The sequence below is a fragment of the Falco cherrug genome, chromosome 2, assembly GCF_023634085.1.
Source record: "Falco cherrug isolate bFalChe1 chromosome 2, bFalChe1.pri, whole genome shotgun sequence".
Classification (NCBI taxonomy): domain Eukaryota; kingdom Metazoa; phylum Chordata; class Aves; order Falconiformes; family Falconidae; genus Falco; species Falco cherrug.
Genome location: NC_073698.1, coordinates 24,451,579 through 24,595,757, shown reverse-complemented (window position 1 = coordinate 24,595,757; position 144,179 = coordinate 24,451,579). Strand labels below are relative to the sequence as shown.

At 40.4% G+C, this 144,179-nt stretch overlaps 2 protein-coding genes across 5 annotated transcripts; one reads left to right on the top strand and one right to left on the bottom strand.

Moving 5' to 3' along the window:
* Nucleotides 1–28,617: 28,617 nt before the first annotated feature.
* Nucleotides 28,618–98,264, bottom strand: B3GLCT (beta 3-glucosyltransferase). 4 transcript variants are annotated; one of them, XM_055702354.1, is made up of 16 exons: nucleotides 90,595–90,656; nucleotides 89,551–89,609; nucleotides 87,990–88,029; nucleotides 87,379–87,461; nucleotides 79,006–79,115; nucleotides 63,537–63,613; nucleotides 59,356–59,467; nucleotides 54,239–54,375; nucleotides 52,830–52,893; nucleotides 44,586–44,717; nucleotides 43,558–43,627; nucleotides 38,231–38,344; nucleotides 36,757–36,856; nucleotides 36,167–36,286; nucleotides 33,694–33,838; nucleotides 28,618–30,270 (listed from the first exon to the last, which is right to left on the bottom strand). In XM_055702354.1, exons 4-16 carry the CDS (start codon nucleotides 87,452–87,454, stop codon nucleotides 30,103–30,105), a joined length of 1,425 nt encoding a protein of 474 aa, XP_055558329.1. In that variant the 5' UTR covers nucleotides 87,455–87,461; nucleotides 87,990–88,029; nucleotides 89,551–89,609; nucleotides 90,595–90,656; the 3' UTR covers nucleotides 28,618–30,102. The 4 variants fall into 4 exon arrangements, with proteins under 4 accessions (XP_055558329.1, XP_055558330.1, XP_055558327.1 ...); XM_055702355.1 differs by lacking the exon at nucleotides 89,551–89,609 and adding an exon at nucleotides 89,271–89,314; XM_055702352.1 differs by lacking the exons at nucleotides 87,379–87,461; nucleotides 89,551–89,609 and adding an exon at nucleotides 98,034–98,264.
* A 17,755-nt stretch (nucleotides 98,265–116,019) lies between these two features.
* On the top strand, nucleotides 116,020–141,507 carry HSPH1 (heat shock protein family H (Hsp110) member 1). The gene is made up of 18 exons (XM_055702141.1): nucleotides 116,020–116,291; nucleotides 117,049–117,106; nucleotides 122,218–122,358; nucleotides 124,087–124,209; nucleotides 125,416–125,515; nucleotides 128,296–128,429; nucleotides 128,915–129,159; nucleotides 130,074–130,302; nucleotides 131,249–131,355; nucleotides 132,682–132,815; nucleotides 135,503–135,708; nucleotides 136,454–136,585; nucleotides 137,316–137,453; nucleotides 137,855–137,980; nucleotides 138,522–138,629; nucleotides 138,726–138,845; nucleotides 139,993–140,154; nucleotides 140,646–141,507. Exons 1-18 carry the CDS (start codon nucleotides 116,185–116,187, stop codon nucleotides 140,844–140,846), a joined length of 2,571 nt encoding a protein of 856 aa, XP_055558116.1. The 5' UTR covers nucleotides 116,020–116,184; the 3' UTR covers nucleotides 140,847–141,507.
* Nucleotides 141,508–144,179: the final 2,672 nt, after the last annotated feature.

Sequence of the window (144,179 nt, the reverse complement as noted above, 5' to 3'; positions counted from 1 at the left end):
CATCCTGAGATGGCCTGATGGAAAGAAAATTATTCTTCATAGTTTGTTTTGTCACTTTCTGGGATTACTGTGCTCTGCACTACTTTGGAAGAAAGCTGGCTCTGTACTTCAGAAGGTGTTAGCGCCAGCAAGGTTTCACAGGAATGCCTCGACATTTTCAACAGGTCTGAGATATTTCAATTTGATATTTTCTCTTTTTAAGCATGTATGAACAAAGCCTGGGCAGGCAGCTACACTGGACTATTTACACCTGTTTTTCAATCTGCACATTCTCTCAGCATTTGCTAGTTTAGCGTAAAGCTATAGATGCAGAGCATCCCACACAGGAGGAAAACAAGGGCCCACCCCATCATTCAAGTAATTCCTTGCTTAAAGGCTGCATCTTAGCAAGACCATGCCCATTAGTGGTGTACTGGGGGGCAGCAGCATTCACCTATGTGCCAGATGCTTTGCGGTGCCTCTCAGCTGGCTGGATGTGTCCTCTTCTGCTTTAGAGTTCTTCATCCCACTCTGCAGACAAGTCTGGCAGCCGGCTGTGCTCCTTGGGAAAGCAGCGATGAAGAAACTCTTTGGCTAACACATATACTCACCTGGAAGAACCAGTGTGAAAAAATGTTCTTTCCACTCTCAGCAGTAAAAGTTAAGTCCTCCCAGTCTTCTGATTTCCTTTGGTTTATCATAGCTGCTATCTTTAAAATAAGTGATATATGAAAGCTGCTATGAGAAAAAAAGCACTTATTGGCAGATGATTTATGTTGTCCAGATAATGTCCAGATAAGAATGAATATGGACCAAAATAACAATTTCTAGATAATGTCATATTTATTTAAGCCAATATAAAATCTTTCTTTGAAAGGAGAGCTTAAGTTTGATGGCATTGGTCTCATTATTTGCTAGATGATGTTTAACTAGATTAAGTTTGCCAATTTTTTGTTAGTCCATTAAAAAGAAGAGTTACATAGGTGACTGTCAGTAAATGTTATAACATCTGTAAAGGTAAATCCTAAAAAGGATGCAATAGACAAAAATGATCTAGTAGGCAGATGTTCAGGGAGACTTGGCATGGTTAGAATGGTATGCATAGGAGCTATTTTTAGCAGCACTATTTTTTGTGGCTATGAATATGGCAAAATAAAATTGTCAAGGTCTGAGGAAGAGCACTGCGAGACAGCAATGCAAACACACGCTCACTTTCAACCTGAGCAAAAGTCCAGAAAGCACTTTTACTGAAAGTAGCTGAGAGACGAAGGTGGAGAAGCATCTGACCTGAGCACTAAACCTCTTGAGTAGTGCTAGAAAGGAAGACCAGAGCTTTATTTTCAACCGGCACCAGGAAAATACATTTGACTATGCAAGTAATCACAGAAATGGTCATTGAAGCTGCATTACTAATGACGTTCTTTAGAACAGATGTGCCAGGGCCACCAGCCTCCAACGAGGGCTGGACCTCCAAAGGAGACCCTGGGAAGCAACCATCAGACCAAGAGGATGGCAGGAGAGTAACAGCATTGCAGGCAGTGAGGAAACCACTGTTTCAAGACAAGTACAGGACTAGTTTTTTGATATGGTTGAGAAGAGCCATTTCAGAGGTACTTGGTGAGAACATGGGTGGCTTTGGGGGAAATTTGGTAGACTACTACAGATGGCACATTCTTAGAGATGAGTAAGTTAGCTTGGAGATGAATAGGAAGAAACCTGTGAAGCAGTCATGAGGTGAAGTTATGCCCTGATCCACAGGCAGAGCACAGAAAAGTAACCACTAGACTGTGGCAGGCATAATCTTTGCAACAGGCATTTTACACCCAGAGTAGGTTTTGTTCAGCCAGCCCTGTGAGACAGGGCTAGTGGGGACAGGACAAAGGACTCCCTCAGCTTACGCTTATTTTGGATGTACATCTGAACTCAGGGAAACAGCGTCCCTTGTTCTGCCTTTCTGTGGATGGGAAGGTGAGAGACTTGTACCGTCTCGTTCATAAAGTCCTAGACAATTTCTCCTATAGCAGCCTCAACCATACACCTTCTAATTAATTGAGTTTCCAGCTGTCATGGAATCCCCAGTTAATTTATTATATGTACTCTGTTGCCCAAAGAAATTACTGTGTTAAGAAGTTTTGATGATCTACTTGGTCAACACAGATATGCCTCTGACACTCCCTCCCTCCCACCTATTGTTTATATTCTGCTCTAGATGAAATAACCTAACCCATGGAGATCAAGCAGCAAAAATACAAACTCCTGTGCCCCGGTTCTTCCCTACCCTCCTCCTTCGTTACTCACTTATTCAGAGGCAGGCTGAATACTGAGCTCTTTCACGTCTGTAACTCAATACATGTTGTAAATGCCTCTTTTTCTTCAAGACCTGACTAACAGACCATGTCCTGAGACATGAAAGGACCTGCTCAGTTCAGCTGAGTGTGCAGATGGGCTCAAGGTCTTGAATGTGGAAAGAACTTGACATTTGTTCAGGTCAAAACCACAAAAAAAACATTTGGAACATGCATCTCAAGGAAGGCATAAATGCTTGCAAGAACAGAGCTGCAGCAGTTGACTGTAGGTAAATATTACAGAATCGGGTGAATATTCACCTCAAAAAGAATGGAATATGAAGTAAGCCTGTGAAGAACAAGGAGTGTGTCTTGGAACTCAAAAACCATCAGCATGAAGTGAAAAAAAATAAAACTAATTGGGTTAAATCAGTCCTTGCAGTGGAGATTGAAATCAAAAGTGAGGGATTTTTTATCATGTAAATGAAAGACGGAATTTGTGGTCTGCTATGTGGTGAGGTAGAGGTTATGAGAAATCCTGGACTGTCCCAAAGTGAAGAGGGTGCCCTGTCCCACCTGGATACTCAGGAAGACAAAGCAGCTGCTCTGTGAAACAGACTCTTCCAGTTGCATAGCTGTTACAGGTGTCTGGTTCACAGCTGCAGTACTAAGAGTATTTAATTTCAGAAATTTTGTCTGTGTTCCAGGGCAAAATTAAATGTCAGTACTTTTTTGTTTCAACCTTATTTGGAGACATAACCTTTCTAAGCTGTCATGAAGCTGGTTTGAGAGACAACTCACTAACCCACGTTCCTGTGGGATGGCTGGTGGGGGAGCCATCTGCTCCAGGCTGCGGGAGATGGTGCATTTTCTTGCAGCCGTGTCCCTTCTGCTCCAGGAGACGTTTCCAAGACCAAAGGATGGAGTGAGAGCAAACTGCAGCATAAAGCTGAAAATACCTGGCTTGTGCAGAGAGACCGAAAGGTTTTGCTGGGGATCAGATAGACAGGCTTCCAAGGGAAAGAGGGCTTGTCTAGGGACCAGAGGGGATCAGGCAGAGTGTGTTGCCTTTCAGACATGGAGTTAGCTGGAAAAAAGAACTTGCCCTTGAGCATACCTTCAAGGATGGGCGGGAGAATTTGCATATTATGTATATATACACACATACATAGCAAAAAAAAAAGAAATATTTTTATTTCAATCTATCTGGCCTAGCCATTGATTTTAAAAGTTTCCATTTTTAATTTGAACGATACTTGCCTTTTTTTGAGTTTAAAAGCTTTCAGTCTTTTGAGGGGACCTTACTGTATGAGGCAGCCTAGACAAAACCACCATGGAGTTCACATGTAGGATGAGGCATAAATGAATCAGTAATTCTGTTTACTTACCAGCAACTGTTGTGGACTTCACTGCCTAGGAGTAACAGGGAGCCAGATTTTTGCAGGATGGGATAACTGTCTTTCAGGGAACCAGCTGGTAGCAATGGAAGACTAAGAAAATGTTGAGCACAGAAACCCTGGTTCAGGTTCTGAGGAGGCTCTTCTTTCTGTCCCTTCATGGTTTCAGGAACTAGTGTACCTGAAAACTTGTTTGATTTTGGCAGTTTTACCTGCTGGGCTGATACAAATGTAGTATTAACTTTGCCTCGCTCAAATAAACAGGGCTCTGCTCTGTGACTCGGCAATATATCTTACACAAGATACAAACACAAGCTTGCACTTGAATGAGGTCATGTGGCTTTTTTTATGCAATGGCCACACTCGTACAAATGGGATGTCGCCGTTTCAGTTAATCCTGTCCAACACAATGATGTGCCATATATCATGGGGGAGAGCTGACCTGCCCAGCAGCCACGCTAAGCTCTTTTTGCAGCTCAAGTTTTCATCAGCTCACTGAGTGCACAAAGCTGTTGAAAGACCCTGTTGAAATGACAGGGATTCAATTAAAGCAGTGACATATACCTAGTGAAAGGGGTTTTTTTCTCAGTGCTTGGTTGCCCTGCTTTGAGATAAAAGGTTTGCGCTTCCTGAGGACAGATGCAGAACAGCTCTTAACAGGACTGAAATCCTGTATGAGCTGAACCTTTGCCTCAAGCCTGCTAATGGGAAGGAGAGAGAGACAGAAAGGAGAGAAACGTGCTTAGCCTGTTCGTGTCTGGTAAACCCAGCTGGGAGCAGCAAAGCATGAAAGGCAAAGATTACTCTGAAAGTACAGATGCTGCGAGTCTGAGGAGGAGCGTGGAGCCCGTGTGCATCACCACCAAATTCTTCCCTGGGGGTGCTGGCCCCCATGTTTGGCAACCGTTGCAATGGCAGCACCAAAGAGGACAAGAGCACCGAGGGAGAGGCAGCCCAAAACCAGTGGTGGAAAAGATGCTTTCTAGTTAATAAAAAAAGCTAATGGGAAAAAGCACCGACATTATTCCTTGAAAGAGTATTATATTTACTACATTGCTTAACAAACACAGACCCATTAATAGAATGAATTTAATTGACTGTTTTACTTAAAAAGAGTAATGGACATTAAGCGTGAATGTTAAATGGCAGGGAGTTTATTTGGGGGCTTAAAGTAATTCCTAGGAGCTGGGCGCAGGTTTATGTTTGTTTTGATTTATGTATAGAAATGGGGTGTCAACTTTGACACTGGCATATGTCACTGCATGGCTGAAATGACATTATTGTACTCAAGGATTGCACAGGTCACAAAACAGAGAATAATTTAGACTTAAGGGTAACTCAAACAAAGGACTTCACATACCTCAACAGCATAAGAAAATTTAATTGGACAAAGCACAAAACTGAGCTAACAGATGATAAACGATCCCTTAGCAATGCTGTATCTCAAATTTCCTGAAGGTTTCCATAATACAGGAGATGCATCAATTAGATGGAGAGGTGAGTCAGCCTCTCCTCTCAGCTAATGGAGCGTGCCAGTTGTAGAAGGGCTGGGGGCATGATGCATTTTGTGTCTTTGATGTATTTTAAGATCTGTACCGGGAAACATTGCTAAATACAATTAATGGGTTTAAAAGGAAAGAGAGAGGTTTAAATGGAGGGAAGGAAAGATCCCAAATGCCTTAATTGCAGTATGAAAAGTTTAAGAAAACAAGCTCAGAGCCTGCTTTCTTTGCAGTGGCAGGGACCGCACTGACGGAGGACCAGTGCTGGGTGGCTTCCCCAGGCTTTGGGGGAGGTTCACAGCTCTGTGGGACACTTACAGACAAGCCAGCACAAGAGTGATTAATGAGATTGTTAGCAAACATCTATATTAGATTTATTTTCATAGAATTTTTGTTATTATTAGCTTTATGTGAAATTGGGCAGCTGAGCTACTGGGAAACAGTGTAGATGCATCTGATGCATGAGTTGAGCTTTGTCTCAGCCAAGAGTCAAAACAATTGGAAGGGTTGATTATGCCCTGCCTGTTTTTACACTCAGTAATAAAATCAGGGATACATGACAGGGCAACAGCCCAAATACACCACCAATAATATTTACCTGCAAGAATTTTGTGTAATCCTGTAACAGGATTATCAGAGGCTTTTCTGATGGTTTATGATTGTGTTGAATTCACTTGGTATCAACTGTTAGAATAATTTTCACAGTTTACACCAGACATTTTGAAAGGTTAGGTGTAATTGCTTATTTATGTAAAGCCAGAAATAGTTGGTGAACATAACCAAATAATTTTAGTAGCTTGCCCACATATTCTTTATCTGAAGTAAATAATTATTTGCAGGAATTTTAGCAAAATAGAGCCAAATGCAGGTGATGGAATGTTGTCCAGAAGGGGATGTAACTAATTATTTGAACTGTAGGATTTGGATCTGCAGGATACCTTTTATGGCTCTTGGGACTGTTTTACCTGGTAACATGCCTTTATAGCACAGCTGCTGGAAGTGTTTTAACGGAGACTGCTTAAAAAGGGCATGTTCTTCACGACATGTTCAGTGACATCTCCCTTTTGCCTAATTAGTGGCAAACGTCAATCCTTTTGATAGTACCTAGCCAAGCTACTCTAAGAAAGTGAACGAATTATTGTTCCATTGCATATTAAACATTATTCTTTATTTGAACTCTGGTTGAAGAACACCAGGCCAAGTTCTCATTTATGGCAGCTTAAATAAGAAAAACTGAAGAAAAACCCAGTGAAGAACCAATTGTATAGAGTTGTAGGAATAGTTTTGATCTGATATTGTTAAAGTTGTGATCTTCATAAGCATATGCAGCTCCCACTGACATCCTGAAAGCTGCAAGTAATTGCTCTGCCATGAGACCGTTGGAGTTAGAAAGACTTAATATGGTCCTGGGCCTGCTCGCTCTTGCAAGAAACAGGAGGTCTTTTGTTTTCTACAGTCTTATGTTTAAATTCTTGCTTTCAAACATTGACTCATGATTTCACTTATCTATGGATAAATTTCTCATGAGACTGTATTCGTCTGGTCAAGGCCCTATAGGTCTCACACTTGTTAAAAGAGGTCTGCAGTAAGTGATATACATTTAGTATACATTTGGGGGGGGGAAAGAAAAATGGCAAACGGTCTCCCAGAGCTAGGTAATCCCACCAAGTAAATCGGGCATGCTGGAGACAGAGCTGCTGGGTTGTATGAGGGGCTCCGACTTCTCCCAGGACCCAAAAATTACAGCATCTTCACTCCTGGCTTGCTGCCTCTGCCCCTTCTCAACCTCATCGGTCACTGTCACCCCACAACAAGCAGGTTCCCCTTCACTGCCACACTGGCCACATCTGTGTCTTCACCTCTTATATTAATCTAGTCCAAGCATAACTTTTCCACTCATCATTTCTCTCTTTTTTCTTCTGTATCTTGTCTCAGCACATTTTTGTATTTCAGGTTGCTGAGGAAACTCTGGCCTTTTCTTCAAAGGGAAAACACCTCCAGGGCTCTTTTCCTGATCTTTCAACCTTGCATCAGTCAACCTCTTCTCCCTTTCTCTGGGTTGCTCTTTCAGGATTAGGAGGAAAGGTGATGAATGAGAACAAGACATGAGACAAAGAAGTGAAGAACGCAAAACCTTCTTTGAGCTGCTGAACGTGTCCATCTCCCTTTTCCCAGTCATGTCTTATGAAAACGGTACCGTCAGTCCCTTTGCCATCTGCTGAGGAGGGAGAGCAGCCAGCCTCGCTCCCTTCATCACAAGGCAGGAAAAGTGTTAATTGCTCTGAAACAGCAACATAGTCAGACTCACCCTGTCAAAGGCCAAACCTGGTATATGTTCTTATCTGTATGTGAATACGACCACAGGTTTAGGCAAATGAACATCTTTTCCCTGATACAGTTTATCCTCTTTGATAGAGTCATAGGATCCTAATTTGAGTAGCCAAATACAAGGACAATTAGTAATCAGGCAAGTGATAGCACATTTATTCAAATTAAATCAAATGTGAGTAGTCTGTAGAATTTTTTTTTAGCCAGCACAGATGAGAATCAATTATCAGCCACTTTTAGACTTCTCTAAAAGAGAAAAACAAACTCTAGAGGCTATTCCTGCTTTACATGTTAAGGCGGCCTTGTGCTTCCGTGAATGTGTTCATATGTTTTAGAAAACTCAGTTCCTCTATTCTGCTCAGTTATGGAAGAAAAGGTTTTGATCTAATTGGTCTCCTACCTTCTTTTTCTCTCTAGTCATCCTTTGTCTTTTGGGTGGGATGTCTATCAGGGATGAAAAGCGGTAGCACAGCTTGTTGCAGGCAATGGACACTGTCATTTACAGCCATTTGGTTCCCTTCCTGAGGCACTAGGAAGAAGCTGGGTCTGGGATGGACTGCCCTGAAGCTTTTCCCAGCTTAAAGGCAGAAACAGGACTGGCATCTCCTTCACTTTAGAGTAACCAGTTGTTTCAGGCATGTGCCAGGGAGTGCCCCAGGAATCAAAGCAAATAACACATTAATTAAATGGAAAGATCCCAGAGCATAAAATTATGTTTAGTGAGTCCTAGCCCTTTAGATTATATATCAAGCTATAATATTATAATAATATGAAGTTAACACATTAAAACAATCCTCTTTTAGGCAATGTTTCCAAGAAGACATTTTTCAAAAAGGTCTCCCCACCCAATCATTGATGAAAATCCATGTATGCCAATGGTGTTCATACCAGGAAAATGGGGACATATGCCATCTGAGAACAGTGGTCAGTATTGCTCTGATTTGGATGGAGGACAGCACACCTTCAGCATTAGCGTTACCTCTGCCTGGTGTTCCTTTGCTGTGCTCAGTCCACCTTGTGGAAGCAAACACTGGTTTTACAAGTCTCAAAGAGCTTTAGGGCCTTTTGCTTGATTTTGCTCAGAGGGAAACAGAGTCAAACTCTGTTCTGCATACCTCTATTAACTGCTTTAAGAGAGCTCCACATCTTCAAAAGAAACTCACAAAACTTGCAAACAAACGTGCATTATTTAAAAGCAGCTATTGCCATAATGACTATGTGCAAAGAATATCAGAACCACACATCCTAAGCACCATATCCTGCAAAGAAGTCTGGGTGGATGGAACCCCAAGACCTCAGTAGCCTAATGGCACTAAGCACAGGTAAGCATCATGCTGACGTGGGCCCATGGCTTTACTAATTTGTACTCCAAAACTCAGTTTTCCCCCTTATTTCCATCTGTTTGCTCCAGCCCTGGGAATTTTGGCACTGAGAGCCAGACTGACTCAGTTGGATCAGCTCAAATTTCTGGGTGCTTAAGAAAACTGTTAACACACGCACTGAGTCCCAGTTGGTAGACAACGATGATTTTGGATATATTTGGCCCAACAATGGAAAAACACAGTATCAGGGATGGCTTGCGCTAATTAAATCTGCCTTCCTAGAATTAGGCTATATGTGACATTGATTCATTGAGTCATGGGGTTTCCCACCACAGCTGTAGTGATAATGCAGAGGCAGCAAGCTGAGTGGCTCTCAGTGGCATACTGGAGCAAAATACACAGCAGACACACACCACCAGGGAACAGAAAATAGAAAAAAAAAGTACTAGTCATAGCTCTAGAAGTACGACTTACATGATCCTGATTAAAGTCCCAGAAGGGAGCTTTTTGGGTGCTGTTTTAAAAAAGCAAAGGCTCGAATCTCTTCAGTTTTCTATGCCCAAGGCACTGCAGTTTGGATAACTGCTCACTGAAGACCAGTAACTATTCCTGTTGCATTTTCTGGATGAACACTTGAGTCCAAACAGTCACTCAAGTGAGCAGGAGAAAGGTTTTGTCCCTGTAGAGGTCTTGGGAGAGACAATTTCTTGCATGAACATCGGTACAAGCTGAAATGCAGTGCCAGCGTCCCCAAGCACAGACACTTACCACCCTGCCAAGCACAGGGCGTCGTTAGCTCACTTCTCACTATGAAACCACTGCAGTTACAGGTTCTTTTATAACTCAACACTGAGAAAAGCTCAGCAACCTTTAGAGGTTTGGATTCCCTCCAGTCTGCACTGCAAAGGTGAGGGAAGATGTTGCAGCAACACTCCCCCGCGTGCTGCTCCACTGAGCTGAGCCAGAAGACCCAGGCTGCAGCAAATGCCGACCTTAAACCCATGCTTTTCATCCTGCCACGTCAAAAGTTGAGATGTATCATTCTGAGGGATACCAGAATAAATCACTTCAGCATCTGCAGAATCACGGTACTTTGTGATACACGCTGAATTGATCTTGTCACTAAGTTCATTTGATATTTTCCACTGCTTCATGGGAAATTCAGCTCAGGGTTGATTAACCTGATTGATTTCTGTGAGCAAGAGTTTGGAACAAAGTCAGGGTGCTGTGACCTCCACAGCACACCATGTAACACAACCAGAAGAAAGCACGTGTTGGCTGAATGGACATACTGTTTTCTACAAACCCTGTCCAGTAAGAGGAAAGGAAAGGGAAAAGAAGCCAGGACTCCTCGAACTCTGCAGGCTCAAGAAAATTCATGACAGAACACTGTAAAACACTTCAAACCTATGCAAAAAAGAAGTTTTTCCAAGGAAAACACTTAACACCCCCTACCACCCCCACCCCCCACCCCCACCCCTTATTTTCCCCTTAAATTCCTTTTTAATCAAAGTTTTCTGGTCACCTCTAATTTGGAATTTAACAAGTATAAGCAGAAGTTCAATTTTTTCAAGCAATCTTCATAGACCTACCAGCTTGGACTTTTCAATAAGGTAGGAAAATTGTTCTGACAACAGCATGTCAGCAATAATCCCTTGCTCTTGTTCAGGTTTTTTTACATGAGCACAAGAACCAAGGAACTGTTTTGAGATCCACTTCATTCCCATGAAAGAGTATCTCAGGCTGCAATAACATAAGAGGGACTGCGTAATGCCCTCCAGAGCTTAAAAAGCATTCAGAGAGAAAAAGGACTCCAAACCCACCAGGTCAGAGATGCTCTGCTCTCCATTGCTTGATAAAAAGTTCATTTTGAAATAACTCCAAGGAGTTTCAACAAAGCTGGCTTGCAGAGGCACCCAGGCATGGAGGAGGTTTCAGGCGGGCTTCCTCAAGGGCTTCTGACCCTGCGCTTGTTCCTGGTACTTGGCAAGGGTGACAGGCTGCTATTCAAATACAAGATTCACAGAAATTTCCATCTGAGCAAAAGCTTAGCTTGCATGGCCTCTAAGAGATGAACTGGACAGACAGTACCTCTCTCTCTGACCCAAATACAAGCCCCGGGGGTGGGCCTGAGCTTGTTGGGTTTGCGTTGGAACCCTACCCACCGCCTCAAGGCCAAGCCACCCTCTAAGCCTGCTTTTAGTGGGCCACTGGCTGTGAGGCATTGCAGCGCTCAGCTTACACTCACTGTGTAAGGCCAACGCGTAGCCCTGCCTTCCACCCAGCTGGTGCTGCAGCATCCATCCATCTTCCTTTTTTCTTTGAAGGCAAACAATTCACCTTGGCTTTGAATCCTGGCTTTAAATCCAGAGAAATATTTGCCTTTTCTTAGCCTGTTAAAATATTTTAATCTATCCCCTTCTGACAGCCAGGTATAGCTAGAATAACCACTAATGGGTTTCAATACATTAAGTTTTATGACTCAGTGGCTGACGCGGTTTATATCATATAGGTTTTCTTTTACATACAGTATGTTTGTCTCGATTCCCAGCCCTCAAATTTATTAGCACAGATGAGCTGGCATAGTTGATGTAAGGAGCAATATTTAAAAAATATTTGCCAGCCAGAATGAATCTGTGATATAAAGTGCCCCTCTGTGGGTTTCATTAAAAAAAGCCTTACACAAAAGCGTGGGGGTTTTTTTGCAAGAGTTGTGCAAATACTCTGCTCGCACACATATACACAAACATATACATGTAGCAAACAAGCACTGAGGACTTGACTATCACGTGTTATACATGAGTGGAAATAGAATTTATTTTAACCATATATATAGTTCTCCAAAGATACAGATGATTCCAGTGGCCAGAAAACTAAGGTAAAATAAAATGGAGACCCACATTTTACTAGGGTTTCTTTTCTTTCAGGTGTCTAGCTTTAGATAACTGTGGCTTTACTTTCAAATGTGCTGCAATCCACAAATTTCCATGGACCTACCTATACTTCAGCAGCCATGGAAGTGTAGTATGGGTCAACATTTGAAGCTATCCTATCTCACCGGGCACAAAGTAACTTGCCTGAAGCCACAGGGGGTTATGTAAAAAACCCCAGATCTTATTTTTCCTGCCCTGTCCTGCCCATTTCAACCAATATGTGCCCTGCACCCATTGTCTTGCTTGTAGGCTGCTGCTGCTTCTGCAGCACCGCTGCACCGGCTTCTTCTTCATGTGCCTCACTGATGCTGCTCTCCACGGAGGGATATCCCAGGAGCTGGCAGAGGGAGGTGGCTTTCCTAGAAGTCCTGTAGAGGCTCCACACAGAAATCACATACCCCATAGCAATTCTTACAGGGGTTGATTGATGTTCTCGCAGCATCTGTGGAGTTTCATCACCTTTGCCAGGACTGCAGCACAGAGTAGTGCTCTGGAAAAAGGAGATTAAACACCTCTGAGCAACAGGTACATATGGGAAAATTTGCCGTAGGCCTTGAAAACCGGCTGGGAAGGCATATTATGAGATGACTCAAAGTATATGAGGAGATAGACACCGTTTGGAAACCTGCAGGTGAGGAGGAGAAGAAACTTTTATGGCTGACTACTATGTAAAAACCTTGACAAAAGATGAGCCGTTCCTGGGTCATGGTTTTGAATTAAATTTTGCTTAGAGTCATAACTAAACGATCACAAAAATAAGGATTTCAGTGGAAACTGGCATGATAAAATATAACTGAGATGCCATCAGACTTTGAATACTTGAGTTTATGTAAATTTTTTTTCTAATAATCAAGTATGATTTGGAGTAAAGATCTATATTTATCTGTGCAGTCATATTTTGGCCTATAAATGTCAATGAAAGCCATGCACACCTAAATATGCAAAGACTTGTTTTTACTTGTTTTAAAGTAAAATAAATTGGTCCCTTCAGTGTTGTATTTATTTTCTCGTTAGCCTTTAAAGAGATTTTACTATAACAACAGAGCAGCTGCTCTCACACTGCCTGTCCTAGTCTCCCTTCCTTTCCTCTGCAAGCCTTAGAGCTCCTTCTGCCCCTGACACACATATCCCTTCTGTTCCCTGCTTTCACTGACCACTCAGCCCCCCAAGGCCATGCATCCCATTCACCCCTTCCCAGGGATGCTGCCATGCCTCCATCCAGTGAGGTCCCACCTCGCCCACCTCACTCTTCCCCCAGACTGTACACCCAGCCTCCAGCAGAGCATACAGCTTTCATTCTGCAGCACATCAGACTAGACAGTAATTAATTCTTTCCACACCTTAAAGCCTGTGGCCGAATACAGTGGTATCCACAGTGAGAGGAGGATTGAAGCCTATAATTTCAGGCACCTTTGAGTACCTGTTACTTCTCAGGAGACCTGCTCTAGCAGTGGTGAGAAGGTCCCAAACCCACCAGTTTCCAATGCGTACATGTCCCAGAGAAACCTGCAAGCATTACTTTTACGCCTTTATTGTTTAAGAGGAGAGAAGCAAACGAAGTTGTGGAAATTAAATTCTTCCCATGTCCAAAATGTGAACCTCCCAGTAGGGGAACTGTAAGTCCAGTTAAACTTGGAAGTACAAACACCCAGAGCTTGAAAGCAAATCTGCTGCAGGAAAGAGAACGCTTCTGGAAAGAGGCTATTGAGCTTTCTATGTTTAAGAACAGAGATGAAGCATACTTTTTAACTCTTAATGTGGGGAAAGAGGCTTTCCATGCCTGGGCCCCCTGTCTCTGCTGGGAGCCTAAGGCTGCTCTGGCACCACCTGCGGAACTGAAGCTGCGCAGACCCAACATGACACCCTGTGCTGCAGTTAATCGGGACTGCCCTGACAAGCGGGGTATGTGGCTCATTAAGTTTTTGTGAGTAACAAATAATTTAATTTCGCCTTTAGGAAGCACAACATGTGAGTGCAGGACTGGTCCTTGGACGTTGCTCATCTCAGCACTAGCATGAGCTGCTGGGGGTTGTGGTTTTGATGCAGATCCTGAGGATGAAAAGAACCAATAATCAGCAGGCTTTTCTTGCTGTGAACATAGGAAGTGCTTTGAAGTTTGTTTGGTTACTGCCTTAACGCTGCCTCTAGCTAAACATAGTTTGGAATCCCATTGTTAAGTCCTCTCAGAGGTCACTGACACGTTAAGGGCCACCTCCAGCTCTTTGCTAATCTGTGTGGCACCTACTGAAGACCATTGGGGTTTAACCAATGCAGCTGAGCAGCGTGTACAGCATAATGCTGGATGGTATTTTTAGAAAATTCAGTCAAAAAAGTCTATCTCTAAAGGCTGTCTGAAATCCCCCTGGTGCTGCTTGGGGTGTGCAGCAAAAGGAGAGCGCTGGAAGGGAGGTTTGACATACCCAGCAATGAATGGCGATACGTCATATACTGAAGACATCATGGGCAGTGCTGTCACCCTGAGCACAGGAGAGGGAGTGGGTGACAACTGAATATTCTCCCAGACCCAGCTCTGTGGGGTAATGGAGGATATGAGGATCTGGCAGCTGAGCACTGTATGGGCACACAGAGTGCTGGCTGCATATGGGACCCTGGTGAGGCACGGGGAGCTCCTCTGCCCAGGCTGTGCTGGTGCAATTGCAGGTGCCAGAGGAGGCTGGCAGTGGCTGCTCTGCCCACGTGGGACAGGCTGGGGGAGGAAGGAAAGGGCAGAGTGAGCCTCAGCTTTGTCACTGCTCTGCCCCAAAGCTACTGCTGTGGGCACCGGGTAAAGCCAGGCGCTGGAGCCTGCGCAGAGCACCCATGGGGCTGTCCAGAGCTTTTGGCACTCCCAAACTGACAGTCACTCAGTGCACTGACCTGGAGACTCCCAGTCACAGCAGTGAGCAAAACAGCCTGATTTCCTGGGGAAAGGATGTTAAAAGGAATCCCACTGGCTATGGATAATTTTTCTCCCAGTTCTGGAGAGAAATGATACCCCTGCAGTATTCACAGCTATTGGGTGTAGGAGGAATTAATTGAAGACAAAACAGTAACTGTGCAATTGGTCTTTAACGGGCTGCAGCCTCCCTGCCTGTTTCATTGGGTTTTTACAGCTCTGAGCTCTGCCTCTTCCTGTAAAGCTACTCAGCTTTGAATATGCTCACCGGGCGTGTGGAATTCTTCCTTCACAGTAACACTTAGGCCAGATCCTAAATGCATTCAGCATTTACATACAGGGACCTTCACGTCAGGTGAGAGAGTGGCTATTGGAAATACAGAAGGCAGATTTGCAAAGGTGCTGCCGAGTGCCCAAGGTGGCTGGGTGCTGTTAAGCAAGAAAATACCATGTCTGCTTTTTTTTCAGAGTATTCCTTGCAGTAAAGACCGGTGGAAGTGCTGATGCTCAGCAGACCTGGGGTGCTGTTTTGCATCGCCCCTGCCAACCGATGGCACAACCGTCTCCTCTTGGGAGCCAAGTGTAGTAAAATACGCTGGTATGTGAGTGCATAGAAGAGAGTGGCAAAAATGGAAAGCGGGAGAAGGAGAATAAATCTGAGGTGCTCTGGGCATTTTCTGCTTCAGAGGTAGCGTTGGTTTAAACATGACAGCTGTGCCAATATCAAGGGCACACCAGCCGAGTTGGGATGGGGAGATGACTAAGGTCTTCTCAGCCTCCCTGCTAAATCTCTGTTTGGATGGTAGGTTCATTAGGCAAAAAAACCCAAGCTGAGGGGTGAGGGGTGAGGGGTGGGTGAGGTTGGTAGGCAGAAAGCATGGAGAAAGAAAGGAAGAAATGAAGAGTAAGGAAGTCAAATTCAAGACTGCACGAAAAAGAATTTCCAAGAGTCTTATATTCCATGGGATTTGTTAAGCAGTACTGGTTCAGAGAGCCAAGAGATGTGAAAGTTTAAAATGTTTTAGAAGGAACAAACAGACTTACAATTATCCCTGCAGGACTGATGAAATGTCTAGAGTTTTGCAGCACACCTGTGAAGAAGCCCCACCAGGTTAATCCACCTCTGGTTTTTTTCACAGAGAATTCCCCCGTGCCTGTCTGACAGGGCTGATCTACAACCCTTGACAAATAATTAAAGAAATAAAAAATTATGTTCTTCAGCCTGTGAGCAAATCTCCTTTTATTTTCTCCCTTATTCATACAGAAAACTGAGACACTTGCCCAGCAAAGATGGTAATGCTTGTTACTCAATAGGGTATTGTTTAAAATTCCTGCACCCTGCTGCTAGGAAAAACAAACTCTCATAATTTTCTATTCAATAACCTCTTCTAATAAGGGATTTAAACTTGGGCTTTACCCTGTGGTGTTTGTTTTTTTTAAATCAGACCATGAAAAGGGAGGCAGCGCGGAGGCTGTGAGGCACGGGGCTTGCTCTGGACAGGGGTGCTGCAGGCAGGGTGCACCAGGGAGTCAAGATGTCTTGCTCTAACCACTGGTGATCTCAGGGGCGGTTCTGCTCCCAGAGAAGTCAACACCATGAGCTCACTGGTTGCTGTGAGGGCAGCAATATAGTGCTGGATAACAAAGGACTGAGGGATTATGGTATGATTTCGTGCAGGGAGATCTACATGCCTGTGAGCACATAGCTTGCAGCAGTATGCTGTTACGCATGGATGTTTTGTACTGGCTTTCAACCTGTCTTGAAAATAACAGAAGTTCACAAAGGTATTTGAAGCTATGTGTCTCCTTCTTAATAAATCTTTAAATGTATTTGATAATTTCAGTAGGAAAAGAGCTCTTATGCAACATTTGGATATGTACTTCTTGAATAATTAATTGTACCCTGAAGGGAATGACTCATTCAACTCAAACGTGATTTGTACTTGTCCAACGCAGGCTATTTCTATTTGTGCAATAGTTATTCCATGAGGTATAGTACAAAGAGTGTATTTAAAAACAAATTCTAAAAAGACAGGATTAAGATAGTCTTGCAATATTACTCACAGTGCCTGAGATGTAAAAGCCCAATATCCACTAACCTACACCACATTTATTTCTTTACTGTGGTCTCTCAGTTACTTTGAGAGGAGATGTAAATGACCCTCTGCTGCAGAGGGATGCTCTATGCCCACAGCGATACAGCCAGAACTTTGCTGAAGATTTCTCGGTAGGAAAGACGGGCAACTCAATCAATCCAGCAGTTTCTCAGCCAGTAGAAAGGGAGACCTGGGATCTATATGCTGTTCCTCTGGGTGTATAAGTATGCAAAGTGGAACACCTTCAACAGCAACCTCTCCACTGCTGCTGCTCTGTGCAGTCCAGTGGCTCTAGGTAGCACGGAGGGTTTCTGCTTAAAGCTTAGAGATGGGGGCATTCACGCTCCCTCTCAGATGACTTCCCATCTTGTAGGTAATGCTGTCACCTCCGTGTGCCTGGCTAAGGTGAAGCTTTCTGTTCTGGATGGGATGAACATATCCTATCACCACCAGTAGGTGCAGAAACATCTTGTCTATAAACCCCAGGGGAGGGCTAGAAGTCTTAACGCTGCCACACCATCGCGACTGAGGATGTTCTGGCTGTTCTCACTGACAGGTACTTAATTGTCTGAATAGTTTAGGCAGAAATAGTGCAATTGTGGAGTTTAAAGCTTTGAACTTTCATGCTTGGATCCCTTTGGGGTATTTCAGCACAGATGAAGAGGGCACTTCAGAAAGGGGTTTGGCCAACAAAGGCATTAGGAACACCTGAGGAAATTACACGGGGTAGTATCAATTATTATCTGTATGCTCCCCTGTACTTTACCATTATTTCCCAGCCCAGGGATAGTGAGACATAAATATGGGATCTTAATGGTGGTGACTGTGTAAAATCAGTTCCTTGGAGCTATTAACAGTGATGTTTGACAGAATCATGGGTTTTTGAAATAGGTCTCGTAAATGTACATAATGTAATGTAGAAGAACATAAATCTATAAATTCTCTTTGGGCACACACTCCACAGAAATTGCTAGTGAAATTTGTTTCTTTTTTTTATTATTTGCAGATGGGAGAGGAGAATGTATCATGGTTATCTGGAAATCTGCAATTAATAACTATTTTTTCACTATTCAGGAGGACTTAATGGAGAAAAGAACACTTTTTGGAGCATCAGGGACATTACAGAAAACAATATCCATATCTTACAAATTTAAACAGCTTACGGTTGTCTTCCCCAAGCTATCACCCACAGGTCAGATCCCTGAAAGCTGACTAAAATCATAGTTACATTGCTCCTTTAAACGATTCCAGTGAAAACCCTGTGCTGCCCAGCCCCCCCTTGCACCCAGCGATCAGTAATTCCTCCGAAGGCTGACATGAAGCCAACACCAGAGAGCGGCTCCTGGCACGGGGGCAGCAGTTCTGAGCTTGCTTGCTGGCTCTGGCACGCTCTGCACTTAGTGGTGTGGCTGCTCTTGGGCTAATTGGCTGCTCCTGGCGTGCTTTGAAGGTACAAACGGGTTCTTCAGCCCTACTGGGGCATCACTGAAGAAATATATTAATCTCTTCTCACCATGGAAGCAATTTCTTGTGAATATCAAGGGAGACACCCGCCTGCACCAGTCCTTTAGATGCTTTGAACCCTCTGTTCAGCCGCAGCAGCAAACACTTCTTTTTCACCAGTAGAGAGGCTCTGGCATGGAAAACCTCCATCTGACCCGCAAATGACTGACACAATGAAGTGTGCATTTTTACGAGCAGAGGGCTTGTGTGCTGGCAGGAAGGGGACACAACCACACTGGAGTGTCAGGGAAGTCACAGAGCAAGCAGGGAGCTGGAGGAAATCACCGATCCCTTCCCCAGCACCTCCAGCGTTACACCTCCGCCACCCGAGCAGTGTAACCCCTAGGATGGCTGCAATAAAACCCGTATGCTGGATGCTGGTAACGAGCCCTGCAAGGGGGCAAAGCGTTAATTGGAAACGGTCTCTCCTGCACAAGCGAAAGATTTAAAACCTGCAGATCACAGCAGTAACTACCTATTAATTTCCAGCGGGATGCGGGCAGCAGGAGTCACGCACTGCACTAACTCATCGCTGGTACTGGGGGACTGATGCGCACATCTGGCACTAGGTGCGGTGACAGGGTGGCTGGGGGCAAAAACGATCAGAAAGTAAGGTAACAGGAGGTGGGATGAGCAAGGCCTGAGGTGAGTGATGCAGACAGACTGAGCAGCTCCCTGCTGGGGTGTGAGCTATGGATAACTCATCCTACGGAAAGGTGCTATGTGCGGGATGCCGGGCATCGAGGAGCTTGTGTGGCTCTCCAGCTCCCAGCACTGCCAGCACCAGCCTTGATGGGAAGAGAAATGGGGCTCTGGGTGGGGGGCTTGCTCTGCACAGCTGTGTAGGTGGGATGAACCCTGGCGTCTGGGGGCCCGCAGAGGTGCTGCTTCTAATAGGAACTTTAAAAAGCAGGAGCATTTTGCATACATGTTACATCTGAATCTCTTTGACATTTTCCTCTCGGTGCTAATTATTCCCAGCAGCTTCTCACCATGCAGCAAATGCCTGGCACTGTGACAGTTATTAAAAACTTGTAAACAGGCTCTGGAGGAAAGTGCCTGGAGTCACCTTGCAGGTTGAAAAGATCCCGTCAAATAAGTAAAAATAAACTGGATCCGAACCTCTTCCTGTTAGGCCACTTCAGGGACTTCTCAGAAGCAGAGGCTCAGGGAATTTCAGATGGGAGGGTATAGATTAGATGGAGCCAGTCTTCTCAGTGGTGCCCAGTGACAGGACAAGAGGCAATGGCCAAGAAGTGAAGTACAGGGAAGTCCAATTAAACATAAGAAAATGCTTTTATACTGTGAGGATGCTCTAACATTGGCACAGAATGCCTAGAGGGGTGGTGGAGTCTCCATCCTTGGAGATATTCAAAGGCTAGCTGGACATGGTCCTGGACAGCGGGATCTAGGTGGCCCTGCTTGAGCAGGGATGCTGGACCAGGTGACCTCCAGAGGCACCTGGGCTATTTTGTGATTCTGAGTTTCTGTGCAAATGTGCTGTTCTCTTGAGAACCAGCTCAGACAGGTTCTCCATGAGGGGAATAAAGTACAAAGGATCTGCTCAACCAGAAGCAGCTAGTACAGCATTGGCTCCAGTCCTCTCAGGGACTGAGCGTGATGAATACTGAAGGAGTCAATGAAATACTCACCTGGGTTAAAGTATTTCAGCCCAGCTAGAGCTGGGCCCTGCCTTCTTCCTCTTCCGAAGCCAGGAGAAATGGCATGGCTCTGTTCACAGGTCCAGCGTTAAAGGGACTCTGCAGGATGCACAAAGCTGGAGTTTCTGCCATGCACAAGAGAAAATTGTAGACAAGATCACAAAACTTCCCTGCTTGGAGCTTCAGCTTTCAAGCAGCGCGTCCCTCAGAGCAGGATCTGGATGATGGTGGAACTGCACTGGCTCAAGGCCATGTTTCCACACAACTAATTCCCCCATCTCTCTGCCAGTTTGCTGTGGTTTTACTAATAAATTACTAACTTTAGAGCCAAGTGGTAGCAGGAATTGCAGTGTATCAGAGGACACCACAAACCCTGGGGGGGGGGGGGACGTATCAATTCCAGATTACTGGAGTTGTCTGAATGATAATTTACATGTAAATTCAGGTCTTATGAGCCCATGTGCTGTCCAGACCAGGAGCTGGTGGAAGTATCGCTCCACAGGTTATCTGTAGTAGGTGCCCTGATGCTATATTTGCCACAGCTGCGCTGAGGTTGTTGTTTGCATAAAGGTGTTGAGGAACATTCGGTGTCAACCAGATGCGGTCTAAAACATCCATTCCTTTCAACCTGCAAAGCCAGAAAAGCACGGTAGCAAAGCACAGGGAAGAAAAAGCAGGGGGTGGGGAAGGTGGGATAGGGATCTCTAAGCCTTAGAGAACTTTCAAAGAACTGGTAAATCACTGCTGCTTTGGTCCTTAGGCAGCCATCCAGACAATCTGAGTGACACCAAGCAGCGCTTACCAGAGTATCAGCGACCTGCAAGGACACTATGCAGTCCCGTGGGGAAGCTCAGCACAACTTTGCTAAGCCCAACCTGATTCTTCGGTACCTCTGAGCTGGCAAAGTATCTGAGGAATCACTAGCTTCCACTAGCTCATCCAACAATGTCGAGAATGAAGATGTGGCCTAGCAGGGCTACCAAAGTGACTGCTGGAGTATGTCCAAGAGGTTTGGCCCTGCGGATCAAAAAGGACAGAGCTTTCTCGGCATCCAGGGCACCCAGGATCTCAGTCTTGGTGTAATGTCAAGGGAAACAAACCAGGTCATTTAAACACCTAGTTGGAAGAAAACTGTCACAAGCACAGGGAAAGCTTCAGATATCTGAAGGGGCATCCTATTGATGAAGAAGCTTGCTAATGATGATCTGCCACTGTTTTTAATATGTACCCAGCAGAAGCAGTAGCTATGAGGAGGTCACCTTCATGAGTTACTGTGGCAGTGAGTGAGATATCCAGAAATTCAAAGGAGGCTGCTGTGACAGACATCAGTCCTTCTGAGGTAGGGTATCCTTCAGGAAGAACCTTAAGAAGGGTCCACAAAAAACATAAGAAACGTGGATATGGAAATCTGTAAAGAGGCTTTACTGGAGCGTGACCTGTGGATATCCCACAAAGAACTGAGCCACTCACCCCTACAGAAGCACAAAACAATGGAGGCAGAAGTTCCTGAAAGGAGACCTGGACTTCCCAAGCAGTGGGAAGAGAACACAGAGTCTGTTAGGCAGCCATGGGTGGCCACCAGGCCTTTGTCAGCTGCTCACTAATGGTGAACATATTTCACCCAGCACCTATGCTGTGATGGAGGACACGTTTGGGTAGTGGGTTCTCCCCAGATGCTCTGTGAGCAACTTGGGCAGGAGGGGAAGGGGCTTTGGGTTTCTCCCTGTGATGTTAGGAAAAATGGGAAACAACTGTTTTGCCTGGGTGGAGGCATGCTGAGTTATGGTGCTCTGTGTGAGGACCCTGGAAGTCAGCCAGATGAGGAAAAAGCATAAATTACCCCTCTGAAACACAGGACTTGGAAAGAACCCAGGTTCAGCCCTGTCTTCCACAGAATATCTGGCATTTCTAGTTAAGACTTTGGAGCAGATTGACCTCAAATCACTTTGTCTGCAAACAGGATCCTTAAGAGATCAAACCCTAACTCCAACTTGTAATACAGGGCTAAGAAGTGATTAAGAACAACTCCCAAAGGGATCAGCCCTCTTGATGGGGAGCCTACTGACAGATAGGTCTGATGCTGTTGACGTATCAGCTCCACGCTTGTTCACTTCCCGATATGCAAAGTTGCTCAGTTCCTCTGGGATCCTAAAACCATATTCATCAAAGAGAAATCGGCCTGCTGCCCTGCAGAGCCCAAGCCCTGGGATCTTTGGCATGTTTCTTGGCCTGTAAGTTGTGGTGAACCAGCGCTTAAATTTGCATGCATGTGTGACCCGTCGCCCAAGCCCTGACAACCATTTTCTGTCTGGGCTCCTCAGACATCGTCACAGCAGAGGAACGTGGGGGCTTGGCAGATCCCCTGTTTTGATCCATTATCTCTGAGGTGGCTCTGGACTCGTACAACCACAGGACACTCTAGTACTCTACAGGCACAGGAACCGAAGCACTACCCGTAACCACCACTGGCAGAAACCCAAACCCCCAAGCCTCCCCCTTGAACTGAACTTTGTGCACATCAGGATTACACAGGAAGAGTCATCCTGAGCCAGGGCAAAGGTCCCTTCAGCCCAGTGTCCCTGCCCAGCGCCAGGCAGCAGTTAATCCAGAGCCTTAGCTTGAAGATATATCTTGAAAACCACCGTGTTTATTAGCCCCTTATGGACCTTTCTGCTGTGATTTTGTACAATCCATTTTTAAGTCCTTTCATACTTTGCAGCCTGTGCACAGGCAGTGCTGTCAGGTTCTGCAGCTCGGTTTTGTGCTATGGAAACGCACTTGCCTGTATTGAAACCACCCTGACAAGTTTGTTGTGTACCTCACAGTTCCCGGGAAATGAAAGAGTAAAAAAAAAATCAACCCCTGTGTTCACCTTTCCCATATAATTCATTAGATGGACTTCTGCCCCACTCGTGCCTTTTCAAATGAATACTTCTAGCCTATTTAGTCTTCCAGTGAACAAAACCTGCTCCATATTTGTCTGGATCCTTATCCCCCTTGACATTGTTTCTCACTGTCTTTAGAATAAAAAAGTGCAAGTTCTGGTCTATGTTACATTTTAATGTGAAAGGAAGGTATTTCCTACTTAAATGAGTGTTGACAGGCAAACAGCTCCAGGGGCTGTAAGAATCTGACTCGCCTCACTGCATTCAACGTTTCTGTTCAATCTCTCTTCACGTATGATACAGGCAATGACACTGCAATGAGCCAGACCACATTATTGCCTCTTAGGATCTATTCAGCCCTGCATTTGGACTGTTCGGCAGTACAATCTTGCCTTTGTCAGCACATGGAGAGCTGTGGTGCTTGAACAGAGCTTTCCAAGAAGAGCCGTGCTTTTGTTATGTTTGCCCATGGAGCCGTAAGCCGCATTAGCTGTCTTGTTTAAAACTGGCTGTAATTCCAGCTGTTTTGGGACCTTGCCTGTGGGCAGGTGGACATAAAGGTGGGAGTTAAACCACCCACTCACAGTCCCAGTTCTGCAGAGGCTGGAGAACGACTGCAAATTTACACACAAAGAACCAAAGCAATGAATTGCAGCATGAGCTCATCCATCTAAGGTTAAAGCACAATCCTTTGTCCTGGCAGTGGTAAGTACAATGAAAACTTCTTGGAAAGCTTTGCCAAGACTGACTCCAACACGGAGACCAGCATCTAAATCTATAAGCTACGGCTGCATGCACTAATGTGAGGACGTAAAAGCTGCACAGGCTTTGGTACATTTCTACAGCTTAACTTCAGTATGTCCTTTCTTTCCTTCCTGCATTTCTACAATCTCTGCCCTGTTCACTGGAACCCATCCGTCCTTCCAAGATAGTAACTCAATAAACTGTTTTAAGAATGAAGTGGCTGAATTGCTAACAGAGGTCATGAAAACACTTATTATAAGCAGCACCTACGACGATGCCGGAAGGGCAGCAAATATTTTATCAGATTTTGAAAGACTGGCAGCACAATTACAGGCTTCTAAAGCAAGCATTTGTTGAAGTGATAATTATACTACTTACGTGAACAAGTGGTGAGCCATGATGGAGGTAAGCCAGCTCCCGTAAAACAAAATCATGTCTTACTCTGACAGGACTTTTAATCTTTTTCAGACATTGAAACTGCACTCGATAAGAGTTTCTCACAAGAACATAATAACCTGGTAATTCAGGGATGATTATCCACATCTTATTTGGCTAAAAAACGTATTTCACTGTTTATTAAGTGTAAAGTCATTTCAGAGCTAGCATTTGTAAGATCAGAAGCGTTTTGGTTAACACACAATCCATCAACAGGAAAACTCTAGCCTGGACAAACGGTACAGAGAAAGAACAAATGACTAACTTGGTTTGTCAGGACAAGAGCGAGACTTCTCAGCAGAGCTACATGAATGGGCAGAATGAGGCCACGGGACCACAGCGTAGGCTGAATCAAAGCACTGCACCTGCAGCAGAGCTCCCGATCTGCTCCACGCGAAGGTGAAGGGCTACCTTAAGGAAATACCCCTGATGAACAGAGCCATACTTGTTTCCAACCGCAAGCAAAGGGAGCTTGCAAACAGCACATTAGTGAGATGAGTAGTCTTTAAGTCATTTGAAAAAAAGGCTGGTGAATTGGCCGCCACCACCCATCAGCTTGTGATTGACTGTCCTCAGTAAGCACAGAGCTGCCTGCTGAGCTATCACTGAGCTTGATCCGACACGGGCTATTATTTCTCATGTTTACTTGGTGTTACACTCTGTATTAGTTCTGCTACCTTGCTAGCTAGGGAACGGTAAGCTTTAAGAAGGAGCAGTGAGAGCTCTCCTTAAACTAATCAAGGAACTCACTAGGTCTTCAGTTGCACAATGTTTCCCTCCTTCCTGAGGGAATACGTGTATTTCTTGCCATTCTTCCAGGCCTTTTGGAGCAGGTACCAGACGCTATCATGCCGCACCCCTGTGAAGACGGGGTGCAGTGCTCACTTAGCCTGCAGAACTAGGGCTAACACATGAGCTCCTGCTACGAGGACCTTGATGGCCTTCAGTATAAACAGACTGATTGGGCCTTCACTGGGAGGATGTCCCAGCTAGAATACAATGAAATGTCCAATGCATCATCCAAAGCCCACATGGCCCATTACCTTTGTCTTTGACCATGGTCCACAGCTGCTACATTTCAAAAGGAATTTCAAGTGTAAATGGCAAGGATGGCTGAGAACTTGAGTAGTAACACTGGCTATGGTTGGTGTTGGCTTCTTATTTCAGTATCTTTTCTTTCCATTATTTAAGAGCTTTTGAGTCGGGCCTGAGTTCACAGCATACATACCACTTCGTTACTGCTTGCACATGAAGGGAAGGCACCGTAACACTTTGACCCACGGCATCAATAAGCCACAGATGTTCTGACAAACTTACAGCTGTTTGAAATACACGTAAGAGAAGTGGGCACAAACTAGATGATGATGCACAATAACTTTCCCTGCAGAAATTTTTTAATTGTCACAATAAAAAGCCAATAAACTGCCTAAACCCTAGATTTTTTGGTCTTTCTTGGTAAGTCAGGTCTATGAAATATTAACAACCTATGCTTTTTTTACTTACGACTTCAGACTTACAAAAACATTGCATTAAAAATTTATTTCTCACAGGAATAGCTTAGCATTATTATTTTTTAGCTTACAAAAGCAGCATGCCTATAGGTGTTCCATAAAGAATGTTTCATGATACTCCATTGACGTAATTTCCTATCACTCCTCCTCTCCAGCCTGCTCTCCAAACTAGTTCTTCCTTTCTTTGACCACAGTCAAAGTCCCTTTGGCCTCTGTATGCATTTGCATAATGTCTACTTACCGTTTCATCTTGAAATACATTCTTTCTATTGCGTATTTTCCCCTAGTGTTCAGAACTAAACAGCATACAGACATTGCACCAAAGCTGTTGGATTCTTTCCACCTGAATGCAGGTCCTAATTAATCTCACGAGATTTCTTCTTCTGATTTCAATGGAGGCACTGCTGCTTCCTGACTAACAGGGGCACGAATAAACAAGTACAAATCACGGGAGTCTGCAAAAGCAGCTAGATGCAAACAGACGGTTCACTTCTCTGCTTCCTCTAGTCCCATGGGTCATTAGGCTCACAGGTTTCTTCCTGTAAACCAGAATGAGATTTGAAAAGCATGAGGAATTTTCTTCTTGGGACAGAATGTAAATCATCAAGTAGCCACATGACAGCTACCCACTGTACCACAGTATTAACAAACCTAGTCTTTATACATACGCATAGTATGAAACAAATTGAAATAGAACAATTACCTACCTACAAATCAATATTGCATCTGTTTTTTGCTGAATGAAATGATTACTTAAGGATATAATCCCCAGTGCGACTGGAGAGGTGAATTTGTTCTGTACTGACGAGGTAGGTGTGTGCACCTCAGTGGGGTGGGTAAAGCAACCACGCTGCTGTGACCTAGGACCCGAGACCTAGAGCTGAAACAGGCAGCATTAATAGCAGAGATTCAACAGCTCTTAGTTTCCTCAGTAAACGTATGATGAGGTGACATCACCAGGGAGTATTTTGCTCATTATTCTATATTTCTCCTTTAGTTTCATATCAACAATAAGCAGAAGCAGTTCCATCAAAGCAAACTCAAATATATTTATAATCAGGGAGTCCAATGAACAAAAGCCTTCGGAGTTTTATGGTGTTGTAAAAAGCAAACCTCTTGCTACTTTTTCATATTTTCTGGTAATGAAGTGACATTGCTAGCTCTGGGGACACGTCACCGTAGCCTGTTCTGGTAGTCTTTACCCAGTGTTGATCTCACTTTCCAGGAATATAACAGAATGGAATCTTGAGCATCTGGCCAAGACATCTTACACTTCCAGTGATAGCAAAAGTCCTAAACCATGAAAAATTAAGGAACTGAAAATAAAGTCATTTGGCCTCCTCCCTCCAGTCAGCACTCATTGTGTTGGTGTTAGAGCTGCTGTTAGAGCAATGTTTTCCTGCACAAAAAGAAAACTACCCAGCTAGCAAGCTGCCTCAGACTCTTGCCGATTTTCCTTCTCACAGAGGAAGAGACACAGGTTGGTTCCTTTTGGGTGTCTCCATGCCAGGGCCATCTCAGATGCAGGGAAATGAAAATAGATTCACTCATCATTTAAAAATCCTGCTATATTGAAGGCACCAGTATTTCAAGGGTTTTTTTGGCTCCTGAAAGCAGATTCACCAACCAACAAAATCATCTAAAAAAATTCCATGGAAGAAATACAGTGTCATGATTTAAACCCAGCCAGCAACTAAGTACCACGCAGCCACTTACTCACTCCCCACCCTCAGCAGCAGGACGGGGAGGAGAACTGGTAAAAAGCTAAAACTTGTGGGTTGAGATAAGAACAATTAAATAATTTGAATAAAATATTATAATAGTAACAATTTTAAAGAAAAGGAGGGAGAGAGAGAAATAAAATGCAAGTGGGGAGAAAAAAACAACAAATAATGCACAACACAATTGCTCACCACCTGCTGACCGATGCCCAGCCAGTCCCTGAGCGGTGACCGGCTGGCCCGAGCCAACTCCCCTTAGTCTATACACTGAGCATGGTGTGCTATGGTGTGGAATATCCCTTTGGCTAGTTCGGGTCAGCTGTCCTGGCTCTGCTCCCTCCCAGCTCCTTGTGCACCTCCTCACTGGCAGAGCATGGGAAGCTTTAAAAGTCTTTGATTTAGAGCAAGCACTACTTAGCAACAACTAAAACATCAGTGTGTTAACAACACTATTTTCGTACTAAATCAAAAACATAGCACTGTAACAGTTACTAGTAAGAAAAATTAACTCTATCCCAGCTGAAACCAGGATACGTGGTAATCTTTTATGTTACAAACATTTAAAATAAACCATCAATAATGACTCCCAGATTTTCTTTTTCATATCACAATTCTAGAATGTCTTCACATCTTGTTTTCAGAAACTGTCAGGGATCCTCTACTTGAAAAAAACCGTCTTAAATTTTTAGTCCAAGGAATAAAAGGTCACTTTTGTCATACTGCTGCTAGGGTTGGTTATCATTAGTTATGTCTCAAAAGTCAGAGCTTTCTGGACAGAATACTCAAGTAAATTACAGCTTCATTGCTTTCAAAACTATGAAGATGGGAATCAGAAATCTAATGTTTACTAATACCTCTAGAATCCTTGCAGTAAACCCCAGAGTTAACAGCAAGAGAAAAGATGGACTTGAAGACAGCTACTATTACATTTTTCAGACCAGAAGTCAGTCAGCAAGGAATGCGTGCGTTGGTGGCTCCTAATCTCCAAATAAGACAGAAGCCTACAAGTGCAACACAGTGTGGACCCAAAGCTAATTGTCTTTGCCTGACCTGGGCCCAAGGAGATGTGAAATATCACCAGCTGGAAGTGACTGGACTACACTGCAAGACCACTGGAGAATTTGATAATGGTGAATCACCCATATTCATACCAAAAAAAAGAAGATATTTTTGATAGCATCAAGATTCCCAAACGCATGAGTTGTCCATTGCAAAAGCATTTTTTCATTTGCACAAAACTAGAGACTTGAAAATTAACTTAACCTGGGGAAGCATGTCAGGGCAGGATATGGAAAAAAAGAAGTTTAAGCTGCCTTTTGGTACAACTGACCACAGAATACTATTCAGGTGATAAAAATACAACACAGATGCTTAAATAATCCTGTACTTGATTTGCAAAGAGGAAGAAGGCACAAAAGGTTAAAGAAGTATGCTTTTATTTAGGCTTTCAGTTCTAAACAGTAAACATAATTAACAATTAAGCCATGGTACTGGAACACACAGTCCTGGTATCAGCAAAATGTCTACTGTTTAAGGCACTGATCGTGGGAAGAAGAAAAAAAAAGGCATCACATAGACTGCTCCTATTTAATCAGAATTTGAATCTATTATGAATATGTGCTTGCTATTCAAATGCTTAAAATTCCACAAGCTACATTCACAAACAAACGTTTATACAACTTCAGTAATTACTGAAGCAGGGATCAATGGCTCCCTTACTTCAACTTATGAGCAACTACTGCATTACTTTGGAGTGGAATCAATTTTTAACCTACTAAAAGAAAACAAAACACAAATTACTTCAGCAGTATGGCTTTAAGACCCTGTATTTGGTTACAATATAGCAAGCGAAGAAGTTAACACCATATAAGTGCCATGTACTGTCATCTTAAAAGGAGCAGTTTTACAATATAAAAATTAGTTTAGAACATACTAAAGCCAGTTTTTGTACAAACATTTTTACAAAACTCAATTACTCAAAAAAATCAAGAACATTTTAAATATGAATGACTCTCTACATGTTGTATGCATAAAACTACTTATCTTGATGATATAAATTAGGAATACTACAAACTTCAAAGCTGGCATCCATATACTGTTGAAACACACACATCAGAAATACTGAAGTGTTAGTTCTGCAAAAATCCTCAAGAGTCCCATTTTTATTTGCCAAATTGATACACAGTGACTTAGGATTCTAAAGGAGCCACAGTGACCTCCCGTGGCCACTTAAGAAATCCTTGTCCTTAAACTTTTTTTTTATTATTATTTTGAACATGACATTCCTCACAAATGCTAATAAACTGAAGAGGTACAACAGTGGTTCACGCTTGGTCCACCTATGCCAGGAAACTACAATATTTCTTTTTGAAATGAGCATAAAGGAATACAGCCTTCATACAATGTAGTTCCTGGTCACAAAAAACAAAGTCCTGTCTCCTCTCTAATTTATCAAGAACCTGTTCCAGAATAGTTTAGAGAACTCTTTTCTGCAGGTCAGTAAGAGATGGATATTCAATAGATGTCAAACACATGTTCAGTATTAGGCTCCCAAATACATAACTTAAGCTTTTGAGAGAACAAAGGAAAGAAAAGTAAATGGATGCTGTCTAACTCAAAGTCCAAACATGAACACAGGTAAAGTTGTATGAGACATTTTAAATGTGTGTCAAGTTCATTGGTATACGAAGCCCCAAAACATTTTAAAAAGAAACAAAGTTTAACAAAAGAATCCAAGTCTGTTAGGTGCCTTCTTCCATTGCTCTGAAGGAATGCAACAACCAGGAACAAAACATTGCCTTCTATGTCATGACCAGATGAACAATGTGAGAACACCACAAAAATCACAGTAGTGACTGTCCCTCATCCACAGTACATTAATCAACACTTACGCTCTTCCACTGTTTATAAGTCCTCCCTGTTATATCCAACTTTCTTTCCATTAAGTGACTCTTCTGTGTTTGGTGCCAGCCACGTGAAATATACCTTCACTGGATCAATATTCCAATGCTTGTGAAATGATACTGGAATTTGGTGGGAAAGGTAGCCTTTGGGGTAGTCCATTGGCCTTGCCTAAGGTGGAAGAATAAACCAAAACCACTAGTACTCAATGTCAAAGAATAATTTCAGAACAAGAAAGTATCATCATTCAATGGCCTCTGTATCATAACAAAGCAACGCGGCATTGACAAAACACACATGATAACAACAAAGGGGTTTTTACATCATTCTCTTAAATCAATTGAGAAGCATTAGTTTTGATCTTCAACTCGCACTGTAGTCATCATGCTAAGTAGTACACTGATATTAAATATGCCCTATTTCTCAGGATGAAAAGTTCGCCATCTACAAAAGCAAGTGATAAACAGTGTAGTTTGTATTGTATATTTTAAATATACACTTTTGGTTCAATAATGACAAAATGATTCTTTTGCTCCTCCTCATAAAGAAAGTTGCCATCAGTGCCACTGTGACTGTAGGATCCTAGTAAGGCTATAAGCAGCTGAACTATATGAAGTTTTATGATGGGAAAGGCTACCCAACGCAGGAAATACTGTGGGTGCCAGAAAACTGCACTGTTATTCTTTATCAGCTTATACCAAAAGAGACAGAATTACAACACAGCTGCACGATGCAGCTGACTTCTTAATGCACCAAGCATGTTTCATTTCCTCTGACAGTTTCATGGCATCTAAGTGCATCACTATATAAAAGAGGCTCACCTGTAGTGGTCCCTGGTAAAGTAACTAGACTTTGTATTGTAAATAGAATTTTTTGTAAAGAGAAATGCATGAAAAGCACATATTTGTGTGTTTTTTTCTAGAGGTAAAACACAAGAAGAAAACTGAATGATTTGGGATACTGAATCATGACGTGATGCCCAAGCTAGCAATTGATTTCACACTGCACACTTCACCTACTTATGGTGGTATTAATAAATTCTACATGCAGTGTTCTTCATGCAGTTCCATATAAACATAAGTCATAAAATTGGGCAACAGATTTTTGACATTAATAAATCTGAGTATGTGGTGGTGTTAGGGGTTTTTTATTTTATTTAAACCACAGAGTGCTTATTTTGAAAAATTCCACCAGAGAAATCAAGAGGGAGCCTATCTCCCTCAAGACTTTTGAAAAAAACTTCAATGAACATTTAGGTTTCAAAAATTGAAAAAAAAAAAAACTTTGGATAAGAAAGTTTTTATATATCTAAGACCAAAGTTTTCCACTGTTGGAAAATCAATCTGCTTTTTATTGAACCATACACGAATTCTTGGTGTTTTGATCATTCTAAAAGAATGACATCTGCTCTAATTATCATTTTTATTACATTGCTCTCTAAGAATCATACCACTTTATAGGTGGTTGACCTTAAGAAATAATTTCCCTGAATTTCTTCCTCCTTACATTTTGTGGAATCAATTATTGGTAATATTGGGTAATATTGTAATCTTTTTCTTGTTGGTTTTTTTTTTTTTTTTATGCTAGAGCTTGTATTTGGTATTCCATAAAGGCCAAATACATTGCTCTTGCTCAGATTTTACATTTTAAGATCACAATCCTGGCTGCTACTTGACATGGGAAGGTTCCAGTTCTCTTTAACAGTCTTATCATGTCAAAAGCCTCTGGAACAGATTACAGAACATGTATGTATCAACCGTAGCACGTGGCAAAACAGGAAACCAGTAACAGTGAGCAAACACTGTTACATCATAGACACTCTAAGGAGGAAGGTATCTTTGCTTCTGTTTCATAATATATACTCAGTACAATTTAGGATTCATGTACTTAGGAAACGCTCCAACATTGCACACCTGTACATAATATTTCAGGCAAGTTTTTTAAAAATTTTCTGGTTGAACAGAAAAGCCAATTTTTATTTTTTTTTTCCATTTTTGAAGTATTTGTTGCATAACAATGGAATTCGTAGAACAAGCACACTCAATTTTTATTCAGTAGTTTCCCCCCCAGGGTTAATTTTTGGTCAAGGTTATGTTACATTAGAATTTATTATAAGCAATAGTAAAGATTAATTACAATTCAAGTGTAATTTTCTATGTGAAAAATGAAACTGCTAGGATTTCACTTTCAAAGTGATTCAGTATCAAATGTACACCATTAAGGATTATAAGGAAGTGCTCCATTTTGCTGTATAAGGGCCATTCCTACAAATCTGTAAAATGAGTTCTGTTCTTTCCAGCCCTCTTAATTAGGTAGTTTGGTGGGTTTTTAAACACCTGGGCAAGCCAAATTATTCAATAACTGTTGATTTTTTAAGATGCATTACTTGCCTTCTTTCTATACTGAAAGGAGTAAACTATGATAAAACAGGAAAGTAAACAGATAGGATTTTTTTTATGGACAAGGAGTTAAAATATTGAATAGTGAGTTCTCAGCATTCCTATTTCTCTAAATAGTAAATGTAATCAGAAAGAGAGTCTTAATATAGGAAAACCTGATAATTTAAATAGCAAACTTCCTCCCCAACAGGTGCTTTGAATTACATGGCAATTAAGTAATTTTCAAGTCGCCTAATTATCTTCATCTCAGTTCATATTCAGATACACAGATCTTCCCAGTTTTTAAACTAGATTAACACCTGAAAAACATCGAACACTACACTGATTTAAATGCTAATTTTTTAAGAAGTTGTGTACTGTTTGGGAAAAATCCTAAGTGCTTCTTCTCTTTAATGTCATGGAAGAAAGGTAAGGTATTTATTTGGTTTATGAGGCAGCACATCTCTCTGGGACTCAATGCATTGTGTTTTCCACTGTGACACTACAGTTAGATCGTTAAATATTCTGGAAGACAGAAACAAGATTCAAATGTATCGCAATCCACCTCTCCCAGACTGGAAAATGTCATCACGAGAAAATTATGTTTTGTGACCAATTTTTCCCTTGTGCTAGCATATGGCAATTTATCATATTTATACCATTCTTCAGAATCAACCACAAAAGCAATAGTTCTGGGAATACTTTCACATTTTATATCTTCACTAATGAGATATTTTAGAATGGTAAATATTGAATCAATAGGAAAATTGGATAAGTAGAGAAGACAGATTTACTGGAAAAACTTCACCATGAGTTCTCAATTACCTGAAGAAAAAAGTAATGTGGTATGTTTTGGGGTTTTTTTTCTTAAGAGGACTTATCACAAATATTCAAAGCATGTGGCTCCTAATTGTATTTGTTTTTCAAAATTCCCATCTTGGACTGCATTTTTTAAAAAATGTAGTAATAGGGTAAGTGAAATACCAACTACTAAAGCATTGTAGTAACTAATCCATGCTTTCACAATATTCTTATTTTCTTGATCTAACTTGTTCTGGAGAGAAATAAGGTATAGAAGCAGCATCTATTTATTAATACACATTGATTGAGTTTGCAGTAAAATTTACGAGTTTGCAGTATTTTTGAAGTGCTGTTTTATGTGTATATTTAAAAGAATGAAATATATTTTAAGTACTAGTAAAAATTGTACTCTGACCTGATGGAAAAGTGGACTATGTGTTATAGGGATTCCTAAGCCACTGAAACACATCCCAAGGACCATATCATCAGGTGCATCCATGCTGTAACATCGGCATTTACTAGCAAGTAGTCTCTGAACAGCTATTCTGCTGAAAACCATCCTGAATAAAAAGAGCAAATGAAATGTGTAAGACAATAACAACTAGAGAAGCCAAATGACTGTAATTAATAAATACTGCTAAATGATATAAAACTGCAAGATAAAATATAGCCTGCTGGTGCAACATAGCTGAAATTTCAAAAATTGAGAAGTCAATGCTGACAAGTAGTGCTAGAGGCATTTCCTGAAAGATGATTAAATAATGAAAATTTATTATACCAATTATGCCAATTGCTGTTATTCCAACAATTTCTTAGCTAGCCACCATTTTACCCATAGCTGGTAATTCCTCCTAAACTTGGCCAGGACTTTAAACGGATATTCTCCTCTATCTTACTCAAATTTATTGTCCTCTTAGTTATCGTGTAGCAATTAAATGAACTCTAAAACCTGAACTGTTATTCCTTGACTCCTCTGTTACACAGAGTTCCCTTCATAAGCAAAAAATGCTCCTTGAAGCCATTGCAAAATTCTTCCGTTCATCCTAACTTTCTTGCTCATCTAAATATCAACCAGAGCCTGCAGCTGTTAGATTGTTATCACTAAAATAAGCCTTCAATAGACAAGAAACATGACAATGTCTTAAATTCAACAGCTGAGGGAATATACTCTTGCCTAGTATCCAATATATGCCTTTTCTGAATTTACATCATCCACCCAGTCTGATCAGAATACAGGGTACTCCAGCTACTACAAGTTATACCAAAAAGATTCACGCTCTGAAATCACTGCATGGCTTCATGAGTTCACTCACTGTATGACAATTCTTCATTTGACAGTGGCAAAGCTTCTACGAATACTGAATGCTAAGGCAAAAAGACTGACTTCATGTTGCAAAAAAATCCACTGTTATCATTGCAACTTTGAAGACTGTATGTATCATAAAAAGAAAAAAAAAAAAAAAAAAAAAGGAAAGCACAACAGGAAATTGTTATCTCAATACTCAGGTCAAATACAGAAGGAATAATAAAAGCTGGAGTGAGTTAAAAAAAAAAAAAAAAAAAGAGCCGGGACTTGTGACCAGCATGTGTTGCTACACAGAAGGTGTGACAATTTGCACACATTTAGGGAATATACTTGCTAGATGATTATCTAGACCATGTCCCTTCAGCTCTATAGATCTCTTCACTTACAGTGAACCTTCTCAAAATTAGGGTATGGAGCAAGATGTATGATCTGTACCTCTATCTGCTCAAACCTGATAATGAAAGTAACACCCAAATTCCCACACCTAGATGACAGAACAGAAACTATGAGATAAACACTAAAAAGATACATAAATATAGGACTGGTAACCAACAAATATACCAGCACCAGTAGAAGGTTTGTTTCTTAACTCAAGCATAAACCCTGCTTAAGTAAGACCTTATGCAACTGTGCAAAACAATGAGGCGGCCAGTCAGTTGATTCTTACTTACCTATAGACAGATAAGAACCTAGGAAGTTACTATAGCCATTACTTTTCACAGAGAAAGACCCTAAGGACATTCAGCCATCCACACCACTTGCTTTAGATATACAAGATGGACAAGTCAGAGTCATAAGATCATTCTTATTGCAATAAGAGCCAACCTGAAAGTTCACATAAATGTTAATTCAAACCAAACTTTGCATGCAACCACAGGGACCCATGTGTCTCATACACAAGATCAACCTATGACCACCTCTTTCTATGAGAAACTATTTTCTAGGACATAAACACCCAACCCTTTGCTCAGCCACCTCTCCATAAATCATTGCATAAAGTTCAAAAACAGGGAGAATCACAATCCTTTGGTTTTTTTCCATGCTTGGACAAAGAAAGAGAACAGGAATGAATATCTTCATATTCACAGCAATTTGTATCCCGAGGTGTGCTGCTTTGGGTTCTCCTGTAAACTCCACAACAGTTCAGATCACAAAGGTATTTTTTTCAGCAGCTATCCCAATTGTCTCTGCTTACTACATTTTGAATCACATTGTAGGATGGTCTCTGAGCATGCAGAATTAATTCTGTCAGATGAAACAAGGCTGCACGATGTGTATCAGGAGAATATGTCGTACAGATAACTGATAATAGACACTCAGTTCACAGGACCAGTCAATCTGAAATGATCCTTTTGAAACACGCGTGGTTCTCAGCACCAACTATTTTACTCTACAAATCTGTTCCCAACAGGCAGCATGAATTCTCAATAGTTAGGACATTTGGGTCTTTGAGCATAATTACATTTTATTAGTACTAGGAAACATCACTGTTTCTGTTGAAACTGATTTGTGTTATGATTCAAAACATTTGCACTCAAAGCAGGGGCTGATGTAGATGTCAGTAGGAGTTTAAATAAATTACCCTCCTCCGCCAGTGATATAACTATATCCTCCTGTTCCCAAGCCGTAACCGTAACGCTCTCCAAGAAATACTGGTTCATTTGGGTCATAGCAGCTGAGCAATTTTCGGAGTCTGAAGATACTGTAATATGAAAATGCATTAAAAAAAATGATGGAGGCATTAATTTTGAAACAGAAATTACTAGCATAAATGTCATTCTAATAAATAGCACAAAAATGGTAGGAGAAGTTCTACAAAACACAGACATATAAACTGTTAAACAGAAATTTAAGATGGGCTATTTACTATGAGATATGACTGCTGATTTTGGTCAGTCATGCCTACACAGAAGAATCACAACGTGTAATCATATTCAGACTACCTTATTAAATAATAACGCTAACACAAAAACTTTTTATCAATTACAAGATTACATTGTTGTTAGTATCAGTCAAGGAATGCTGAGGGAAAGTGACAATTTTTTTCCTTGAAGGAGTATAAAGCTACATCACTAATAAAACAGACTTAAACACAGAAGAAGAAGAGAGACATATTGGTGAAAATCCTGCTGACAGGAACAGTGGTAATTCCTGAAGTATTGCAATGTATACCTTATCAATGTGTCATCATCCACTACAACTAACCAAGGAGTTCTGGCAGAGCTATGATTCAAAAACCTTTCCAAAATGGCAAAAGTTTTCCCACAGTGACCTAAAGGAAGAGAAATAACAGAATACACATTTAATCAAATGAGAATTTGCAATAAACAATTATTAATTCATTAAATATTCTACTGCACTATGCAAAACTTTTTGATAATGTCTGGCAAAATACCCGAGATGTAAGTTTTAATTTCATTCTTCATTGTGCTGAATGGCATTTGTACATACTGTTCAAACATAACCATTGCTTTCTATGCAGGAATGTACTTTCAAAGGATGTTGAAGTATGGAAATTCTTTGAATTACGGAAACCTGAAAAATAAGTTTTATTCCAACTATCTTGTTAAGATATTGGACAATACTGGGCAGACTGCTACTCTTAATTTTGAAAACTGTAAAATGATAAGACTATGACAGAAACACATTCTGCAAAATACTCCCAAGCTATTTCCATAGCATTTCATGATGCATCAAGCAGGTCCATTGCTTTTACATAAATACTTAAGTCTGCATTAATCTACCATACTCATCACTGGCAACTCAGGTCCTAATAATTTCCTCCAAGGAAAGGTCTTAACATTTATCACAAGACTATAATGAAGCTGAAGAGGTAAAACGCCCTTTCTAGGAGCTGAGAAGTGAAACATCCTTCTTCAGAATGAGCAGGACAAGAGCAACAAGAAAGTTTTAAATTTCTATTGAATCTTCTTCAGATCTTGGAAAAATCTAATTGCAAACAGTCTTTACAGTTGATTGTCCAAAGTAATTAGCACTACCAACATTACAATTACTAAAGAATCATTAAAGAATAACAGGACACTACATTTGAAGATACTTCCAGTTAAAATATTGAGAAAATGCAGCAACTCTGTGCTTAAGAAATGAAGTAAGTCCTGGCTTTGCCGATTTCGTGAAACCATGAACTTATTGCAGCCTGCTATGTGAACATTTACAAAATTAAAATCAAGATTTCTGTATTCTATTCCATCACAAAAGACAGACAAAAATAGTATTAGAGCAAAGTCAGCACGATTTGTTTAGTTTAGAGCATCAGTAGCCCACAGGTCCCACTGCTCTCCACAGCAATGCTCAAAGGCCAAACGTGGAAGGTCCCATCCCCCTGGTCTGACTAGAACTACTGGGCATGGCTTCTACAGATGATCCACACATGAACAGCAGGTCCACTACCTCCTGAAAACACTCACAGGTTGCACATGTCACACTGCACCTGTGCAAATGGAAAACCCTGTCTGTTCCCTCTCTGCCTCTAATAAACCTTGTGGAGGACAAAAAAACCAGGCCAGCTGGAAACAATCCAGAGACCAGAACGACAGACCTAGTGGGCCAGACAAAGCTAATAAGCCAAGCTAATAGCTTGGACATCTCTAATTCAGAAGGTTGACAACAACAGTCAATAGCTCACCTCTGTCAGTATTAGGTATGCCTAAGTCTATAGTAGGAATGGAGATGTCTGCATAATCACTGTAGTATTCAATAAGGGCAGCTTCTCTTTCCCAAGTCTGCTTTACAACTGGTACTGCAAAAGAACCGTTGACATTGAAACACAAGTGACTTGATTAATCTAAGGACTTGATCAAAACATTTATGCACCTTGTTAAATGACATAGTCCTTTGCATGGTAATGAAAATACCGTTTCAAATAACAGCACCATGGTTCTTAACATTCATTCTTTTTTCCTTCCTACAATATCTAAAGAGAAACAATTTCACATTTTTATGAAAGCCAGTCAGGGCAGTTTTATTTACATAATAATAAATTGTCTTTTAAGATATGACTACAGTTTAATTCATATTACATCGAAAACTGTGATGGTTACATTTATGCTAACCAAAGTACAGAATTCATTACTTTTACACTTGCTATGGTAGACTTTATAGCACACATCAGCAGGAACACTATCAGAGATCAATCATTCTTCCAGTGTGGAAACTGTCGCATTTTAAAAACAGCACATCCAACTGTACAGCATTTAAATATTCTGAATCAGAAACAGACGAAATGAACATTTGGAAATACTACACTTGTGTTATGTACATCATATCTGACAGCAGTGCTGTATTAATGCTCAAAAGCACCTGTTCCTGGAGACACACTCATAGAAGGGACATTTATAAATATCATACAACCAATTTTGACCCCATGGATGTTCTATTAAAACAAGGACTGCTTAATGCTTATCTACAAAAGCAATCCTTCCCTTATCAGTTTTCCATTTCACATAATCATTTTAAACTGATCATACAAAATTCTAACAATGATACTATGAATATTTAAATTATATCCAGAAGTGAAAAAATTATGAGTAACATAAAAAAGGCCAAACATCTGGATGGTGTTTGGAAGAGAACCATGTGATTAAAAAAATCTTTTTTTCCATTTTAAAAATTAAGTGGTCAGGACTTGGATGACCAACTTTGAAACCCTGCATTCTGCTGTCATTGTGTCATTGCTTTGTGTTCTTTGACACCACCCGGTAGGCCTCATTGGTTGCAGCTGGTTCTTTAAATGGAGGAAGTATTTTTATAACTTCCCTTTGCTGCTATATAACTGTGATGCTTCTGAAGAACTTCAGTCCCTTGCTGAATTCATCCATCACCTAATTTTATGTTTGTTGCTGTACTGGGTCTGCATGGCAGGTTTTGGTAGGGGGGGGGCCACAGGGGCGGCTTCAGCGAGTTGCTGCCAGAAGCTTCCCCCACGGCCCACGGGCCAGTGCCAGCCGGCTCCCAGAGGGACCCGCCGCTGGCCAAGGCCGAGCCCACCAGCGACAGCGGCAGCGCCTCAGGGGCTGCGTATTGAGCAGGGGGTAAAACCCCCCTGCGGCAGCGAGAGAGCGAGCGCAGCAGCCCCGCAGCCCCGGGCGGTGCGGAGGGGCCGGGGGGCTCCGGGCGCCGCAGCAGCGGCTCCCCCAGCCCGCGGGGCAGCCCCCGGCGGGGCAGGCTGTGCCCCCAGCCCACGGAGCCCGCGGGGGAGCAGCTCCCCCCCGCAGCCCGGGCAGGGCCCCGGCCGGGGCAGTGGATAAAGAAGTGCAGCCCGTGGGAAGGGCTCACATTGGAGAAGTGTGTGGAGAGCTGCCTCCCATGGGAGAGACCCCAGGCTGGCACAGAAGAGTGTGAGGACCATCCCCTGAGAAGGAAGGAGCAGCAGAGACAAGTGACGAAGTGACCCTATTCCCTGTCCCGCTGAGGGGGGAGGAGGTTGAAAAAAATCAGGAGTGAAGTTAAGCCTCGGAAGAAGGGAGCGGTAGGGGGAAGGTGCTTTTAAGATTTGCTATTTTTCTTATTATCCTACTCTGATCTGATTGTCAATAAATTATTTTTTTCCCCTGAGTCGGGCCTGTTTCATGTAACTGCTGAGGGATCTCCCTGCCCTTATCTCGACCCAGGAGCCTTTTGTAATTTTCTCTTTCCTGCCCAGCTGAGGAGGGAGGTGGCTGTGGTGGGCACCTGGTGTCCAGCCAGAGCCAACGCAGCAGCCCTTTAAATTCCCTTTGCTTCTATGTAACTCCGATGCTTGTGAAGAGCTCGTTTTAGCCCCTTGGTGGAATCATCCATCGTCCAATCTGATGTTTGCTGCCTACCTACTTGCTCGCTTTCCTCTACTCTGATCACACACAGATTTGAAGGATTTATTATTCTTGATTGACCAACAGTCAATTTGGTAACACTGAAATAAGTTGAAAGGTAACAGTTAAGACAGAGTAGTAAGATCTCAATGCACTAATGGAAAGGATTTCAAATTTGGAAAAAAAAAATATAACTTCACTTCTGTAGCATTGTGCAGTGGCCAATACTGCTTTCAGAAGTTTTTTAAAGGAATGTAAAACTGCTCTCAAATTTTGCATAACAAATCCAAAGGGAATTATGGACAAAAAAAAAATGTTCATATAACATTATGGTGGAGTTTTGAAATGCAAAGCCAGGAATTTCACAATGCATTAACTCTATCCCCTATATAATAAAATGCCACATTACATCACATAACACTGCATAATCAGGCTTTATTTGGCAGAGAATGCCATGTGTACATTTTAATTTTTAACTAGAATAAGAAAACAAGTAGCCAGGAAATTATTTTCTATTTTGGGGAAATGTTCTACTTGAAAAATGTTTATCAGAAGAACAAACCCAGAAAGCTTTCAGAAAACAAGGCCCCAGTACAGAAACATCACAGACATACAAAATGCTTCCAACCTTCACCTGGCAGAAGAGACTGACCTGTAAACGCTGTTTTACCTTTCTCCAGCCAAGGACCTCAACCTCAGCAGGGTACTTTGACATACAGAACTATCTGCTGCTACAGACTGAGCCTCTGAATTTCTTCAGTGGAGTCTTCCTTCTTTGTATAAATGAAGAGTTCACAGCAGCAAGGACCTGAGTCTCACCTCAGTTAAATGGTCTAACAAGGGGGCTACTAGCTAAGTGTCTCTCTTCCTCACTTGTTTTGACAGAAGTGTCACCACCCAGACTAGTGCCTATTGTAAACCGTATCCCTTTGTAATCTGTAATACTTTGTAAATAATTGTAACAAGACTTTGTAAATAAAATTTTGTAAATAAAAAAAAAACAACTTTGTAATTTCTAATAACTCATATGTTCCCAAGAAAGAACAACTACATGAAATTCTGGGCTAGCTGTCGATGCGAATATTTAGCTATATGTATTAATACTATGATCACACAGAACTTTTAACACTGCACTACAGAGGTATTTATAGAAGGTCAGCTCTAATCTCTTGATTATATTTTATTTGTGCTACTTCTAGAACCTTGATGCATGTTTGCAGTCTTAAAATCTTATATAACCATATACAGTATGTGTAAGGCGAAGTGTAGCTGAAGTAAATTCTGAAGTAAAATTTAGCTGCTTTTGCACATCGAATTCCAAGCCTTAATGTTGCACTAATGTAGTTTTTGGCATACAATAAAAAATGACTTACCAGGTAAAAAGAGCTCTCTGAAGCTGGCATCCATTAATCTTTCAAAATCTTGAGTAAGATTATCCTCTATTGCATAACTCTGGAAGCTGTGAGGAAAGTTCAAGAATTTTCCTCAGTCTTCAACAGGTGTTTCTTGAAAGATGTTTACACCATCTTTTTGAAGCCTTATGTTCTTTTCTGACTTTTCAGGTTTGGTGGGTTTTTTGGTTTTAATTTTGATGTAAGAAAATAAACATGGATCCAGAAAGGAGAACTCTTCAGTGAACTCCAATTACAGGACAGTCAATTTTGGTTTGTCAAAAGCTACTTTAAAGATAGCCTAATTATTATGTGATTAAATTACTAGAAACGTGCCTCATCGAGTGCAGTAACATTAAGAAAGAAGTTCCATAAATCTTATTTTGAAGAAAAAAACCAAACAAACAAACCAGCAACTGGCAAATAGTCTAAATTTAGAAGAGCAGAACCTACAGTTTTGGATGCATTAGCAAAGAGGGACTCAGTTACAAAAAGAGCTTTTATCTTCATTCTGTCCTCTGACAATGTGTGGCAAAATGCCCCCCAAATTTGTTAAAACTACTAACCATTACTTCATTTTCAATTTTTTCCCAATACTAATCACTTCAAATTACATTTATGAACAAACTAAGCCTAATGCTGACAATACTACATAACTGGAGTATTCAAGGGCACACAAAATTCAAGTAAATTCCTGGAAATAAATCCATTCCTGAATTTCCTTATTAAGGAAATGTCTAGAAGTAAACTAGAATGGACTGGTAGGTGGCATTAAGTAGGTAGACTTTCTTCTGTTAAATAAGTGGATTTGGAATTTTTCTGTTCAAGTTTTGTAGACACTGGATCTACTTAAACTTAGCTGAGCCTTACTGTGTATTAGATGAAGCTGGGTGTCTCTCTGTGTCTTTATTTTCCATGCCTCTGAGAAGGAAGTTAATACTCATTGAACATATCTTGTTTGGCTGTCCTAACGTTTTTTCATTTATTGTTTTTACAATGGATAGCATGGTCATATTTTCATGGTGATTACCATTACTTGCATAACACTACAAGTTCCAGGTGAAGCATGCTATAGTGTTGCACATTTGAGAGACTCTTGATCTGGGCCATGCCTTGCACAAAGTACTACAGATGATCAGATTTCTACAAGAGACAAAATTTCCCATTCCAAGCATCATAAAACACATGCACACATCTAATTACATAGGGTGACAATAGACAGAAGCAATATGACAGCGTAAGCTCGTATCTTCTACTGGAGGGACAGGCAGAACAAAAGGAAGGAGGAGGGGAGACACCTTTCAGCTTGTTCAAATGTCTGAAACAGCCACTACACAGCTGCACAATTGTTTACTGCTAGTACGAAGAACCGAAGTGAACCAATTAGCTGGAGGAAACACACCGAAGGATATTAATAGATGCTGTAATAATAAATACTGTAATGTCTCCCAATTACAACAGTATAAGCTAACTTTATGCATATTTTTGATACTCCATTTCAGGATTTTTACCAACCAATCACTCATGATTGAAACATCAAACGACCACAACTCTTCATCTTAAACATTTCACAGTGCTCCTGAAGAACTCTGAATAGCAAAAATTTCTCCCAAAATAAGCTGTTTACAGTTCTGAAGCTTTCATGTTTCCCTGTGGATTTTGCAAACATCTAGTTCCAAGAGCTACACAGCATATATCAGCTTAGTTTTTAAAATACTAATTTCATAAACTATATTGCATAGAAGTACTACCTTGACCAACCAGCAACTTACTTCTGTCACCATGAAATTTCCGACATGTTTTTACAGCAACAAATACATCTTCCTTTTTCACTGGCTCTCCCTATATGAACAGAACAAAAATTATTTTTTTAATTGCAGGCTCCACCTTTTAACATTTTATAGGATATGTATGTCCATACATATAATAAAATAGAAAATATCTTTTCGTTGTATAGCATATCAAGTAAAATAGGGTACTAGTAATACACTAGAAAGTACATCTTTGTCTCATGAAAAAAAGGTCACTAGTTGTTTAAAATTCCTGAAATAACAGTATTGAAATACTTTTTCCATTGATGTAGCCTTCTAAAATAAATTAAAACACCTATTAGGAAAAGAGAATGAGCAGTAGAACTTGTTGAACTAAGAATGATTCATCTGAAAAATAATGTTGTCTTAATTTTTTTTGAAATTCATCACTATGAGAACATGTTGAACTGTATCATACTTGGAAAAAGAAGCTTAAATGCTACACAGCAGAAATCTTTGCACTTCCTCCACTGTAAAAATCATTTAACCACTTTTGTTTTCCTTCTTGGCACCTAGAATTTTGCTCTGCTGGAAGCATGGAACATTTACTGGCCTCTAGCAACTCTTAACCCATAAAATCATAAATGCATTATGCTAGAGGTAGAAGAGATGGGTCGTACTTTAATGCACCAAATACTATATTACATTTTATCTTGAGCCTCAAGAAGTTTTAGATTTCCATCTGTGAAAAAAGATTATTTATACTTCAGTATCTCACAGAAATGTAAGGAGGAATACTTTACAGATCACATGCTGTTCAAACATTGTGGTAGAAAGACCCATTAAAGCATATGCAGTATTTGTTTGCCATGAAATATCCTGTGCCACGGAAGGCTTCAAGCATATAAAAAAATAGATAAATGCCAGAACAAACTTTCTTTTTTAAAAAAATTATTCTTAAGGTTTGAGATTTTTAAAGTGAAGTATTATGCATTTTAGTAAGCGTTTTACCTTTACTAAGTAAGTGGTATTTAAAATATGGTACTTACACAGAGTGGCAGAAAATTACTGAACGTTGTTGCACAGCGATCAACCTTATGTGAGCTCACATCATCTGTGCAGAACTCAGGCACCGGAGTAAGATGTGGTCCTTCCCCTTTCTGCCAAATATACAGGGCAATCTATCAAAATAGAAAACATTTATATCATTAATGAAACTGGATAAAAATTCTTAGGGCACAGAAGAAATCATATCACAGGACAAACTTAATAGGAAAACTGAAAAATATGGGATGCTGTAGAAGATTTGTGCCTCAGTTGACTAGCTGCATCCCTTACCTTTTGCTCACATTTCCAGCACCAATATGTAATCTTTCTGCTACAAAAGAAATTCTATAGACAGACAAGTTTTAAAATTTGCTTTATAGAATTACAATTAGTATCGTATATTTAAGCACATCAAAACAACTTCCCTCTTTAACTTTTATAAGAAATGGTAGATTGAATACTTACACCTTCTTTTAAACAAAAATGCTTATTGTGTTGCTCTTTTAAAATTATTTTGATAATTTGGAATAGCCTATGTGGCAATTTTCAGCTTTTCAAAATACATCCATTCTCTGGTGGCAATTTAAAATGCTCAAAATCAGTAATGAAACTTTGAGACGCTGTAAAATAAAATGGATAATGTAACAGATAGGCTATCCTATAGTAGACTCTTGTCCATTTTAAATGTAGCAACAATAAAAAGCCAGCCAAACTTCAGAGAGGAAAAAGGAAGAAGCAAAATGGTGATGTCTTGAAGATAAAAAAACCCCAAACACCACCTTTGTATTTACATCGAACTCATAATGGTAGTATTTCAATCTGTACTTCATGGTACATCGAGAACATTTAGACTTGCTCAACATTTCTACTGCAATACTTTTACACTGCTTGTAACTTTGCCAGACTAAGTATTCAGGGGCGAAAGTTCTACACTGGGTGCCTACCTCAGAACAGTTAGAAGATTAACTTAATTTCATATAAAACTGTTTGAAAACTTGTAAGAACAAAATTAAGTTCTTAAAAATCTAAAAGGCAGAAAACAATATCTCAGTATGTATGTGGATTCAGAGCTTCCCAGCAGCACTGCCATACACTCCCAATTCTGAATGCTTAGTCTCTCTTGACGACAGGCCAAAGATGTGAAAGCACCTTTGGACAAGAACTGTTTGAGCATATACTCAAGATGTAGGAGATCTGGGTTTGAAGTTTGCTCCTGCCTAACTCAGTCAAAAGTTACAGCTTCTAGTTTTCAAAGAGTGCCTGCACCAAGATACCACAGATATTCTGGGACAGACACTCTCCGTGCTACCTCGTGAAACCGAGTTACTGCACAAAAAGCAATATTCTTGGAACCAAAAAGGTAGTGCAGTGAAGGGGAGCCCGACTCTACTGCATGGGAGGAATGGGACTTCTCTAACAGAAGAAAAATCAGTCTTGGGTTCTAGTTTCTGTTTCCCATGTTATCTACTCATATTCCCAATGGCTCTTGCATGGAAAACAAATTAAATACTTCACTGGAAAATGGGACCAGACCCAGCACGCAGCAAAGGCAATGAAAAGGAGTCTCCTTTCCACTGTTTTATGCCTACTTAGGAACTTTAAACCTATACAATTTTAAACGTTAAAGCTTTAAATCCCATCAGGGCCAGAATTCAGCTCCTCTTTTAGTAAATAATCTGATTATTAAGGTATTACTAAGAGGGCATAATATTTCCTTCTCCTAGGCGTTCTGGAGGAACTCAGTCCAAACAAAGCATATTAAGTATGGTCTGGACAAGCCCAAGTCACCAAACCCGTTACAGACTTCTAATTTACAGATGATCATTTTCCTGCCCATCTCATTTAGGTCTCAACATCCTCAGAAAATCAGAACTACCTACATACAGCTCCTTCTGGAACTTGGAATAAAACAAAAGCACCAGTTTGTTACAGGCCCTGTTAGGACTAGAGGCAGGCTTGAGAATACAATATTTTTGAAACTTAAGCTTCCAGGTTTGAAAGATTTTTGATAAGGTACAGTCACATAGTAGAAGACATTAACTGATGAGTTTTTAGCAAGTTGCTGATAACTGGGCCATCATAACTACACATAAGCTCTTAGACCACCTCAACTGCAAAGTAAAAACATGTAGTTTGACTGCACTGAAGAGTTTAAAAGACTTTTCTTCCTTGTAACTGAGTAGATGACTGGGAGCTGTGAGCACAAGCATGGTTACTCCTGCTGCACAGCTGATAGCAACCTGCTAAAATACTGTTAATTCAGCTGCATGTTCTTTCAAGACAGTGAGTTTTGTAGTTTGCAAGTTCTAATTTCTCTTAGCCTTGTCATTATTAAGTGGTCTGTTTATTTGCTGTTTTACCAACGCTGCTGAAAGCACAGATGATCTTAGCATTACAGATGACTTCAACAAAGTAACTAAAGGGAAAGGCCACTCTATATGGAAGAAAAATGAATAAACATTAGTGGCAGTTAAGACAAATACTGTTGACAGGGCCTGAAGTAGAGAAGGAGTATGGAAGTGGCATGTAACACATGCTCAAGGTAAGGAGCAGCCAAAAAACACACATACATCTCCAAGGTTATCTTCTGCCTTGTCACCACATAGACATTATGGAATGTAAGTAGTTCCTGTCCCTGCATTGCAGCTGGAAGACAACGTAACAGCAAGGGATGACATTTCTAAAGAGCTTCCAGGCCACTTTAAGATTCATAAATTCATAACATTGTTTAGGTCAGAAAACACCTTTAAGATCATTGAGTCCAACCATTAACCCAGCACTGCCAAGTCCACCACTGAACCATGTCCCCAAGCGCCACACCTACACATCTCTTAAATGCCTCCAGGGATGGTGACTCAACCACCTCCCTGGGCAGCCTGTTCCAATGCTTGACCACCCTTTCCGTGAATAAATTTTTCCTAATATTCTATCTAAACCTCCCCTGGTGCAACTTGAGGCCATTTCCTCTCACTCTATTGCTTGTTCTGTGGGAGAAGAGACCGAGCCCACCTGCCTACCCCCTCCCTTCAGGCAGCTGCAGAGAGCGATAAGGTCTCCCCTCAGCCTCCTCCTCTCCAGGCTGAACACCCCCAGCTCCCTCAGCTGCTCCTCATCAGACTTGTGCCCCAGCCCCTTCCCCAGCCCCGCTGCCCTTCCCTGGACACGCTCCAGCCCCTCGACGTCCCTCCTGCAGCGAGGGGCCCGACACTGAACCCAGGGTTCGAGGTGCGGCCTCACCAGTGCCCAGTCCAGGGAGCGGTCACTGCCCTGGCCCTGCTGGCCACACTGTTTCTGACACCAGCCAGGACGCTGCTGGCCCCTTGGCCACCTGGGCACACTGGGGGCTCATGCCCAGCCGGCTGTCAGCCAGCACCCCCAGGCCCTTTCCCACCGGGCAGTTCCCAGCCCCCTGCCCCAGCCTGTAGCGCTGCCTGGGGCTGGTGTGACCCACGGGCAGGGCCCGGCACTGAGCCTGGTTGAACCTCACACCACTGGCCTCGGCCCATCGGCCCAGCCTGCCCAGACCCCTCTGCAGAGCCTCCTGCCCTCCCGCAGATCCTGTCCCCCAACTTGGTGTCGTCTGCCAGCTTTCTGAGGGCGCACTCGATCCTCTCATCTAGATCATTGATAAAGAGATTGAACAGGACTGGCCCCAGCACTGAGCCCTGGAGAGCACCACTTGTGACTGGCCACCAGCTGGATGTAACTCCGTTCACCACCACTCTTTGGGCTCGGCCAGCCAGCCAGCTTCTAACCCAGCACAGAGGACACACATGCAAGGTATGCACAGCCCACCTCTCCAGGAGAATGCTGTGGGAGACGATGTCAAAGGCTTCACTAAGGTCCAGGTAGACAACATCCACAGCCTTTCCCTCATCCACTAAGCAGGTCATCTTGTTGTAGAAGGAGACCAGGTTTGTCAAGGAGGACCTGCCTTTCATAAACCCATAATGGCTGGTCCTGACCACCTGGTTGTTCTCTACGTGCAATGTAATGGCACTGAAGATGACCTGCTCCATAACCTTCCCCTGCACCGAGGTCAGGCTGACAGGCCTGTAGCTCCTCAGATCCTCCTTCCTGCCCTTCTTGCAGATGGGCATCACATTGGCCAACCTCCAGTCAACTGGGACCTCCCCAGTCAGCCAGGACTGCTGATAAATGATTGAAAGTGGCTTGGTGAGCCCTTCCATCAGCTCCCTCAGTACCCTCAGGTGGGTCCCATCCAACCCCATAGACTTGTGTGTGTCTAAGCAGTGCAGCAAGTCACTGACCATTTCCCCTTGGATTATGGGGGCTTCACTCTGCTCCCTGTCCCTGTCTTCCAGCTCAGGGGGGCTGGGTACCTGGAGAACAACTGGTCTTACTGTGGAAGACTGAGGCAAAGATGGCATTCAGTACATCAGCCTTTTCCTCATCCTTTGTCATGATGTTTTCCCCCACAACCAATACAGGATGGAGATCCTCCTTCGTCCTCCTGTTGCTAATGTATTTAGAGAAACATTTTTTATTGCCTTTTACAGCAGTAACCAGATGAATTTCCAGTTGGGCTTTTCCCCTTTTGATTTTCTCCCTGCATAACCTCACAACATCCTTGTAGTCCTCCTGAGTTGCCTGCCCCTTCTTCCAGAGGTGGCCAACTCTCCTTTTTTCCCCGAGTTCCAGCCAAAGCTCTGTTCAGCCAGGCCCGTCTTCCCCACCAGCTCGTCTTTCGGCTCATGGAGACAGCCGGCTCCTGCGCTTTAGGACTTCCTTCCTGAAGAATGTCCAGCCTTCCTGGACCCCTGGGCCCTTCAGGACTGCCTCCCAAGGGACTCTGCCAACCAGGCTCCTAAACAGGCCAAAGTGCCCTCCTGAAGTCCAAGGCAGCAGTTCTGCTGACCCCCTCCTTACCCCTCTGAGAATCAAAACCACTGTCATCTTCTGATTGCTGTGCCCAAGACAGCCTCCAACCCACAAGTCCTTCTCTGTTCACAAACATCAGGTCCAGCGAGATGCCTTCCCTAGTTGGCTCCCTCACCAGCTGTGTCAGGAAGGTCTCTTCCACGTGCTCCAGGAACTCTTGTGGACTGTTTCCTCTCTGCTGCATTGGACTTTCAGCAGACAGCTGGTAAGGTGAAGTCCCCCACGAGAACAAGGGCTAGCGACTGTGAGACTTCTCCCAGCTGCTTACAGAATATTTTGTCTGCTTCTTCATCCTGGCTGGGTGGTCTATAACAGACTCCCACCACAATGTCTGCCCTGTTGGCCGTCCCCCTGAGTCTTGCCCATAAACACTCAACCCTATCACCACCATCATCAAGCTCCAGGCAATCAAAACACTCCCTAACACACAGCTACCCAACTGCCTCTCCCTCCTTGCCTATCTCTTCTGAAGAGTTCATACCATCCACTGCAGCCCTCCAGCTGTGCGAGTCATCCCACCACGTTTCTGTGATGGCAGCTATGCCAGTTCCCCTGCTGCACAATGGCTTCCAGCTGCTCCCGTTTGTTGCCCACAGTGTGTGCAGTGGTGTAGATGCACTTCAGTTGGGCTATTGATCTCGGGGGAGAAGGCCTAATTGCCAAGCGCTTCCGTGGTTTCTAACACATCAATAAGCCTCGCATCTTTCCTGCCATGTGGATCTCTATCCCCTGCCTCCACGGACACAGCAGATTGAAGGACCTCACTAGCACAACGTCCCTCAAACAGTGGCGTGCTGCCACCAGGCTTACCTCTAGCGAGCCTTCTTTTATCTGTTTCCCCCTTCAAATGCAGTTTTAAGCTCTTTCAGTGAGCACTGATAACTCCTGTGCAAAGATCCTTTGTCCCTTTTGTGACAGGTGCACCCCATCTGTTGCCAGCAGGCCTGCTGTCGTGTAAACTGACCCGTGATTGAAAACCCCAAAATTCTGCCAGTGACACCAGGCTCAGAGCCAGGTATCGATCTGCTGGCTCCTCCTGTTTCTTCCCTTGCCATTCCCTGCAACTGGAAGGACAGAGGAGAACATCACTTGTGCTCCTGATCCTTTAACCAGTTGTCCCTGTATTAGTTCAGAATTCAGCTACTCAGAATTAATGTCTATCACATGAACCAACAAAGAAGCAACAATCCTGCAGCACTGAAGATATTTAACAATTGTAACGTGAATTATTTATGAAAGTTCATAATGTGCTAAGATCTCCCACTGAATAATGGAATCTTCAACAGGCAGCCTTAGAAAGGTGTGAAGCTATCATATTGCAGAAGTGAGTTTAGAACGCCAGTCTGGGTTACAGCACAGGATGACAAACTGTTCCTAAAATGATGGAAATGGATTTACAATAAAAAGACATAAATATTCTTAGTCTGAGTTCTAGTTCAAATCTAATGTTAAATATACAAAAAAATCCATTGTTCACTTCCAATTCTGAAAAAGCATCAGGGAATATGCTCGACATTGGTAAAGGGTTTTTGTCATGCTGCTGCTCATTTGTAGCTATTTTTTTTTTAGACTTTTTGAAAATGCACATATTTTCAAGATAGGCTTCCCTGATGGAAAGTAATATAAATGTTACAGATATAAGAAACGGGGACTTAGAAAGTAGTAGAGTGAAAAAAGTCTTATACAGAGCCAAATAAAATACCAAAGATTAGAGGCACATGTTATTAGCACTCTCTCAAACTAAACATTCCTTAAAACATTTATCATCCTTCATAAATTTAAACCTTACTAACAATTACTAAAGATCACAGTTTATATCCTTTGATTTGTTGTCAATCTTGATTCACTTAAGAAGCACGTAGAGATAAAAATGATTTAAGAAGATGATGATGATTTATGAAATAAGTGAGGGGGAATGGAACTGTCTCTACGGAGACATGAGACTGTGCAGAAAGAACGACTACAGGGCTGCAATAGGTTATCAATGGCAATAAATTTGAAATGAAACTTATGCAATGAACTGCTCACAGAATAAGGAGTGGATGGAAGTAATTTTGCCAGTCAAGTGATCAATTGTTTTTCATTAAGCAATCTGTGGCACATAAAAGAAATGTCTGCTAATGATTTATTTTTTTTTTAATGATACTATGTTTAGAGGCTTTGTCAGTGCTGAGGTAGACTGGAATACTGGGAATACAGGAATGACTTTGAGGCAACTTACAAAAAGATTAACAGTGTGAAGCCCAAGGTCTTGCATTTAGAAAAATTAACAAGAGGAAAGAAACAGCTTGTTGGCTTGTTTCACGTAGCAAAATAAAAGCTGAGAGGTGTCCAATTGCTTTTGAGAAATACATCAGTCAAGGAGGGGAAACTATGTGAAAGAACAGTGTTGGCACAAATCCAAATTCATGTAAATATGCCACCAATTTATACTCTACATACACACTATAGATTCATGTTGGAAGTAAGGAGGTTTATAACCATCACAGAATAAAGATCTGGAACAGCAGCAGTAGTTTTAAGTAAGGTCAGTTGGGGGAGGGGGGTGGGTGGGGGCTGGAACCACATTTTATAGCTGACTTTTAGGAGTTTTTAACAATTAAAATGAATTCACAATCACTCATAATTTCAGGCCAAAATCTGCAAGTTTATTCCAAATTCATCCTCCCCTTCCACCCTGGTTCAGGAGTTGACTTTGGTGTCAGTACAAAACCCTGGGCTGCACAGACATTTTTAAGGCAGAAGAAATAAAAAAGCTTTAGAAAAGTAGCACTGATACTCTTTCAGATCCTCCCACTCCTTTCTCCTCATGTTCCTTCCAGTCAGCTCATCCTCTGGAAGACCTAGTGGTTATCTTTTAAAACTGTTGCAAACCAGAGGCAAAAATATTTTCCAGATTTCCATACTGCAAATTGCAAAGCTGATTATTCACACATCAGTTAGGATGCTGAGAGTACTTAATCCAAACTCCATCTTATTTAGCTCTCTAGAGTCTGATTTAGAAAGTGAGCGAGGCAGGCTAATACCTGAGATACTATTCACATGAGCTTATGCTTCATGAATTGGAAGTCTTTCTCCTTCTTTATAGAGCAAGACTTAGAAGAAACCTGACTGCATACAACCATGTATTCGCATACAAATGCAATTTTATTTATGAATTCTTCTATGCTTGAAATAGTTTTAAAGTATTACAATATTCTAAAGGAAGGGAAAGAAATTAAACGTGCCATTGCAGTCAAACTCTTTAGCAACATCTAAGAAAAATCTATTATTTCCATAGTAATTTATCACAATTCATATACATAGATTTTAGACAATTCTTCTTTCATCACATTACTGCTTACCTCATGCTTTAAATCTATCGTGAAGTCTGACTTGAGTGGTTCACTTTTCAGCTTCTTTGCAAGCCTATAAAGATGAAGAAATTTACTCAAAAACATATTAAAAAAATAAACCATTCATTAGTGTAGGCAGCAAAGTGTGGCTGATATTATTGACCATCTTACCGGGGGAGGGTTGGGGGGTGGGGGTGTGTGTGTGAGGAAATCACACCACTGTATTTATTGCCCCATGAAGCAACTTATATCTCTTTTTCTTTTTTTTTTTTTCCTCATCTGAGTACAAGGGTGATGATATTTGTTTTCAGCACACACATTTGATACATCCTTCCTACCCAAGAAGAAAGTTTTCATCTGGAGTAGACAGTCTGGCACAGTATTTTTAACAGATCAAAAGCCGCAGTGCATTTAAGGCTCAATATTGATCAGCATCTCAAAATTCAGACAGTATTCTCTTTTTTGTGTATTCCAAGGACCAGTATTTAGGCACCTTCAATTTATGAACACATCAATCCTTGCTACAGCAAGGTGCATTCAACTTCTGAAATCTACGAACTTTTCAGATCTCATTTAAAAACTAAGCATCTAATCTGAAATAAATATCTAGGTTGCCTCTATAGCATCACAAACAGTTCTAGAGGGCAACACAGTCACTCTTAAGACCCATGAATAGAACTGCTGTCTGGAGGAGAATACATTTTTAAAATGACAAGAGATGGTACTGAACCAGTTGAATAACTAGTCCTGGACAACTATTAACTAGCTGGTGTGATGTAGAGCAAAATATATCATACGCACAGCAACGATACAGAAATCTGCTTCTGTACTCTTGTCTACTAATGAATTCTTAAGTGTTTCTTTGTAATAATTATGCTTGGAATGTATAGAATAAGGAATAAATTGAATTTTATCAAAGCAGTATTTTCTGGGTAAGTGTAGTGGGAGCCCAAATCTCTGTAGGCATACCTGGAGCTAGCTGCACATTACTGTGCCTGGTTGAACATCTTCCCACACACCTGAGATCCTCAGACTAAAGCAGACTTCATGTATCAGCATGGACACTGCTCATATTGGTGGCAGCAGCAAAAGCTCGATGTAGGCTCTGAAGTTAAATCCATGAGAGGCCAGCCTGCACTGGCTGAGCACATCCCAAGCTGTCTGCCATAGCTAAGCTGCAATCAGAGCTTCAGTTCAAAAACAGCTCAAAATTAACATTTGACTTTGCATATCTACACGACCTGCAATAAACCTTCAACTGTTCTGCAAGAACATCTTCACCTTTTATATAAAAAATTAATCCATATGAAATCATAACTCATTAAAATAACATTGATTAGCACCTAGGAAAACTGTATAAATTAAACATTCTTAATTACTATCAATAAACAAGAAGTGATTAAAAATTCAAGTCTTACTTGTTAACGAGGGGAATGCTAAGCGCCCAACCAGCAGCAAAATCTGGAAATTTAAAGACTGTAGGATTTTCAGCAAAGGCATAATGGTGAATTATTGTAGATTCTTCATCATATAATGCTTTACCTAAAAACCACTCCTGTAAAAGGAATATAGGAAACAATTTTGTTCATCTACAGCATCCTTTTAGTGAAGATGACAACTGCATTCATGCTGAATAAAGCAAACCTGAAAACAAAAACAAGGGAAGCATACTGTTCACAATAATCCAGACAAAAAATTGTACTTGGTAAGAAATGAAACTACAGGCAGTTCTCTGAATTTAAATACACATGGCAGGTTCAAACTCCAGCATATGCCCTAGATCCCACCCGTTCCAAGAGCACTGAATCCCAAAATCACAGAAGGGTTGAGGTTGGAAGGGGGCTCTTGAGATCATCTAGTCCTATCCCTCTACTCAAGCAGGGTCAGCCAGACCAGGCTGCCTAGGACTCTGTACAGTCGTGTTTTGAGTACACTCCACAACATCTCTGTGCAACCTGGTCCAATATTTGACCACGCAAATTGATTACCAACTACTGACTAGACAGACACTCGAAAGCACTACATTCAGGAACTTGATATATACTCATTTTGAATTTCCATCTGTCTAGCCTTTTCTATACTAGGGAAGTTAAAAAGGAAATACATTTTAAATACCTTGATCTTCAAAGCAGTTAAATGAAGAGGGTCCCAAGTATGCATTTTTAAAGTAAAAAATTAAGTAGTAGTAGTAGAGTTTTAAAAAAGTGCTTAAGAATTTACTACTGACTCTGCTGTACCTGAAAATAATTAGCATATTTTACTACTATTTCTTTAACATTACTGTCAGTTGTCTTAATATTTCTGTTTAGAGTGGATATAAAACAAATATTCCCCAACATTTTTGCAGAATAAGGACTGTAATGAAGGGAAAAAAGAATGTAAGTGTATATATAATTAAAAAAATAAATGGCTTTTCAGGCCTGCAAGTACAAACAATGAATCAGAATTCTGAATCACCTTAATGGTTATATTAAATCTTTAAAGCGTGAAGTTCCTTGCATCATGACAATAAATCTGGCTTTTCTTTTTCCTGACAATTTATCATCACTAAAATAGATTCAAAGTTAGGGCAAATGTTTTTTCATGAAAGATTCTCCTTCTCCACACTCCCTGCGCTCTAATCTGTATTAGATTACTAATTAGATTACTGCACTCAGCGCCTCACACATGTATACATACATGTATAGTCCTGGCTGGACTAATTAGTAATCTAATGTTAGATTTTTCTCCCCTTTTAAGTTCCCTAGTGTAAAAGAGGCTAGACAGATGGAATTTCAAAGCGGATATATGCAAGTTCCCGAATGCAACAATGAAAAATTCCTTCAAGGTATTAGCACAGTTCACAGACTTCACCTGAGATGATTACTACAAAATTCAAGACACCAGGGAAAATATTCAAGCAAAAATACTTGTAGAAACACCTAGCAAAAATAACCACAACAGCTTAACCCAAGAGGATCTTGTGTCTCAGTAGCCATCTTTCTAACTCCCAGCAGATGTTGCTATATAGACTGAGCTAAATTTTATAGCTCCCCAGAGTTCAGGAGCAATGAGTGAGATTTGGTCAGGGCACGGTAGAGTCAGCTAACAGCAGGAGAGGTCTGCATGCACCATGAGACAACTCCAGCTAAAGCCAACCAGCTGAGCCTGGCAGGAGTATGCAAGCACGGCTGCCCCAGAGGACATTCAGCCTGGCAACGTCCTCAGCTTCCAGCCAGGACTCAACCTGGCTCCACAAAAGGCCAGCCCTCAAGAGCTACCAGTGATGCTTGTCTTGCTGCACACATTGAGTCAAACCCATGGGGTGCTGCCTGCTTCAAGAACCCCACCTCTACAAGGATGGCCAGGACCTGTACAAACAACCATGAGTCAAAGAAATGGGATGCTGCCTCTGACAAGGAACACTGACTTTCCAAGGGACTGATACAAGTGTAACATGGTGTGCACGTGTATGTATACATGTGTGAGGCGCTGAGTGCATTTCCCATGAATTCTCAAAAAAACCTAAATTGAATATATCTTGTATTTGTCTAGCGACTTCCCCAGGTAACACAAATGCTGAAAACTTGTTTGGTCCCATAAGCCTCAAGAGGCACATGGAGATAAGAGGTACGTGTTCAGTAATCTATTGAGGAAACAGCCAAAGTTAAACTGACACAACACAATATATGGAGAAGGTAACAGTGGGGATTTTTTTCCATCTGTAGACAGTTTTTTTCTGGACCTTCACTTTGTTATGCTAGAGTGAAAAAAATCTTTACTTATCCTGATTATGCATGCTAGTTTTTACACCAAAACCATCTATGGATTAAAAAACCGAAACAACCAACCAACCACTGTAATTCCTCTATAAACCACAGAAAATTAAACCCATACATATACCCTCCTCAGGCTTTCACATAATATTATTTCTAGCAATATTAAGCCACAAATCACAGTGAAGGCATTTGAAGTTACAGCCAATACGCTCCAAGCTTATTTGGTCATAACATTGTTTATTTACTACACTGATATGTAGAACAAGTCAATTTGTGCAGGCTGGCTTACAAGATTATATTAGTTACATGTAAAGGAACTTAAAAACTAATTTAAGGAATTATGGTAATCTAATTGCATATTGGCAAAAATGTAGATTAAAAAAAAAAGAATGTGATTTATCACATTATGGGTAACTACCATCCACCAGATCAGTTAATATATTGTGCTTCAAAAATGGCAAAAATCACCTACCTTTAGTAAAAGCACTCCAAAGTCTTTAGACCACTTTAATAGCTAAAGGGATGTGATGCAACAAAACTCAATACCAGACCTCAAGGAGGTGTCAGAGGTGACTTTACCTACCTTCCTAATCAAGTTGATTCTACCTACTCACTTTTGTATTCACTTATCTACAAATACCACGACAAGCACACCAAATTCATCTGTTCAAGACTTGTGTCTGACACAGAGGACAGGAGATTTCAGCTGTTACATCCTCACTGTGTGTTACTACAACATATTGTGAGTTTTTATGATTCTCAAAGACAAACTGTTCTTTAGACAGGCCTTTTATATCCTTTAGGTATCAACAGCTACTAAGTCATTGCTTCCCATCAGCTCAGTCTACTTATTCTGGGTATCCTTGGAGCTGTAGTCTATCATCCTGTTAGGATGACAGGAGGAGGAGTGGCACATACAATTTAGTTTAACCTTGCTGGTGTCTTCCATTATGAAAGCACAGGTTGAATCAATCTGCTGTTGAAACAGAATCACAGACGGGTTGAGGTTGGAAGGGAACTCTGGGGATCATCTGGTCTAACTTCCTGTACTCAAGCAGGGCCACCTATACAGCAGGCTTCCCAGAACCACATCCAGATGGCTTGTGAGATGTCTCCAAGGATGGAGACTCCACAACCACTCTGGACAACCTGTGTCAGTGCTCGGTCACTCTCATAGTAAAAAAGTCTTTCCTGATGGTCAGATGCAATTGACTATCCAAGTGCTTGCCTTGAGGCCTTTATGTAAATCAGACATTCCTCACTGTTTTTTAGTTTTATTGCTGTCCATAATGTCCTTGGTTTTCAATGCAGGTCAGTCTCTTAACATTCCTCCACAGCCTCATGATGCTTTTACACATCTGTTTTCACTCAATATTACACTTGTATCAGTCTCAACAGTTCTGTTACTAGTCCACATCCAGACTGAAGAGCTGAAGATTCATCAGCTATTCACATGCCCCTTGTAGACATTTTATTGTGATTAATGTATACTACCTTTTTATTATGCAGACTGCTGATATTTTAAAATGAATAATGAATGAGCTCATTCTGGTCTAACTCATCTTAGATTTTGTGACTGATGGTCTACTACTGTATATAAGGAATCAGTTATGGACTGTTACACTAAGATGACAATTGCTATGTAAAAAAGCAAAACATTTTCCTTCTAAGGCAGATTGGGACATAATCTGTTATTGTAACAGAATTTACATGTAATGCAAAGGAGAGTTTAAAACTGGTGTAAGGATAGCAACTACAACCAAAAGATTTATGTGTCTATTCTGAGAACATCGATTTGGAGTAGATGCTTCTGAAACAGAAATAAATGGATATTCCAGAGGCCTGAATATATTCAGTCAGTCATTTCAAAGACAGAGTGTTTAAAAATGTAAGACTTCTGAATTATTGTTATTATATTATTACTATCATTTCAGAAAAGAATTATGAGAAAACACAACAAGGCCATGTGACTGCAAAATAAGTAAATATGCTAAAGTAAGACCTGAAGCAGAGTTTAATACACAGTCAAGGTAACAATAAATAGGCAAAACATTTCACACAGGAGATTTTGGCTTCTTTTATTCCAGGCAAAGGATGTACATCAAGCTGATTTTTTTTCTGAACACTAAGAATTCTAAACATCAACACCTTTCGTGTCAGTTTTGTTGCCAAATTTACTTTGTTCCTAGGTGACTGCATTTTTCTTTTGTTCTGCAGGTCTTTTGGTGTTATTTCTTTTCTAGCAGGTAAAGAAAACTGTCTTATCACCAAGACAGTTCAGAAACAGAATGCAAATAAAATATCCTACTATATTAGATCAGAGACAGTCAAACTAACATCAGCCATTCTGTCTGATGATAATCAGAACTGATGACAGACAAGAAAATGGGGATAAGGGACCACACAGCAGACTATATTAATCTTTTTACTGATGCTACATCATTTTCAGGCTATCCACAGAAGGAATCTTCTCTCTGCTCAAATTTAACAGTTCTTCAACAGCTAGACAGACGTTTATACTGCTGACACTCAGCCTCAGCAAAAGAAATCTATCCCACTATTTTAAGCTGTTTGAATACATCTTTTCCAATGTTTGGAGCTCTGAGTCATCCAGGCAGTGTTATAAAATTAAATTCTGGACCACCAAAACTGTTTCATAACTGGGAATTCTAAAACTCTGTATTTATAATTTTGTACTTAGAATTATTCCACATTTCATCTAAAAACCCATTCAAGCACATTCAAAAGAAAGTTAAATATCTAGATTTTTATTTCACCTTAGACCCGTCAAATCTTCCAAGTGTTTCTAGCAGCTTTACAACTTGTATTCTTGTATCTTCTTCACAGAAGAAAATCCATGAGGAGTTCCTACCATAGGTAACAGAGAAGCTAACAAAAGAAATTAACATTTTACTAACAAACTGGCTTATGAGCAGAATGATAGACTCAACCCACATTCCCCAAAAATACTTTGCAATCAATTATTTACTCAAACAGAAACTGAAACTTTTACTGCTTAGAATTACATATCAAAGGACTACAGTAAATGGATGAAGATACTGCCTCTGCTGCTATCTATTTATATAGCACCACTTATTCCAGAAAGAAAGGAATAGAGATACATAAAGAACGTCTGCTTAGAGATGTATAGTACTATAGGTCTAATAGCCACCTATGAATTCAGAAGTTTATAGACAGCAGTTTAAGTTACCTTCCCCTCTGTACCTTAACTTTCTACCAAGAAGCCCCACTGCTGGGCATCTAACACCATTGCAACAATCATGAAAATGCTTAATGACAGGTTCTCTCACAGCTGTTTTGATACTGATCATCCCCAACCTAAAAGCCTTATTAGCTTTTCCAGTACAATGAAACTACACAGACTGAAGGGACTCCCCTACCTTCCTCAAAGCCAACGCTAATCTCAAAGCAGGATATCAGACTCCTTCAGAAATGTCTCATACCTTATTTCTCTACAGCTCCCAGCTTAATTCTTCCAACACTTAACAAAAAAAAAAAGGCCTTATTAATTCATGACACACACAAAAAAAATCCCAGTCTTTACCTGTCTAGTTTCCTTTGCAGGGCTTTTACATTGATTAATTAAACAAATCATCTGAGGAGAGGGATAAGAAAATTAACACCCATAAACATCACATATTTCTTCCTCTACAGCACTGTCTACAGATAAAATTAGCAATGGAAATAAACAGCAGAAATTTAAGTCAGCAAAAATAATCTGAAAAGGGCAATAGGGTCATTTATATTTTAGGGAATGGTATTTGAGTAAAAACCAAAACAAAACACACCAAAACCCAACACCAAACCCACCATCTGAGAACTACTTATGCTAGAACATGTGATACCTTCTTCCTCTGTAGGTCATTTAATTACATGCTAGAAGCACCAGATGGTCACCAGGTGCTGAACTAGTTGTCTTTTTCCATCTGGGACAAGTCATTGTGCTGGCTTGGGTGGGATGGAGTTAATTTCCTCCACAGTAGCTGCTACGAGGCTATGTTTTGGATTTGTGCTGAAAACACTGTCGATAACACTGGGATGGTTTAGTTCCCGCTGAGCAGCGCTTACACAGCACCAAGGCCTTTTCTGCCTCTCACGCTGCCCCACCAGTGAGTGGGCTGGGGGTGCACAAGAGGTTGGGAGGGGACACAAGCGGGACAGCTGACCCCGACTGACTGAAGGGATATTCCATACCACATGACATCATGCTCAGCATATAAAGCTGGTGGAAGAGGGAACGAAGGAAGGGGATGTTCAGAGTGATGGTGTTTGTCTTCCCTAGTAGCCGTTATGTGTGATGGAGCCCGGCTTTCCTGGAGGTGACTGAGCACTTGCCTGCCAATGGGAGGCCGTGAATGGATTCTTTGTTTTGCTTTGCTTGTGCACACAGCTTTTGCTTTACCTATTAAACTGTCTTTATCTCAACCCATGAGTTTTTTCACTTTTATCCTCTGATTCTCTTCTTCATCCCACCGTGGGGATGAACGGGCAAGCATCTGCGTGGGGCTGAGTTGCTGGCTGGGGTTAAACCATGACAGTCATCTTCCTATAACACCACCTTTCCTCTGTGTCTTGCAACAGTATTTGATTATTCACTGCTTTCTGCTTACGATACTTAATCTGCTAAACTCTAATAGCCAGAAAAACTCACGATCCATTCATCCCTTTAGTTTATAAAAGCATATGCTTGTTGCCTGCTCAACACTGAAAGCTGAGCAAGTCTTTGCCATTCAAGCAAGCAAACAAGATACAATCAGCTGGGAAAGACGCTTCCTAGCTGTTCCTTCTAAAACTTGCCAAACAAGTACAGAAAGGGCATCAAACACCCTCACGTTTTTACAAATGTATAGTACTCAATGCCTTGTGAAGACTGAAGGCTTTTCTCTCATGCTTTAGTGCTCGGCTAGAACTTCAGGAGATAAATACCTGGATTTACATGAAAGCAGGTGGATGAAGGGCAAGGAGAAAACACTAGAATGACCCCCACAAGAATTACTGCATCCTGTGAATACAGCACCTATAAGTTCACAAAAAGAATGATTTGTTCATCCAGCTATTGATGGACAAACAGAATTATTTTCAAGGCTAAGTATTTAAGTAAGGCCTGCAGAGAGTCTTAAGCAGACCTCACAGCATACACATTTGGAGTTCAGATTCCAAGGAGTCATTAGAGTTACTCTGACAAAGATCCAGTTTTGGGGCAATAATTTAAAAAAGGGGTTTCTTCTCAGCTTAAAGAACATGGTTACTGAGAAGAAATGCAGTGGGCCTTCTTGAGACAGTAAAGGTACTGCGTCATAAAACATCCATTGATGTCTTACAATTACATCTTCTGAAATGAACTATTTTGTCCAAGTTAACCTGTGCCCAAGAACTAAAAATTAAGAATTGTCATAACTATTGAAGCCTCCTTAAAAATGTTAACAACTAAAGAACTGAGGAAAGCCATTCTTCTGAGAGCAGTTTTCTGACAAGAATGCATCATTTATATCACAATTCTGAGCATCATCAGCTGCTGCAGAATGGGCTGATCTCCCTTCTTCTTCTGTCCGTTGAAAAAACTAAACAGTACAAGCCTCACAGCACTGATATACTTCTAAACTACTCCATGTCTTCATTCTGCCAAAAGTGGTAAGTGAAACAGCAGACACAAGGAAATTCATATCCCAGAACTCTCAAGATGGAAATCCTCTACTTATAATTCCTCTTCCAATTTCTGAAGAATTTTCTTCTGCTTTATCACACAAATGAGCATTTGTATTTTTGCTTTTGAGTTTTGCTATCTTGTAAGAGATGCATCTGTAAACCCTGTTACCAAGACATAAATAATTCAGAAGACGAACCACTAGGTCATTGAAACAGGAGCTAAGAAGGAAAAACAAAGATGATTGATAGTTGCAACATCATCTTCCAGTTTTTTCAATTTACTTTAATTCTCCTTTTGCTCCTTTTCACCGTTTACATGTATTTCAAAGATAGCTACTATACAAGCATATTTTCATGTTCCTACACACACAGAAAGCAATAGAAAGCAGACAGAAAAGCATCCTGTCCTGCAACCACTCTGATACAAAAATCTCAAAACAAAAGAAAAACATCCTCTGGAGTAACTCAAATTATATTAGCTAAGTTAAACCTCAAGAGGCTCCAGAGCCTCTGGCATCAATTTCAAATGCAAGTTTTAGGCAAATGATAGCCTGCAGCACCACGTAGCTTAAGGACTTTCTGAAACAAGAATCATTGCTTCCTGACAGCTTGCGACATACTACTGTGTAAATGCAGCCTGTCTTCCTTGGAACCATCTGCATAAGCTAAGAAGAAAACATATTTGAGATCACCTATCTTTTCTGAACATACTAAAATGAAAACTGGACATACAAGCTTCTAAAAAGATGTTGAAATCTACACTTTTTCACTAGAGAGGCATACCACCTCTTAGAAACACTGTATGCAACAAAAGACAGAAACCCCAAAGAGGTATTATTAAAGATTTTTTTTAAAACTATTTATCCACCTCATTCAGCCAAGTAATCTGAGAGGTCAAAAGTTCTAAAATACCTCACACCTTACACTGTGAGAAGTGGGGACCAAACAGGAAAATACACATTTCAAAATGGTATTTCTTTTGACTAGTTTACTTCCTTAATAATTTTAAAACCCACAATCATTTGAAGAAGGTAATTGTTCAGTTACGTTATATTATTGCGTTCTTTAATTTAAAATAGTTTTTTTTGATTTAATTAAATTTAACAGAAAATTGCTTTGGAAAACCAAAAAAAAAAAAAGAAGTAAAGAAAGAAAGAGAAAAGGTAACATTGCAACTCTCATTCAAAAACTTTACTTCTGAAAAAGAGAGATCTGAGTAATGAATATTTGAATATTTATATTCTTGGTTACAAAAAATTCTGCAAAAAAAACTGGCATTCATCACACTTACTCTCTCATTAATGGTAATATTGTCCATGCACCTTCATGCCCGTCCATCTGATGAATAAGCAGAACCGTAGGTAATTCCTTTAAGAAAAATTAAAATATTTCCATTAAACTTGCATTATATGTGCTTTTTTTCCTAAACTAAACCAACTAATCTTAAAAAGTATTACTCTGGAATGATTACTTAGTTCTTCACTGTTTTTAACCAGCAAGTAGCCCGGCAGAATAGATGATACAGGATGGTACAAAAATGACGTAATGCGCAATTTAGGGAAAGTGCTTCTCCCAGCCCGTAATTTCTTAACTCTCTATTAGATATAAAGCTAATACTCGCAAAGTTAAATGTTTTGTATAGGTCCTATGTAGTAAATTAAGCAACATATCATACTCCTTTATGGTATCATAAAATCCCATACTGTAAAGAAAGACTTATAAATAATGTAGCATATTCTACAAAGGCTTCCATTGGACAATCATGTTACACAGAGCTTATGTGAGAATTCTCACACTTTACTTTGCTGAGTTCAGCTTTAACCTATCACACTAACATCATGACAGAAACCCATGGGTTTATGCAAACGTGAAAATGAGGAGTTAGCATTTTTTCTTCCTGAAAAATCAAAGCAGCTTCCTACAAAGGAAAATATTTTCTAAAATTTCTTTAGTTTTTTGTTACTTGAAATGTCTTCAGTGTGGCAGATCCTGAAGTCTAGCAGACAAGCTATCATTCTGGGGTAGTTCCCAAGAAAACACCCTTCCAACATGGTCCTCTAATAAACCAAACTGCCTAATTTGTAATGCATGTAAAGAGTGTGTGAGAGATATATTCTGTACTACATAGGCAGTAGCACTGTTTGCGTGTGTGTGTGTGTGTGTGTGTGCATCAGGCAACAGGGAGGCCAGCAGTCAACTACTGGATACACTAAGTGCCTAAAGCTACTGAGAGGATCCACAACGTGTGCACATGTGTGTGTGTGTATGTGCAGGAGCACCAGCAACTGGAATGGAACTGTGAGCCATACAGCAAGCCTCACCTGCCCACATGCTGGCAACTGCGGAGACTGGGTATGCAAGACTAGCAACTGCGTAGATTGTCAAAGACCAGCTCTTGGAGGCATCCATACTGTAGAGATGTATATTTACATATACACATTCCCTGAAGAGGCTCTCATCCTGACCAGCCAGAAAAGTGAAACAATGTCAGGCCATTGAGCAGTTTGTGTTTGTGGGAGTGCTGTGGTTTCTGCATCAATCTACATCGATGACCATGCATATATGTACATATATTGTGTGCACGTGTGCTTACTGGGAACACCTGCTCAGCCCCGCTACTGGCTGGACCTGCAGCAGCCTTGCCTCTGTCAGGCTAGCAGATTCAGCAGCTCCAACGAAAAACCATCTTGATCTGTCAAGGTCCTAATTCCTTTCCATTTACACCATGCATATGCCAAACATTTCTCTTTGATGAATGCTTCTCATGAATATAAGTCAATTCCATTAACATAAAAGTCACATTTAAACAAAACAAACAAAAAATATTATTTAAGAAAAGCTGCAAGATAAAGTTCACACTGCTTGCTGACTCTGTTAAGTTTAAATCCTTTTTAAAGGCAGCTAAGCACAGCACCTAGAAATACATAAAACCTCCAAACTTAATATGCTAAAGAAAACATCTCTACCACTTTAAAGAGTAACTGTGTGTCTCAGGAGTGTATTAACCCTATCAAAAATAATTATCTACTGTTTTAAAAATATGTATGCTATTGTCAATGACCCAAATGAAAAAGAAACTATACCAAAATTCTAACTTAAAACAGCATATTCACCTGCACCTAAAATATCAGTGGTTCTGATTTATAGTTCTATTTCAAGCCAAATCTACCAGACATGTTTCTGTTTAGTTTCAATTTATTGCAAAACCAAGAAGTCCAGAGGTTTTTAGTGGAAGTGGCAAATCTTTGTAACAGTATGCTCAACATCTGGTATTTCACTAAAACGTAACCACAGTAAAACCATAAAAATGTTTGTTTATGGGATTGCAGATAGGAAGACAAAAGGGCAAACCACTGTCTTTACAAGAACATTCATTTTTACAAGCATACAAATCCTGCAGTTATGCTAGTATTTGTATGTGGCCACGTATTTCATGTACAAGAGGAGCCAGAGATAAAAGTAGTTAACATATTCAGTGTCTATATCATACTAAAGGCCAAAGTTGCAATCATTTTAGATAGAAACATTTGTCCATGCAAGAGATATGAAGTAAATTACAGAATCTAAGTAGCTGTACCAAATACCCAAGTATTTCCACTTTAACACAAAAAAATTCCAACTCTTCCCTTTGTGCAGATCAAAGGAGTAATGATAAGGAAAATACACTCTTTCTTAAGATAAATCTGATACTTTTGCAACATGTCTTTTCTTTTTGACATTCTCATAACCACGCTCTACCCAACTTCCTCTAAAACATGAAAATACATGCCCTGTAAATATCTTCCCTTCCACTCATCTCTAATAATGCATCAATTCCAATTTGATGTTTAAAACACGCTATACAGGTAAAACAGCCTCTTACAAAAATACAGGAGGATCTCTGTTGCTTTTCCTTTCTCATTTTATGTATTTTCACTCTGAACCTAGTGGAACGGGGCTACCCATTAATTTTATTTATCCTACCTTCAGTACAAGGACAGAAATAAGGCAAAATGTACCTGATGTCAGCTTTGGGGAGTGAAAGAGCACGTGCAGTCTAGCTTCCATGTATCTCATAAAACTCTCCTACAAATGCATCCCATACCTTGTTCTGTATTCACTGGTTATTTTATCTTGAAACTATTGTTTCCACAGTTACAGAGCCAATATGCTTTCATGCATATTAACCCTTCACATATGACACATGTCAAATTAAATCTAAATAGATTAATCACTTTTGAAGACCAAGAAACTACCACCTTCCGCACATTCACAACTCAGCTGACTAAAAGGCCAAAACGAAAAAATGTCATCACTTGTGATCTAGAAATATACTATAAGATATTTTTACCCCAAATACCACCTACTATATCAGCACAGTGAGAGCAGTAATACCTGCCACATTATAATTGCAAACTCTACACAAACAGAAAAACTACGTGTGAATAAAGGGGTTAGATCCACGTCTTCAAACAACTTCAGCACACCCTCGTGCATACCTTTAAAATCACTTAGTACTATTTATACAAGTACAAAAATGCTAGTGACATGCTCAATTTCACAACAAATCAACAGCAGAAATGAAATCAAACTCTGGTTCTTGAATCTAAACATTAAAAGTCCTCTTCATTAACACATGAACAACCTTGGGGAAACAGCATATTCAGTGAAGACAAAGATAATTCAGGATAAAAGAATTTTTAAGAAATAGAATTGCTAACCTGAAATGAATATCTGAAATCTTTTCATACTACATGCAACCTCATATTCATCTACCAAAGCCTCTATGAGAAATGCACAGTTTACAGAGAACAAACCTGTATGGTGTAAAGACAAAGGCTAAGATTTCATAGACTACAAGGCCAAAATTGACCTCTGTAAGCACCCAGGAAGGCAGAGATCATCCCAAGATAAAACAGGATTTCCAGAGCCACAGCCAGGTCACATCCTCTAAGACCTGCCTTGCAGAGCTGCATTTGTTTTGTTTTCCTGCAGAATGGAGTCCACCAAATTTCATCGAAGCATAACTAAACCTTGCCCTAAGCATATGGTTTAGTGAGAACATGCGCTTAAGAACATAATTCAAACTGAATGTTGCTCACCACTATTTATTCTATGACCTATGTGACATAATATTGCAAGTACCACATATACACAGATGTGGAAATGCGGTAAAATGTAAAACATGACAATAATATGTTTATTATTGTATTACTGAATCACCTGATCACAGCAATCACCAAACTTATAAAACATTATAGAAAAATACAGTAGTGTATTGGAATCTGCTCTTAATAGGTCTAGTATATTGGTATCTGCAGGTGTCTTGCACATATCCCTGTGCTTTGTATAATAAGCTGCCTAATGCAACCCAGGACTGGGAGACAGGAGTGGGGAATCTAAATCCTAGACACTGTTGTTGAATCACACAGCTCCCAAATTGGAAATATCTTCCTAGTTTTTGCTCTACATGCTCTACAAGCACTTAACGTTTTCCCTACTTTTTTATCTTCTTTTCAGAAATTAATCCTAAATTCAGAGCTAGTCTATCTATCTTCTTCTCAGCCCTCCCTTAGGAGGCTAAATAAGCCAAACTCTTCCTGTCATCTGACTACTCTGACAAAGTAAAGCTGTGGAATACACACTGAAGTCTCCCTACAGCTTTATTTTCATAAACATACCACTTCTGTAGACACCCTGAAGGATTTCTAAAATGACAAGAAGTAAGAGCAAGTCCCCTACGTCTACACCCAGTACGTCAATTTGCTAGGAATTGCCTGTCAAATACTACACTGTACACGACATCTTCTCCATATTCCAATGCTAAAATGTTGAAAACTACAATATACATTTCAAATATTTTCCATGTTTTAAAGACCTAAGTATCAATATTTGTCAGAGCATCAAGTCCAAGAATCCAGAGCCAAACATTATTTCAGTATATCCCTTGAAATAAAACCCACAAATGATTTAAAGTACTATTTTACAATACATCTGTAACAAAAGTACTTTGTTTCTGTTTAACAAGTCAGTTATTTGGGAGCTTCTCCAAGATGGTCATGACCTTTTCAACCTTCGCTCTATTTCTCCCTTTAAGTTGTTTTCATAGAATCATATAATAGTTTGGGTTGGAAGGGACCTTTAAAGTTCATCTAGTCCAACCCCCCTGCAATAAGCAGGGACATCTTCAACTAAATTAGGTTGCTCAGAGCCTCGTCCAACCTGACCTTGTGCGTTTCCAGGGATGGGGCATCTACCACCTCCCTGGCCAACCTGTTCCAGTGTTTCACCACCCTCGTCATAAAAAATGTCTTCCTTGCATCCAGCCTGAATCTACCCTCTTTAGCTTTAAAACCATTACCCCTTATACTATCACAACAGACCCTGCTAAAGTTTGTCCTCATCTTTGTTATACTATCACAACAGACCCTGCTAAAGTTTGTCCTCATCTTTGTTATAAGACCCCTTTAAGTACTGAAAGGCCACAGTAAGGTTTTAAAAAACCCCATGTTGGTTGCAAAGCATAATATCAAATAAAAAGGCATTTTGTAGTCCTTCTGCTCCTCAGGAAGCCTGAAGTAATAAAGTATAATCTGCTATTTTCCATTAGAGAGAATCTCTACTTCTGTTCTACCCTCAGATGCCTGGTGATCATTTTAAAGAAGAAACGAATTTTTGTAATCTAGTATGTGCAGTTTCAAAGGGTTCAGGCGAAGGCCACAGCAGTACCCTGCTTTCATAAACCAAGAGCAAGATGCTGTTAAGTCTGTCATCAAATGATCTTACATTAAAGAAAAGATGGTAACATTTACTCAATCATGTGGAGGTAGAAACTGCAACTTAAGAAAATTATTTGAAGTATTCCTGACTAACTTCAGATAAGAGGGAAAAAAAAAAAGAAAAAAAGAAAAGTTTTAATGAAGAGGAAGTAAATTCCTTTTTCCTACTGTACGTTATATTGAAATCCTCAGAACACAGCTTAGCTGCCAGAAAATAGACTTGAATGTATAACCAAAGCACTGACTCCTCTGTGCTTGCACACTAGATTCAACAACTCTTTGCCTGGGAAAATAGCTACAGTACATATTTGTAAGTGAAGGGAATTTTTAAGGCAGTTAGCTGGTACAATAATCCTTATGCAATAACTTATTTAATCATCGAAAAGAAGTCTTTCTACTACAATGTATTTCTGTCTCAAAAACCTGTAATTATCACTGATGTAACTTTTTCAAGTAGGAAAAATGCTGATAGCCACTCATTTTTTATTTTACTGGGTTTTTCTTCAACAATGGTGGAAGTAAATTTCAGCATGCATATTACAGTGTTACCAATGTTAACTTGCTGCCTAGCCTTCCCGCAATTAGAAAATCAGTAAAAGGTCCAGTTATCGAGAAAGAATTCATCTGTTGTCAGTAATAATCAGTGTTAATTTGGTTTGAATTATGTTTATGTGACACCACAGATTTTCCTCAGCCACTAGGTACAAACAACTGTCCTGCAGCAAAGTGCAAAGCAGACTTACGTGCTTATGTTTTCCGTTATCAGGAGCACTAAATGTGTCAACATCAACACAATTGCTTCCAATCTTGTAGATGAAAACCTGACTAGATCATGATTCCAGATGACCAGGACATGAGAAAACTCAAACTACTATGTTGAAAATATACATATTTTTTCAAAATATACATTCATCAACAAATGAATAACGCACCCCCCAATTAGTCAAAAAGCATAAACCACATCTAATTTCATCTCTTTTACTCTAGACTGGGCTACATGTTTCAAAGATCAAAATGAAGTCCAGAATCTTTGATTAGTGCTTGCTGATAGAGTTGTCAACTCCTGACTTTTCAAACCGAACAATATAAAAAAATAATTCCATTCTTGTAATTATGGAGATGTGAATAACATTCAGTTGTATCAATTCATTTCAAAATTATTATCATAAATCTTAATACCTACAAAAAAAGACTTGATTATTAAATAAATTTCAAATCTAACCACAAGATTGAGACCTAGACCAAAAGCAGCTCCTACTGCTTCCTAACACAACCTCATATATTCAGTCTAGGTTAGTCCATTTTTGTGCGTTTTTTCCTACTCACCACATTATCTTGAATCACGAGTGCACACATTTTGTTCCTTTGGGATGAAACTAAACCAAAGGATGTGCTGCAACTGCTAATGGACGTCCAGTCCATAGAACCAGGTCAGAACTAGTCCAAAGTAAAACTCTGAAACATTATGGAACATGAGCACTAGCACCTCAGCAACTGCACTGCTCTACACGTTTGCTCCTATTGCACTGCACTACTTGATAATGTAGAAACAGTCCAGATAAGCAGTATGGCACAGCTGCTGCTTTTCAGTTAACCAGGATTTAATAAAATAGTAATAAAAGTTACATGGAGTTTAAGTCAGTCTAATATTTAGTTTAAGCAGCAGTCTGAAATTTGAAAACTAAGACTTTAAATTTGCTAATTAAAAAGTTACAATTTTCATTCAGTAAAAGAATACTTAATCAATATAAGAGTTCTCACCAATTTACTCTGCATTTAATTTTCTTTTTCCTCCCCTAGAATTCACTATCTTCCCTGTTCTGTTCTTTTGAGAGTTAGTGATCACCCACATCCTGAAGCAAGTCTTATTTTGTAACAAAACAAAAAAGATGTGGAAAAATCTGGAAAATTTTTGAGTGCTTATTATAATAAATGATTCCAGAGATAGGCATAATGAGCCAATAGTCTAGAATGACAGCAATATATTGCAGTAAAGTGCCATTTGTTTGCTTATCACTTGTGTGGATAAAAAGCAGTGAGGAACACTGTCTTCACAGGTCCCAGTTCACAAGAATTCCTAATAAAAGCAATCATACAGAAGACAGAGATGTGGCATACAATACCAGCTATTATTCTTGAAAGTAGGTATTAATGGTGAACCATAATAATTATGCTGCCAACTGATATGAATAACATCATTTAGAACGTTTAAGATAGGACTTTATTACTGTGTCTGATAATAGTGTGCAAAGTGAGTTTTTACTTAAAAGCATAATCTTCCTCAGTCAGAACAAACACATAAAAACATTTCAACAACGAAATTAAGCCATATATGGGGTTCCCTTGATTCTTTTCTTATTAGCAAGCTGTCCTTTCAAAATCTATTAAGTCTTTTCTAACATTGGATGGTTTGTAAATTCCACGTGTCATACACACAAATGGACGACGGTTTACTTCTGTCTTGTGCTCTTCTCTCCCTTTAATCTATGGAAAAAATATAAGCTATTAACATTCAACTTTTTATAGCAATATCTATGGAAATTCTTAGCCTCACAAAGTTTTAAGTGTTTTCATTTCTTAGTAGATTTTTATATTCACAGACAAATAAGCCTGGAGCATCTTTCACTGACAGCAAGTTCAAGGCAGTCACCTCCCTAGTTAATGTGATACATGGGGCAGCAGGTCCCTCCCACCCTTAAAGTGGTGTAAAAGTAAACCTAAAACACATTTTTTCTAACTAAGGAAGAAAGGAAGAAGAGAAGCATCCAGAACAGCAGAGCAGAAAGAAGCTTCCACAAGGCAATAAATATGGTAGATGTGTTTCAAGTATTAGTATAAATGCTCAGGATAACTTACAAGAGCAAAGAAACCTGTCAACAGGTATGGGTTTTAAGGGTTTAAATCTGATGATTTAGTAATTCTAGTCCCACATATACTTGAGAGCAGTGAATATGGCACTCTATTCAAAGATGGCTGAGAATTTTAACATAGCAGACAGCAGCCACAGTGGAAGAGGAAACTTTAAACCAATCTCTTATTCTTTACTATAAAGATAAACCTTAGTGAAATTGTCTTGTTCAAATCCTATTATGTATGCAGAGACTGCTGCAGAAGAGACTGAGAGGCACCTTCGCCTAAAGCACTTTAAACTTCCCAATTTCATGTATATATTTTGCAGTGAGATAAGAAGTCATCACTGTGAGGTGACAGATCCTAGTTTCTACAGAAATGTGGTTACCAGATATTTGACTGGGAAAAGCAGATATATAAAAACAGTATATGATGTGTGAGGGAGGGCTGAGAGGAGCCCATTCATCACTACTAAAACATTTAAAAGATCTTATTAGTGCAGAATTATCCAACTTCTACAAATTCCTTCAAATGTACTGAATATCTATTATGGGAAGATGATCATATTCACCTTCCAGCATTACAATGTAGGTAACTTTCACAGTTTTAATAGTCAATGGGCTAGACATCAATTTTGCTATTAATAGCCTAGTAATTATCAGAAAGATTCTGGTACCTTTGCAGAATGAGAAGGAAGGGCATATCAGAAAGTCAGAGACCAAACAAAAGAAAAAGGTAAGAGAACAGCTCAAAGAAAGTAAAGACAAAAAAAAGTCCTGCAAGATAACCCTGAAGAGATTCAAGACAACTCTGAAATACATTTTCAAAACTAAATAGTAATTTTGTACACTTTTCATGAAACACATTCAAAAGGTTTGATTTTCAGAACTTAGAGGCACCTCACCCTTCAACATATCCGAGTTGAGAAGCATCTCAGAAGCTGAGCACCCAAATAGTGAGGTCCCAAAATAAGCAGGCAACATTTTAAAATGCAAATCCTAAAATAAATTAAGCATTATGAAGACAAACTATGGACTTAAGAGGAAAAAAAAATTACCCAAGAACATGTTGATATCAGAAAAAGTATCACTTGTTAGCTTACATACATCAGAAAACAAACAAATGCCGATGTTAATACCGATAAGGAAGGGGAAATGTGAGCTTCATACACTAACCACTTAAATGCACACACCTACTACAAGGCAAGGCTTTTTTATACTGCAAGCTCTACTCACATAATAAAAGTGAAGTTTTATGGACAGATTTGTAAAATAAGCATAAATATGAACGTTTTGGATGATGTTACAAATAGAAGTCAGACAAAAGCAAAAGGGAAGAGAAGAAAGGTTGGATAAAATCAAGGTCCAATGAAATTTAGAGGAATCTGAAATTGAGGGCATCTGAAATACTACATTAATCCATCACTTTGTCTTCTGTCTTTTTAACAAGAAACACAAATTATACAAGGCATAAATATGCATGTTTTGGAGAAAATTCAACTAATATGGCAATATTTAGGTGTTCATCTTTTAAATGCAAAATATTGTTTAAAGTGGAGGGCAGGGGGAAGAAAAGGACAAAGAAATCTTGTTTCCAGAACTTTTTCTTCATAAACCAGAGATTATACAGGGCTTTTAGTAGTTACTGGTACTGCCGTCTCACTCAAGCAATACAGACAGAAAAAAGCATCACAAAACAACACATACTGGGTACTGTGATACTTCAAAATTTTTGGACAAGGATTTGTGTGGTTTCAGAACACCACCAGTAACAGCTGGAACTTCTTCCTTCCTCTCTTTCACAGCAGTACCATGTTCCCCAATACTCAATTATTTTTGAGTCCATGAGGGACTCCCTGCAGGGACTTCACTTCTTTTGAGAAAGTAAGAGTGCCAGATGCTCCAGATACCCCACAAGCACCTCTGCCCTCACCACAGAGAAATGCAGGACTTGTCATCTCAACAAGATACCTTCACACAGTCTATTGCCAGTCACGTGCCAGATTCATCATTTTGCTGTGGCAGAGTCCTGCTGATCAATCAAAGACTAGTAAGACCTGGGCCAAGTACAGTGGTGTACAAGATTAGTATCACAGATGTCATGCCAGTTTCTTCCCCAAAGCTCTGGTATAGACTGGCATCCAATGTTTGTTCTACAAAGAGGGAAAAACAATGGAAAGCTAATAGAGAAAGTATGCTAAAGAGCCTAATAAAAGATAATAAATAAAGATAATAAAAAAATAATAAAGAGATAAATTTTTACATCTTAAGGAATAAACATTTTAAGAACTATGGTGAGAAGCACATTTAATGAGGCTACAGGATTTATTTGACATGACTAAATCCTTGCAGAAGAAAACTGTTGCTAAGAAGAAAACAGATGGCACACTAAAATTTTACAAAGAAAAAAAACCACTAGATCTAATAACACTGTGAAATAAAATAATTTCAAGTTACGCATAAAACATCCCTGTTCTAACTGAAAAAACAGGGTAGATCTTGATATTGTGGAAAACCTGCCATAAAGATTAACTGTTGTAGACATGGAAATGGAGGGGCAGGACAGAATGTAGCTCAATGCTTCCCTTAAATATCATCAGGTAAACCGTGTTAAAACTGCAAGATCTAAAATGAATCACCTGATCAGTGTCAGCTGGAAAACAGCTTCCATGTCATGGGAAGCTATTATAGGAGGGAGAAGAGGAAATAGGGTTTTCAGACTAGAATCTATAATTTGAGCAAGTAATCTGGAAGTTGAGGCAACAGATATATTATGGATTGCACTGCATTTATGGTAGTAGTTTTGAAAGGTCTCAAGCAAATTACGTCTATGAATATTTTGTCTGAATATACAGATCAGTTTAAAGACAACCCAGATGCAGTGAATGAGCAATCCTTCCACTAAATTTTATAACCACAACATTATGAAAATGCATGTGAGCATTGCAGTAAGGGAACAGTTCAGACCTACTCCAGGAACCGTTGGGAATTTTTAGCTGTAGAGCTTGTTGTTGATCAGGAAGAGGAATGTATGCCTATTCATTCGTGAAATACATCTAACATGGAATAAAGTAAGGAAAGAACTACTACAGGCCAAGAAAAACCTAGATATATTTTCAGAGTTGTTTCCATTGTAGCCTGATAGTATTTAAAAAATCTCTTTCAGGTGAGATACAGATGTCAGAATTCATTGCGGGAATAGTACCAAACAACAACAGAGGAATACTTAAACAGGCTTTTGGACAACAGAACTTCAGCTAGCTTCACTCCAGCGTCTGAAATGATATGTGGAAGCAGAGCTAGGAAGAACTTCAGAGAACATTAGTTCACCCAGAACAGGAATGCATGTCCCACTGGCAAATTAGGAAAAAAAAGATACAGTTTACAAATTCCCTGAAAGTAGTCTCTCACAGATGGCCAAAACATGAGCAGGAACAATTTGGAGAGAGATCATTTCAGATAGGAATATGGTGATGGCTTAACATATACACATTAAAATTCAAGCAAACTAATTATACTTCTTTTTCCCTCTCCATCACTTTAACAAGAGATCTTCCATATTATTGAAATAGCGCAGTGTTGCCATCAGTACAGCCTAGGCAATTAAAAGTAACAGATTTTTAAAGCACACATGCCATGCTCAACAATTGGCACTTTGGCAACAGATATTGTGGCCATGAATCTAATGACATAATAAGATAAAGCTGAGATAGGCACCAGAGGCTTTCAACCTTACAGTAGCTAGATACTGAGTTACAGCCAATGTATGTTGGAAGAGAAAAATAGAACCTTCTGTAGGCATGATTCTGTAAGATAACAAAAGGGACTGAACTTCTGAGGCACAGACTACTGGCATCATTTTCGCTCCTGCTGTGCTTCAGGAAACAGGATTTTTCAAAATTGTTTTAAATAAACAAGAATATAACTATAGGATGCTCCTAACATTTGTCACCTATTTTCATGCTAGCCAAACTGGAAACTGGGAGACTGACGAAGAAACAATATTATGAACATTTAATGAAGATGTTAACTAAATCAAGTATTTAATTCAAGCTACATAATATGGAGATTTTCTATGTACAGTTCCACACTTTTGATTGTATTTGTTTCTTTTAAATTGATGTCAATAATCACTACAGTAATAGTCCTCAAACTCACAAATAAGCAATATTCCCCTTTATATGAAGGGATAATTTAAATCTATGAAACTTCTATGAGAAGGCAAAAAATACGGGATTTTGCTCAAAACAAACAAAAAATACTGCAAATCATAGTTTACAACACTTCTATAAAACAGAGGTCATAGTTCACATCATTTATTATTCATACAGAAATATGTGATGCTAATTTTCGTTTTCCAATACTCCATGGTACCAGTCTTAAAATCTTATTCTTACATTCTTGGTTTATTGTTGTTTCTAGTTTTTTAAACTCTAATCAACAGTACTAATCTGCTGTATTTCTTCTGGTTAATATACATAGCATACCATTTAATTTCTAGGTTTTTCAGGAAAAATAAGTTTCCTGAACATAATGAACTGACTGAGGGTATTTGATATAAGAACCCTCAAAGACAAAACAAGCAAACAAAAAAACCCCACAGGCATTTACTCTACCAGACCAGTTTCCATAAAGAAATACACAGACTTTTGCCTTCAAAACAATGTCACCATCCAGGCAACTGAACAGCATTAAGTGCATCTAACAGTATTTCAGCTAAAATATATCAGTTTTCAAAACCTGAATTTTACCTGTTTTCTAGTCTTAAACATAACAACCAAAAAGTAATCCTGGTTTTAAAATTTTTTAAGATGACAGAAAGGGAACAGACCCAAATATTATCATTTCACACTCTTGACAACTTCCTTATTCTTATCTGGTGTTTCCCTAGGAACGCCTAGTTTACAGAGCTTCTTAAATGCTCAGAAATGTCAGAAAATTAAGGAAATTGGTAAAAATCTTAAGGAATTATCTTCATTGCTATGTTCTAACTTAAGCATTTTGGTTACTTTTCAATAAATAGCTGTGGAATATGCTTTTAAGTATGAAAGCAATACCAACGTCTGCTGGTGACTGGAACTACAGATGAGTTTCACATGATGGAAGTGTTTTAAATACACAGTGAAAGAAAATACATTGACAAATTACTTGTAAAGATTAATGTAAAATACGTATGGATGATTTAATCAATTTTAAAGCAACAAATCTACCAGCTGGCTTCCACTTCTCATTTTAAAACAGCAAAAAGTAGTAACTAATGAATTTTTATGGACTAAACATCTATTGTCTGGTCCTGTGACAACAGGCAAGTGAACCTGATGATTCAGTTGATCCAGTCCTTTGTTTCTACACAGCAGTTGTCCTTTAAAACACAAGGATTTAACTTCCTTTGCTGAGAGTAATTGTTACATATGTATTCTTTTTAATGAAAAATGTCAACTTCAACTGTTGATGTGTAGGATTGCAGAGATCTTCTCTCCCTTCTGCAATAATTAGCATTATTGGGTCATGCCTCACAGTGGCCTACAGTGGCACCATGAGTTAACAAAAACAATCAAGACCTACCAAGTACATGCTGGCTATGCTCATTTTTTTTCCTACACATTGATGGCTTTCCCCTTCTCCCATATTTCAGGTTTGAGATTTTTGGTGTGATGTATTTCCAGCCTGCCTCTCTAAGATTCCATGAATGCTGTTTAACAGGTACCTCTTAATACTGAAAAAGCATCACCATTTCAGCATTCCCATAAAGGAATCTCCTTAATTAGACAATAAACTTTTTTAAAAGCCAGTTCAGTTTGCTCAAAGCAGAAGTATTTACAGATACAATTATTTGATTACAAAAAGGATTCTAGCTCTCTCCCATAAAACATGCCTAAATTTCTGCCTCACTGAAACTATTTATACTTCCACTTACTGTTCTTTTCATCATCATATTCTGCAACATTACAGAATCAACGAAAATCCTTGTTTTTAACAACTGAAGCCGTAATCCTCTTTGTATACACTGTATCTGAACATTTGTCTCAATCCCAAAGAGGACTCAGAAAGAGCAGAACTCTGCAGAACAAAGGCTGTTCACATGAACTGATTTCATTAAGGGATTAAAAATTGCATTTAGAATGGATTTAATTACAGCAGGTCTGATAAGCTTGGATAAATGAAGCCTGAAACATCCAGGAATCTGATTTAAGCACTCCAGGGATAAGATACATAAGACAATTTAAATCAGACTTCTTCTGCCTCTACAACAAAGAACATGGAATTGAAAAATAGGTCAAATAACCTCACAGCAAGCTATTTCATATCAGGTGATGTGTGTGCTTCTTACTTTTGTTTTATTTTTATTAAAGACAAAGAAAATAAAGCACTGTTTATGTTTATGTCCACTTAAATTTCAATGTAAGTTTCTTAAAAACCTCTTCCCTCTAGGCTAATACAAGTAAAATTTCTATTAGTGTCAGGTTAAAGTCAGACTTATACAACATGCAGCTCCCAGGCCAGCATGGCCCACCACCAGGTGAGAGGGTTCAGTCTACAGCGGGGTGGCAGAGGAACAAGGAGTAGTTAGGGAACACCACAGAGGGAGCCAATGCTGATGTGGGCAAGAGAAATGTGGAAGACTATTGCTGTAGGAAGTACGGAATCCTGTGTTAGGATTTTCATGTTCACACACGCTGCTACTCTATTGCCACAATGCTACAGTTGTGCAATGAAATTCTGACAAAATCTAAATTACAGCACCTACATTGGCTCTAACAAAATACTCACCTAAAATTATTCAATTACTTAAATGAGTATGTTTTCCATTTCATAAAGAAAATATTTTTTTTTAAAAAAGCACACTACAGTCATATTGGAAAACTGTATTTTTCAAAGTCTGTCTTGTTAACACTTTTGCATCAAATGCCATCCAAACAAAAACAGCCGTTATACGAAAAGGTAGAAAGTTCAAATTAAAATTATTTAGTGATATATCACAGCATACAATCAGTAAATACCCAGTGGAACAGTTTTTTTTATAAGCACACAGAAGACAATCACCAAAAGGAATAAAATAGATTTGAAAAAAGGCATAATGGAAAATGGTATTTTTAGTAAAATGCAGTAAAAACATACATAACAAGGTGCAATCTATTTAATCTAAACATACCTTTCCAAGATCTGCAGCCTGATTTAAAATATCTCTTTTTAGATCTTCTGCTCTCTTGGAATGAAAAGAATTACTTTGACTCTGGATGATAAATACAATTTCTTTTAATTCTGTGAACCAGAAAATAAGAAGATTTAAAGACAAAAGAAGTTATTTTCAGTTTTGCTCCCAAGCTAGTAAGAACCCAGGTGTGTGGAGAGGGGAATCTATTACATAGCAAACTATTTCTTTAGTTATATAAACATTTCATGAAATAGTAAGAAGGCATAATTTAACATACAAAAAAACCCCAAAGCAGTCCTTTTAAGAATAAACGTATAAAAAGCATGACATGACTAGGAGATTTGCAGCAGATCTTATGGACACCATTAACAGTAGCCATATTCATGAAGTTGCTTTTTCTCCAATACACCAGCACTCCTTATTACCAGAGTTAAAAGGTGTCAGTCACAGTGTAGCATCTCCCCTCACTGGGCAATGCATGAACATGACTCAGAAAAGATGATTCCTCAACAAAGAGCTTAAAACCCTAACCAAAACCAAACATCAGATGGAGAAAACCACACATGAGAATGATGAGGTAATACTCTTCTATCTAATACAACAGCATCAACATTTCACATGTGGCTTCACAGTGTTTAAAGGCACCAATGTTAAGAAGTTTCAATGGGAGAGGAGACTGAGAATTTTAAATGAAAATAATGAAGTAGCTTTGCAAACAACTTAAGGACAGAGAAAAATGCTTACTAAAAATACAAGTAGCAAGCAGATAGCCAAATTTTCTCTATGATAGTAGATGGAATAATCCCTCAACACTTTGAAAGCTAAGAAAAACAGGCAGGTATGATCTCATCCAAAAGCAGAACACAGCAGAGGACAACAGAGGATGAGAAGGTGAAAGGCAGAGGACAGACACCCTCTCCAAAATTCTCACCAAGTTTGACCTATGCTGTATAACCCAACCAAGACTATAACTAAGTACCAATCAACGTGTAAGATGAGGAGAACCACACAATATCATGGTTTCTGTTTGTTTGGCCCCAAAAGGCTGAACTTTACAGATACTATGCAGAAAGTATGCAGATGAGGAAATTCAGAATATAACAACTTCAGAGATCAAAGTCAATAACCGACAATTACTGCATAAGGAACAAGAAGTTAGTAATGCTGTTGTCCAGTGTTCAAAGAGGCAGGCAGAGGACTTGTGGGGATGGGGGAGGGATTGAGAACTGCATTTAAATTCTGTCACTCAAGGTGATGCTCAGATCAAGCGTAAGAGATAACAGATGCCAGTTAATTCAACAAGGAGACAGCACTGAAAAGGCTGCTGAGTTAATGTTTACAGATGACATCACTCCAAGACAAGACAGTACCAAAAGGAAAGAAATTAAAGTCCCATGGGATCTGTAGATCTGTACACAGAATGTCAAAAAATGTAGAAAAGGAACAAAGTACGCACCAAAAAATTATATAGGTAACAAAAAAGACATAGGAGTCAAAATTCAGAAAAGCAAAGCAAAGCTTCAAGACCACCACTGGCAGCAACATTATGCAAGCTGACAGAGAAAATGAAGATATAAAACCTCTAAGAGAACTTTCTAAGAACACTTTCTGGTATTCCACTGAAACCAAACTTCCAATGAGACACAGGAGATATCAAATGGGAGACAGTCCAAGATGAAAGTTCAGTATAGAAATGGAGAGTCACGGCTGACAAAGCTGCCAGATTTTACTACAAGCAATGCCTGTGAAGACAAACATGCCAAGGTCAAAGCACCTTAGGAAGGTACTTGGGAAGTACATGAAGCTTCTTATCAGGCAGCAGAGTATTTCAATACTTTTAATCTGCAGTTCCACTGCAGTATAAAGTTTAACATCACAAAATATTTACTTTTAAAGTGTACATTCTTACATAGTAGAGGAAGTCAACCTAAAAGATCCCAGCGTCACATCAAGATCTTGACCACTAGGTTAAGAATGCGAACTTGACAAAGAGTAGAATGAATGAAGAACAGTGGAACAAAGATGGAGAATAAATGTCCACAGAAGGAAAGTAGTAGTCACAAGGAAAAAGACTAAAACTGAGCATATGAAGAAGAACTGCAAGAAAACCTGTGGCAACAAAAAGAGAATTAACCTCAAAATCTTTACTAAGATTAGAAGTTTACCATGACAAGATTTAAGGATCGATTACATTCCTTTGTTTCTCTGAACTGTTATCTGTTTAATTTAGACCTATGATAGCTCAAAAAAGCTGCAGTTAAATGTTTTTCTGCTTTTCCCCTAATATCCTTTTCCCTGAATTTATTAGCTTATTCACCAAGCCAAACTCTGAAAATGTCAAATTGTGAGAGGTTTCTGGTGATAAAGTTGCAGAGATGGCATAAGCACTGACATAGGTATTAGTTTTGATTTCACATTTTTCCCACGCAGCATTCCTTCAAGCTCTGACCAACCAAATTGCTTAACAAAAAATGCACAATAAAAACTTCTGATAAGCAGCTATTTCTATCTAGCAGGATATTTGCTAGTTTTCCTGTGCAAAAATTAAATTAGTGCAACAATTAAAATTACACTTCATTGGTGTTTGTGAGAGTCAAAGGGCTAAATCTACACACACGACAGTAAAAATATCCCTAGAGAGGAAAAGCAAAATATACATTGCTCTATATAATTACTAGTTTAGTACCAGTACATTTACAGATATGCAAGCATCTGAATTACACTCAGTTTCGTTTATGGTACATTTAGCAACAGCTGTGATATCCCACAGTAGAATACTTTCTATGAGTAATCTAACACCTACTTTGGTGTTACTGCTTTAATCCAATGGAAATAGTTTCCTCTGCTATAGGCGCTTTAAAATAGTTTACAAAAAGAAATATTCAGTGTATTAAAATGTCAACAGAAAATAGGTATAATTTTAAACACCTAAATTGTTTCTGAAGTTGAGAAATAGTCAACCAGGCAAGACAAATAATGGAGTCTTATGGAAGATTAATACCCAAAAGAGCTACTGATACGTGGATACTTTATTCCTCTTGTTGTTTTCTTTTCTCTTTTACTTCCCCAAGACGTTTACATACCTGGAAAATATCTTCAACAAACTCAAATGCTCACTGATTGGAAAGATACTGCAAGTTCACATTAAAAAAATAATAATTGGGAAACAGGAATGCTGACACTTCCTGAGCTCACAACCATGGCTCACTGCTAGACAGAATAGAATCTTTACCAACTTTTAGCAAGCCACGAACAGGAACAAGTGTTTTAGCAAGTATACAATGACCCTATGCAAAATACTCCTCCTTCGGAATTATCACTAAATCAGTTCAAAAGATGGTAATGGGGAAATACTGCTATTTCGAAGGTAAGCATTGCAGTATAATAAGCAGCTCGAATAAAGTACCTGTATGGTTGGTTTTTTGGTGGGTGTTTTTTTTTTGTTTGGGGTTTTTTTTTGTTGTTGTTTGGTTTTTTTTCCCAAAGTTTAGTTACCACAAAAAGTTGGTTTAGTCAACACAGTACTGCAATTTTAAACATTGGGGGAGGGGGAGCTTCTAGAAGAACACATGATGATAATGTGGCTGGCCTGGCTGCCTGCCTTTCTTTACTACCCTTAAAGCATTCACCTAGGATGCCAGAAACTGAAATTCTCATCTGTGAGGTAGCCTGGGCCTGAATGTAAGTCTTTGGCATTCACTCTTCATTTCCAGGCTGCAAGTATAGGCTGAGGTGGGGTTTCCCCATTCCCTTCTATTGTTCTAGAAACAGAGAAGAGTGAAAATGACTCATGAGCTAACTAATTACCAAACTCTCCTGAAACTTTTAGTGGGCACCTAGAACCAAGTCTCTGACTCGCTGAATGTTTAAACACATCATTAAAAATGTAGAACAAGCATCAACAGAAAAGACAGAATTCTGTGATGATTTATATACTCCCCTGGAGCATTGTGTGACATGGTCCAAACTATTTCCACAAAAATTACAATTATAACTATGACTTTAAAACAACTAGGATGCAGTCTAACCACTGACCTCTAATAGGTAAAAGAATGCCACTGACATCTTTGCAGCTCTGTCAATGGTGCTTAAATCTAGCTCCTCTTTTCTTTGGGCTTTTCTTTCCTAAGAAATGATAGAAATAAAATTAATTTGTTTAAGGCTAAATGGTGTATTTGTACAATGAAAACCTGGTGATAAAATACAAAATGTCTCATTATTTATTCAGATAAAAACTACACTGCAGAAGCACTTGTGCTTTAACTCACAAACCCGAGACTCTAACGCCTAGGTCAGAAAACTCAGCTTCCAATTTGAGTTTAAAAACTTAAGCCACTTGCATATTCTGTAGGCCTTCCCCTACTTTTATGTCAACTCTAAAATCAACATGAAACTCCAAATCAGGATCTTTTCGTTCTTATATTTTGAGCCAATTACTGCAGCCTAACTGTGGAAGCTTTATACTAAAAGTAGAGACAAGTCTTTTCTCATGCTAAGAACAGTAATTTGCAAATGTGGTTATATAAAGTTATTGGGATCCTTCTGGATTAAAGACAGTGTATGCATATAGACAGATACACAGACATGCAACCACATTAGTGTGTGCATGCTTATTTATCACATATGCCATAAGCATTGTAATGACTGATTTATCTGTTTACGGCCTGCAGCATGAGAACTGAAAGTCATCTTAAGTCAAACACACTCTCAACAATTGTGCTAAATTTCTTGCCTTAGTAATATCAAAAAAACCCTTTAAAATAGATTTCAAATGTACATTTTTTGCACATTTGTTTACTACTTGAAATTTGAAAAAATAGTATCGAGTTGTCACTTGTTCCTCAATAAACTGCATGCTCTTTCATAGTTTTGTAATACAAAAACTATGTTGCTTACCACTTCAGAACTCATGATATGTCTTAAAACAAAACCCAAAAAAAAGTTCATCACCTATGCCTTTGCTTTGATAACTAAAGAAAAAACTTACTTACACCTTTGCATGTCATTCTCATGATTCCACCCAAACTTATCACAGAACGGTTTGGATTGTAAAGAACCCTTAAAGACTATATAGTTCCAACGCCCTGCCAAGGGCAGGGACACCTTCCACTAGACCAGGCTGCTCAAAGCCCCATCCAGCCTGGCCTTGAGCACTGCCAGGGATGGGGCATCCACAGCTGCTCTGGGCAACCTCTTCCTCTTCCAGTGTCTTGCCACCCTCACAGTAAAGAATTTCTTCCTAATGTCTAATCTAAATTTATCTTCCCTCACCAATTCCTAAAGAGCCTAGATAAAATGCAGAACTAGGTCAGGCTATCTTGGATCTCAGTCACCCTCTGGAAGTGCCCCCCTCCACATACAGCAGAAGGAATCTAGACAACTCATGTTCCCAAGCTCAGTTTTCCCCGAGTTTCCAAAGAAAGCAAAATCTGTACGCTATGTACAAAGTACACTAGCCTGGAATAGCACGTGCCTCACTTCAAGAGGGGATTTACTTTTGTTATTCAAATATTCTAAAAGCTGAAAATACTGCTGGTCAGCATTATAGCCTACCATCTGGGGACAAATATACCCACCAATAGAGCACCTACACATCCAGTGGAAAGGCAAGACTTTTTGCCATGGCGTGGCAATGATGACCCAACATTGGTAAGTCACATAACTTACCTTTTGGCTGGACTATAACAATCCATGCATGAAACACTTTCCACACCAGCCAATCCCGAAAGCTACAGTACATCCTGGGTAGACAAAGCAGCCATGGCAACATGAACTTCAGTCTTCTCTCTGTTAAACGTGTCTTCCCAGTGACTAGAATATCAAGATGTTGATACCTGTCTTCAAAGACTCAACTAATGACACTTAAAAAAGATCTCTTGAAACTCCAAAAGGAAAACTACAGATGGTAACTCTTCTTCCTTGGTACAAAGGTACAGGTTGTTTATAAAGGAGAAAAACTATTATATAAGAAAATTCTGGAAAAGAATGAAAAATCACAGTAACTAAGAACGTCATTCTCTGTGTCAAGTCCTTCCTTGATTTTACCCATAGAAATAGGTTAAAAGGCAGGTCCTGCTTGACTAACCTGACTTTCTTCTATGACAAGGTGACCCACTTAGTGGATGAGGGAAAGGCTGTGATGTCATCTACCTCAACCTTAGTAAAGCCTTTGATACAGTTTCCCACAGCATTCTACTGGAGAAACTGGCTACTCATGGTGAGAATGAGTGTACTCTGTGCTGGGTTAGAAGCTGGCTGGCTGGCCAGGCCCAAAGAGCGGTGGTGAATGGAGTTAACATCCAGCTGGTGGCCAGTCACAAGTGGTGCTCCCCAGGGCTCAGTGCTGGGGCCAGTTCCATTCAATCTCTTTATCAATGATCTAGATGAGAGGATCGAGTGCGCCCTCAGAAAGCTGGCAGACGACACCAAGTTGGGGGACAGGATCTGCAGGAGGGCAGGAGGCTCTGCAGAGGGGTCTGGGCAGGCTGGGCCGATGGGCCGAGGCCAGTGGTGTGAGGTTCAACCAGGCTCAGTGCCGGGCCCTGCCCGTGGGTCGCACCAGCCCCAGGCAGCGCTACAGGCTGGGGCAGGGGGCTGGGAACTGCCCGGTGGGAAAGGGCCTGGGGGTGCTGGCTGACAGCCGGCTGGGCATGAGCCCCCAGTGTGCCCAGGTGGCCAAGGGGCCAGCAGCGTCCTGGCTGGTGTCAGAAACAGTGTGGCCAGCAGGGCCAGGGCAGTGACCGCCCCCTGGACTGGGCACTGGTGAGGCCGCACCTCGAACCCTGGGTTCAGTGTCGGGCCCCTCGCTGCAGGAGGGACGTTGAGGGGCTGGAGCGTGTCCAGGGAAGGGCAGCGGGGCTGGGGCACAAGTCTGATGAGGAGCAGCTAAGGGAACTGACATGGTTTTATCTGGAGAGGAGGAGGCTCAGAGGGGATCTTACTACTCTACAACTACCAGAAAGGCAGGTGGGTGTTGGTCTCTTCGCCCAGATAACAGGCAACAGGACAAGAGGAAATGGCCTCAAGTTGCACCAGGGGAGGTTTAGATAGAATATTAGGAAAAATTTATTCACGGAAAGGGTGGTCAAGCATTGGAACAGGCTGCCCAGAGAGGTGGTTGACTCACCATCCCTGGAGGCATTTAAAAAACACGTAAATACAGTGCTTAGAGACATGGTTTAGTGATGGACTTGGTAGTCCTGGGTTAACAGTTGGACTTGATCATCTCAAAGGTCCTTTCCAACCTAAATCATTATACAGAAAGAAAAAAAAAAAAGTCTTTCTTAAGGACAGGCAGAGTCTTTAAAAAAAAAGATAAAGAATACAAGAAATGATGTATTACATCAGACCAATGCTCCACCTAGTCCAGTATATTGTCTTGAACAGCGGGAATAGGAAACACTACTTAGGGACACCACAAGACCTTCACAATGCTCCTCATACTATTAACAGCATTAACAACTATATTAGGAAATGCCAGAAGTTACATTGCTGACTATTTTTCTTACCATATATTCATGGACCTGTTCTCTCCTGAAACTGCTGGTATGGTCTGCTTCCACAGCTTCCTGTGGCAGCAAGTTCCTAAATTTTGCTACCTGCAGCATAAAACACTTTTGTTTGTCCGTTTTAAAGCGATTTCCTGCTGAATCAAACAATAGATGACAGATGGTAGTTACATCATTAACATACCATTGCAATGTTCCTAAATGTAACTTTCCTAAGTAGTGAGATTATATTAAAACTTATGAAAACTGAGCACTGTCCAAAGCCAAAAAAAATTTCTATCAATGCCTCCATGGGTGTTTTGTGAAGTGATACACAGCACATTTGCTAAGAGCAATAAAAGCAGCAACCAGCACCTGGCTATGCTATGAGATTGCACAGAAAGAGATGAAAGAACACCAAGAGGAAATGGCCTGTAACACCAGATAAGGACAGGTGAACAGGGAAACAGAGTAATAAAGTTTCTATAGACAGGTGCTGACCCTTCAAGGGTAAAATGGGGGATAAATGGGACAAGGGACTTGATTGTTTTCCACAAAGGTGGTTATCTCTGTTAGGAACAAAGCCTTCAACTAAGTCCAAAAAAACCCCAACAAGCAAAACCCATATCTTCTCAGCTCCATTCAGAGTTCTGTTAGCAACCGTACTAGAAGCATGCTAAGTCTTCCCAGTGTTCAGCTTTGATGTCAGAATGAACTGACAACTACTCAGAAACTGCTGCAACAAAGACATGTTTAAGCTAGCTCTTTTCAGAACAAACAGACCCAAGTGCTCAGCATCTATAAGAGTGAAAAGTAGGTACTTTTAAGTATTGAACTACTATAGTATAGCAGAGGCAGCACCAGGCTACAGTCCTTATCTCACGTCTGGAAACTTTTTGCTGGAATGACATCAAACTTGTTTCAGGAAAGGCAGAAGCTTGCAGAATTTTTCTTCTCATAATTTATCTCACATGTCAAGTAAAAAAACATTTTATCACTCAGTATCCTATTAACATTTGAAATGTTTCTTAAATACTTGGTTCTAGATATTATGAAGTTATTACAAGTTGTTACAAGTAATTTATAATAATCCTAGTTGTTATTACAAGTACCTTGAGATCCTAGCAGCATGGTAAAATTCAGTTTCATGTTAAATTTTTGCAATAACAACTACAAAGTATCACGAAATCTCATTTTAAAATATTGTGTACTACAAAAAGCAATGCATCAGTTTCACAGTGCAAGTGCACATTTTCAGAAAAACAATTAAATACAAGAATTGCAAATACAAGGAAAAAAATCAAGCTTCTGTCTGACCAGACTACATGAGCAAAGAAACAAAATACAAAGTATCTGTGAATCACCAATTAACTAACAATGCTGCTGAGCATTTAGGCACTGTTCATACAGTCACTTCTCAAAGCATAACCATGTTTTATTTATACTAAAAAGGGAGCCACAAGTGAAAACAAATACAGACCATACAGTTCTTACCTCTGCTTATTTTACTAATTGTTCTGCTTTTTTCAGACTTCTAGAAGAAAGGAGAAAAAGCAAAATAAGGATACACATAAAAACGCAAATATTTCTATAGACACACACAGAGGTACTCAAAGCATTCATCAGAGTGTTAATGAATAGAGGTTTTAACTCAACAAATGAAAAAACTAATGTAAAAGTTTTTCATCATTAAAAACTGGAACAGGTATCCTACATGTTTGCATACTATTACTTAGACAATACAGTAAATGAATAAAAAGGAAAAAAATGCAAAACCCAACACAATCTTACTCATTTGATCCACTATCAAGCATCTATCGAAACACAATTCTTAAAGTAAGATTCAAAAGCAATTTATATGAAGACAAACAAATATGAAAAGGGTGTTGTACATAAGATGACTTCACTGGGATTTACTCAGGTATCACATATATTTGTGATGGAATTTTAACAAAGTTCTGAGGAACAGACAACAGTGACATTGCATTTGCATCGTTAACGAGGCAACCAAAACACACACACAAAAATATCTCAGGAGGATATTAAATTGCTTCTAAATAACAGAGGCTAGGCAGAAAGATGTTTAAGAACTGCTGACTGGTAAAGAGATAGGACTGGAGAAAGAGTTCTGCACTTCCTATAAAAATAGGAAGGAAAACAGAGCCTTTGCTTATTGCACAATTTCTCCCTGGTAACAGCACCTAGTGCTTTGTTTCTCCACATATAAAATCAAGATCATATTTACTAATTGCATAAGAATGTTGTAGTATTTATCTTGGGTCAAGAGTTTTAAGACCTTCAGATAGAAATGCCATACAAGGCATTCCTTGGCAATAAGCTCATATATAGTTTTCCTTCCCTTTTGAATTAATTCCTATTTGTAAACACATTCCCCCTTCTCCCACCCACGCCCGCCCCCCCCTCCTTTTTTTTTTTAAATCACATACATCTAATCCTTTTAGTCCTACTTGCATCAGATGATCTCTTCCTCCATCTAGGTCTGACTTTTACACTGAAATGCATAAGCTCCAACTTCTTGTTAGCCATTGCATCTAGGCTTATGACCCTGTTTTGCTGGGTTAATAAAGTTTACAAAAATCCTTATAAGACTAACTTATTTTTATGACTATACACAGCACTGCCATCTCACAGCATAATACCACCTTTTAAATTAACGTATATCATAAACAACATGTTAAGACTAATTTTTTATATAAACAAAAAGGTATGATTTGTGGTACACAGTATGATGAACAAGCCATATTTTACAATTACCTTGATTAAAACAAAAAACAAAACACTTGTTGCCCATTATGTGCCTGTTAATGTAAAAAAAAAAAAAAAACAAAAAAAGGTGAGAAAAAAGGGATTTTGGCCTGAAGAATTATAGGAGGCACCCCTGACAATCTGAGAGAAGGTTTTGAACTCTAAAATAGTAGGAAGCCTTCATAAATTTATCATTCTTATAAAGGATATATGTTAAACAACTAGATTGAGAAAATAATGGAATTTGACAAAGAGAAACTTAGAAGTAATGAAAACAGAATGACATTACCTAGTCTCCCAGATACACTGCAGCAGATCAGCAGTTTGTAACAGGGATCTTTTTCATTACTGTAGATATAGCAATCATCATAAAATCCAAAAAATTAGAGACAGGTATCTCTGACCATACTTCTATTGCATTTACTGTGAGATCGCTAGATCTAAATGGCAGTTCTAGATTCTATTTCTTGATTCCTTGTAGTACATTTTATTTCCCCCCTTAAATCTCTTTTATACATACACAAATACCTGTTACAAATATATACATATAAATAAAAAGGGTAGATGGAAGTCGGTTGAAGGACATACATGCATATGTACCTAACATTCCTTACACTGTTTAAGGGTAGGGCTAGCTCTGACCATTCGTTCTTCTAATCTGTTAATTTGAAATTTCATTTGCAAGCTTTACTTGAGCCGTGACTAGGGTAGCAATACGTAGTAATGCTAATTTAGCAGAGAGGCAGCCATTTCCCTCTTCATATATTGTATATTTAAAAAAAAACAAGAGGAAAGGAAAATTGTCTCTGAACTAATAAATCTTACATATTCAAAAACTGTTCTCAAAGCAGTAACACTATAAACTTGTAGAAGCTACGCAAAATCACCAAGTTTTTATTACTGTAAGTTTTTAATGCACTCTTCAGCTAATAGTGGAAAAAAGAAAATAAACTGTTTTCTAAATTACAATTTTGTTCCACAACAAAACCCCAAAAAACTAATTCACTTAATGCAAATGTCAATGTACTAAAAAATCCAGCATAAGAAAGAAATCAGAAATGCTAAGTATAAGTTTATTCTAATGAGTCTAAGCATCCCTAGGATAAACTGAGATCCTAGTAATACTAGAAGAATAGTGCTATATGTAACTTGTGTCCCATTAAAGGTGTCTCATATGCCACACAGAACAGAAAGACATCATATGACATTTAGTACCACTGAAGTCAATGATCAAAATCCATGTCACAGATGTTAGACTTTCTGCTCTGGTCTCTTCTAGATGATTTTATAATGTCTGTAAAATGTTCCTGCTTTGGCAATTAAAATTTATTACCTGCAGCACTGGTAGTTCAGTCTTATCTTCTGCACCTTCAGGAACTACAGTTACAGCAAAAGCTGAAAGAAAAAGCAGACTCTTGATATTATAGGAGCTCATTTTTGTACTCGACAAAGTTCTGCAGCAAAAGAAAAAAAAAAGCCATTTACTGCTTGAAATTGATTTCAAAGTGATTGCTAGCAACTGTCTATTCCTTTGACACATTAGAAACCTGGAAAGTGGGAAAGCAAGATAAGACTGTCCAAAGCCTGTGGTGCTCCATCTCTGATTACCTATACTCCTATGTTCTTTCAACCAGAGACCCAATTTCATCAGCTGACAATGACACCTCAGGTCCTGACTAACTTGAACCTCAAATCACACCACTAAATGAAGACATCTCAATATCATTCTAACACTGTAGACTCAGGCTGACTGACCATAGCTACATTTCAACAAGGCATTTAGCCAGGAAGAAGAAAACACAGTACAAGTAGGAGTGTTCCCCCCAGTGTTATCCTCAAGTAAAATGTTCTGCACTTCTAGTTCGAAAGTGCACAGAGAACACCTCAATCTGCCCATTACATCCCTTGTTGACAGCTTGTTCTGATTGTTTTCCTCCTTCTCTCCCAACGTAACAGTACGTACAGCTCCAGATAAGGAATAGCTTCCCCAACACAAACCAGATCCTCTTCTACTTGACATGATCCTAATTACAAGATCAACACAAAACACCCTTATCCCACAAAATGTATTTATTAACCCGAAGAAGTATCGCTTCATACATTCTGCTTATTTGCAAAACTGAATGCAAGCAGAATTTTCATTACTTTCACTTTCTAATACGCAACTGAGAAAGAGCACACAAGACCTGACACAACTTTGAGTGACAAGAGATGCTGCCTCTCTCACTGTAGCATTCAATGACACGTGCCACGCTGCTTCTGAGATTTATAAAATGTTAATGCACATGATCCTTGAAACAAATCAGACAATACTGAGACAGTCTGGGAAAAAAAGAACTATTTCATGCCATGCCTTTAAGAACACAGATAAAGCTCTTTGGAGAATTATTTTAAAAACCTGCTTCATCTTCATTACAATACCACAGAATCGTTGAGGTTGGAAAGGATACCTGAAAATCAACTACTTGAACATCCTTCCCAGAGCAGGATGCTCACAACCTTGTCAAGTTTTGAGTACTTTCTAGTACAGAAACTCTACAAACTCTCCAAGCAACCTCTTCCAGTATTCCATCACTTCTAAGAGTAAAAAAAAGAAATAAATTCTTACATTTAAATGTATTTAAATTTTTGCCCATGGTCCCCTATCCTGTCATTAGGCACCACAGAGAAAAGTCTGGCTCTGTGCTCTTTACTGCTCCCCAACAGGTATTTATTTACACGTGCTGGTAAGATCCTCCCTGAACCTTTACTTCTCCAGGCCCAGCTCCCTCAGCCTCTCCTTGTATGTCAAGTGCTCCCATCTATTAATAATCCTCATGGGTCCTTTGCTGGGCTCACTCCAGTATGCCCATGTCTCTCTTGCACGGGGGAGCCCAGAACTGGACACAACACCCCACGTGTGTCTCACCAGTGTCAAGCAGAGAGGATCACCTTTCTTGACCTACTGACAACACTCTTACTAATGCAACCCAGCAGGCTGCTGGCCATCTTTGCCGGTTCATGGTCAGATTGCTGCCCAAGAGGACCCTCAGGTCCTTCTCTGCAAAGCTGCTTTCCAGACAGTGTGCCCCTAGTGTGCACTGGTGCTTGGGGCGACTCCTTGCCAGGGGCAGAACCTGGCACTTCCCTGTGCTGAACTTTGTTTTCCAAGTTTCCCATTTCTCCAGCCCACTGAGGTCCCTCTGAATAGCAGCACAACCAGCTGGTGCATCAACCCCACCTACCCATTTTGTATCCTATGCAAACTTGCTGATGGTGCACTTTGTCCCGTTGTCCAGGTCACTAATGAAAAGGCTGGAGTCATTACCAAGCCCTGGAGTGTACCATGCTACTGATCAGAGGCCGTGAGCCCAGCAAGTCAGACAGTTTTCTATCGCACTGCCCACATATCTAGCCCATACTTCATCAGTTTGTGTATGACGTTATAGGACACAGTACTGAACTCTTGCTAAAACTGAGACAAACACCATCCACTGCCTTTCCCACATTCATGAAGGCAGTCATCACAGAAGTCTTTTGGGTTGGCCAAGCATGACTGCCACTTCATATAAACGTGCTGACTTCTCCCTATCACCTTCTTGTCCTCCATATGCTTGTCTTGTCCTTCCTTGTTTGGCAACGGTATCCAGGATTATTTTGCTCCACCACCTTCCCAGGGACTGAAGTGATACTGGCCAACCTCTGGTTTCTCCAGATTGTCCTCCTTGCCTTCCCTGAAGGCAGAGGTGACATTTGCTCTCTTCTAGTCTTCAGGAATCTCCCCCAGTCAACATGACTTTCAAAGATTATCAAGAGCCACCTTGCATTGGCATTGTTAAACTCCATCAGCACTTGTGGGTGCCTCCTGTCAGGTCCTGAGGACTCCCATACGTCCGGTTTATTTCAATGTTCCCTAAACTGGTCCTGCTCCAGTGAAAGTAAGTCTTCCTTGCTCCAGGCCTTCCCATAATTTTCAGGGGCCTGGGATTGCTGAAGGTGGCTCTTACCAGTACAGACCAAGGAAAAGAAGGTTTTGGTTCCTCATGCTCTTCCACACCCTTCTTCTAACAAGTCCCTCGCCTCACTCAGAAGCAGGCCCACATTTTCCCTAATCTCCCTTTTGCTGCTGATGCACCTGTAGAAGCCCTTTTTCTTGCCTTTCTCAAGTTGAATCCCTCACCAGATTCAATGCCAGGTGGGCTCTGGCTTTCCTAACAGCATACTTGCACTCTCAGACAGCATCTCCATATTACTCTTGGGGTAAGCTGACCCTGTTTCCATCTCTTGTGTGCTTCCTTTTGATGTCTGAGTTTTGTCAGGAGCTCCTTGTTCATGCATGTGGGCCTCCTGCCATCTTTGCTTGCCTTCCTGCATGTGGGGATGGACCATTCTTGAACTTGTAGGAGGTGAGCTTTGAAAATCAACCAGCTCTCCTGGTCTCTCATATCAATCTTCCTGTACTGTTGAGGACAGTGGTAGACCGATTACACCTGGCTAAAAGTGACTTCTGTTGCAGCTACCCTGACATACAGTACAACTTCAACACTCACACATATTGTTTATTAAACAAGCCAGTATCTGTGAGGAATGCTCAAGTCTCTCTATATACCATTACTCTCTCTCCCAGCGATTTCAGACATGCAGCCTCCCCGTCTTTTGCAACAAATAAACATATTCAAATGACTCTGTATCTTTTACATTAAATATTCCAGGAAGACTCCTTCCAGCTAATACATTTTAATGATAAGAGCCGTTCATACTATTTTTAAACTACTGAAGAAACATTCGCTGAACAAACCAGCAGACCCCTGAAGACACTGAAAACAAAAGCCTCAAGAGTCTTCACCCAGCAGTAACCCAGCTTTTCACTCAGACAGACTGTACGAATTTATTTTAGCAACAACCATGCCATGGCCCCTCTATTACCTTAGTAGCAAATCTGTTATGCATGCATAATTTGATAGCAGTAAAGAAGTCTTCAGAAGTAAACTGGGATGCACTGGTGGGGTAAGCTAAAGTCTTACTAACGTATGGCCAAGACTCTTCTGGCTAAGAAACCTGATCTCTCAGCCTGGAAATAAATATCCTTTTCTAGGGATTTACTGGGAAAAGGGTGGCACGAAAAGAACGCGGTATATCTAGCTGCCATACAACTTACCAACAAAGGGGCCCCAGGGGAGGTAGGAAATACAATGCCTGGGCACAAGTGGACATCTCTAAGATTAAGTCAACCACCCGCAATTCACTCCCAAGAGGTTTCTGAAAAAGGTGTGCCCAGGAGTGGACGTGGCACAAACAGAAAAATTCTAACTCACTCATGACCAGATCAGTTATACAAACACAGGTAGAAACTGTAAACTCTCTGTGGCAAGGAAATCTTTTTGTTGCATGTAAAATACACGCACACAAAGGATGACTTGTGTCTGGGAGCTATCAGATGCTACCATAACAGGACAGTAACTTTTCATGTCCAAACATCATTACCAATTCAGACAACTGCAACAGATTTTTTTCCATAGAGAACTCTCAAAGACACACATCAGTCTCTGGAGCTCGAAGTACCTTTGCTAACCCAGGATCTCTTCTAGTCCCTTTGAGTTTTGATGCAATGCAAGCACATCTCAGGTGGGCCACTGACTTGCCAAAGAGCACAGAGAAAATACATTGCAAGAAGAAACTTACTAGCTGGTAGGCACCACACTAAACAAAAAGGCTAGGGTGATTAACTGTATGATTTCTCACAAACAAAACTACCTAAAAAAAAAAGGAAAAAAAACCCAGCAAGGTGCTGTCTTAAATGCAACCTGTAATTTTGTATTGGTCACTTCATTTTTTAATGCCTTGTGTACTTTGAAGATTCTTAACACACAGCTATTCACATCATTTGGCACAAGCACACAGAAGCTGAATGCGTCAATTGCCAATCCTCCCCTCATTCTGCTAAATGCTCAAGAACTGAGGATAAGAAAACGAATGAAATGTTAGAAAGACTTTTAAAGCTCATTATTTTCAACGATCTTATCTTTATTTCTTTTGAAAGCAGGACTAAAATCCACTGAAAAAGCTAGACTGTATTTGGAGCCATTCAAAACCTGGAAATTTAATCAGAAAATGTAATATAAGCAGCTTCAATTCCTATTTATTTTTCTCAAGTGTTCCATTCTTTCCATTAAAATTCTGGTGAGTAAATAGACTTGCTTACATCGCTAGAAAGTAAAATTCAATCATTTATTCTCATTGTTCAGCAGCTGCACTGCAGAAATATGTGCCAACAAACTATTAGGAAAATGGACGTAAATACTGTAATATTAAACCACAATATACTGTATAAATATATTTAATGATATAGTACAAAATTATAAATGTAGAAGTAATCCTTTCTTCAGTACTACCCTTTCTACTGTAAACAACTTCTGAACATTTACAATTACATGTCCTTTAAGTGCAAAGGACATTAAAAACTGAGTCCGTTCTTTTGCTTTCACAGAAAAAACCAATTGAAATAGGAAGGCAACACTTCTGTTATCTTCCTCTTTTACAGTCTGATTCAAGGCTGACTGACCCAGAGTCATTCCAATCACCTCACCAGGCTGTGGGTCAGTTTAAATGAGCTACAAAAAAGTTACAATTCTATGACTTACATAAGGCAAAACCATGACTAGTAATAACCACTTCAAATAACAAAAGCCATTATGTTGTAAACAGTAGACAAAGCATTTAAAATAGAATTGCTTTATGCTTCTAACCATAATTTAATGAAAAGCCTATTTTTGTTTTGGTTGGGTTTCCTCCCCCTCCCAAGTTTTCAAAGAACATAAGATTCTATGGATTGACATGTTTCCAGAGAAAATCTGCACTGACACTGTCAGTCAGAGAGACGGGATCTTCCACAATAAGACAGCCTGGGAGCACTAGCAAGCAAAATGAATTAGTTTCATGTATTCATATGCAAGCTTTTATAACATTTCTTCATTGTTGCTACATTTTCATTATCAAAGACCGTGGTCTAGCCAGGTAACAATGAAGACTTACAGATTTATCAGCCCAAAATGGGGAGAGAGCAAAAGGGAAGAGGAAGAGGAGAGGGCGATGCAAGTAAATTTCCAGCATCTGAAGCTTTTCATAAAAAAACAAAAGCAACTCATTTAATTTCTTTACACTGCTGGCATATATGGGAAGAAGGCTGCTGAAATCGCCACTGTGAGCCACGGAAATGTCTCAGTGCTGTGCACACCAGTGTCTTCATAAAAGGCAAGCAAAGAAAAACAGTAGAAGAAAATGCATCATCATTACCCTTCTGATTGTCTATAAGTCAGACCAAACAAAATCGTCTGAATACTTTTTCCCATTCAGCAAGCAGCCACCTGCAAGCTGGAATTCATGGAACGACTTAACTACCAACAGACAAGCTGTTTTCTTCTGTGAGACGCAATACAAATTATTTTGGTTTTTCAAGAGCAAAGCTGATTGTTCTGCAAACTTATTATCCTGGCCCTCTCAAAAGCATAGAGTATTTAGGAAAGAAAGGCCTTCTATATAAAAGGATATTTTAAAAACTTCAAGGAAGTCACGATACTGCAAGAAGCTTCAGGTGAACAAATTCTATACAAGCACTAATCGAAACCTACTAAACAAGAGGTAACCGCACAAGCAAGAACCCAAGCTTTTCCATTTCTGCGTTCTACCTGCGCGTTTGCATGTATGTCCAAGAAACAGACATACACACGGGGAAAACTGATGCTGCTGTTCTCTGACTGCGATTGCAATCTGTTCAAGGTTACAAGTGCTACAGTACCTTGCTGAAGCACTGGAGCAGAACTACTCATCCCGGGAAGAATGAAATGCTGCTTTAGGAAGAGCAATGGACTCCTCCAAAGACCACGCTGCGTAGGTGAAAGGAAAAGTGTTTTACAAGAGAAAAATCATGGTATCACAGTTTTACTTTGCTGAACACAGGGTGTATTTGTACAGGTTTCCCCTGCAGGATTTTGATCCGCAAGTCATCGTAGTGGAAGAGAATCAAATCCAACCCTGACAAGCCTATGCCGAGAGAGACGGAAACATTCAGGAACAGAAATAATGAGAAACAGAACAGATGTAAACGTTTATTTCCCTCTCTTACACTCACGGCAACAGCTGCTAACTCCAAGAGCCTGTCCTGACCTAACTGCTGACACGCTACTAACCCCTCTCTTTTAACCTTCTCCCACCTGACCAGACACATTAAAAACGCCTCTAAAATGCAGTGATTTTCTTTTCACTACGCTGACATTTTAACTAGGCGGCGTTCCCTTTCCACCTCCCCCCGGCAACCCAGTCGGTAAGGCGCCGTTTCAAACGCGAGCACGAGTGGCTCCGCGGCGGGTTCAGCTCGCCGTGTGACTGGGGGGTGCTGGCCCCGAGCGGTGCCCCCGCCGCCAGGGCCGCCCCCCGCCCCGGGCACAGGGCCATCCCCCGCCGCCTCACACCGCCGCGGGGCGGGGAAGGGTCCCGGCGCTGCCCGTGCCCGGCAGCTCGGCGCCGGGGCCGCTGAGGGGAGCCCGCGCCGCCCGCCCGCGCCCCAGCCCGGCTCACCAACAAACTTCGGGGGAAGGGGCACCTCCCGCCTCCCCGCCCGCTTCCCCTCTCGTGGCGGGACGGAGGGGCGAGGGAGCGCCGGCAGCCCCCCCGCCAGGCTGCCCGGCTCTGTCCCGTGCCCTCCTCCCCCTCACCGCCTCCGCGGAGGGGCCGAGCGTCCCGGGTCTCCTCCCTTCACCTCGCCATGGCGGCCCGGCCCGGCCCCCGGCCACTCACCCCGGGTGCGGAGCGGCGGGAGAAGGAAGAGGAGGTGGGCGCACGCAGCGACAAGAAGCCAGCGCCTGCAGTCGGGCTCCCGAGACATCTTGGGAAGGGCCGCCGAGCCGCACGGCGGGGGAAGGAGGAGAGAGACACGGTGCGCCCGGCTGCCCGCCTCTGCCGCAGGAGCGCGGGCGAGCGGCCTCCGGCTGGTGGCGGCGGTGCCGCCAGCCCGCCCCTTCCCTGCCCCCCGCCGGGGCCCGGCAGGACCGGGCGCCAGCGCCGGGAGCGGGGGGGGGGGCGGAGCGGGGGCCGCGGCGCCCTCTGGCGGGCAGCTGCGGGAGAGGCGGCGCGCTGCGGCCCCGCGCCTACCGCCGGCCTCGGCCCCCCGCCGCCGGGCAGCCGCTCTGCGGACCCCCGGGCCGGGCCGCCAGCTCCCGGGGGCGCCCGGAGCTCCCCCATCCCAAGGTGTGCTTATGGGCTACATATCCAACCCACAACAATCCGTAACGTTACTGATCGTCCAGCACCTCTTTCCAAAACCAATAATGGCTTTAATTCTTAACGCTCAATTACTGCCTCCACAGAAAGTCCTCCAACAAGGCTTCTCCGTCATCCAGTTCGGACAAAAGAGGGTTTTTTGGTTATTAACATCATCCTTCTCACAAATAAACTTAAATGTTGTCAAACGATACCTGGCACTGTTGACAGGAACCTGGTCTGCCATGACGAGTGGCCTAGCTGGTCTCTACAACAACCTTCACAAACCGTCACCCCAAAAGAGCATGTTACACCTCCAGACAGCCATTTTGTACCTGCCTGTGTACCCAGGAGCGGCGGCGTGGGGCACAGCAGGATGCACAGCCGTGCGACACGAGCGGGGCCCACCCTGGGACCCCAGACCCCACAGCTACTGACAACATGCCCATGGTGGTTAAAGAAATGCACACCTGGAGCCACCCAAAACTGGTTTTAGGGATAACACAGGGAACAACGAAGTAGTATCGAACATGCACAAACGTCACGATATAGACCGTAAACCTGGATGTAACAGAGCTGCAGACAAAGATCAGGAGTGTAACACCTTGTTAGCAAAATAAAAATGGTCCTGTGTGGATCCTGGAGCAAGGAAGAAGAAACCATGCACATGAATGTCAGATTTGTCTCAGCGAAGCACTCCACGTGCTGACAACTTGCTGTGACCCCCACGCACACCCCGGAATGAAACTGCCAACCTTCAGAGCCAGAGGAGCCACAGAAGGGTGAGCAGGAAAAGGAGCAGAAACCCAGCAGTGTGTATAGAATTTTCACTGCACTGTCACTCTTTCTTTTTCTGTAGCAATTAGATCTGTAATAATTACTATTAGATTCTTCACATTTCAACTATAGCAACAAGAAACTCTTGGCTTTACTAACATATCAGGCATGTTTCCTTTTTGCCCTTAAAGACGACTTTGCGCAGAACAGCTGGTGCCCCTAGGTAACAATTCCTTTCACGCTGGCTACGTGTAGACATGATTTCCAGTCAGGTCTACATGTACACATTTTCCCATCAAATACTTTCCACACAGACCCCTCCTACCAACCCAACCATTCAGTTTGCACTGATCTCACTGGAGACAAACAGTGTAATGTCCATGTCAGCCATAAACCTCCCATATTTTTAATCCAGCAAGGCCAACAGCATGGGTCCCCACTTGGACCTTTCCTCAAAACTCTCAGCACTTAGATCTACTTCATTCTTTTCCTGACAGATCAATATGGTACCTTAACTATGCCAGAGAGGTGATTTTGAAGATGAATGGAAATCTTTTCACAGTGATAAATACTCACTCTTGCCACAAGTTCAGGCAAGCACATCTATATTACTGTAACTTGGTAGCAGACTTCACACTTTCCTTTAAAACTATCTCAATAGCAATATATTAGCCAGACTTCACTGGGGAACACAGACTTACTCCATGCATTTGCTACTGCCCCTTATATTGCTGGGGCTTGAAGAGAGAGGTAAAATGGGACACAAGTGTGAGCAGCCACAGCTTATTATTTGCCTTACAAAACAACTGCTTGTTGCTGACATTCTGATTCAATAAATAAGTTACTAGCCTCAAGAATAACAACTCTGATGCAAATTAGAGACTTCCATAGTACATTTCTCTTTCTAATTCTATGTGCATGCTCATTACCAGTAAAAAAAAAAAAAAAGAGGTGTGAAGTTATCCTACCATTTCTCCACCTATAACAACATAAAAGACACGAATCCTCCTGGTTAACATGTATATCTGCATTTGCTTCTTTTTCTTTACAAGTTTCAGCAGCGTTTCCTGCCTTTCTCCCATTTCTCTGTTCTGTGCTGGCTTCTGGAAGTATTCACATCACAAAGATCAAGCCAACAGCTGGGATAAACATAACTTTTCACTTTCAGAATGATTAGGATATAGCATGTTCAAATGTTTCCTCATGCAGCAAGTCAGTAAGGGGAGGCGGGGGGGGAACCTACCCAACCTTTTGCTGAGATGTAGTCAATGTTTTGGTTTCTCACAAATAAGTTCATTGTAATAACCTCCCTAGAAATATGGAACTCGACCATGAAATCTAATGTTCTCCAACTGTTAAGAAAAATAGCACTTAAGTGTTTTAAATCTTGTATTTGGGGCTGGGATGAGAAGGGAGGAAGTAAATTTTTTTCTTGAATTCTACTCCACATACAAACTCAGACTGTATTTGTTTGCTGTTTTAACTACCCCACTGAGAATTTCCATCTCAGGAAGGATGAAAATAATCAGCTTTCTGGTAAGGAACACAGAGGTTCAGAACACCACAAAGCTTCCTTTCCTTATAGTATTACATACATCTTACATTCATAAATAATACAAATGTAGCACTGTTGCTGTCCCACCTCTCAGGTTAACAAGAGGGGGCCTGCAAATATAAAGAAATCCTGTCAGAAACAGATACATAAAGTTATGCATATAAAATTTCTTTTTTCCTAGAAAGATTTTTTTACAGATATTAAATAAAATCAAAAATTTCAAATTAATTGCTCATCACAGGTGAGATTTTTTTTTTTTTAGAAGAAAAAGCAAAAAATCAGCATGTTTTTCCAGAATTAAAAGTAAACCTGGACTTTCTGGAAAAAGAATAATTAGAATAATAAAGTAAGTTACTATGTCCTTTGAAATATTTATAATAGCATGTATGTTACAGCAATTTTGCATCCAAGCTATGACATTTTCGTTAATAACACTTAGTATTGTATCACAAATTGTGGGATTATAAGGCATGTAGAATTTCTGAGATTGTTTTTTCTTACAGATTTGTGGATACCCCAATGGCTCTGTCTGCTGTTCCTATAGAAGGCCTATATAATACAGAGGAAGAAAGAAATTATGAATTGATACAATAGTAATTACTGAGTTAGAGAACTAGACTGGAACTACTTTGTTTTATTAGCTATTTGAAAAATGTTTAACTAATCCAGGAATGAGTGTACTTGTATGGTTTCTTTCAATGGATGGGGCAGAAAGGCCTTTTTAGCAGAGACAGACCTGTTAATCACGAGTTGAGTTCTGTTGCAAGCTCCTCCCTCAGGCTGCTGCAGTTTGACCTCTCTGTCCTACACAGCAAGTGATGTAAGCAGGAGCATAACTTTAAGCTATGACTAATCCTGTGGAAACCAGCAAAACCATCCAAATGAGTTCAGAGTTACAGAATTACTTTTTGAATCACAACATGCACCTGGAAACAGTTTCTTGGCTTTCGACTACTCAAGACAGTAATTCGATGATAGTTCCATCCATTAACAACACAATGTCCAGCTAATACCCTCGGAGTACATCTCCATTTGCCAAATGCGAGGCAGTGAGCTTGAACATGGGAGCTCTGATAGTCTGCCTTGCTCAGCTCTTAACCGCTCCCTCATCCCATTTGGACCACTCCAAATAGCTCTCCCCAGGAGAAATCTGCAGTAGCAGGGAAAGCCCTGAGTGCTGTAGACATGACTCAGTCAGTGGTACTCGGCCTGGGACTGGCCCCATCTTATTCAGAAGAATTTATAAAGCTGCAGTGTTGGAGCACACACGTGCTTTAAGCCTGACAACCAAACTACTGAGGGAGATCAGTGCTCCAGTCAACCCCTGTGGTAGCCCACAGTGTAGTCTGAGTTAATCTCTCTCCTTCCCGGATTCATCTGGGAAGCACTTGCTCTTAATTAAAATTTGAGGACTTCATCCTGGCATAAGTTTTAGGGCATTGAATCAATGCTTTATAGAGGACAGGTCTGGGGCTGTAGGAGAGAGTCCCAGGGACAGAGATCAACCAAGCAATTTCTCACAACAGAAACTGCTGTTACTAGATTATATGCTCTTTAGAAAGGACCTGGAAAAACACTGGACATGAAATGATCAGTCACAAATTCTAAGAAGATTTTAAAGATGGATCAAAACCAATTCCTTTCCTATAGGGCAAATAATGTCTGCTTAACAGCTCCTCTCTGCCATCTGGGACAGAAACACTGAAAATAGCTTATGTAGCATATTTTCTGGATCTCATCACAGGATTGTCCAAGAGGCAGAGTATATACACTCAGGGGAGGGCAGAGGACACAGGTATTTCAACATCTTTCAAGCATTACAGACTAAGGCACGGATGAGAAACAGATGATCAAACCATGGAACTTGACACAGATCTCCAGCGGCCTTAAAGCAGCCACTTAGATGTCAGTGTTTCAATCTCCCTCACAGACCACACCTTGACATCAGATCATTCTCGTAGGCATCACTGAAAATCTGTTGCCTCCAGACTCCCAGATTCCAGGTGTGGCTTACTTTCTGAAATGCATTATCTCAAAGAAACAGCATGATGGAAACCTAAAATGGTTATGCTTATTATTCAGGTAGTATAAAGAATATAAGCTATAGCTGCAGCTTTATCAAGTTCTTACTTCTTAGATTTGTGGTTTAAAACATACACTAGCAGTAAATCAACAGGTCTGTGGGAGAGCTGCAAGCATGGGATCTGGAATCCTTTGGAAGGTGAACCTAGGAACCAAATTCTCTTCCTCCTTTCCCCCTGCGCTGCTTGAAACCTTTCCCACTTCTTTTCCTCCACTTCAATTAATAACTTGGCTCTCCCTCCTTCCCACAGGACTGTAGTTTAGTTGCAGAATTTGATTCTTCTTTTTTCTTGCCATATTGGTTCAGGCATTAAATTTCACTGATGAGATCTTAGAACATCCTCAGATGTCCTCTACAGCTCTTCATTCCCCCTGCAAAGTCACCACGTTGGCTTTTTCTGTGCTCCTGAACTTCTACCTCTTCTTTGGCTTTGTGCTAACTACAGTATATCTGATCTGTCAAAAAAATCCTACTACAAGATTATCCAGTCTACCTGAAAATTAACTACCATATCAGAGAAGGAATTCAGACTGTCAAGAGTCCTGTGGAAAGGACCTTACTATCCCTAAATTAGTATTAATATTTTGTAACATTCGACTACGTGCAGTTATAAAGTTTTCCTTTTCTACTTTTGGAAGCTCAATGTTGCCTCCAGTTTTACTTGACAAGATTACTTTTAAAATTAAATAATTTGATTAGAAATTTATCTAGGTTCAAAACTAACTGAAATTATTTAATCCCATATGATATTGACAAGAAGATTCAGTTATGGCTTATTTTAGCACACATTCCTGAAAAGCTATAGTATAAACTCTTTTCAGAATCAGTATGTGTAGACAAATAGCTGTCAGGTTAAAACTAGAGGGGAAATGCATTTTTTAATTTCTTGCAACTCTCAGGTAATGAAAGGAAGATGATTTACACTCCTGTCTTTGTACTGCACAGCCAAGGAGACACAAGGGTAATACTTCTACAGGCAGATGTAGAGGACTGAAGCTTTTCAGTCTCAATTGTAAGCCAAGGGCATATTGCCCACTCCTTTGGTCAAATGAACAGCTTGCCTAAAAGAACTGTCAGACTTGATACTCTTTCCTGTTTTGTCTCCTGCTGCTCCCATCTGACACAAAACTGCCTCTACCAAGTGTATCTAAGCTCTTTATATTTTCCCTGCTGACGTGCAGCTATTTGAAAATACAAAACATTAGTCCTAAACTACATGATCGCGTCTTTTTATCAAGATACAAAAATATTACCTTTTCAGCTAAGAGTCAAAGTATAGATGAACAGCACGGGGTTTAGTTGAGCAAAACCATGTAGGAACAGAATGCTTTCATATACTTAAAGAGCTTAGTGGCCATACTGACTACTTTTCTCTGCTTCTATTCCTACAAGGAAAGAAATGGTGGTATTAAGAATCACCTACCCTTTTCCACTGTGCACTAAGTCACACTGGCAGGGGAAAAAACAAGGTGAACTGCTCAAGGAACACTGGAATGGATGGTCAGATAATGTCCTCTGAAGTTGTCTTCAACTGTTCTGTGGTTTTGATGGGCTGTAAATAACATGATCACTCAAGCATTGACTAACCTGCCTCAGCTGTTGGGATTACTGCCTCAGGATGTCCCAAATGGCTTCCACATATTTTGTTTTACCTTATTATTTACAGCTGCACTGTAAAATATGACAATTCGGGAACCAATTAAAAAGTTGTTATGACATCCCACTTTGTCAGAAAAAAAAATATCCTCGGGACTAGAAAAGACTAGTCACAGTAACATCCAGAGATGTTCAAAGAGCATGCAACAACCTGAAAGAGGTTTTAGAACCTGGAAAAATCCATCCTGTAAGATGGTGACACCAAAGACTTTGGAGTATGCCTGTTTTACAGCTTTTAACATCAGTAGTCCCAAGAAGTGCAGGGGGTTTATACTTAGATAAGAACACTCTAAGAAATGGCAGGAACATAAGAACTAGTTTCTTTAGATGAAGTAGCTCTCTTGTGAACCAACTCGGGTGTGCACAATGATCATGCCCCTGATGAAGTAGGGTTGGAAAATCCCCGCTAGCTGGTAGGTCTCACATTTTAATATAACTATTAGGCATAGTTTTCTCATTTTTTTCATCTGTGTCTCCATAAACCTTTGTAGCTATGTTATGTATCACAAATATTTTTTTCCTAATGACACATGAGAGAAAACTCATCTCTAGCTGAGATATTAGAAATGCCAGTGCTGCTGCTATAGGAGTAGCTTTCAAACATGGATACTCTCACAAGGTGCCAAAAAGTTATTGAGTTGCATGGACTGATTAACAGAGGGCCGGTCTGTTGACGAATCATCTTCTTACAGTCACCATCAAGCAGAAACATTTTCTGGTGTAGAGTAGGAAAACAGGAGGGAGCCCAAACCTCATAGATCCAAAAAAAGCTTCCTACAATGGGGAATTAGAATGCTTCTTTCTGGTGTTCAATTTAAATCTTCTTTGTTTTAATTTTAGGACATTACTTCTCGTCATATTCTTTTTGGGCCTAGAGAAAGTCCTTACCTAGTTTTTCAGTACTTGAGAAATAGCATCATGTTTCCTTTAAATTTATTTTCCCACTAGAAAGAATAAAACAGCAGGATTCTTCTAATGTTAAATCTCTGCTCGTCACTTTTTCTCATAGCATATATTTAAAGCTTCTGTCCTATTTTTCAGCTCTGAAACAGGATTATCTTTTGCTCCAAGTTTATTTGTAAAGCTCTAAATGTTTGAAGAATGAAAGACCTTGAACTTGCAGAACTGCACTGTGACAGTTCTAGAGCTGTATAAACAGAGCTAGTCAGATTATGCATTACAAACAGATAATCCAAGAAATTTATTTTAATAATCTGTTCTTCAGTTCTGTAGTTGGTTCTTATTCTAGTGAACACATCCTTACAGGGCTTAATAGAGCAGACTGCTGCAGGTAGCAGGTTCATAACCAGTTTATAGCAGATACTACTGATACATGATTTGTTACTGTTTCTGGTAACTCAACTGGATGGCAACAATTTCAAAGAATAAAAAATACTTTTATGCAGATTTATATTTATGCTAACAGTGTGGTATCTTTAGGTTGAAGACCCAACATACATGCAACCAACCAACAGGGTGGGTTTTTTTAATTAAAAAAATCACCTTTATTCTTTCAGCTTTCATCAGAATGTTTTCCCTCAGGTAAATCAGTCCTAACACTGATCTACATGTCTGACATTGCTTTACTATGAGACTTTCTGAAACAACTGCAAAACTTAATTCTGCACTTTTGCCTAAAATACAACTAACTAAAAGTTAACTGAAATAGTGTATTCCTTTTTACTGGCTCATTCAGTTCCACAATAGTAAACACTATGTAATTGGTCAGTCAGTTTTCAAAATGCAGTGTCTGACAGTTTAACTCACCAAACAGCAAAATGCTATTAGTTTTCTACTATTATCTACTGTGTGAGTATGTTGCTCTGTATATTAAGTTTAATGAAACCCGGGGAGGGGGGGGGGGGGGGGGGGTGGAATGATACCAGTAGCTAAAAGAAGTATTTGTCATATGCTTTTATGTAATACATTAAATTTGAAAATAGCATACATACAAATGTCTCCTGATGTGGAATAAGCTTTGTTACCTGCCAGCAAGGAGATCAAGATCCAATTAAGACCTAATACATCTTAAAAGTAAATTTATAAGAGATCTTGCACTTACGGAAACATATAATGCTATCTGATATATCAGCCATCTCACCATGTCACACAAATCAGCTCTTAATTAAAAAATTATTGTAAACTGAAGTTTTCTTAAAGGCAATAAAACACATGGGTGCTATTCCTGCTTTTTACATTAGTGCACAGCTTCACCACAGGCTGGCTGGGGCACGTGTGCAGGAACGCAGATTGGCTGTAAAGAGCATCTATTTCAGTCAAGAGATTGACACAAGATCTGTAGATCAACACTTGAAATCAAACAACAGTTCCTTAAACTAAGCAACATCAGTTCTTGGTCAAAAATCCATTACCATTTAAAGCAAGATGATTATTTAAATTCAAGCTAAAAAAAGAAAAAGTGAGAAGGCTACTAGGTTTGCTTTTTCATTTGCCTTATATAGTTATGCTAAACGAAAAAAGGGACTTGAGCCAACACTGTAAAACTTAAGCCAGAAGGCATCTATATGGTAGTTTACATGAGGCAATGGTGCCACCCAATGTCCAGAAGTGATACATAAGCCTGGTTTTATTCATTTAAAAGCAAGCAAGCAAAAAAAAACCCAACCTGAAAAAAACCAAACAAAACACAACAACAAAAAACAAAAACAACAACAAAAACAAACACAAAAAAAGAACAAACCATTTGCAATGCTTAATAGTAATCATACATTTATGCCAAGGCTTGGCTCACACAGAAGATTAACAGATGTGGTGAATTTCAAAACAGGCAAATATTTCATATTTCTTTTATTTCAGCTTGAATTCTCTGTAAAATAGATATTAGCGCAGCCCAGGTAAATCCAGACAAGCTATCAAAACACATTTACTGGCATATTCCTAAGGTCCTCATTATTTTAGTTTCTCACTTTTGGGGCCCACCCAGTTGGGGCCTCTCACAGGGACCAGTCTTCAGTACATCCCAAGCAGCACACAGACACTATGACACTACTAAAATCAAACCTCTTGTACAACAACCCAGTTTTCATTGAAGGAGCCCTGAATCTAGCCTATGTTCAACGTACAGTATCTTTTTAGAACACCAACCATCCGTAACTATAAAAAAATTCAAATAAGTTCATCATATTGGAAAAGTTTACCAGATCATTCACTGAATCACAGAATGGTCGGGGTTGGAAGGGACCTCTGGAGATCATCTAGTCCAACCCCCTGCTAAAGCAGCTTCTCCTGGAGCAGCTTGCAGAGAGTCATGTCCAGGCAGGTTTTGAATGTCTCCAGAGAAGGAGACTCCACAGCCTCTCTGGGCAGCCTCTTCCAGTCTCTGTCACCCTCAAAGCAAAGTTCTTCCTCATATTCAGATGGAACTTCCCATGTCGCAGTTTGTGCCCGTTGCCCCTTGTGCTGTTGCTGGGCACCACTGAAAAGAGCCTGGCCCCATCCTCCTGACATTCACCCTCAAGGTATTTGTAGACATTGATAAGGTCCCCTCTCAGTCTTCTCCAGGCTGAACAGGCCCAGCTCTCTCAGCCTGTCCTCATCAGGGAGATGCTCCAGTCCCCTTATCACCTTTGCATCCCTCCACTGGGCCCTCTCCAGTAGTTCCCCATCTCTCCTGAACTGGGGAGCCCAAAACTGGACACAGCACTCCAGATGCGGCCTCACAGGGCAGAGCAGAGGAGCAGGAGAACCTCCCTCCACCTGCTGGCCACGCTCCTCCTGATGCACCCCAGGGTCCCACTGGCCTTCCTGGCCACCAGGGCACACTGCTGGCTCATGGGCAACTTGCTGTCCACCAGAACTGCCAGGTCCTTCTCCGAAGAGCTGCCTTCCAGCAGGTCAACCCCTCACCTGTGCTGCTGCGTGGGGATGTTCTTCTCCAGGTGCAGGACCTTACACTTGTCTTTGTGGAACTTCGTTAGGTTCCTCCCTGCCCAGCTCTCCAGCCTGTCCAGGTCTTGCTGAACGGCAGCACAGCCATTCATGACAGTCACTGTTAAAAGTATACATCTCAGTTTTGTTTTGAATTTTGCTCTCATCGTTCTACTAGAGGAACACTACATGACTATGTCTAGAATAAAAAAATGCCCTGAGAAGCATATACCCTTTTTTGTATAAGTAATTATAAGTCTATAGGAAAATCTAAACAAGGGATTATTTATACCACTTTGCACAACATGCTTTCTACACTACAAAGCATGCTGCCAGCACTTTGAGCTATCTTCAACTCTTCCAAATCATCTACAAATGTAAATATAAGAAACTACACACAGCAAGTCACACATATTTACATAGACATCAATATCACAAAAAGCAGTCTGTGTTAAGAACTGTATCCCTGTAGTAGTAGAATGTTCCGATAGTTTTTCAAATATTACTTCTTTCTTCCTGCTTGCTAGTCCTTTATACAGCTATGGGTTTGTACTGCCTTATTTTCACCATATTCACAACTGAATTTTATGGTCACCTAACAAATAAACCAACTCCCTTCACAGGCCCTTAATTTCCAGAATACACATAATATTTCTTAGTCAAGCATATTAATATTTTTTTTTTATTCAAAAGAATCATTTCCATAGTTTTGTAATATCACCTTTGAGACATTTCTTGAGAAGGGAGCAATTTGACTTGTTGAGTAATTACTCAGCCTGTTGATTTTTAACTTCCAATATTTGATACTCTATCCAACAGATTTTTGTAGCTTTCACAGCAAGACAGTTTGAAGCTTTAGATTCTCAAAATACATTTTATTAACAGATTTCTGTGGCAGCATGTTTAAGACAGAATAAATTAGCTATTATAAATATATGATTACGTATAGCTATAGACATGCTATAAACAATGAAAGGAAACTTTTCTAGTACTCCATTTGTGGCAATTGACTTAGTGACTATGCAAGCAGAGAAATAACATACCTATGTTTCTTTTTACAAAAAAAATATACAAGTGTTGGATTTGTGTATGCATAGGCACAGTACCATGCACACACACTTCTAAAAGATGTTTTATTACATGCCCTTTCAAAGCAGGCTTATTGTAACCTGTAGGGTATATGTATCTACCTAGTGAGCTATCTTTTCATGCTGTACAGGCCTAACTGTTTACTCAGTATATTTTCAGTAAGCTATTGAAAAAGAGAAAGTAATTTCTTAGTGTCTGTACAGAAGATACTGATTTATATTGGTTTTGCTTGGGGTTGGTTTTTTTGGGTTTTTTGTTTGTTTTTTACATAAGTCAAAATTTGAACAGTCTTTGAAGTTCCTGGGATATTTTCTAGTGAAAAAATGGCTTGGATTACTGTCAGAAATTCATAGCAAGTACATGTCATACTAATATTGCAAGTGCTATTTTTAAAACGTTCTACCAATGTTGAAAGCACAAGAAGTCTGCATAATCCATGCACATCTAATTAGCACTGAGTCATATAAATGATACATAATGATTTGGCAACATATTGCCAGATGGTTTGCTATCAGATCAAGTAGTAATAACTTAGCATCTTTTTCTCCATCCCCTCCCCCAATTTACATTTATATCCATTTTCATTTCTCTACTTAAAAATAACATTAAGTTCCTTTGATTTTATATGTCAAAGCAGTCAAAAAAACACTGTTTTTTTTTAAATCCAGGCTGCCTCCTTGCTTTGCAATCTTTTTGCTTTTACAAATTCATTTATTTTATTAATTGCACTTGGGCATCAGAGAGCTTATGCAATCTAATACCATATTTATTGAAAAACTGTTCAGCTCTTCACTACTTCCAATTAGTGATGTGCAGCTGGTCACCTACATTAAATTTGGGTTTTGTCATAATCCTATTGTCTGACTTTCTTATTCAAAACACTTGTATCTAAGCAACGGGGGGGGGGGGGGGCGGTAAGAGGGAACTATAAACACATAATTACTCAAAGTATTTGAGATTCATGAACACTTAATGTTTAGTGTTACTTGAATGTTCCTGAACTCCGTAATTTTGTATCTTAAAGCAATTATGGTACATTTATTTTGCTGCGCTAAGTTTATTAAATACAAAGCAAATAATATGTAAGTGTTCTTTTTCCTAAAATCTTCACATTTTCCAGTAGGACAATCCAGTTGTTTAAGTGAAAGGATGTACATCTAAATTACTAGAACTGAGTAGTTTACAATAACCATGGCACTATAACTTTTAACTTACCTTCTCCACCTTTACATTATTTAGTTTCAGTCTTAGTTTTGTGCTTTTCTAAATCCAAAGAATGCTTAATCAACATCAGACAGCAATGGTCATTTGCCAGCAATGAAAGCAAGCATTCACAATTATAATTTCTTATGAATTCACATTAACCCCAAAAGCAAAGCCTGCTCCATTTTAATTAATATTTTATAAACACATAGATCTATTAATAGGTGTGAAAATTTAAAAAGAAAAATCACAGGAAAAGGACACCCTTGTATTTGGATTGTATTTGGATTAAAGTTACTTAAGAGTCTTATTCAGAGTGTCAGGAAGATAAAGCATCACCCCCTTGGTTACTCTGGGATTTGGATCCATGCTATGCTGTGTGTTAAAGTATGCTGATACGTGGCCAGAGCCATGAAGAGTCACATTAGAATTTGCCAAGCGCTGAGGCTTTTATCAGGAAGCACGCAAAAATCTGTCAAGTGAAGTTTATTTGCCTTACCCAAGATGCTGTGGGGTTATTCCCCACAGTAGGGATGCTCTAAACTGCACAGCTCAAATCTCAAACCTTTAGAAAGTAGTGCCCACTGGTTGCTATGCTTCAGACTACTTACACTACTGCATTGGTGACATAACCTTTTTTTTCTTTTCTTTCTCACTTTCTCCAGGATAAGTATGTGGATCAAGGTATTAACAAAGATAATACTGTAGAACATTATTATTATTAACACTTCCTATACAGAAGAGGAAAAAAAGAAGGCCAAATGAAAATACCTAGCTATTTTACAAACATAATGTGTTACCTATTGCTTCATAGTTGAATAAACATTTGGCATTTAGTATTATTTTTCTTATTACCATCCTCTTTTTCACTTGATTTGAAAAATATACATGAAAATAAGTATTACACAGTTGTAACATAGTGGTATGAAAATCAGCGTAAAAAAGAGCTCCAGTACAGCATTGTATAGCAAGGGTAAGACTACTGGAGCTACCTAGTGAATTAATTTGTATTTCCAGAGAACCATGACTTGATAGGAATGCCAGTCTTTCTTTGGACTAAGCGATGATCTCAAATGTTCTTTACCCTTTAAAACTTAGCCTGGAACGCAAGAACAAGTGAACCCTAATCTCATTAGGTTTGCATTAAAGGCCTTCTCAAACCATGAGAGACAGAAATGGTACTGAGGCTTAAATTGACCAAAATGTCCACCATGCACTATCACAACAGCCAACTGCTCATGGCTACAGAATGCCAGCTGCAGTAAAACTGGCACAGGCAACCTCCAAATAGATTAGAATGATAGCATGGGCTGGAATGCAGCTCAACCCACAAATGGAAAGCAAGAACATATATAAAGTCACCAGAGAAATGATACAGACACCTATTTACTTGTAATTCAATGTTTAGATGTTGCCTGCCTATGCCAGGATGGGCTTCCCTGCTTTCTGTTTTAAATAAAATATGAAGATTATGTACAAAGAATGCTGCTTCTACTGTCCTGGCAGAGCTCCTGTACATCTCCATGTGGGCTCCTGGCAACATAGCAGAAATGCTAAGTAGTCAATAGATTCCTATGTTATATTCTGTGATGCCTGGCCTTCCACAGGGACATTAGGCAGTCCTCTTGAGTTCACTTAGGTCATGTTTTATAATGGCAATATTCCCTGTATAGACACCAATGTCATTCTACGCTCACACTGCATGACAGCTTACCAGCATTAGGGCTGGTTTAACACATGAGATAACTCCAGTTCCCATGTCAAATTCAGTTTCTTAGACCCTTACTAATGCTCTGGTAGAAGCCACAACATAGAACATCCAGTATGAGATATGAAAATAATTCTTAAAAAGCCTGACCAGCTACCATTTTAAAGCATTGCTTGCACTCATGAAGGCCAGATTGCTCTTTTCTCCAAGCCAGCATGTGGGCATGTTTAAAGGAGCCCTTAACTGTCACAGACAATAAAAGAATCTGATTAGCTGAACTCCCTGTGCAAGCTGTGGAGTAGAGGAAAATCCACAACAGATACTTTATCACCAAACCCTCTCATTTACCATAAGCAAATACCTAGGCAGGTAGAATATTTGGGTGGCCTGAGCAACATTCATCCTAACTGTGCAAGGCAACATTGAAAAGTTGAAAAACATGGGTCAATCATTACATCCTGGTAACAAGCTGCAATAGTTGGTGCATTGCAAACCCACAAAGGTTGAAACAGAGCATTCATGTGTAAAAATCCAATATCCAACTGAACGAGAAAGCAGGAACAGCAGAATCTTCCTCTTTCCTTCCCAGCAACATTAAGATCCCAGACTACTTGACAGGTACCACAGAGGCTCTTAACAGAAATTTCACATCATGCCAGCATATCTATCCAGTAAAGGCTGACGTGACAACAAAGCGAAGGGCAGCACACTGATTATTCTCAGTTCTTAAATTCAGCTTTCCAACACAAGTAAATCCCAGCAGAAGTTAGTTATAGTGTTCTCATCCCTCATACAAGACAGTTAACTGTCCTTATGTAACCCTTCCTACGTCCACTTCAGAGAGAAACTCAGAGCCTCCACACCATTGGAAGAAAGAACCAAGAGTTATAAGGGTTTGTTTTCTAGATTTTTTAAATAAAGTTTATTGTCTCTACAGTCCCAGGTTTATCAGTTTTAATGATTCCAATCCTGCTGGCTCTATCCAGAGCATCAGTCCAGACAGACAGCTGTGAGTCTTCTCACTATCAGGCCTCACCAGTGTGTTAACCTTAGCCAAAGTCCTATAATTTCTTGATGGCTCTATGATCTTGTATTTGTTGGCTTTCATCAGTGATGAAAAACAGGGGGTTCTTATTCATGTCATAATGGTCAAACTTGATCTGCCACAGACCATCTCCTGGTGGTACATGGGCTGCATCCACAGCCACAGGGTCTCCAGCCTACAGAATGCTGCCAATATGCAGCACCAGTGACCTTTTCAGAACGGCCTGCACCACTGTTTCAGCTGCCCCAGGCCCAGCCTTAGGGATGATCTCAAGCAAGCATCTTGCCACTTACCTTCCTCAGCAGTTCCTATCTCCCCTCTACTTCTCCACAACCCTTGACACCACTTGCAGTTCCACAGCAGGAATTCACCTCACACATCATGTCACCACCAATACTTGCTTCTGCTCCAGGCCAAGTAAAACTTTATTCCTATACTGGGATCCCAATTCACTGAAGCTATAGCTCATACCACTGCACCACAGAACGCTGTACTGCACCATCAGATGGTGCCAGCAGAATAATTTCCAAATTCACTGCTGAACTTAACATTTTTCTCCTTTTAAAGACCAGCTGCAGATCTGGGCAAACAGTCAAGTTTTTCTTATTTCTATTCAAGGATAAGTGATTTACAGCAAAGGAGTAAAAACAAAAGGAATGTTTGGCATCTACTTCTATCATCTATGGTGACACTTAAACTAGCATACGCTGTTTGTTCATCATTTGCCACAACAGGATTTTCTAACAATCACTGAAAATACTAGGCACTCAGCTTCTTGTCAGATAGGGTGACAGCTGACATACAGATGAACTGGTATAAAGGGACTGGATTCTCACCTTCAGGCTCTGGAGAAGTATTACCCAGGATGCAAGGACTTTGGATGCTCATGAAGGTGGCAAAAGTATTTTAAGCATTTCTATATTACCCAAGAAAAACCAGGACACTTAAGCACCTACTTTGAAAAAGTCTACTTCTTCATTTAAAATTGGAAGTGCACTGTCAAAAATATTTACCATATCAAGCAGGGCCAGGAAACCTCATCAACAACTTGCCAGCTCATTCTGAAGTTACAAGTTGCATGCTCAGCTAGTCACTGGTCCCAATGGATTTTTCAGCTATGTGGCTCCTCTGAAACAGGCAAGCATTATTTTAGGGGTCCAATTGCTCCCCACATATACTCACAAAGGGTCCAACACAGAGCTGAATGTTGCTCAACTCTAAAGCAAAACTTTAGCAGACAAGACTGCTACAGCACAGTATCTAGAAAGGGAGTGGGGTCAAAATACTGGTATTTTTGTTATTTTGGTACTGGTATTGACTTTTTCCACACAGGGAATGCTACTGTCTCTCCCTGCCCTTCCTAACAGTGGGGACCAGAAGGGCAGCGTCTGAGAGATGGACCGCTTACAACCAAAAATCAAGATCTGTGTACGTGCCATGCCTCCATATAGAATGCTGGAGGCTAAGGCCTGCCTGTAGCAGAAAATGGGTCCTTAACAGCTAAAGGTAGACAGTCAGGAGGCAATGGAACACTTATATTATGGGGATTGTGACAGTGGACATGGATATAAAAGTCCTCTTAATGACAGCCAGTGTTACTTTGCTGCTAGCCCTCAGAACACCCCAACAGCACAGTGGGGAGATACTGGTAACGGTGACAGTCAACTCAACAGAGGTTTCCCACTGTAGGAGAGGAGTAAGGCCTGTCGCAGGTACTTATCTTCCATTCCACCACACACGTAGGCTCAGCAAAATCCAAGTTCCTTGGGCAGTGGAGCTGAGCGGAGCACCAGCAGCATCCCCTCCCAGCCCCGGCCGCCGCGCACCCCCCGGGAGCGGCAGGCCCTGCGGCTGCCGGGCCGCTCCGCCCAGGCCGCCACGGCTGGAGCCCTTCCCCCGCCTCAGACCAAGGCTCGTCCCGCCACGCCGCCGGAAAAAGGTCACCGCCGCCGCGCACCGCCATTTACAGCGGCCACACAGCCACCCCCCCAGACGCGCTCCGTCGGGCAGCACCAGCAGAGCCCGCCGCACGGCCCCCGCCCCCGGCAGCCCGCGCCGCCCAGCCCCGCGGCCGCTCCCGGGCAACCCCCGGGCGGCGGGAAAGCCCCACCGCCCCTCCGGAGCGACAAACCGAGGGGCAGCACGGCTGGCAGAAGGCGGGGGGACCGGGGTGGGCGCTGAGGAGGCGCCTCCCGCGCTCGGCCGCCGCCGCGCAGAGAAGGCGCTTAACAGCCGCCCCCAGGCGGGCGCAAAACACCGCCTGCCCGCGCTCCCGGCCCCTCCCGCCCCAGCACGGCTCGGCCCCGCCCCTTCCCGCCTGGACCCGCCCCCTCCCCGCCCGCTCTGGCGCCGGAGCCGCAGCCCCGCCCCGCCTCCTCCCCTCCCGGAGCCGGCGGCATCCCCGATCGCCATGAGAACAGGCGCGTCAGCGAGCCCCGGCGCCGCTGATTGGCAGGAATTGTTCGAGAACGCCGCCGAAAGCGGAAGCGGAAGCTGCACGTGGAGCCGGTGAGTGGTTGCCGCAGTTTCTGGAAACTTCGTCTCATTGTCATATTTAAAGCGGCGGTGCCGGCTGCCCTCCTCTTCCGTCTGCGCACGGAGCCGCCGCGCTCGCCGTACCGGGGCCGGTGGCTGCAGCAGCGCCGGGAGCGAGCCGGGGCGGAGGCCCCCCCCGGTGGCGGGGCCATGGCTGTGGTGGGCTTCGACTTGGGCTTCCAGAGCTGCTACATCGCCGTGGCGCGGGCCGGCGGCATCGAGACCGTCGCCAACGAGTTCAGCGACCGGTGCACGCCGTGAGTGCGGGGGGCTGCGGGGTCTCCCGCGGGCAGGGGCCAGGCGATGGCTGGCGGTGGGGAGCCTGCGGTGGAACGTACTGGAAGCTTCCAGACGGGGGGGGGCGCCCGCCCGCTGTGGGGCCAGCGCGTCCCCCGGCGCTCGCCGCCTGCTCACGGCCCCCTGCGGGGAGGGCAGGCGCTGGGCGGCTGCGGGCCCCCGTGAGGCGGCGCGGGCAGCGTGTCTTGCGGGCGCTGGCACAGGGGGGGAAGGGGGGCTGGCCCGCGGCGCGGGGGCTGGGGAGGCTGGCGGCTGCGGGCAGGGTTGGTTCTGCCGGGGCAGCCCGCTTTAAATGGGACAGGGGAACACGCAGACGCAGCCACCCATCCCCCCTCGCCGTCCGGTGGGCTTCTGTAACTGCCCCCGAGCAGCTCTCCTATGGTCTGAGGTCAGCTGGAGAAAGCCGCAGGCGCAAGGCGGGAGTTAGTTGTAAAGTTACGAGCAGCCAGACACGGATGGGTAAGGTGTAGTGTGGATGTGGGCTCTTAAGGGTGACCATCGTGTGTAACTGTTCAGATAAACCATCGTGGAAAGTCCTGCGTTCAAGCCGACTTTGAGTTTGGCAGGTGTCTTGTAGAGGTTTCCTGCAAGCTCAAGAACGGTGCTTCAACGGGAAGACTTTGGTGTTTTATTTGTAGTTGTAGAAAACGTATTTGTGATAGAACTCTGTTGGGTTTGTGGTCAGTACAGAGTTCATTAGCCTGTTTTTCTTTTCAGATCGGTGGTTTCGTTTGGATCCAAAAACAGAGCTATTGGTGTCTCAGCTAAAAACCAGGTAGGTTGTTTCCTGGCGTTTGGGCATAACAGCAAATCGGCCTATGCAAAGCGTTCAAGTGACAGTGACAGTGAAGGCAGTTGGCTTGCCGTAGTTTAAAACAAACAACTTTATTTTCCTTCAAGCATTTTTAGAAATGCTGCACTATGCTTCCTTCAGAGAAATGCAGGATGGTTTTGCTAGAATGTTGCTGCTCTGTCTTTCATTAATGGTAGTATTTTCCAATTGAACCTGTTCCTTTTCTGACAACTTAAGCGTATTGGTTTTCTTTTCCTTATGGTTATATGTAGGATTTTCCTTGCGCTTGAAGAAAAACATTTTAAATGCTGTGTATAGTTTCTTAAAATTAGATGCAAAGGGAGAGCCTGGGCTCAGATTCTTAAAGCTATTTAGGTACCTTACTACCTTTGGTTTCATTAACAGGTATATACCATAAAAGTGCCTGTGTCTTTGAAGATATAAGCCCTTACTTTTGTTCTGGGGTTTTTCTTATTGAGATGCTCTGAAAGATTGAATGCCTTCTTCATTTAAGTAGTATTTTCAATGTAGAAGGAAAGCTAAATTTTGACAAATTTTAGAATAAGTAAATGTAATGGTTAAATAAATCCTTAGGTTAATGTAACTGCTGCTGGTTACAAGTGTGCAGCCTCCGCTGGCCTGTGTAGATCTCATGTAGTAGTAAAAGGACTGCAGTGAGTTTCCATGGAGAGAGCACTAAAGGAGGCGCTTTTTTCCACACTGTAGTAGCTTCCCTCTTAATTTTGAACAGCCATGGCAGTACATGTTACATGTTCACAAGCACACATATACTTCCAGTTACAGGTTAAAATTTGGAATACTGAGTTAAGTATATGTGCTTGTGTCTTTTCCTTAAATTTCATTTTAGCATTGCTTTTTTGTTTATTTGACTGCTTCCACTATTTCAACTCAGAAACTAGTATGATTCATCATTGTACAGAAAAGAGTTGTTACTTAAAACAAGTGATCTGAATCTTATGTACTCTCAAGTGTGCTTCAGTATTGTTAGGTTATTCCAGAAAATGCTGTTGAAAATGTGAGCTAAGCTGAAAGTGGAGTAGGTTGTCTTTCAGATTGCATGTATTTACAGTAGTGGCCACCTGTAACTTCAGTTGCCTTCAGACTAAACTTTTATAAGATGTTAATATATTGAGTCTTTCATGCTTGGCTGTCCTACCAGTTGAAACAGTATTTTTGCCAGAAGAAAAGAATGTGATACTTAAATGCTCTGAAATCCTTTATCATTTTATTTCTCTTGCTGTAAGTGGTCCAGCTTGGCTGACCATCTGAGATCTAAATCATGCTTCTTTCATCAGTGTAGAAGTTTCTTGACATAAACAACTAAGAGTTGTATTTTCACTGTCCTACAGTGTAGCAGGTACTTAAATCAAGGAGTAAAGTGATCCCTTTCATTTGAACAAGGTTTAGTTTTAAAAAAAAAAAACAAAACCAAAACCAAGCCCAATGCAAAACAGAAGAAAAAAGCCAGGATTTTTGACTGACTTCTGTGTAAGAGAGCTTGTAATACGCAGAGGTGCTCTCTTACTTTAACACTTGAGGAGCTGCTGTTGGAGCAAATTATCAAAGAATTTTTTTTCCTTTAGGTTACTGGTAGCATTGGAGATGAGGACAGTGTATTAGTTAACAGACCATAATTCTCAGCTTTTGTAATTGTGACTAAGCGGGAAGATACTAAAATATGCTGCAGACCTAATGGCATACAATTAGTCTAAAAATATTTGAAGGTTGTTCTTTTAGAAAAGGCTCTGAGGTTAATTCTAAATTAGGCTATAAAAGCTACCAGAATGTGTGCTTCTCTGCCCACTGCATGGTAATAATTTGTGCTTCTAAGTTCTTCAGCACTACAGCTCTGAATTACGTAGCAATCAAGTAAGTATTCTGAACTTACAGCTCTACAAATAAATGAATCTGTGCTGGGAAACGATCTTGCACACAGGAACCTAAATACTCTATTGCATTAAACTACTGGAATAGTTCCTGGTGTGATTTTTAGCCTGTACTAACCTGTGCTCTTACTAGTAATGCAGGGCACTGTTTGGTGATTAGAATAAACCAAGGATGATTCCCAGTAGGGGATTTGCATGTGACATCTTTCTTTCCACACACACAGCTATCTGAAAATTACTCTTTAATATATGGATATAGCTTGCTCCTTTTGTCAGGGAGCTTTTCTGTTGAACTGCCATAGTTGCATATTTTTCTAATACAAGATGTAGCCCAAATTCTTCAGTTCCATGATGGAAAGGAAATTTTGCATGCAATAAGAAACTGATGCTTTCCTTGAAGGTGGTGAATGCTAGAAACATTCCCTAGTATGCCTATCATTTGAGTTACCATGCGATCTGTTGGTGCCTGCCTAAATATGTTCTGGAGAGAACACCATGCTTCTCTCCAATAGAATGGGATTAATTCTGCTCTGACATAACTTGCAGTATTTCTTTTAGGCTGGTCTAGTTTCTGTTCTGCATTGTATTATTGATAAATGAGTGCTGTTCCAGAACAGTTGGTTCTGAGGGGAGCTTGCATTGTAGTTTAGCATGTCCTTTGAGCTGCAGTTGTTACCAAAAAAGTGTCAAGTTTCTTGTTGTTGTCTGTGTGCTGTATCCTTCTTTGCTCTGGTGCAAGAATTTGACATGGTTTCAAAGTACAGGGTGAGGGGGGGAGGGTGAAATATGTGGGGAGACTTATTAGTGTGAAACTTAGTAACTGCATAAACATTTGTTTGCACTTCAATGTAATGGGTTTTAAAGTGAACAGCTGAAGGTGCTGTGGCTGAGATTGGAGTGCCAGTTCACAAGCATTGCAACTACTTGTGAAGCTGGCTCCTATCTTTAATTGTTTGAATTCTGTCTAAATTCTATCACTTGGTTGCCAAGGCAAGCAGCTCGGGTCCCAGCAGGACTGGCAGTGGAGTGCTCCAGCAGTGTGCACAGCAGGATTTCCTGAACTGGGGAACCTTTTATTGCCTTTTAAAAGGCAATAAAGAAATGTTTCTCTAAATACATTAGCATCAGGAGGGCAAAGGAGGATCTCCATCCTTTATTGGGTGTGGGGGGAAGCATAGTGACAAAGGATGAGGAAAAGGCTGAGGTACTTAATGCCATCTTTGCCTCAGTCTTCCACAGTAAGACCAGTTGTTCTCCAGGTACCCAGCCCCCCTGAGCTGGAAGACAGGGACAGGGAGCAGAATGAAGCCCCCACAAGCCAAGGGGAAATGGTCAGTGACCTGCTGCACTGCTTAGACACACACAAGTCTATGGGGTTGGATGGGACCCACCTGAGGGTACCGAGGGAGCTGATGGAAGGGCTCACCAAGCCACTTTCAATCATTTATCAGCAGTCCTGGCTGACTGGGGAGGTCCCAGTTGACTGGAGGTTGGCCAATGTGATGCCCATCTACAAGAAGGGCAGGAAGGAGGATCTGAGGAGCTACAGGCCTGTCAGCCTGACCTCGGTGCAGGGGAAGGTTGTGGAGCAGGTCATCTTCAGTGCCATTACATTGCACGTAGAGAACAACCAGGTGGTCAGGACCAGCCATTATGGGTTTATGAAAGGCAGGTCCTCCTTGACAAACCTGGTCTCCTTCTACAACAAGATGACCTGCTTAGTGGATGAGGGAAAGGCTGTGGATGTTGTCTACCTGGACCTTAGTGAAGCCTTTGATATAGTCTCCCACAGCATTCTCCTGGAGAGGTGGGCTGTGCATACTTTGCATGTGTGTCCTCTGTGCTGGGTTAGAAGCTGGCTGGCTGGCCGAGCCCAAAGAGTGGTGGTGAATGGAGATACATCCAGCTGGTGGCCAGTCACAAGTGGTGCTCCCCAGGGCTCAGTGCTGGGGCCAGTCCTGTTCAATCTCTTTATCAATGATCTAGTTGAGAGGATCGAGTGCGCCCTTAGAAAGCTGGAAGATGACACTAAGTTGTGGGACAATGATCTGCTTGAGGGTAGGAAGGGCTCTGCAGAGGGGTCTGGGTGGGCTGGATCAGTGGGCAGAGTCCAGTGGCGTGAGTCTCAACAGGGAGAAATGCTCGATTCTGTGCTTGGGCCACAACAATGCCACACAATGTTACAGGCTTGGGGAAAAGTGGCTTGAAAGCTGCCTGGCAAAAAAAGACCTGAGGGTGTCAGTCAACAGCCAGCTGGATATGAGCCAGCCGTGTGCCCAGGTGGACTAGAAGGCCAGTAGCTTTCTGGCTTGTATCCGAAACTGGCCAGCAGCACCAGGGCAGTGACTGTCCCTCTGTACTCAAGTGGCACTGGTGGGGCTGCATCTCAAATCCTGTGTTCAGTTTTGGGCCACTCTTCAAGAGGGGTGTAGTGGTGGCAGAGCATGTCCACAGAAGGGTGAAGGGTCTGCAGCCCAAGTCTGATGAGGCGCAGCTGAGAGAACTGGAATTTAGTCTGGACAGGAGGAGATTGAGGAGGGACCTTATCACTCTATAGTGATCTGAAGGGAGGTTGCAGGCAGGTGGGTGTTGGTCTCTTCTCCCAACTACGAAGTGATGGGGCAAGAAGTGGTCTCAAGCTGTGCTGGGGGGGTTTAGATTGGCTATTGGGAAAAGTGTCTTTACTGAAAGGCTTGTCAAGCATTGGAACAGGCTGTCAGGAAAGTTGGTTGAGTCACCATCCCTGGAGGTGTTTAAAAAATGCACAGATGTGGTGCTTAGGAACATGGTTTAGTGGTGGACTTGGCAGTGCTGGGTTAATTTTTGGACCCAATGATCTTAAAGGTCTTTGTCAGCCTAAATGATTCTGTGATTCCAAATTAGGTGACTAAAGCAGTAGGCACTGTAAGATCCTGTTATTGCTCACCTGATTGCCTCAAGATTTTAGAGATAATTGTATAATCCTTGTAATAATTAATTAGTAATGGTCTCTAGGTATCTGTCTGAGTCCTATAATCTTTTGTAGTAATGAGCTGATATCAAGTACCAGATAGTAATTACAGGTGTTACAGATGCAGATCTGACCAGTTGTCTTAAAACTTGACTGATGCTTTGAGGCTTACAGACCAGCACTGAACATAGCTGGTTAAATGAGTGGATTTCTAAATATCCTGTATTTCTTTACAGCAAATTACTCATGCCCACAACACGGTATCTAACTTCAAGAGATTCCATGGCCGTGCATTTAATGATCCTTTTGTTCAGAAGGAAAAAGAGAAGTTGAGCTATGATTTGGTTCCCATGAAGAATGGTGGAGTTGGAGTAAAGGTAAATTTGCCGTCTATTTTTTGGGGTTATATAGTTAAATGTAAAATTTTATTTCTCGGCACCTAATCATGAAAATATGGGTTTCTTTTAATTAACCCTAAAGATATTCTTTAACTTTTCTGTTGAAGAGCAGCTTCATCTTTAAACAGCGGATGTTAACTAGCAAATTAAGGTCCATATGTGAGTAATTGCTGAAATGTGAGCTTCCCTGTTGGCAAATTGTACATTCAACTCAGACATCCCAGCAGAAAAACTGCTAGGATAATTATGAGGTCATATGGTTTTGCTTTGAAGTATTAACCTTTCTCACATTTATGTGGAATGTATTGCAACAGTTACATGCTTACAAAATCCTTATAAAGTAGTATGAATTCTTCTTTATAATAATTGCTGTAAATGAGTGACATGTTTTAGTGGACTGCCTGGCATAAGTTACTTGCAACAGATGTTCAAAACCAGTTTGTACCATGTTGCAGGTTTGATTCTTGCTTATATTTCAAGGAGTTTTCTGATAAAATGTTAGCTTTTCCTAGAATAGATGCAGTTAGTAACATTGTATTCGTTTAGTGAGGTAGTTAAAAATATCAATAATGAAGCCTTGCTGGCATAGCATGATGCTGCTTCTTTAATGAAGACCCTAACTTAGAGCTGTGCATTTAGTTTGCTGCTTTTCTCCATGCCTTGAGCTGGTGCCTCAACAATTCAGTATGTAGCCAGCCTAGGTAATGAATAAATTACAGAAGAGATTATACATTAGAAATAATTCTGACCAGAAGAGCAGTCAAGCTTTACAAAAAGAGGAGATGCTGTTTCTTACATTATTTGTGACTTGAGCTTAATGGGTAAGTTCAGACAAATTACAATGAAATGTGAACTTTATTTACAGTGTGTTTGAGAGTCTCTTCCTGTATGAGAAACCAAGTAGCACTGTTTTGCCACTATTAGGCTATTTCTTCTTTGTTCTCAGGCTGTTTGGAGAACAAATTAGTGGGTTTTTCTGTTTAACTGTGGATAAAGTTTTAAGAATTGTTTCAGTAACATTCAGTAAGACTGGGATGTTTAGAGAACAGTTTTTCTATTAGAACTGAAATGCTTAATCTTTCCCCAAACTAGACTGATGTGAATAAAAGACAAATGCTGTTTTCAAGACTCAATTGTAACATGTTCCTTTGCTTCATCACTGCCCACTTACTCTTACACAGAAAAGTGGTGATTCAAGAACAATTTCTTGGTAAGGGAGCAACAGATTTCTTTTTGCTGAGCTTAATCTTAAGCTTTTAGTTTTATGTGCATAGGTGAACTGTGCAACAGTTCTTCACATATTTGAGCACAAGCATAAAAATCTCAACAGAAAATAGCAAGTAATTTTGGACTTTTTTGCAGTTGGCAGCAGTCTGAAAATTGATGGCTGTTTTTAATTTTTTGCAGAATACTGTGTGATCATGTCTAGCTTTAGAGACACTTTAGACATGTGTCACTCTTTAAATCACTTCCTAGCCATTTTCTTCTAGAGTTGATACGGTTCTTGATGTTTTAAGTCTGTGAAAATGGAATTACTGCTTCTGTAGACACTCAACTGGGAAATTAAATTGTAAAGTGAAGTTCTGTAATGAAATAATGAAACATGTCATGATTGATGTTAGTCAGCAGTGCATCAAAAAACATTAAATGTAAATTTTTCCTCCAGTTGAAACAATGGAATTATTTTTACCTATTTATTCTATCCAGGTCATGTACATGGATGAGGAGCATATCTTCAGTGTGGAACAGGTTTCAGCTATGTTATTGACTAAATTAAAGGAGACTGCAGAGAGTAACCTGAAAAAACCAGTAACAGACTGTGTTATTTCTGTAAGTAATTGTACTGCACAGGAACGTTATGTCATTTAACTTCATCTATTGAGGGCATTTTGTTTCTATTCATGTAGAGTAAAGTAGAACACTGCATAAGCACCTACAGGGGGATTAATCCTAACTAGCTTTAGAGCTTTTGACTTAAAGAAATCCCAGGGCCTCTTCCATATTCCAGATCCTGACCCACTTCATGAACTCATTCTCTTGGAGATGTCTGAACTTCTGGACCCAGAGTATTTCTGGGATCCAGGTATATACCTTTCTGCTGCATCTTGTTTCTGTGATTAAGCATGCTGATTACTCATAGAAGATACCTTTGTTTATCAAGGTTTACCTTGTGGCAGCTGAAAACTTTAGTTTCTGTCTGTTTATCTTCATCCTCTCAGTAAGTTAAGTTTTTTATGATTTATGACTGCACAGAAAATGACCTCAGATAAAGAACAGTCATTGCATCACAAAGCCAGAGTATAAAATTACATCTGCCTCTGTTTTCAGTGACTATGAACAAGTCTGTCTCACATTGCACCTAGGAATATTTAGTTCTGTAATTAGAAGAGTTTGTTCTCCAGTCAATACCTGTAAAGTTAGTGTCCTTCCTCTGATGTAGTAGTTTACCTCCCTGAGGACACTGGAGGTCATTGTCCAGTGCCAATGCTGGAGATCTGTAGCAAGTTTTCAGCATGTGCATTCAGATTCTCTTACCACTCTTTGCCCAAAGTGATCTTGGCCAAAACAGATTATTTTTTTAATTTGTTATCCCTTACTACTTTGCATCTCTCACATCTGTAACATTGCTGTACTTCTGTGTTGTTGCACACTGCCTCCCCTCCCCTTTAGTTTCTTGGACAGGAGTACATCTGCTAATTCTGACTAAGGTTATTCCATGTCTGTCTCCATAATGCCCAGTTTCACATTTAGCACCAGTAATTAAGGTTCCTAGAATTTGTATACAAATAACTTGTTTCTTGCTAGTACGTGCTCATGTAAACTAGCTGATGCACATTTAATTCAGTCTCAGCTTGACTGCAGAGAATACTTGAAGTCTCGATTCAGTACAGTAGTTGCATGTTCAGACTTGTAGTGAACATGTGTCCTCCTCAAAGAGGAGGAATAGATACAATTTTTAAATGAGTACTTCCAAATAAAGGGTGTGATACTTCATTTTCTGGAAATAACTTTCCATTCTCACCTGTTTGCTTTCAGGTGCCATCATTTTTCACAGATGCTGAAAGGAGGTCCCTTCTGGATGCAGCTCAGATTGTTGGATTAAATTGTCTTAGGTTAATGAATGACATGACTGCAGGTAAGTGGGGTAAAATAGCAGTTTCTGCAAATGAAAGTTGTGATAGAGGATGCAATTAGATACTCTAAAAAACAGGACTGACTTGAAAAATTGGATATGAGACGTAAGAGCAACAAGTTTTTACATTTTTCCTGATTTACAGTCTTTCATTTTAATGTCTTCTGTGTGAACAGGTAGAAGAGATTGAGATCTAGTGATATGTTACCTCCCTGAGTATGTACTTAGAAGTCACCACATGTACTTGGACTACTTGTCCATTTGGTTTACTGTCAAGACTTCATGAAAGAAATCTTACGATGTACAGCTGTGGGATTTAGGCACTCTAAAGGAAGTTCCTTGATTGTCAACACCTAGTAATTTCCAAGGCTAGTTGTCAGTGCAATTGTGGCTTCAAAACACATACCCCCAAAAAAAGGCAATTAATCTCCTTTGCTAATCTGTTTGGAACTCTAAAAACACTTTGGCAGAACCAAGAGCTCATTTGGTGTTTCTTAAGACAACAGGGTAAGAATACTTGTTTTAAGTTTTTCTGTTTGTGTTTAGTGAGAGAGAGCATTTGTTCCCTGTTTTCAGATGGTGTAGTAACTAGCACTTGGTTCCTGGGGGATGGGTTGGGAAGTAGAGGTCTGTACCAGAACCTGTACTACCTACATTAGTTACGTAAGTAGGGGAGATGTTACTTTAGAAAAATGTTCCATGCAAGCATGTTTGGTGCACACCAACTGGATTCATGCTTTTTGAATTTTAAAATTCTAAGGAGAAAGCAATCTTAGATATGTATTGATGGAGTGGTATCTTAAATGTTTTTTCCAGAACTGGTTTCGGATGACTAACTAAATGGTAATATATAGTATTTCTAGTAAACGTAGTTGTTTAATTAGTATTAACTTTACATTGCGCACTAGGTATTTGCATCAAACACAGAGCAAGCCTGACAGTATCATTGCAAAAGCCACAGGTGCATGTTTCTGTCACCTAGCTTTAGCTTAATTCTTTGTTTATAAAGCAGAGTGCTACAGGGATTGTGTGGTAGTGTGAATTCTTGAGTGGGGTAAGTGTGGACCCCACAGTTGGCAGGCTTTGTCCCATATGCCTGGATTCTTTTGAAATACAGGTCTTGTACATCTTTAGGGTGACTGGAGACAGGAGGAGCAAGTACAAATATCTAGCCCTGTATTTTTAACCTTCAAATTCAATTTTCAAAGTGTTCATGAAGAAACTTTGTATCCATAAAGAAAGAAATTAGTGTAGGACTGAAAAAAAAAATGTTTTCCAGCCTTAGCAGTCAAAAGAGAGTACCTTTCCAACCTCTTCCAGTACCAAAGCAAAAATAATCCTTCACACCAATTCAGAGGTGGGCTTTCAACGGTGGGGTGATATGAGCCAACCAAAGGTCTTGCCAGAAGAGGTGTTGGCACTTCCTTTTTATTAGTTTGGCAGAACATATCAGGCCAGTCTGGCCTTTCAAGAACCTTGAGAGCTTTTCAAGACTTTTTAGCAAGGATCTTTGGAAGCTTTACTATTGAGATGGATGGTTTCCAGAAGAGCAGATAGCCCTTTCATCCCCTTAGCAGCACCAGCAGCCTTTCTTTACTGTGTAGTACTTAACATTTACAATTCTCTTCTTCACGTTGCAAGACTAATGAGTACTGTCCAAGTTTTTCTAATATTTTAAATGTATGAATCTTTAATTATATCTTTGGGGAAGGGGTCCTGAGGTATAGTAACGCAGAAAGAAAAATCTTTACCTAAAGGCAAATTCTGCTGTGACTTACCAAGTTTCGTTCATAACTTTATTTTTAGCTTAGAAACAAGGGCAATGTGTTTGTTCTGCTCAGAAATACAATGAGAATGAACAGACCCAATACAGTTTCAGTCAAATTTAGATCTCGAGGATATAACAGATACATTTCATGAAACAGAAGTGAGAGAATGTCTTTGTGACTATAAAATGTTGCTCTTTAGAGCACATATTCCTGGCTTTCCTTACCACCTTCCCTAATGCAGCTGTCTTGCCTGATAATTCAATACCCTGGCTGTTATCTTCATTTTGTTTTTTTTGTCATACACAAATATACATCCTTGCACGTTCTATCTCATGCCAAAATCTCAGCCTTTCTGATTTAACCATGCAGCCAAGACTCTCTTAGGGGTTTATTTACCTTCAATTACTGCATCAGACTCTTGTCTAGCTCTGATGCTGCTATCTATCCAGAATAAATGCTGCTTCAAAACTGTATTCTGTTCTTTGACTTTATCATCCTGCGTTTACATGCCCCACTGGCTTCTGTTTTACACTTTCGATGCGCTTCACAAACTGTCCTTGCCTGATACTCTATATAGATGTAGATTCTTCACTTTTGCAGCCTCTGCTGACCATTTATACCATTCTCAGACAAAACCTTCATGACTGGGAAATACTCCTTGTAAATACAAAACTGGGTTTTGTTGTAAAGATTATTTGTGGTTTTGATTACTATGCAAAGCAAAAAAGATTTGTTAATAAACAGATCAAAGTAAAGACCGCCCCAGCAGGATTATTGCGCCTTAGTTTTGTGTGCTTAGACACTTGGAGAGCAAATAATGTGACTGAGGATATTTTGCTTCTCAGATTCTATAACATATATTGATGGAATAAAGCTTCCACGTAGGTAAGACCTTGCACAGGTATTGGTCTTGCTGGTCTTGATCCTGTAGCTTAACAGTCACAGGGATATGATGACGTGCAATTGGAGACTCATTAGAGATTGCATGGATAATATCTGACACTTGTTTTGCAGTGGCTCTCAATTACGGAATTTATAAGCAAGACCTTCCCGCTCCTGAAGAGAAGCCACGGATAGTTGTCTTTGTTGATATGGGACATTCTGCATTTCAAGTATCAGCCTGTGCATTCAACAAGAGTAAGCTAAAGGTAGTAAGATTAAATGAAAATAGAAGGGTTTGAGACATTAGAATTAAACAGCCTGTAAACTTGCCTTGTCTTTAAATTATGAAATAATTTAATGCATGGAAAGTGGCAGTGGGTCAAAAGATTAAGATTTTTGTGTCCTTCATTTCATTAGCATGGTTTCAAACAGCTGTAGATTCCTTGCAGTACCCCAGTGTAAGATATACAATACAACTGCTATCATTCAGTTTGTTTTGTCTAAATGTGTGTATGGATTAATTTGTGAGCGCTTAGTATTGTCACCTAGTTACATAGTCTTCTACTGTAAAACTGAACAGCAATTTCTGGCTGATGTGGCTCATTGAAGTACTTAAGCCTGTGCATTGGAGGATAGGCTGACTTGCCCCCAGCCTTTCTTGAAGCAGAGGCTTGCTGATATTGGAAGACTGCTGCCCAATTTGATTTTTTTACTGAGTATAAGACTAAATAATTGTGTTCTTTCAAACCAGGTACTTGGTACAGCATTTGACCCTTTCCTAGGTGGAAGAAACTTTGATGGAAAGCTAGTAGATTACTTCAGTGCAGAAATAAAATCAAAGTACAAACTGGATCCAAAAGCAAAAGTTCGAGCTCTTCTTCGCCTGTATCAGGAATGTGAAAAGCTGAAGAAACTAATGAGTTCAAATAGCACTGACATTCCCCTCAATATTGAGTGTTTCATGAATGATACTGATGTATCTGGAAAAATGAACAGGTGAGTTCCTAGTGTGCAATACAGGCAGTTGCTTTGGTGGGTGTATTTCTTAAACGAGTGTTTCTTCCTGTGTTTGAAAGAAATTTACTGTGCTAAATTAAGCACAGGTGCTAAGTAGCTGTGGCATTTTTTTAATACTAGAATAACTAAGGTTGTGAAACGTAATGTTCAGCTAGCTGAGCAATGTTTCAGTGTAGTAATGCATGCATTAAGAAGCTTGAATTCCTTTTGTACAATGACACATTCTTAAAACCATGGGTTGATGCATGTAAACCAGACCCAGAGGGGGTTGGATGCGTATTTAGACCTCCTGTGTGTTTTAGATAACCTAAATCCCATATTGCTCTTAAGATAGCAACAACTGAAGCTTTGTTCCCTTTTTCTGTTCGTACCGTACTGTGGATATCAACAGAGAAATGGAGGACAGAAACAGTGCTTGATGGGGGATGACTTGATTATGGCCCAAGTGTAAATTACGTCCATGTCTCTTGCACACACTCACAGGCATAACTTGATTTGCAGTTGCTGTTAGTCCTGTAACTACTGCCAAGAGACTGGTGGGGTATTTTTCTTCCCTCCAGTATTGAGGCAACAGCTTTTAATTGAAAGGAAGTATCAATGTTTTCTGAATGCTATCTGTAACCTCTACTTGAGAAACAAATACATAGCACCTGCCCAAACAATACCTTTATCTTATGTAACTGCATTGATAACTCCATAGGAAAATCTGTAAGCAGCTTTTCATGCACTATATTGTCTATGGTTGTCACTTCAGTCTACTTGCAGGGGTTTAGCTTTAAGGTCTGTTTGCAGTGTAGTTAACAAACCTAGTCAGTATCAGTTGGAAACAAATACCAGGAAATCCTAGTGATGGGACAGGCAGTCTTTGGTTAATTCATATTTTTTTTCCTTAGATCACAATTTGAAGAATTGTGTGCTGACCTGCTGCAAAGGATAGAGATCCCTTTGCTTTCATTAATGGAACAAACACAACTGAGAGTGGAAGATGTAACTGCTGTAGAGATTGTGGGAGGAGCAACCCGCATTCCTGCTGTCAAAGAGAGGATTGCTAAATTCTTTGGCAAGGATGTCAGCATGACACTGAATGCAGATGAAGCCATAGCTAGGGGCTGTGCTTTGCAGGTATAGTACTGGCAACACTTGATAAATGTAAGATAAACTTCCTGAGAGCACTTCTGTGAAGAATTAGCCAAGCAGTTACGAGACATTGCAGAAGTGGTCCATTTAAAAATATGCAAGGTAACATACATATGCACTGGGTCTTTTCATGGGACTATGCTGTTTAAAAACACCTGAGTGCTACCCTGTGGTGCAGTACTTTACTGAAAGTGCTGATGCTGGGTATAATCTGTAAGCATTCTACTCTTCAAAAGAACGGGATCTAGGGATCTTCAATGAAGAAAATTTAAATCGCTGTCAAGTTGAGGGAAGAGATACTTTTAATCAGCAAAATGTTTGAGAAGTGTTTTGGGAGACCCCAAAGCACTGCAAGCTTGCATTTTCTGGTATCCAGCTTCCCATCAATGTGAAACAGACTGATTTTATCTCCCTCCCCACGATTTTTACAGTTTTCAACTAGTGAACTACGTTTTACAAGCAACTGTATTTTACTCACTCTGCCTTCTTCCTTTTCTGCTTTACTTACTCTCTTATTTCACCCTCTCTTCTTTGACTTGTTTCTTTACCCTGTCTCGGTAATTATTTTCCATCACTAATAATCAGTTGTCTCCAGGGAAAGAAGCAAGACCTGTAAGATAAACACCACCTCTTTTAGGACTAAGTAATACAGCACTTCCATTCTTTACAGTCCTGGTCTTTTAGTATGTTACTTTTTTCACAAGCTATGATAAGAACAAGGCTAGAAGTCTCATTAACCCAAAGGGTATGAACACTTCTGCATGAGATTTCTGCTTTCTTGTTGTAGTCCATTGAAATCAATAAATTTGCCTAGCTCTTGTTCTAGTAAAGTAAACACAGTTTTCTTTCTTGTTTAAACTGTTTAGCTGTCTTGGGGTTGGGTGGAATAGAGCAGTTAACCAACTTTAATGCATGTCTGTTTTTTGTTTAGTGTGCAATTCTTTCTCCGGCTTTTAAAGTGAGAGAATTCTCTGTGACAGATGCTACACCATTTCCAATATCTCTGTTGTGGAACACAGAAGCAGAGGACACTGAAGGGTAGGTGGCTCAAACTACAGTTCTGGGAAGCTTTTGGCCTTCATAATTCAAGGATAATGTTCTTGGTTGCATTTAAATTAGGATCTTGGCATTCTGATGCAGAAAACCTATAGGCCATCTACCAGAGATGGCCGACAGCAGAGATTGTGTAAAGGCATGCATTGAAATTCTAACCGTAACTAATGTTAAAAAAATAAGGATTTTTAAAAATTATGATTGAATGAGCTACCAACCAATATCTTGTCCTGCATTACCCTTATCTGGTTGTCAGGTTTTGGAACACAAAATAAACTAGAACTGCTGGATCCTGGTCCCAGTTTCCTTTCTGGCTTTTTTACTTGAGGGTACTCCTAACACCTATCTGGATTCTTATTTTAGTAGGAACATTATGTGCTATGTTATGTAAATATTGTGAGTTTACATGGATGCTAGTTATCTGGCTGAAAACAAAAAACTAGTTAACTCGTAGGGTTTCATACGAGATTTTTTTGCAATTGCAGTGCCTTTTAAGACTCACATCTCTGCTAATAAGTATGCCATGTCTGTAGGAAACGCAGTTGCTGTCTAGGATGTAAAGAGGTCAGAGTTTAATTTTTGGGGAAGTTTAGAGTTATAGACAGACCTTTCTCATTCTTTGTAATTCAGCCTTTTCTGGTTTTTTGTCTGTTTTCTGTATAGATGCAGATCCTAATTTTTCTAACACATGCTTCTGAGAGCAACCTGTGGGTTTACATTCTAGGTGAAGCTCTTATTTTCTCATATTTAGGTTCCTAGACGAGATCCTTCCATTTAAGAGACAAAACTTAGTTGGAAGTTAAAATCAGGCTGGCATAATAGTTGACAGACCCTAGAGGAAGAACATGAAAAAAGCTGCTTGTATTTCTGTTCCATGAAGGAATGAATAATAATCTGGAGTCAGGGCTCTCAACTGAGCTACAGAAAGTGAATAAGGAATTAACAGAGCTATAATTAGCATTTTGAGACTACCTGAGGAAGGGTGCAAATAATGGTTTAAATTATGCTATTCCAAGCTCAAAACAATATTTTTACAGGAAACAGATTTTGGAGGTCTGCTGATAGTCTGTCACTGAATTGCCACCTACATCTAAACTTATTTGCTTCTGAGAGTCAAAATTAGTGGAAGAGGACAATTTTCCTTTACAGTGCACAACAGTAATTTTTTCCTTACAGTAGTGAAGTGTCTGTCTTGGATTTGTTCAGAAGGGTAAATGTGTCAAGACGTGGTGATGTTTTCCTGAAGATCCTAGATCAAAGCCTTTCAGCTCAATCAATCTGCTAAAAGTGGTATTTTTCCCTTAATTATAGGGCTCATGAGGTCTTCAGCAGAAATCATGCAGTACCTTTCTCCAAGGTTCTTACATTCTATAGGAAAGGTCCATTTGAGTTAGAAGCTTTTTATTCTGATCCTAATGGAGTCCCATATCCTGAGTCAAAAATTGGTAAGTAAGTGTCCTGGAGCTGGTCTTGTCTCACATTGTTTGGTCTTAAATCAGTCCTCCAACTGTGGTGTGTTACAGTACAGTTACATGACATATATTTAGGGGGTTTGTGCCTGAGGCACTCAATTTTCAATTCTTCCATTCCATAGATAACTGAACTTGAATCTTTTATTTTTCTGCCTCCTAAAGTTACTTCAGTCCAATGAAGAAATGAGGGGAAACTACAGTGGAATGTCCAGGACTGAAATGGAGCTATCAATGCAAAAGATAACTTTCTTAATCTTTTTTTCTGCTTATCGCTAAAGCAATCTAGGAATACTTGTAAAAATATCTCCTACATATAAGTAACTTCAATTGGTTAACTCAAGACCTGTTATTTTTTCCGATGGTTTTGTATAGTGCTGAATAGGTTTTAATCAAGGCAGTCTGAAATAGTGGCAGCCACAAGACTATGGTATTGATCTGTATTGTCTAGGTCCCATTTATAAGCAGCTCTTTCATCCTTTTTGACAAATTACAATGTTGACAATTACAAAGAGTTTATAGTGTGGTTAGAAAACGACTGTGATGGTAAAGACAGGCCAATGAAATAATCGCTCTTGAGTTCTAATTCTAAGCATGCAATGAAGTGTTGTATGCTTGCATGCAAAATTAAGAGAAAGCTATTGCTAGCTGTCAAGTAACTGCTTGTTTTGTTAGGGAGCTCAACAGTGTTTTTTCAGTGGTAGAAATGACAAATCTTGGTTAAGTATTTGACAGTACAGCTGTCCTGTTTGTTAAAATACAGTATCACCAGAATTTGTGTTAAATATAAGCTTTATAAATATTCTTTAAATGGGCGGGAGAACATACAGGGTGAACAATCTCCATCTGATTTACCGATATTTCAGCTGATATCTAATGCACTAAGTTACCAGTTACCAAAAACTATTATTCTACCAGGAAACATCTGTTATTTTCTCTGCTTCAAAGCAAATTAGTTATTTCAAATTAGTTAGTTCAAATACCATATGTCTTAGAAACCAGGACAATATTTTGCAGTTACAGAAACAACAGGCTTTCTTTCATGTAAACTTTTACCATAAAGACGGACGGTGGGATATGAGACTGTTCAATTTATGTGGCTTTAACAAACAAGATGATTAACTGCTGTTCTGCAAACTGGTTTCAGCTCACTTGCTGATTAACTCTGCTCAGAACAAATCTGTTAGTAGCTCAGTGGGTGAGTTAGTAGTTGTGATGAGACTACCAGTGGAGTTGTGATCTGTCCTCCCTTCTATTATTGGATTTACAAGAGTGGAAATTACATTCTTTAGCCTATAAAGTAAGCAGGTAAAAACTTGTATACTTGTGGCTTAGATATATTGATGAAGAAATGGGGTGTGTGAGCATGCATATATCCAGCCTGTGATGAAATTGGTGTACTTGTAATTTGCAACTATACAAGCATTGTGATCTCCAGGTCACTGTTTTGGTGATAGGCATAAAACCATGTAGTGAGCAAGAAAAATGTCTCTTCTTAATGTCAGGGAGATCTGATCATTCATTTATTGTTAAAACTAGTTGTCTGTCTCTTTCTCTGCTTCACAATGTTTAAGTATTACAGGATTTAGAAAACAATTATGTTCTGCCCTACAGTAAAAGGTAATGGCAGACTGACATGGATGTTAGAAGCTGAAAAGAACACTTACAGAAATACTCTATGTTGGGCAGTAATTTGTATTAAAAAGACATACTGCTTAATTACCAGCTGGGGTTAAACCATGATGCAGTGTTAAGTGCCACACAGTCATTTGCTCACTCCCCCTCACCCAGAGGAGAGGAGGGTTGGGAAGGAATGCAAAACTTGAGGCTTTCTTAATTGTTCTTAAGAACAATTTAATAATTGAGATAAAATAAACCCAAAAGAACAATAATAATAACAATAGCAGCTATAATGAAAAGGAGGGAGAAGGGGAGGAATGAAATCTAAAGGGAAGGGAGGAAAGAAAACTAGTGATGCATAATACAACTGCTCACCACCTGCTGATTGATGCCCAACCAGTCCCTGAGCAATGACCGGCAGCCCTGGCCAACCCCCTCAGCTTATATACTCAGCACAATGTCATATGGTATGGAATACCCCTTTAGCTAGTCTGGGTCAGCTGTCCTGGCTGTGTCCCCTTCCAGTTTCCTGTGCCCCTCCAGCTTTCCTGCTGGCAAGGCCTGAGAAATAAAGAAGTCCCTGACCACACTGTTCCCAAATCCCAAACACAACCCTGCAGTAGCCACCAAGAAGAAAATTAACTCTATCCCAGCTGAAACCAGGACACACTGGCATTAGACTAAATCTTTGCTTAGCTTTCTTTCATCCCACTATAGCATCACAGCTAGCACAAGTAAGGCAGAACAAGCTTGTAGGTTTTTTTATTTACTCTGTATTACTAGTGGCAGGAGAACCTGCCCTAGATAATGAAAATAAACGTTTTTCCCTTTTGATTTGTAAGGTAAAGTTGGCTGAAAAGCAGCATACTTCTTGGTTGTGGTTTTTTTTGGAGTATTCATTTTGGAGACCATGAGACTAGCATAGAGGTTTCATTGAATATTTAGAAAATGTGTTCTCTATGAAGAAAAAGGAGGTGTCTTCCTGGCTCTGTAATATTACCTATTTAATTCCACTGTGTGAGTATTGATTCTTTTTGATTTAGGTAGGTATGTTATTCAGAATGTGGCAGCCCAGAAAGATGGTGAGAAGTCTAAAGTCAAAGTGAAAGTCCGTGTCAATACTCATGGCATTTTCAGTGTGTCCACTGCGTCCATGGTAGAACCAGCCAAAAGTGAAGAGAGTGAAGATGTCAGTGTTGAGACTGAAGTGGAGTCTCAGGACCAGAGGCCTGTTGAAAAATCAAGTGATGTAAGTTGACCTTTAATGTGTGTGAATGTCCTTACCGATGAAAGTGTGTTCTGCTGTTACATACTCCGGAAGAAAAATGCCGCCTTATGAGGTTAATTTTGAGATGTGCATAGCTGTCGGGAAAGGCAATGTCTTTATAAGAATAGGAGAAAATGTGTGCTATCTCGAAAGTGGTGGATTTCGAAAGCAGTTATTGGGCAAAGTGCCAAATAGCAGCAGGTGGGTTGCTTACAGCTGTCAGAGTTATCAGACTGTTCTAAATGGAAAAACTTGGTTTGCGTTATTAGTCATCCATGTTCTCTATTTAAAGGACTTGTGTGTAAAGTTTAAAAAAAACTTTGAAAGGGAAAACTGGATTGTTTTCTACAGCATTGAAGGGGAGGGGAACGCTGGGGAATAATGCAGCATTGTTATGGTTACGTGGTGCTTTAATTTTCTGAGAAGGAAAAAAACCTTGAAAGCTATGACTCAGTAAATTAAAAGCCACTTTCTGTAGGAGGAAGTGGTAGCATATGCACACAAGTATTATGCTGCAAGCCTGGCACTGGTAGCATTTTCACTAAGTTCTTCTGAACCTACACTTAGTCTGTATCTCCGTTAAAGCGTGTGTGTTTCTGCGTGTGCACAGAATGCTTTGTAGGGCACTTTGTGCGGTATGTGCGTCAGTAGTGAAGTGCCCTATAACTTTTATTAAATACAAGTGCACACGCCTTCTACATCCTTTGTGCCTGGGCTTTCATTTCAGAAAAATATCCAGCAAGAGAACAGTGAGGCTGGAACACAGTCCCAGGTACAAACTGATGGTCAGCAAACGTCACAGTCTCCCCCTTCATCAGAACCTCCCTCTGAAGAAAACAAAATCCCAGATGTCAAGAAAGTGAGTGACCCTTTAACTCTGTTGAAAATGTTATGCTCTATAATGGTAGCTTTTAAAATAGTAATATATTTCAGGGGAAAAAAAGGAACTTGTTGCTCAGAACTTTTTTCACATTTGTACCTTTTCTGTTGTGAAAAACATATATATCTCATGATTGCTTTCATACAGAGTTTGCAAAAGAATTCTTGCCAGAAGTCTCTCTTTGTCTTTATGCAGTGTTGTACAGCTAATTTGTTTTGGTTGCAGACATTTCATTTTGTTTAACAGCTGTTAGAGGCCAAGCTTATTATGCCTGAGAGTAGTTGGAATCAGGAATTCATAAACCTAAGAGGAAATCTAGGTGAAAAAATTACACCTGCATGATGTTGCCAGTAGTTTGCTCTTTCATCTGTGTAGGATGAAGAATATTTTGGGTTAAAACCTTACCACTGTCTGCATTGCTAGTGAAGTGCTAACCTACAGATGGATGCTCCTGGAAAACCTGCAAATACACCATATATCTGAGAAATGTAGCTCAGTAGTACTTAGAGTCCATGAAATAGACTGTAAGGAGACTAGGGCAGTAAGTGGAATCCCCAAAAGGAAAGTGCCTCACAAGTATATTTTGAAGATTCTGAAAGAACACAGAAAATCTCTTCATGTTCTTCCTGTGAATGTTTCTTTACTCATAGCGCTACTTCATCAGAAGGAAGTCAGGAAAATAATCTTATTGTTCTTCTCTCCAACTCAGACAAATGAGAAGAAAGGTGATCAGCCCCCAGAAGCTAAAAAGCCCAAGATAAAAGTGAAGAATGTGGAACTACCTATTGAAGCGAACTTGGTTTGGCAGTTAGGAAAGGATCTCCTCAATATGTATATTGAAACAGAGGTGAGTTAGTGTGGTTATACTGCTTTCTTGGTTGCAGTTATTAACCATTCATCTGCTTTGTAAGCCACCCTCTGATCTTACACTGTAACCCTCGAGCGTGGACTCTATTTACAGCAAGCTAACTTTTAATACATAACTGACAAATGTTAATCAGAAAGATTGAATTATCTATAGCCATAGTGTGAGAGCACTGATCTGTGGGATGACGTCACAGATTGGTTCAAGCTGTTGTAATTCAGAGAAGTGCAACCCATTTCCTTGGATGAGTCTACTGCGTAGCAGTGAATTCCAACAGTTACATGAGCAGAGGCTTGTGGGAGATTACTGTGTTTTACAGGAGCTGTGATTTGCAGAATGCTGTTTGAACATAGGTGTTTTTAATATTTTCTGTGGTTACACAGGGGAAGATGATTATGCAAGATAAACTGGAGAAAGAAAGAAATGATGCAAAGAATGCAGTGGAGGAATATGTGTATGAGTTCAGGGACAAGTTGTCTGGACCATATGAGAAATTTGTTTGTGAAAAGGTAGGTTATGGTTTCAGGAGCGTCTCTGAAAATACTGATACCAAATACCTATTCTATATTCCTTGGTCAAGCTTTTTCATAGTCATCCTGGAAACAGCTGAAAACCATAACTCATTTGAATTATGGCTGGGAGTGATCCAGAGTTAGGTTCAGGTTTAGGAAATGGTACATATCATTGACAATAAATTTTGTCACAAACAAGCTAAATCTTTGTTTCCAAATAAAATTGGTGACTAGAAGGAGAAGCTGTGTTGCTGTATCCTTAACCAAAAATGTGAATTAAAACTGCACCCCAAGCATTAGTTTAGTCAAGGATAAAAAGACTATATATAAATGCTACCTATGTTGTAGATTTATGTGGTTTTCAGTTCAGAAGCTGGTGTCGTTTGAGTGACTTACTTAGTAGGCAAAAGCTGCAGTAGAAATGTAATATTTGTGTAGGAGGCTAAGAATTAATGTGTATATTTGCCAGTGTCCTGTTACTGTAAGACAAACACAGTCAATTGGTGCATATTTTGATGTTTGACATGTTGGCACATAGGATCTGCAGGGGTTCTCTGCACTCCTAACAGAGACAGAAGGCTGGCTGTATGAAGAGGGTGAGGACGAAGCTAAGCAGGTGTATGTAGACAAATTGGAGGATTTAAAGGTAAGTCTCTTAGTATGCCCAAAATTCAAAATATTGCAAAAAAACTATGTTAAGAAGTGTTAATGGATCATATAACATACAAATTGCTTTTTCTAGAAATTGGGTACTCCAATTCAAATGCGCTATCAAGAAGCAGAAGAACGACCAAAGCTGTTAGAAGAATTGGGACACAGGCTCCAGTATTATGCTACGATAGCTGGGGAGTTCAGGAATAAAGTAAGTGGTCTCAAAGTAACTTTTTTTTTACCACATAGTGTTTCACTGAGGCTCACCAGCTGGCAGAGCCTTCAAATTCACTTTCAGATGAGCTGCAATCAACTGTTATATAGGTCAGAAATTTAACACCGCAAATGTTTCCCAGTACTCAAAGAATCTTGCACAGTATGTCATATCTTCAGTTTGGATGTTTTCAGGTCAAAAGGGACATTCTTATAAAGAGTGAAGGTTAGGCTGTGGTCTGATTCTTGATCTTTTAAAAGCTAATCTGACTCTTTTTAGAAGTGTGATCTTCTAGTTCTTTTGGGAGCAAGAATTTTTGCCATGGTGAAAAGCAGTAACGTAAAAGCTACTCAGGATAAACTAAAACATCCAGCTTTATTATATATGGGTGTTTGGCCTTTTTTTTTTTTTTTGCCATTGGTATTTGAAGATTACTTTCTTGATAAGCATTCACACCTTTGAAAATTTTCTCCTTGGGTTTCAACTTTGTGAGTTAATAGGGCAGCTCACAACACTCAGGCTAATTCAGTTTAAGATTGAGGCTTGCATTAGACACAGTTATGTCCTTGTAGCTATAGACTACAAAATAGTTATTAAGTGAAGTCACTCAGTAGCATTACACATTCTTGAAATAACCAGCATCATGGAAAATAGTACATTTAGGACTTGAAACCATGTTTAGTATTCTTAACTAAACATAGGTTGCGTTGCTGGGTAGGTACTTCTCCTGACACCAGTTAATCGTGTAACTGTGGCATTGTAGGGAATGCTCCTAAAGTCGTACAACTCTGATCCTTTCTGTGTACAGCAGAATTGTGATGTCTAAACTACCTTGGGCCTATGTAAGAATGTCCAGGAGGGAGGTGATGTTTTTGTTAAGAATGTTTTACTTCAGAAGCTTCACAAACAGGTCACGCAGTGTTCCCTCTGTGAACTAGGTTTGTTTGACTGTTGGGCAAAGGAAGCTTTTATTTTGATATCTGTATTTCTTGTCTCTCACTATAACAGATCTGTCTTGTGGCCAACCATTTTGAAAATCAGTAAAGTTTATAAGTTGTTGGTAATTGGGATAGTCTTGTTGGCATAACTTGATGACAGTAAACTTGACATTACTAACTAATATAAAACACTTGTATTTGGGCAGGATGAGAAATACATTCATATCGATGAAATGGAAATGATGAAAGTAGAGAAGTGTGTTAGTGAAATGATAGAGTGGATGAATAACGCTGTGAGTGCACAAGCGAAGAAGAGCTTAGATCAGGATCCAGCTGTGCGTTCAAGTGAAATTAAGGCAAAGCTACAGGTAAGTACTGAAGGAAACTAATTTTAGAGGCTGATTCTAAAACTAGACTGGTATCTGTCTCCCTCTTCCCCCAATTTCATCTTGCTGCTCTGGTGTTCTTAAAAGGTGGTTGGAAAGTATGGACAGAGGGAGATTCAGTGCAAAGCAGAGAAGCTGTACTATACAGTGTATAATTCTCTGGAGCTTATTGACATTTTGTTTTTCAGTCACCTTAAACACTCAGCTTGTTTTTCAGTGTTACTGGTAGGCCCAAAATAGTCTTAGAAAAAAACTTGTGTGAAATACAAAATATTATTGAAGAAGTTTGCTTGCAGACCTTGAGAAAGTAGACCAGTTTATTTCAGGGTACAGTAAGTACTTGTCAGTTTGGACTCGGGGAAACACACAGAAGCAAGTTTCAAATCTTTTGGGCACAGGTCTCTTCACAGGAGAGAGACTGCTGGCTGGGTCCTTAATGTCTATTCTGACCACGTGTTTTCCCCTACTTTTAGGAGTTAAACAATGTCTGTGAACCTGTTGTGACACAACCAAAACCAAAAGTTGACTCTCCTAAGGAAGAAAACCCATTAAATGAACGGAGCGATTATAAAACTGAAGACATGGGAGAAGATGACAAAAATTCTGAAATGCCTCAACAAAATGGTGAATGTCATCCAAGCGATCAAAATACCATTAGCATGGACTTGGACTAAACCACTGCACTTGCAGCAAGTTATTTCATCCCATGACAGAAGATATTTTTGCTGTCGTATGTAATGGGGGGTGGGAATGCATTGTTTTGGGAACTATTTATATTTTTTTCTTAAGACTTGTCTGGAATATGTTGTGTTATGGGAGGAAGAATAGTAATAGTGTTGGTCATGACTATCCTAAAAGGAAAATTGCCTTGGTAACTTTCAGATTCCTGTGGAATTGAGTTCATACTAAGCTTCTGTGCAGTATTTAACAGTGTGCATCACTAAAGATGAAAAGAAGCCCTTGCTCTGAAATATACTGCTCCTTCAAAAGGTTGTAATCGAAACCTTCGTAGGCATTTGTAGATGCCAAGGTAGTTTTCTTTCGTCTGGACATCTGATTGGGTATGTCAATAAAAAGCCAGTGTCTGTCCCGTTCATAAGGACTTTCCAGAAGAAATACTTCTGTTCTAAGGTTTTTAATTATTGCAGTCCAAAGCACTTATTATCTGATAAGATGGTGAAATGTGTTAGTAGCATGCAGAAACGCTTACGTTTCATCTCTTGCTAAACAATACATTTTTCATGTGGGGTACATAAAATGAAGGAAATGCTAATTCTGTTAGTGTTATTGTGAAGCTTTTTAATGAGCTTTAAAATAAAGTTCATTTTACTGATATCTCCTGACTTGTTGGGTTTAACTGTTTTCAGTACTTCTGGTGTAAGTGTTGCCTTTTTCACAGTTTGACAAGCCATTGCTTTGTGTTCCTGTGCCCAAGAGTCAAAAAGGCTTAAAACTCACACATGTAGCAGAGAAGAGTTGTGCAGCGAGTTGAATGTAACTCAGCTGCTTAATGAGTTATGCCTGTTTCTTTTCCTTGCCCCGTGGGTTGTACACACCTGAAAACCTGGAAGCTTCACAGATGTTAAAGCATAGGACAGAATTTGTAACTCACAGAACCCTATAGCTTAGTGACAATAATCTGCAGTTCAGAATTGGATGTTAAAACCTGGCTGAATTCTTAGGCCAGGCTCTGCTGCCTTTTATTACAGACTAAACTGAAATGGTGAAACGAGATTTCAGCCCATTCTGCTGAGCAAGTGGCTCTGGTTAGACCTTGGGTAAAGGTTTTAAAAATTAAGAATTCCTCGTGCTTGGAGCAGAGGAGGATGCTGAAAGAGATGGCTTGTATCCTCTGCTTTAGACACCAAATTACATTAATGAATTGGGCACCTGAAGTACTGAGGGAAGGATTTTTCTTGGAAGCATATTCCAAAGGGTGTTATCTCTGCTATATATTGGAGCATAGGCCCCATATATATTAAGCACGTGACGCCAGATGCTGGAAGATTGTCTCTAAATGCAAAGGATTTTTTTATTTTTAAAGTTGATGTGGCTCCAGCAGCATTTTGTCTGCAGCAACAAAACTCAAGGGAGAAAAGATAAATTAGTCCTACTGGAGCTACTGAAGAGGGAGGACAGGTGGGGACTGGTGCTTTCTAGGGCTAACTAATCCTATTTGTGGTAAGTGTTTTTCTTCTAGCTGGTGTTTTAACAGCACCCTAAGTCTTCTCACAGCCAGGGGCGGGAGCAATGCTACAGTGTGTACAGCTTCCCACGGCAGTGCCCAATTTTCTGTACTAACTAAGCAGCTGGATTATCAGAATGCAGAATCCCATTACTGGCTGCTTTAAGCTTCTGGTTCTTTACCTCTACTGTTCATATGGCAATTGTATGTGATAGGCAACACTAAGAGTACTTTGGTTGTTCCCCATCCTTTTCCTAGACCTAGACCTAAGGAGGTCAGGTCAGACTTCAAAACCATGTTTGCAGTGTGGAAGCGTACTTCTGTGTTGGTACCAATAGAGTGGTAGTGTCAAGGGTTAAGTTTTTGGAACAGACAACTGCTTGCTTAGATGATTGCTGAAATGGAAATCACTGTTCTAGCACCATAAAAGATACAAACTTACATTGCAAAATAAGTGGGGTGCCATAGCAGGAAGCTTAGTCTGATCAGAGAACTTCGTAGAGACATTTAAAGTAGAATTCTGTCAGAACATCTCGTCCTGGATCCACAAAAAGACATTTTGCTGGCCCTGGAGTGATGGATTGTCATGTATTCAGTTACCTCCATAGAAGGTACTGCTCTAATTTTCCTCTAATGAGCCTTTGTAAAAGAAATCTGCACCAAGAACAGACAAATCTGGTTGGTGGTTTTTTGGTTCTTTTTTCACCCAGATTTCTGGAACATTAAGTATTTTGTAACAGCTAATGGTGTGGTAAGTGATTGATCCCTTATGATTAAATGGCTTATTTAAATTCTTACAGTGCTTGTGCTTTAACCTGAGGGGGAGAAAAATGAAAGCAGAAATCACTGATTCGACCTTTCTCCTCTCCCCTCCCCCCAGTTTAATGTATTTCTTGCTTTCTAATTTACTTTTTACTGGAGAAATGCGAAAATCACTTGTGTGTGTTTTCACTTGATGTCAGCATCAGTCATAGGGAAGTAAGGATGGCAGTTTCCTTCATGCTGTAGCATACTAGAAAAACACTCAGCAGTGCAAGGTATAGGTTGCTGGCCAGTTTAGCCTTACTGGGTTACTGACTATCACACAAAAGTTCGAATGTTTTTCTTCCAAAAGAAGATAACTCTATTATTCTATAACAAACTTTTACAATTTTTTGATGGGGTATTTTTATAGTGTGTTAAGTTGCTACATTTACTTGGAATGTGCTTCTCTAAGTTCCTGATTTTATCTAAGTTTTTGCAACTGTTTTGCTATGGTGGCGTTACAAATAGGGAGAGTTTACATCAGTGTTCAATATATTTTTATTTTCAAGGTATGCGTTTTCTCAAGCTGTGTTCTGATGTTCTTTGGACTCCACTTCTTCAAAGAGCCTAGAAAAGTGTCTAATAAATGCACAGATTTCTGTATCAGAAATAAATGTTTGTGAAGTATACAAGAAGGTCAGATCCCCACTAAAACTGTTTAAGGTGATGTAAGTGGAAAACGCTCAAAAACCATTTACTCAGGCTGCCTTATTGGGTCATTATTAACCTTAGTGATGTATATAAATTTTAACTGCCATTATCTTCCTGACGTAAGACTTGTGAATTAACTGTCTTTAAAATAAAGTTTATAATAAAATTGCCTGAAATTCAATCTTCCTGTAATTCTGAATCTTGGATTATTCAAACTTACATAAAATACAGGAGACCTATCAGAACTGTTACATTTCACTTTGCTATTGTGCATTTTTTTCAGAAGATGAAGTGGAACTAAAAATTGTCAAATGATGCACAGTCTGGGAAATCAATTTTTAAAACCAAATTTTTAAGTATCTTAAGT

Bases quoted from the DNA above. Each gene is read 5' to 3' on its own strand.
- B3GLCT (XM_055702352.1), bottom strand. From the start codon at position 98,121: ATGTCTCGGGAGCCCGACTGCAGGCGCTGGCTTCTTGTCGCTGCGTGC. The intron at 90,657-98,033 runs GTGAGTGGCCGG...TTTTTCTTTCAG, and splicing joins CCCGCCGCTCCGCACCCGGG to CTTTTGCTGTAACTGTAGTT. The intron at 43,628-44,585 runs GTAAGTACCATA...CTGTTCATATAG, and splicing joins GTAATTTTCTGCCACTCTGT to GGAGAGCCAGTGAAAAAGGA.
- HSPH1 (XM_055702141.1), top strand. From the start codon at position 116,185: ATGGCTGTGGTGGGCTTCGACTTGGGCTTCCAGAGCTGCTACATCGCC. The intron at 124,210-125,415 runs GTAAGTAATTGT...GTTTGCTTTCAG, and splicing joins TAACAGACTGTGTTATTTCT to GTGCCATCATTTTTCACAGA. The intron at 137,981-138,521 runs GTAGGTTATGGT...GTTGGCACATAG, and splicing joins AGAAATTTGTTTGTGAAAAG to GATCTGCAGGGGTTCTCTGC.